Source organism: Pinus tabuliformis, chromosome 1_1 (genome assembly GCF_031772625.1).
Source record: "Pinus tabuliformis cultivar Carrire ecotype Pingquan chromosome 1_1, CPIR1, whole genome shotgun sequence".
In the NCBI taxonomy this organism is placed as follows: Eukaryota; Viridiplantae; Streptophyta; class Pinopsida; order Pinales; family Pinaceae; genus Pinus; species Pinus tabuliformis.
The window spans coordinates 233,385,932-233,530,110 of NC_142297.1; the positions used below are offsets into that span (position 1 = coordinate 233,385,932).

General features: G+C 40.6%; 1 protein-coding gene and 1 pseudogene across 1 annotated transcript; one reads left to right on the forward strand and one right to left on the reverse strand.

Moving 5' to 3' along the window:
* Positions 1-35,203: 35,203 nt before the first annotated feature.
* Positions 35,204-72,597, forward strand: LOC149212381 (uncharacterized; annotated as a pseudogene).
* Positions 72,598-113,115: 40,518 nt separating this feature from the next.
* On the reverse strand, positions 113,116-113,855 carry LOC149212382 (uncharacterized). Its single transcript, XM_089388672.1, has 2 exons — positions 113,214-113,855; positions 113,116-113,121 (listed from the first exon to the last, which is right to left on the reverse strand). Exons 1-2 carry the CDS (start codon positions 113,853-113,855, stop codon positions 113,116-113,118), a joined length of 648 nt encoding a protein of 215 aa, XP_089244798.1.
* Positions 113,856-144,179: the final 30,324 nt, after the last annotated feature.

The window sequence follows — 144,179 nt, forward strand, 5'->3', positions numbered from 1 at the left end:
GTGGGATATCAGCGACTACAACGTCCATTAGAATGGTTTTGTTTGGGTACTGAACCAGAGACACACATAAATCTTTTATTAGACCTAAACATTTGACTTGGATAGAATCAAAGGAAAACAGGTCTTTGTATGGTCTTGTTATATCCAAGTTCAATCTTTCCATGACTGCTTTTGGCATGAGGTTATGAGAGGCGCCTGAGTCGAACATTGCATTATGCAGTATTTTGTCATGAACATGCAAGCTGACATAAAAAGGTAATATCCCTGTGACTACTGTTTTTCCATCTACCTCTGGGCCAAACAGTAATTCCGGAGTGTCATCTAGCACATTTACATCATCTTTGCTATTAGTGAGTTGAAGGGATTTCTTGATCTGTTGCTTGTATATGTCATGCTTGGCTAGCTCTGAGAGGGGAATTGCTATCTTCAGCTTGCCGATCTCTGTGCCTAGGTCAAAAGGTTTGTCAGCTTGGGTTTTGGAGTCACGGATAGCAGTCCTTTCTTTGTTCATTAAATCTTCTTGTTGGATTTCATCTTGACTTCGAGACCTGCCCCTTTTACTCATGTCTTGAGGGGTAATATTTAAATCAGGGTGAGAGGACGAAGTTGCCATGGGCTGTTGTAGTGGTGACAATAGTTCAGTAACCTCTTCAACCACTACTTCTTCTGCAGGCAAGTTTATTTTGTCATTAGGTTCTGTGACTATGGTTTCTTTAGACCTCTGTTTATCCTTTATCTTGTCAGGCTGATTTACATTCACAGTCCTACTCCTTAGCTTGTACTGTTTATGGACTTCATATACAGCAGTATCATATCCTTGTTTAAAATCAAAGGATTCTCCTGATTTAGTTTGGAATGTTTTGATTTCATCATCCTCATGGTCCTCTTGTGTTAAGAAAACTTGGCTTTTACCATCAAGACCCATTAAGTTAATCTCAGGATCTTCATTGAGTTCATTAGATGTGGAAGTTTCGGCATAGTTTTCTTGAAAAGGGGGTCTAATGTCTTGGTCAGCACTTGTCTTTCCTATATTTGGGTTCTGAGTTCTCCTAAAATTCGGGTTTCTAGGAGGGTTGCTTTGTGGTGCTTCCCATGATGACTTTCTTTTAACTGATTCCACTCTTTCACCCAATCTCTTCATGCTATTTAGTATTGCATCCAGCTTTTGATCAAAGCCCGAGGGTTCTTCTTTGAAGGCAGTCCTTTTTTCCAACTTCGCCCTATTTATTTTGGCAATTAGGTTAGCCTCTACTGTGACAGCAACCCTTTGAGCTTCTGCAAGGGTTGGAGGATCTCTTTCCTTCAACTGATAGGCCATATGAGGGTCAAAACCGTCAGGGAATTTATATAGGGCTAAATCAGGAGGGGGCCTTAAGTTCTGTGGGATAGCATTATATACATTGTTAAACCTAGCACAATATTACAAAACTGTTTCTTGGGGACCTCTCTTAATAGTGTCATATTCACCAAGTATGTGGAGAGGATCTTTCTTTTTCTCCCATCTATTGGTAAAAGCTTGGTAAAGCTCCTCAGGAGTTGTAATGGAGTTTGCATTCAGGGATCTAAACCAAGTTCTAACATCCCCAGTTAAGCTTTGAACAAAAATTCTCATCCTGACACTGTCATCATCTATTTCATAGGTCTCAAAGTGGTCTTGCATCTTCTTAGCATGTTGAACAGCTGTCAGAGGGCCGTTGGAGTCGAAAAATGAGATTTTGGTTTGGTAGTCTTGGGGTAAAGCTGCAGCATTAGCTGGTATCTGCAGGGGTGCATACCTGTTAGCCATGTTTATGGGATTTAGGGGGTTGATAGGAACAAACGGGACAATAGGGATTACTGGTATAACAGGGTTAATGGGATGGGTAGCAAACGAGAGACTGGTTAAAGGAGTATATGCAGTGGATGAAGGCGAAAGAGGAGGACTTTGAGATGTTGATGGTGAACTAGGAGAACCTGGGACAGACCTAAAGAGGACTTTGAGTGGAGTAGAAATGTTGGGAAAATCTTCAACTGAGGCCAAAATAGCAGGCTGGTCCTGCTCTTGTTGCTTCCTGATGTTCTTTCGGATGGTATTTGGATTATCAACAATGATGGGTGGATTAGGGTCCGGATTTGCCCTAGTGTACCTTGGGTTTTTCTTGGGAGCCAGTTTCTAACTGTTTTTTAGAACTTGTATAGGAAGTTTTATATATGCAAGGACTGGATGAAAATTTTGGAATGGCTATATATGTTTCAAAGCTAGGATGAAGATTCCCTAACTAGCTCTTCCCTAAAGTTGTCCCTGTGTTACAGAAACAGTTCTAAGGCCTCTTGGCTGGTTTCAGGCTTGATGGTAGCTTTGGAAGATAGATAGTAATTGAAAATCCTAAGAATTCCCCAGTGGAGTCGCCAATTATGTTAACACCCAGGTTGTTCCCTATGACTCCCAAGGGAATACGGCCGGGGTAACCACTAACCAATCTTTGGGTTACAGTTCCTAGCCTAACTGCAACCAGAGAGGGCTCTCTCTTTATGATTTGTCTCTGTTATGATTGTGTTTAGGCTAGTTATGATGCTCAGGTTTTGTTTATGTATTTGGTTGAGGGATTTCTCTCAGGTCTTATGGTGTGGTTTTTAGATAGTGGTATAACATTGGGCAATGGAGTCTGGATGCTGTGAAATGATCTGATACGCTAGTGTGGCTCAAACTGCAAGGCCTATTGTGTATTTAGACAAACAAAGTTAAACTTGAATGGTGATGTATGTCAACCAACAGAAAGCAATTGAGAATTTTCCATTAAGTTGGTGAGGTGAAAGTGAACGCACTGCATAGGAGCAAGGCTCGAATTCCTGTGACAAAGGCCACTGTGAAAGTTGTATTCTGAAAGTGCAGCAATTAAGAATTACACTTTATATAGATTACAGCTGAAGAAAACATTCATAAACAACACATATTGAACTCAGGGTACTCTATGAGTAAATCCTGGGAGTTATTCTTTTTCTTTGTTGCTTAGTTTTGGAAATCAGATAACGTATATGGATTTTAACAAAAACAAGTAAATAACAGAGAGAGTTACAGAGACTTATTGTATGGTGAAATACACAGGAATCCAGCAGTCATCAACAGGCATCAGAACGCATTTCAACACTTCAGACATCCAAGAAATTCCATTGCTTTCTTTATTAACTTCAGAAAAGGATTACAGCATAAGAAACTCTTCAGGAGAAATCAACAACAACCCTTGCTATCTCATGCGAAGGGGACTTTATAGAAATGTGTAGACAAAATATCTCAGGCATTGAGTCATCTGAGAGAGAAAAATATCTTCATTAACGTTCAGAAAGTAGGCAAGAAGTTATTACAACTTTGAATGCAGCGTAAATGCTCTTTATGTCTGTCAGAGGATTGTTTTGACTTTTGAGAGTCACTGAGTCGGTTGCATGACTCTGTTTTAATTCTGGAAATACGCATTTACTTTTGGCTGCGCAGTGCATTCTCGGGTTTGCCAGCTGTGGTCTTCTATTTCTGCTTTGCTGGCTTGCTACATCCGCTGAGTTGGCTCAGCTTCGATCTATGATGCATGCTGACTTTGTTGACTGTGCTTTTCATAATAATTTGTAAAAAACAGAAGTTGGTGAATGCCTTATTGTTTATAAAATTCTCTGTATCGCATCTGTCCACCATTCCTGTGTAGGGAGCTAATGCCTGAGGATGGCCTCCATTGTCTCTTCTGCTTCTGTATATTTGAAAAAATTTGGGGCCACATCAAACAAGTGATTAATTTCATTCATTATAAAAAATAGATTTTCTATCTTACTATAGAAAATCTGCCCTGTGATAGGCCCTGTGTCTTCTGAAGTGCTGGCCTTCTCATTGATCTGTGCTGAGGCAAAAACATTTACTCTTTTAGCATATTGTTCATGGGTGAATAATTTCCCTCCGCTGTTCAGTAAGCTAGGGATCCCTCTACTCTGCAATACCTGGAATTTCTCCATGAACCTGTTCACCTCTGTTTGCATATCCTGGGTTCTTCTGTCCAATGTCTGCACCAGATTTCTAAGAGTAAGAACCCTCTTGATCAGTTGAATAGCCTCAGTTCTATTTGTGATTCCAATGGTGGCCACATTGATCATTCTTGTAGCAATTTCGGGCATATTTCCCAATAAGGCTCTTGATGCTCGGACTTCCTTCTGTGCCTTTGGGATGAGCTCTAGTTGCTCATGGATTGTCTCAATATATGGCCATTGGTTGGTGATGGATTGGCCAATATTGGACCATATCATTGCTCTGATCTCAGATATGATTTTGTCTAGCTTGAGCTCATTCTCAAGTTCCTTGATCCTATCTTTAAGGGCTTTAATTTCCTTGGCCTTTTCTCCCACCTCTCTTTTTGTCTTATCATGCCTTTCATTGACCTTGGCCAGCTTATCTCTGGTTTCATGCAGCTCTGTCATCTGAGCTTCCAAGACTTGTATTTCATTTTTTAATTTCTGCATGTCCAGAGTGTGTGCCTGTTCGGTACTTGTAGGTGCTGCTGAAGTGGATGTAGCTGTTTGTTCAGGTTGTTGAGGTGGAGGCACTGTGGTAGGAGCAGCATCCTCAAGATTGATGACTTGAGGAGGAGGCTGAGAAGTCTGACCCTCTTGTCTTTGCTTTAGTGCTGCTTGTAAGGCCGCTTGAGTAGCCTCAGATTCTCCTAATTTCTCTTGTGTCTGCTGGAGCTGCTTGTATATAGCTATTAGCAGATCTGTGGCATCCTTTTCCATCCTTTGTTGAGCGACCTCATCTGTTTGGGGGTGAATGGTAGCTGGGAGCTTGACTTTTTTCCTTAATGCAGCCATGTCAACATCCCTTAGTTTCAGAATTTCCTGTATCCCTTTGATGTCATTTGGGTTATGCCCAATTTCCACGATGATCTCCTCTAGGGATCTTATCCTGTTATCTTTCGCTTGAGATGAAGCCCTCTCCAATTCTAGTTGCGAGGCTGTGGCATTGAGGCTGCTTGTTAATTTGTAATTATCCAACGTTTTGTCTGCCAAGGCGGCATACACCATTTCACCAGTTTGCTTGTGCAGCTCTATTTTATCCATTGGATGGATATCCTTGGCCAGGACCTCTAGATTAGTCCTGAGATAATCTGCAGTAGTTTGTGGTTGGAGCGCTGTGGGTATGAAGTGACTCATTGTCAACTTGCCTTCGTCCACATCAAAAGCAGACATTAATCTTTGTTGGTTGGAGGGAGCCAATTTCAACAAATGGTTATATAACTTGACCTTCATGGGCTCACTCCTTCTTTTAATGTCTATGAATTGTTGTTTGATGCCTACCTCTCCTTCCCTCTGCTAGCTAGAAGAAGTGACCTCCCCTCCTATGATTCTGTCTTGTTCTTGGTGGAAGGAACTGACCGAGGCTTCCCTGCTGGGTGGGCCCATACCCATTGCCTGTCTGATTGCAGCATCATCTTCTGAGCAGTCATTTAATCTCTATCTCTTCTCCTGCTGGTTGATGGATGAAGTCATGGGTGTTTCTCTGTCTCTTTTCCTACTTAGGTCCTCCTTCTGTGGAGTTTGAAGGACCGAGGCATCAGTGATGTTTTCAGGCCTCGAGTTTTCTACATTTTGGGCCTTCTGCTCGGTGATAGGTGGGGTATCTACCACTTTTTCTTGCTGTAAGGGCTGTTGTTGCTGTTTTTCTTGTTGTTGCTGCTGCTGCTGCTCCTGCTCTGCCTCCATCTCCTTTTCTTTTCCCTTCTCTGATATCTTTCCAGCAACTTTTGTAGTTTGCTGTTGGGCGGTTGAAGAGGACGCTGCTGCTCCAATTTGTATGCTTGGTAGTGAACTGACCTGTGAATAAAACTCAAGGTCAGCCATCTTCTTTAGGTTTCTTAGAGCTCTTTGATTAAGCTCTTCTTGAGTAACAGCTTCTTCCAAAGTCCCTCTCCTCCATTTGCTTTGATTGGCATGTTTTTCTATGTGAGGAAGGCTGCAATGATCATAGGCAGACAATTTGTATTTAAGCCTCCTCATGGTTATGAAGTTGTTAGGGTCATAAGGTTTCCATAGGAAGTTGTATTTGAGACCAAAGCAATAAAGTATTCTATCTGCTTCCCTCCATCCTTCCTCCCTTTCATTATAGAGGAAATGGCCAAGTTGAATTTTGACCTTTAGCTGTGCCTTCTTCCCTTTGCCCGAAAAGTGGAACATATCCACAAAGCCAAACTGCCTGAAGTATTCTAAGGCAAATAGCCTCATAGGCACATACCTGGGTAGTCTAAATGGGGGCACCTCACACCCATATATTCTGATGATGGTGTGGTGTTGGTAGAAGTACCAATCCCCAATACTGTATGCTTTTGATAGCTGCAGGAGTCTTTTCATCTCATCTGTCAACCTGGGAGGAGGTGAGCCCAAGAGTAGAGTCATGGCTGGATGAATGAAGTGATCAATGAACTCACAGTAGGTGTATGGAGAATAGCAAGTGAGGTGGAAAACAGAGGTCCAGTACACCACAGATCTCAGATTTCCCTGTGCATCTTCTCTCTTCATTGGGAAGGAGAACTTCTCATGCTGGAAGTATAGAAGCAAATGATATATGTAGGAGGTGTATTTAAATACCCTATCTCTTGATAGGTTCATCAACTGATCATGCATCTTGTCTGAGATGTATGTAGCATAGTCATAGCAGACTGGTTTTCTACCTGGAGCAAACATGAGCATTATGTGCATGACTGTTTCATCCACATGCTCCACTGAATCATATCCCAGGATGGGACTGATCATGTCAACAAGGTCCAGGCCCAATTGGTTGAGGTAGACAGAGTTGATGGGAGGAGCTTGTACAGTGTCAGCTTTGATGAATAACTGGTTAAGCTTTGTAATCTGGGCCTCTGTCATTCTGGCTCCCTCCATTATCAAATCAGCTAATGATAGAGGGACCAACTTCTTATCTGTTTTGAACTGCAGCATTTCCCTGATGGCTTCAGGGGTAATGAGAAACAGAACTGCACCTGAAGAATCAAGCACCACCCTCTGGGATGCATCATAATACTCAGCACATAGGTGGATGAGTTCTGGGAATTGGTTGACCTGAGGTAGCTTGAAGATTGGGAGAGAGGAATCCCAAATTCCCAAGATGTCTGTCCCATTCTGATGTTTGATTTTAATCTCATTTAGTATTTGGAGATGAAACCTGCTCCTGCTTAGCATTTCTTCTGATATGTTATAGTCTAAGTCAGCTAATGCTTGCCAGCCCAATGCTTTGTGAGGGGCATTCAGAGGAGCTACATTGAGGGCTGTAGGAGCCACAGGGGGATCCATGGTTCTTCTTAGGATTCTGTCTTTTCAAGGACTGTGTTACTATGCAGAGTAACACAACCAGAGATTCTTGCGAAAAAATGAAAATCTCTGAGAAAAGGGTGAATGCAGAGGCTGCAGCAGTTGAAATGCTGCCTTTGAGTTGACAGGTGAGTTGCAGACCTGGGCAGAGTTTGTTTTTGAGGCAAATTGGCTTTTTGCAGGTGACTGTTTCACGATTGCGCGAACCAGTGATAAGTTTACGTTCAACTTGCCCAATGTGGCCCTATAAACGTGTATTGGCAGCTCTGGTTTGGTCTGAATGCTAGTACAGTGGTCCTTTAATGGTGAATTTCGAGTTTGGAGGTCTGCTAATCGCTGTACCCGAAATTCAGCGAAAAAAGGAGCTTTAAAGTGCAAATGAGAAGTACCTGTAGAATCTGGTCGGTTAGAACTTGCCACCACTTTGAGGGATGGACGTTCTATCGGTCCGGAAGTCGTTTCCACGGCTGGTGCGGGTTTGGACGTGAATTTGCATGCAGAACGAACGACAAAGCTTGCGCCCAAAAATAGCAAAAAACGCGATTTTTGGCATAAATATATCTTTTGGCAAATTTGGCGCATTTTCGTGCTGACGTCAGCATGACGTCACAGGTGGGGTCGGCGTCGGATGACGTCAGCAGGACGTCATTCAGCCAGGTGGCGGCCTCTGGTTGGTCCACGGGGACAGTGAGATGGCAGGACAGGTGGACCAGTGGTTGAGCGGAGAAATGACGTGACGGCGTACGTGGGGTGACGGAGCAGTTATGCGGCAGTGAGGTGGCGGTGAGGTAATAAAAGTGGGAACGGTAAAATCGGAAACCGGGGCGGTTTCATATCGCACCACCTACGGTACGGTGGTGGTATGCGTCAGTGGTACCTCCGATGGGCTGTGGAGGGGACGCGTGGCTGCCGCATGACGTAGTCAAAATACGGCCATCGGACGATATCCTTCGTACAGCAGATGTGCTCCGATGCCGCGATGGCCGTCGGATCTAAAGGGGCCAGATCTAACGGTTGTCGGGAGTTTGACATGACAGGAAGGTAGCACAGTTAATGATCGGGCGTCGGAAGGGGTCTGATGTGATAAGGGCCGTCGGATCCGGAGTTGCTCGATCGGACGGTCGTCGGGAAGGTGAAGCGATAGGCGGGTACGGGGAGCGGCAGAGTTTATTTAATAATAATTCTGGGGATCTGTGCAAGGGCGGGGAACCTCGGTAAGATGGGTTTTTTGCGAATTTTAGTGGAATGAACCCGCCCTTTAGACTTAGGATATAAAAAAGGTTGGTTTTTCATGATTTTTACCCATTTTGAAGCGGGTAAGGGTAGAAACTAGGCTTTTAGGGGGGTTTTTTATGTGCAAATGGGGTCAAAAATGAGGGAATGAATTTGCAGAGGACAAAGGAGACTTAGCTTAGGTTTATCAAGATGACCAGGTGTCATCTGATCCCTGACATGTGACTATATGGCTATAATGCCAAGGGGAAGGGATATTTATACAAAGTTTGGGATTTATACACCATGGTGTTAGTAATATTAGGGAGAAAAGGAAATGTAAGGGATTTATATAATAGGGTTAGTGTTAGCATGGACAGTGGAAGTGAATGAAGGGGACACCATTAAGTTCATTTGAAACAAACTTGGTTTTAAGAGTAGATCAAAATGAAAAGATTTTTAGACAAGAAATGTGGCTTCCAAAAGATTTGATTTCAATCATAAAACCACAAATAGTTCCTTGGAATGCCCACTGCAAGGGGATATTAGTAAATGAGAAGGAAGAGGGAAGGAGGGAGGTTAGTTATGGTCCTTGCTGCCACTTGATGAATATGCACACCTTGTCACTTGATAGACTTTGGTTTGGTAATCCTAGTCACCATGCCTGTAATGGAGAAGATAGCCTTTTCTGCAACCACCACTACTTACCCAGCTATTTGCCTAGCATTTTTTATTTCTTCTCGGAGGGTGCACTTGGACTTGCAGACCCTTACTTGCCTTTTCTTTTCTTTGGCTTTTTCTTTTCTTTTTCTATCTACTTCTAACCTTATTTCTTCCAAGGTCCCAGATTAAACAGTTGGAAACCTTACTTTCTCTACCTAGGCTAATTGTCTGCCAAGATTAAGCAGTTTGGACAGACTTCTTTCTCTAGTCTATAACAGGAAATTGAAAACATGGCATGACCCAGATTAGACTGTTGGATCATCCATCAAAATTGAAACAAGGCCATCAAATTTGAACCAAGGAGAAACACTTTACACACCTTGTTTCTTATAGGAAATATGGGATCTTTGTGAAGTGAAAGCAGAGCATATTTGGGCCTTTCCCTTGCCAATCATGAAATATGAAACCTATTGGTATAGGTATCCAACACTCGGAACAAAGACGCATTCAATACCAAGCAAAAGACTACATGATCGTCGGTGATACACTTTACTGTCGTGGTGTTGATACAGTTCTGAGGAGGTGCCTCACCCACGAGGAGGCCGAAAAAGTCCTGAATGATTGCCATTCAGGTGCATGTGGGGGGCATCAATCTGGTTACACTACGGCGAAAAAGATTTTACGAGCAGGATACTTCTGGCCAACAATGTTCAAAGATTGCATAACTGCAGTCAGAAGTTGCCATGCATGTCAAATCTTTGATCGAAAAACCAGAATACCACCCGCACCTCTGCAACTAGTAGTTGTTGTTGGGCCATTTTCCAAATGGGGCATAGATTTCATGACATGTAACCCCACCTCAGCCGGGGGGCATGGGTATATCATAGTCGCAGTAGACTATTTTACCAAATGGGTCGAGGCGATGCCTACATTAAACAACAACAGCAAAATGGATACCCTCTTCTTTTTCAATCATGTAGTCTCCAGATTCGGTGTTCCACAGGCCATAGTCACAGATCATGGATCACATTTTCGAAATCACATGATGGTTGAATTGGCTACCAAATTAGGGCTATCCCACGCCATCTCTACTCCATATTATCCACAGGCCAACGGACAAGTTGAGACAATCAACAAGGTCCTGAAGTAGATACTGCAAAGGATGATCGGAGTCCACAAAAGGAGTTGGCACCTGATCTTGTACTCAGCCTTGTGGGCATACCAGACATCGGTGAGGAATGCAACTAGGTTTACACCCTTTCAACTGGTGTATGGCCTAGAAGCAATCTTACTGGTTCAGTGTGAAATCTCGTCCCTCAAACTCGTGGTAAACCTTCTCCCCGAAACATCAGAAGAGGAGGCTCGTTTCTTGGAACTAATCCAATTGGATGAAACCCATCGTGATTCCACTTTGGCTAACGAAGCCCATAAGAAACGAGTCAAGGCACAATTCGACAAGAATGTCAAACCCCGTGTCTTCTCAAAAGGTGACCTGGTCTTACTTTACGACCAGGAATCCGACAAATTGGGAGCAGGTAAGTTCAAGTCCTTATGGATGGGCCCCTATATTGTTAAACGTGTATTAGCAAAAGGAGCCTACGAGTTAGTATATTATGATGGGATTCCACTGGCGCAACCTCGCAATGGGTTGTACCTTAAGCGTTACTATGCTTGACTCAAGATAGTAACCCCTATGCTTTTGTTACATTTTTGTTTTCGCTAAGGGTAATTGTTTTGGTTAAGTGATCCACTTTTTACATTGTTGTAGATGTCGGACCTATTGGAATCATTTGTTGGATATGTCGACAGAGCGAGTCATAGTTCGCAGAACCTATCTTCTGTGGCCTGGGCCATCTTCGATCCAAGCGACGAGTTAGTAAGTTTCAGAGGGGTATGTATTGGCCGGTCAACGAACAATATTGCTAAATACAGAGCATTGATAGAGCTCCTCTCTGATGCCATTACGCGTGTCATACGTCGACTCATCATCAGGCTAGACTCACAACTCGTCATCCTATAACTCACTGGTATCTACTCCGTACGAAATCCAGCTATCTATCGCATGTTCCTAAGGGTCAAGATTTTGGAAAGGCAGTTTTATTCTATTCAATATCAGCATATTTCTAGAAACTTAAACACATTAACAAACTCATTGGTAAATTATGTGTTAGATAGACATTTACAACATTTATAAAAGAAGCATTTCATCAAATATTTGCATCAAGATCACGTAACTCAACCAAAATAAAGCTCTAAAAATCAAAAATATATATATAACTGTTTATGGTTCATACATAATGTTCTGTAACCAGGAAAAAATCGGTCAAATGACCCAAAACTCAAAATGCTAGGGGGCACCCTAGTCTAATGATGCTGGTGATAACAAGTCACCACCTGTGCAATCATGCATAAAAGCCTAGTCCATCGACTCGGCACGCCAGTAGTATGTCGTTGCAACCTTAGAGGCAGCTTGTCGGTCCTCACATCTGGAATACCGAGAGTGAGGCCTTTAATCTGATCCTGCAATGCTGAAAGAGTCTCGACCACATCAAGGTTGCGAAGGATAGCCCTCCCCATAGCCTCTCCTGCTGGAGTGGCAGCTGGTACTCTCAGACATACTACTGGCCGAACTGGTCCAATATCTGCATGAGCACATGAGTTTTGATTAGTCCTGATAGAAGAAAGCACAAGAACATTATAAAAAAGAAACGATGAACAGAGATATGGTTAGAGAATTTACCGATAGCACCCCACTGCTCACCAGCCAGCAACACCAAATCTGGGTCACCCCGGAAATCCATACCAGCATATGGATACTCAGAAAAAACCATCTCCTGACGGTTGAACCACTCGAAGAAGGTATCAGAAAAGGAAACCTGGGACTGACCAGCATGTCGGGCCATAAGGTCGACCCATCTCTGCATCCGTGGCTTAGTCGGTGGAGGTAAGCCAAGTGAAATGTACTGCGGCTGCATCAGTGGGATCTTTTCCAAGGCAAAAGCGATCAAAATAGAACCATAGACGAAGTTCTTGGATTTTCCGCTTTTTACCTTGGTCATTTGTTCTTTCATCACGGGAAGTATTGTGTCACACCAGTTGAACACCTTTGGTTCAAGGCATTCCAAGGCATACTGCATGTAGGACCTGTTAGCCACGTGAAGAGCTGCACTACCAACCAGTCTAGCAAAAGTGAACAGAATGGTCCTCAAGGACCAGTCGTTGACATCTCGGATGTTGATCTTGCTGTCCCTACTTGGCTAGGATCCCTCTCTACAATACCAGTGAATATAATCTCTCACGGATTCGCCCCCGCGGGCGGAACCCTATAATGAAAGAGGGGCACCACGCCTCGATAAATCGGTCAAAAAATAGATGTCCATGACAGTCAAGGGAATAGATTTTCCTCTGATCTGAAACACCTGGTTGGTAGGATCCCATGCATCGAGAAGATATTGCAACAAGTTGATTTGTTGCCTCATGCTAGAGATGCGGAAGAACTTGAACAGGCCACAGTTCCGTAGTGTAGTTACCGTAACCGGATCATGTAAAGCAAGCATGTCCTCTTCTTCATGCTAACGTTCTTGCCATGTAACAACCATTTTGCTCCGATGAATCTATGAAAAACAAGCAAGAGAAGAGTTAGGGTCCTGATTTGGTAAAAAACAAGCAAAAAATCCATGAGAAAACAGTGCAAAAAATTCCCTTCTCGCGCCCATCGCACCCCTAGCAGTGTATTGGGTGAGATGCATACTGACTGGCCAATGGCCAAGCCAGTATGCATCGCACCTTTCGATATAGGAAGGGTGCAATGGAGCTAGGGCGAATTTTTCAAACCCCAGAGGCTCAGAAAAACAGGGAAACATGCACAGAATTCAAAAAGGAAGGAATGCAACTCAAGAGCTCAGGTTCAGCTCCTACCTGGTCTAGATGGCTCCGGGAATTGTCCACAAAATCTCTCGGAATCAGCTGGTGAAAATCAAGGGGGAAAAGCACCTCCAGAGCTCCAACAAACCAAAGTTCAAATGAAATGGTAAAATGAGGGGTAAAAACCACTTTAAATTACTTTTCGCATAATTCGAGTAAAATAGTAGTGTTTTAACTCATTTTTGAAACGTATATTGTTCATTTCTAATTGATTTGATGAAGCAATTGAATAGGTTGTACAACCTTTGAAGGAAAAAAGTGATTAGCGGTGAAATTAAATCAATGACCATTATCACGAGCAGTTTTTATGTGGAGTTCAAGCTCATTAAAAATTAAACATAAGCAATGAGCAAACAGTCCCCCAGAGTTTAAGCTCATTAAAAAATGAACCATTTTCCGGTAAATAACCATTGTGAATGCATTATCATCAGCTTTTGAGCCCTGGTCATGTTCTCATCATCACCTCCACTCTGTTTTAGCCAATCATTCACCTCCATTTGATTGTTTACCCCTTTTGAAGAACAGCTGTGAAGAGTGATTCTGTTAGCCATCCTTGTGACACTTCCATGATTGGAAAATTCCAAACCTTACCTAGAATCAGCTGCTACCTGAAATTATCACTCTTTCCTCAAAAAACGAGTCTCCTTTAAGCTCTTTTCACCTTACTCTTATAATATGAAAAGATTGCCAAGAAATTGGCCTCTCCAGCTCGTTAAAGCGACCGAAAGTGCTATCCCTCCTCTAGATTTTAATCTTGTTGGACCTGAGGGATTATTACCAAAAAAGATCGAGCGCTTGTTTTGTTCGGCTCATTAAAATTGCCGAAAATTCATCCCTTTCATATTATTTGATACTTTTTCGGACTTAAGGGATTGTATGACGAAAAAGGATTATTGGAGTTTCCTTTACATCCCTTTTAGACTCTCTAAAATTGAAAAGGACTGAGTTATCTTTTTCGTTAAACTCGTTAAAACCAAATAGCAACAAACTTGTCCATACAGAAAAGAACGAGTTTCACTGTCACTAGGTTCGTTAAAACATAGCGACGGGTTTGCCCGAAGGGAAAATTATAGAACAAGCATATGTTATCCTCCTCAATATTGATAGAAATAAATAGGTATTGGTTAGCAATGACTGGGGAAAAACTGGGAAGAAAACTTGAAGAAACTTTATTGGTAGCAGGTCGCTCTTGAACATGACACTTTCACTCCGCATCCGAGTCGGGTTGGGTTGTTCCATTCACTGGTCATATCACCATTGGTCCGTCACACCATCAATATTTGGGGTTAACGCTACCAATCCATGTCAATGTCGCCGGTATGTTCAATAGAAGTCGCTCAGAGAATTCACCTGTGTCTCATCCGCTGCAATACATTCACGCTCCATTCTTTCATGACCGCCACCCTGAACCCTGTATCATCAGATCGTTTTCGCCTCCAAAATCCTTTACTCCCTTCCGTTTCGTAGATGTGGGATTCCTTAAGGCCCTCCTACGACGAGTCGTATCTTGTCGACATCAGCTCATTATCCAAGAAGTCGACTTAGGAGCAACCCTTTCAGTACTTTGAAGCTTGCATGCCTCAATGGAAAGTTTCTCACTTCCGGTGACAGGTTTACATCAATGGCCTTCGACCGAAAAATTTTGTGTGGTGTTCGACGCCAAGTCCCTTATTCACACCACACGAATTGTACTGTAGTACCTTGAGGGTCATCATCGTTATCAGTGATTCCTCTCGCGCCTGTTAACAGCTTACATCATTGGCTGGTAACCAGGCGATGTATTTCCATGTTCGACTCCAGAACATCTTTCACATGGATCGACTTATACTCCAAGTGAAGATTGAACAAGTTTGAAGACCCCGGATCTAGTTTCATCCATCCGAGCTGCGATATATTCAGGAAAATAAAGACATCAAATGTACATTGTTGCTACACAAATGATCATCTGAATCAAAGGATGATGATTCTATCAAAATCATCAGTCTCCTGCAAAGACGGTTTTCTGTCTTATGTACATGAAAATGAATTTATAAATCTGAGCATGGGAATGCCCACCTCAGCTAGATCATGAAAAGTATTATGATCTTATTACAGGTCACCTTCCAGCTCGAAAAAAACTTCGGATCCTCATGATAAAGCATTTCACCCGACATCAAAAGATTAACAACCTCATGCTTTAGGGGGCAACTGTTATAGACATTTTTGGGCTCTGCAACCCCAATCATACATGTCCATAAACCAAGGGCTCCTAAGTCCCTAAAAATGTTGTTTCATACCCTAAAGGAACAAGGTCAGCTGATTACATCATCTCCCAGAAGTTCTCCACAGGAAACTGCTTAGAACTAGTCAAAACTAGACCATACAGGTTGCTCAGTGCTAAGGGTGCGATGCATCCCACCTGCCCAGTGAAAAGGGTGCGATGGGTGAGAGTGGACAAATGGCAGAGACAGTTTATGAGGTGGATGATCATGGAATCTTCCAAAAACTTCTCCTGTGACACTTGCCTCTCTGAATTCGCCCAGGGATGAGTAAGAGATCATCAATCTCCAAGTGGAATCAAGGACTATCAGAGAGAGGACACTAATCAAAATCCCAGAAACTGACTCACCCCCTGCAATCATCTATATATGGATCCCTCATCCTAGAGATCCAGAGGCTGGAATTTTGTATCTTGTAAGGAAGTGCTGTTGGTTTCTTGGTGGAACATCATAGTGTTGGGTGATCTAAGCTTTTCATGAGGTGAAAGAAGGGCTTTCATGCTGGAGGATGACGCTAGGTTAGAACAATTGGTTGTAATCCTCTTTGCTATTCTTGATATTAATAAAGCTATTCAATTTTTCCTCCACATTCTTCTATGTTTTGATGATATATGCATTTGTGTGGTCAATATATATGTGGTCCTATATTGTTTATGATTGTAGATCTTTGTTCTTCGATAGTATTATGTTGCTTTGATTCCACGGGTGCTCTTTGAAGCTGGGTAGACGAAGGAGAAGCGACAAGGATCTGTCAAAAGGGAGAGGAATCGAGCAAGGAACCAAGTGCAAGACTGAGGTTGGTGTCCTTCATTCCCCTCTTATCTATTTCTCATAAAGGAAAACGAAAGTGGTTTTAGTTTGTTTGTTTCTAAGATAGCTACCAGTCTTAGTGGGACTAGCAGCTCCGAGTGGACACTAGATTTCCCAATAACAGTTGTGGGGGCAGATAAGTGTCCTCATGGGTCTCCAAACAAATCGAAGATGCTCGTAGACCATCTACAAGGGCTCTGATGATAGTCTAAATGGTGCCACATCATCATATGCAAAAAAAGGTAGGTAGTAAAAAGGCAGAGGTAGCATAAAATGCGGATCAAGATGCACCAAGAGCAAAGGTAGGAGCATAGGTTAGAACAGAGGCGGTAGTAGATCAACCACTCCGTGCCTTTACTATTCCCTTCACCCTAGGACGATGGAGAAATCCCTAACCCGCTGGGTGAAGTGTGGTTATGGGTGCCACTCACTTGGTGTTGTCTTGTCTATCCACACGTCTAGCAAGCACCAGCCCTTTGTCGTTGGTTGTTCGAAGTAAGGCAAGCGAGTAAGCAAGCTCGCAAGTAAGCAAGTAAGCAAGCGAGTAAGCGAGGGAGCACCAGTTACAAGTCCTGGGTCATCTGCAAAGTACATAATGTAACCGTGGGGCTGCCTAGGCATGGTGAACCAGGTGCATCTTCTTCATCCAATAGGTGAACCATACGCGATTCTAAATGACTCTGGGGATCCATGGAATGGTATATGTTGTTGTGGAGGCCCATGGATCTCTAAACACACCCTATGTGTGCCAATGTAGCCCTCTGGAGGGTTAGGAACCCATATAGGGAGACCAATACATCCCCATACCTTCCAGCACATCAAGTCATTAAAGAAATCAAGTAAAAGAATTTAAAAACCATGGAAAACAAGTGGGCACTTCATAATGGCATGGCCTTCCATAATGGGCTTTGGTATGTGCTAATGTCTCCAAGCTCCAATGCGGGTTAACCAATCGTCATGTTAGGTGGGTTTCTGCTTCCAAAGGGGGTGATATGTCCATGGTACATCCTTCAAATGATGGTGGCATGTAATACAATAATGGAATGAAGTAGGGGATGAGGGGGAACAACTTGGGTCACATGCCATGGTAGAAGGGTAGCTAATAAAAAGGGAAGCCCACACTTGGGTAAATGATGTGTAGGAGGGAGCAATAATGGTACATGAGTTACCCAGCCTTGAATTTTCCACCATTCTTTGTATTCCTTTTGCCTTTTTTATCATTTTCTTTGGTTAACTGCTCGGGGCTCAAAGGAATCAGAGCATGATCTGTAAAGTATGACAGTGGATACCCCTTTACAAGGCGGGGTAGTTCATCGCCCACTAGGCATTGGGACAATCATGGGTTCCTAAATGACAAAGGAGACTCGTATAGGGCCTCTAGGAGCCAGGGTGATGGCCATCAAAGGGCTAGAGCTCATGTAATGACTTTTTCCCATGTGTTAAATGTGTTTTTCCCAGCCATCTTTTACATTTTGTGGTACAATTTCCTGCTGAATGTGGCCAATTATGGTTTTTCTTTTCTTTTTAGTTGCATCAACCTTCAGGACATTGTAGTAGGCCCAACCCAAGATGTGGGAAAGGGGAGGGGGTGGTTGACCCTTTTGTGGACCCAGGAGAGGAATGTGGATGCGGGTGGGAGAAGTGATGAAAAGGGTTATAATGAGCGGAAGGGGAGTGATATATGTGAATTGGGAAGCGGAACCACCCATCCAAAATCAAGTTTTCCCATGTAACACCATCCTAAAAACCCAAAGGCCAGTAAAACAGATCCCACGGGACTAGGGTTCAAGGTTAACATCCCAAAAGAGACCTAGGGGACAAGAGCACAAACCTACTCCATTATTTCCACTAGATCCCCCATTATTCCATGCCCAAGAGTTTCCATGACAAGTAAACTAAAATACTCAATTACTAAATGACAAGGCATACCTTTAGGCTTGGGAGGCCCACCTTCAAACATACGATCATGACCGATGGGTGAGAGACCACATGGATGGATCAAGTGGCAGAGAAATGTCATAGCGGGATAGTTGGTGGCTACAAGGGGTTGCTGGTTGCTAGCTTAGGACCATCATGGATAAATTGTTTCTCCTAGGGATATCACCCACAAAGTAGTGGGTAACAAAAGCCATGACTCAAGAACAATAATAATAAGCTTATTTTTCTCTTTTCATTGAACACATAAAATCAACATTACATATGCCATTATGAAGACCGAATCTAGTTACATATTTCAACACTCCCTCTTAACTAGGGAGGTATTCATAATCCATACAAAGTACTTGGACATTCTTAATCTAAAGAATTCTCATAATAAGAGTCGGATTGGTAAGCCATCTGTATAGCATCATATCATCAAAAATTGTCACATAGCAAGGCCTTGACTAACAACTCTATCTCTCCACAAGACCATGGAACATTGCTGGTGAGACCAATGATTTATAGGCACCCTCATCATTGTCTCTCTCGGAACATACCCCACCCAGGTTCTCTCAAGGTATGTTCCACCAAGACGATTCTTATCTTGGATTCCTATTCCTCAAAGAATATCGGTCCTCTATGACTACTCTTATCTTGGATACGCTACCACATCCTCAAAGAGGATTGGATGCTAGATGCTTACCCAATCCTCCATTCTTTATTCCCAAGTGAAGACAAGAATGATGTGTTTATCTCTCCCTCTCAACTAGGCAGGATATACCTATTCCAATGAAGGAATGTACACAAGCTCCCTCTTAACCAGGGACTTGACCAAGCTCCCTCTCGACCACAGACTTGCTTCCAAGAACTCTTTAGGTGGAGATCATGGGGCAAAAAACTGCTTGTAGGACTCCCTCTTTCGATGTCATGAATTTATTCCCTTTTATGGAACATACATCTTTTTCGGACTTCTTGTAGGGCACACACCATCCATCACTTTCATTCATGAATCATGTCAGTCATGTCATCATTTCATCATAAAGTGATCCATTAGTCCATATCTAAACTTCCTTCATACCTTGCTACCTTCTTCACGTCATGTTTCGTTCCATATCTTTCATCTTACTACATCAGTACCAATTGTAGATGACATGTACAACTCTTCCCTTGGTAACCCTGCATTAGCCCATCCAAATATTGTTGAAAAATAGAAAATGAACATTAAATCAAAATTACCTTTGTGATGTTCTTTTATTATGACATCTCCTTGTTTGCATCAACATCCTGCATATATATTGACACATCTCCATAAATATATACAATGTCAAGGGTCTCTTTCTTTTTCAGATTTCATTAGGATCTTCATATCTTTCCCATGGAGATATCATAGTCAAATCTTTTAGTCCTAGGATGTTGATAGCCTTCTCCATAGTTACATTTTTCATGATCTCTTCCTTTCTTTATTCACATAGTTCTTCCCAAGAACTTCTAATCATAGTTCCTTCAACTTTTTCAACCACCTCATATTTTATACGAGGACATATTATATTGATTTCATCTAGTCAATGTATGAACCATGCCTTCATGCATCCTTTCAAAGGGGAAGATCTTTTCTTTTGATTATGCTATCGAGGTAGAGAATTTATCCATGTTATTTGTAGCCATATGACATGACTCAATTAAATACATGCATACATACCTCATCTCTTCCTTTTAAGTCATCTAGACTTCCTTCAACAACTTCCGCGATTGAAAGAACTTCAATCACCTTGACTTGCTTCACTTCTTATGACATCATACCATTATTCCATGAATCCCATACAAGGTGGAATTATCGGTGAGACACTTTCTTCTTCCAATAGGTGAACCTTCCAATGAAGATTCCAATGGAGGATCTTGGTCATCCTTATCCCACAAATGCTCCTTTTGAATGATGTATGATGAGCTTTATACTAGATGACTTTCTTCTTCTCATAAGTAATACATATGCTTCTAATGAGGTTACCAAGAGTTACATAGATTTCTATTTCAACTATCTTTCATGCTTCTCTAAGATGATGTAATGAGCTCTTGCTTTCAATTGTATGCTTTTATGATGCCATGATGCATCCTATCATGCTTCTTAGTGATTCCTACCATGATATTTATACAACAGAAAACTTGAAAACATAAACTTGAAAAGAACTAGGTGAGGAAGACTATCTCAATCACAGTAGAGATCTTTTACTTCCTCTTTTTTGGATTTCTTCTTTTCAGCGTCCTCCACTTCTTCAGTGATATGGGCCTCTTCCCTTCCTCTTTTTTTTTTGTCCTTATTGAGCTTAGGAAAATATCTCTTGCAGTGCCCATACTCTTGACATCCATAACATTGAACCTTCGCCAAATTCTTCTTCCTTTTCTGAGGACCAAAATTTTCAAATTTACCTTTCCTCTTTGCAATGGAAACATATGTTTGAGTTTGCTTGTTTAATCCTACATCAGTCTTTGCCTTCAACCTGGTTTCTTCAATTTGGCATAATGACCATAGACCATTGAATGGAGTAGCTTCCTTCTTCCCATAGATGGTTGATGTAAAGTTTTCCCATTCTTCTAGTAGTGAATTGAGCACTATGGTAGTCATCTCTTTGTCATACATTATTTCTCTTAACTCTTGTAGTTGGTCCCTTATTTCATATACCCTCATAAAGTATGAGGTTATTCCTTCTTCTTTTTATAACTCCATCTTGTAGAGTTCTTGCCTTAACAGGATTACAATTCTACAAGCTTGTCATATATTCCTTTTGATGATTCTAGTTTTGATACATAGGGAATGAGGGGATCCTTGATGGATTCTGTTAGCGCTTGGAATTCACCTAGGCTGAGATAGACAAACTCTCAAGGCTACATCAAACCATTTCACCTCGTAGCTAGCCCTACGAGGTATGAGAAGGCTCTCTCGGGTCAGATTTGATAGATCTTATAATATAATAAGCTGACCAATTAGGATCAAAGACATTAGGCTAGTAAATTGATAAGGGGGGTTGATTTAAAGATTTTTTGGGTTTTTGGTGGCAATTGGAGGGAGTGCAATTTAGGGTGCGGGGATTGAGCTCAGTTTTTGCAGGTGGGTCTTTGGGGCAAGGTAGGAGTCTATGCTGATGCCTTTAACTGAAAGAGATGATCAGGGAAGAAAGAAGAGAGGCTAAAGAGGGCAAACAATGAATTCGAATCCTCTCTAGACAGTGGAAAACATAAATTTTAAACAAAATTGAAAGCTGAGCATGGCATGCATGAATTCAAACTTTATCACTTCTTTTGTTTAAATAGAAGCAAGAGATTAAGAAATGGAACACATAAACACACTTACAATAACAGTAGGAGACACACCATCAACATAATCATCCACAAGAATCCACAATGAAGTCTGCAAAACCCTGGCCTTCCTTTTCCTCAAATTGCAGAAAATACAAGTCAAAAATACAATAGCACTTCTCCCTCTAGAGTCCAACCATGAAAATGAGAAGGAGAGAGCATAATATAGACCTCCTAGACCATCTAAATTCTTTCCCCACCTCTAGGGGTCGAGCTCAGCTTCCTAGGAGCAGTTTGAACTAATTCTAAACTAAGAACTAGAAAATAGGCAGCCCAACAACTTGCCTCTATTACTTAGCTAACTCATCCATGCATTAATTTTTCACTATTTACATCAAAGAAGCTTCTAGAAGAGTAAAGAAAGATAAAACCTATCAAAGTGCCATGAAAATATTACATTCATCCATCATCTACAAGTAAAAATGGTCAACCATAGTCAAAACAGTGTTTTTTGACCGAAAATGGCAATTCTGGCAAATCTGGAAGTTCTGGTCGCGCCCCTGGAAGTTCTGGTCGCGCCCCTTCACAGCTGTTTTTGAGTGGGTTCCACTGGTCCAAATCAGGTGCAAAATGGCTCATTGGAAAGCTTGGCCTGTCTACTTTCCATCCCAAGTGGAATTTCTGAATTTGGTGTTGATTTGACCCCTCAAAAATTGATTCTCCCAAGGTCACTTTCTGCAACTCAAAAAGTGGGCAGAAAGTCATTTTTTTGATGTATTTTGAGCTTTTGGAGGCTCAAATCTCAAAATTAGGCTGCTCCCAAGTACTGGTAATTTTTCTTTTTGCATGCCCTTTCCAAAAATGCCAAGTTTGCAAAATTCCGAGCAGCCCTTCAAAATGGTCTCACCCGGGGTGAGACCAAACCGTGGGCAAAACCTGTAATTTTACCAAAAATTTGCAAAATGCTCCAAAATTCTCAAAATTTTCAGATTTTGATGCTAGATCAAGGCTGATCAGTACCATGATGAGTGAGGGATGCCTCAGCCAAGGTGCGGAGTGGATTTGTCCTTTTCTTCTTCTTCCGGGCCTCTGACAGCTCTCTTTGGAGAATTTTCATTCTCGCCTTGCAAACATGTAATCTTGCCCAGTAGTGTGTCTTCATGTTCCGGAGCAGCTCTTTGTCACGGTTTGCCTTGTCTAACAGTCCCTCCAAGCGCCAATTTGCTCGGATGAGCAATAACTCTCTATCCTTGGGCAGTGGGTCCCCAGGCCTCCTGCGGTTGATGACTCGGTCGAATCGAATCCTCCATAACTCATCCAACTCTTTCTCTGTCTCCAGCTGTTTGGTCCGCTGCTCTAAATAAGTGATAGTCCACTGAGCCATCTCAAGCTTCCACTGCAACACAAGGTTCTCTTCCTTGAGCTCATAGAAATCTGAAGAGGAAGGAGAATGAGCATCACGACTAGTGAAATCATCATGTGCCTCACCAACTGCCTCATCCTCAACCATGGGCTGCTTGCCCTCTCGTACTGCCTGTGCCGATGAAGAAAGCGAGGCCCCTTCCACCTGGTGTGGAGATAACACTCGCTGCTCTGATGATGAAGACGAGACCCCTTCCACTGGCTGTAGAGAAAGTACTCGTCGGGCTGCTGCAAATAAGGTCCTGTGACCTCTCTGATATGTGACCCGAGGAGAAGAAGCCATGTGTCTCGGGATGCTGGTCTCGGGCTGATGTGATGGCCCTCCCTCCTCATGAACTGCCTCCGGCCCTGAATGTGACTATGTGAAAACATCTCGGGAGATGAAATCCGCCCAAGGGATGCCCTGCTGGCTCAGCTGATGGGAAACTACTAGCTGAATAAGACCATGATGGCATAGGCTCCGGAGCTGCTGTACTGGGGTCTGTCTCCGAAAGGTAGTGGCTATCCTCTGAATGTCGTGAAATAAGTATGCCGAGATGTTCATCATCCTCACTCTGGTGAAGTGCATCATCATGTGGATATGACAAGAAAATACTCGTGAGAATCTCCCCTCGCATGTGAAGTAGTGCATAATGAGTCTCATGGTGTCTATATACTCTGCTCGGAGGAACTTGATAGGAAAGTTCCTTGTCAAGTGATGCACATAGGCAGGCCTAACATATGGCTCATAGTATACCAGGTCCACCCACTTGCGCTTTGGCCATACCTCACCCACATTGGGTATCCCGGTAGCATCTGTGATAGCCTCTGGAGAAAACACAAAATTCACCCCTGCAAGGGTGACCTGCCTGTCATGGAGATGGAGGACAAACAACCGGGCCAAGTCTCTGTGATGCTGGATGTGTGACAGCCTCTCACAAAACTGAAAACAAGCCATATGCTGAAAGCAAGATACTGCCAATGGGCAAGCCTGCAACTCTGTCAGTGATGTAGGCTCTTCCCTCTTGTGGTGACCACCCTTGCCTCCCCTACGAGGCCTCTGCTGTATCTCAATCTCAGTAGATGATGATCGGTCATCACCTTGCTCATTAGTCTCAGTGGTTGACATAGTGTTATTGAGCAAGGTGGAATAAATAAGTCAAAATGACCGCTGCCCTGCCTGCAAAATGCTGTGAAGTATGCTGTTTTTAAGGGGAAACATCATGAGGGATATGTTAGGGGAGGGAATTTACATATAGGAAAGGGAAAAAATATATATATAAGTAGGGAATTCTGAAGGAAAACATCACATAATGTTAAACATGCCATCTCATCTTTCATCATTTGCAAATCAATACTTTATTTAGGGAAACTGTGATTTTTAATCACCAAGGGAAAGGACAATATAGAATTTTCATCATGATGGAAGGAAGGATGTCATGGGCATAGGGGGATAAGGCAGCATCAACTATCAACATTTAACCGGCTGCTCATTTCATTTTGTCTTTGAATGTCTATTAAGAGCATACTCTGTTTTTTATAACTTTTAAAATGGTCATTGATGCTTTTGGGGAACAGGGACTTTGTATGCTTGATCACCAAGGGAGGGAAGGGTTACTGTAATAAATTTGCAAGAAAAATGGGATATGATGTGTCAATGGTATTTAGGAAGATGAGGGTGAAAGGGAATTAGGGTTTAAGGGAACAATGAAACCCCTCAACAAAGTCTGCCAACTAATTTTCATGACAGCAGTTCATTTAAAACAGAGGCAGCTTCATCGTGCTTTTGCCATGAGTGAATTAGGATTTCACTGTATGTTTTGACATTGGGGATGGAAATTCAATTGCATAGGGAGTTTTGCATGAAGGGAAATGCAATTTGAATTAGGTTTTCATATGGGGAATGGATAGGGAAAAACAGAGTTTTATGGATAGAGAGATGATACCATGCTAATGAGAAACCCTAACACAGCAAAACTGTTTCCTTTGACAATTATGCAGCTGTATTTTTGATGAATTTTGTGATGACTTTAACACAGCTTTGAATCTTTGACATATACACAGCAAGATGACACTTTTCTTTATTTTTTTTATAAGGCTATGCAAATGACATTTTCACTGTTTTTACAATTTCTTGTGTGCATGCCTTGTCATCACTTTTCTTTTTGTTTTTTACAATGTTTTCTTTTTTACTTTGCTGTGTATTAACGTATGCAAATTTGCTGTGTAGAGAGGGTAGGGTTTTAATCATATAACATGGGGAAAAGGTAGGGTTTGTATGGTTAGAAGGGACTAGGGTTTGAGAAGATTTGGGGGTAGGATTTGATAGGATTTAAGGTGCAGGTTTGGTATGACTAATTTGCAAATGAGATTAACAAATATAACATGTTAACATATGTAATTTAATTTTGGGAAAATGAATGGAGGGATATAAGGAAAAAAATTGCCTTGAAAAACAAACAAACTGTCATACATATGCATGCAAAACATCAAGTCATTTTAACCTATTTTCTATGGATTTCCTTGCATAAAATCATGACCATAATCTTCTTTTGCAACCCCAACCCATCATCAAACATGTGAATGAGGCATACCTGAACAGTTGGAGAAAATTCGAGGGTGAATTTGGCGTTTGAATAAATTTTACAGCAAACTGATTTTTTGGTCGCGCAAGCTCCCAGTTTGGTCTCACCCCTCCGTTTGGTCGCGCCTGTGTAATTTAACACAGCGCGTTGGCCTTTTTTTGGTCGCGCTCCTCCGTTTGGTCGCGCTCCTCCAAAAGACTGAAACTTCTGCAATTTGCCCAATTTCGCCCTCTAATCGCCTTTTGCTTGTAATTTCTTGCTCCAAATGCACAATGAAGACCTTGCAAGAGGGAATTTGCTTTTATAGGCTCATATTTAAAAAAATTTGACTTTAAAAACCCACTTTATAATGTTTAAACCTTTACATTCTCTTTAACACTATTTTAGAGTCTTTTTGTCCTGAAATAAGCTCTTTGGATGCGTTTGACTTCGTTCTTTTTGCAGGTTGACCGCCTGATGGACTGTAGCGAAGGAACCAGGGTTGTTGCCGGCACTTTTACAAATTTTTTAAAATTTCTTTGTTTTTTCAAATTCCACATGACCTTGGAATTAAAAACAGTGTTTTTAAATCCAAGGCATAAAATGAGCTGTAGCTGAAGAAGATGACAATGAAACATATGTACAAAACTCCTTCCGGCTTGCTGGGCACTTACTGACCATGACTCATGACCTTGAAATGATTTTGACTCATAACCCTAGACCTAAGACCATGGGACCTCAAGACAAAAACAAGAACAAGCCTGACTCAATTACATTGTTGTATGACCTGATCCAGCAAAGCCAAGAAGGGAACAAAGACCAGCTCCTCCATTCAGTGTTATGGCATGCCTAGCGGGATGCAAAACTGACACTGATGAGACACCTATAAATGCATATGCAAAGAGTTATTGATCACTGATGGAGGGCTCAAGACCGACACTAACAGATTCTATGAGAATCCTTTGAGCCCTTACTTCCCCTTTCATATACCTTGCAAGTGCTTGAGCATCTTCTTTTGGAGGCTTAGTGATTGAGCCCTTAACATGATCTACTACTTCATTTTCTATGGGGATCAAATCAGTCCTCTTCTTCCATGCATTTGTAGATCCAACCAACTTGTTGCTCTCCTTGCAAAAAGACATTTTGATAGAATCAGATGAGGTCATAAAAATACTTACTTGACAAGATATTCCTTGATGAAAATATTCTCAATTTGCTTCCTTCTTGATATTGATGATGATATGGAAGTAGAATATTTCTTCTTAAAGAAGGTGTCTTATCTCAAAAGTGATCCAAAGAGAGGGAGATCACCTTGAATACTTGATGATGATGACATACCTTGAATCCTTGATGATGATGATGATGATGATGATGATGATGATGATGAGAATGTCCTTGATCTTGCTTCCCATGGATGAGTAGATGTCAAGTTGCTTTGATTTGTACATCTCTTCAATTTGAGTAGAGGTAGGGTCTTTTGTGGTCTCCTTCCTTGTGATGATTATTTGAGAAAGATTCCCAAGAATGCTTTAAGTATAGACTCTTTCCTTGAACAAGCTAGGGTATTTTCTTCAAGATGATGATGTAGTCATTGTCTTTGAAAAGCCTTGGAGATGATAGGATCTTCATGATGCTTTGATGCCCTTGATACCTTTCTAGAACATCGATGTGATTGAGTGTCCCTTATTAAGCTGCCCTTCCTTGCTTTGTCACCTTAGCTCTGATACCATGTTGAAAAATCTAGGGCAGAAAGAGAGGGTGATTTCTCTAGCTTATGATAACTGCTTGTGAATTCTTTTTACTTTCTTGATTAGGATCTTCTTTTAGGTTGATTATTATAGTGTTCACTTCATCAAACAACTTTTAGAACATAAAGAACAATGAGACAAAGGACACAAGATATAGGTAATTAGATAGAGCCAAAACCTATCCAATCTTGAGAGGAAAACCCACAAAATTCTTCTTATAGAATCTTTAATTGATGAATTCCAAGACCTAGACCCTTGGCCAAAACCCCCTCCAAGACCAAGTCAAAATTTCTCCTTGATGAGGATTTTCTTCCTTAAAGTCAACACTAGTCAAACTTATCTACTGCTTCATATTTTGACCCCTTAACTTATAATCTTGGCTTGTAGTTGCAGATATGCAATTATGACTTGTTTTGCAGAAACCTTAGGTTACATAAGAGGCTTCAAAATACACGAATTTCCCTTTTCTCTTCTTCGCTCTACTTGGATTCCCTTCTTTTTCAACTCGGCTTGCTAGAGAGACTTTTCTTGGTCCAAAATATAGCTCTTGAAGGTGACTGCAACTTCGTGCTTAATGTTGCAGAAATTATGCCCTAACACTTCACATGTGTGGAGGAGAATGACCCAAAATAGACGTATAATAACTTCGTTCTTCTCCTTGATTAGTCTTCTTTATCTTCCTTGATCGAACTTTTGTATGCTTGAGTGAATGTGTCTTGAGTGAGGCTGAGTTCCTCTTTATATAACCCTTCTTGAGCCCTTAAATAGGCCAACTTTACCTACTAGAGAGGCCGACTGGACTTTTGTAGGCCGATTTTAACTTGTAGAGAGAGGCTGACTGCACTTTTGTATACCGACTTGATCCTTTGCATTTGACAAGTTCTTGGAGGGGTATTTCACTGTCTTTGACTCAAATAATTTTTATTGCAATATGTAACATGCCAAAGAATGGTTATTCATACATGACAATATCTCTTTTTGACTTTATAGACTCAATGACAATTCCTAGAAGCTCTCTATGGGAGCTTGAGCTAAAATAATTTTCCCTTGAGCATGAAACCCATGCCTCAAGAACAATAATAATAAATTTATTTTTCTCTTTTCATTGAATACATAAAATCAACATTACATATGCCATTATGAAGACCAAACCTAGTTGCATATTTCAACAAGTTGCAGTACTAGTTGAAGTTAGATGCTGAGGGGCACAATGAAGTTGCAACGCAAACAGTTACTGAGTGGATAGTGCAAAGGCTAGTAGTAGTTAAAGACTCAGGAGGTAGTTACAAAAACATCAAAGAAACATAGTGGATGCAATGTTCTTAGTTGCAATAGTTTTAACAACAATAACAACATGAGATCAACTGCAACGCAAAGAAAAGTTCGCAGCAGTGCAGTGTCAGCAACAATGTAGATGCAATGTGGTTCAACTATAACTGTGGTAGATGAATCAGAGTTGCACAGTAGTTGGTGGGAAATGGCAGATTGTCACAGTTGTCAGACATCAACAACATGTATGGGGGGAGATGTTATGAGATAGAGAGAAGCCCTTCCTCGCTAAGAGGGAGTGTTAATTTTTGTAGCATCAAACAAGTGTTCTAGTCTCCACTTTAGGTAGAGAGGCTAACAAACACAAGAAATCCAAAACTCTAGAACTTAGAAAAACGTTTTAGGAGAAAAAACCTAGAGATGGCTCAATTAAGTTAATTGATCAATAATTAATTGTTTCCTAAGTCTAACTTAGGAAAAGTAATTAATTAACAAAAAATAATTGAGAAAGGTGAGATTTTTCTAGAAAAATGATCTTAACTATTGATGAGGATTGAATGATGGACATTGGTGTGCTAATGAGAGATTATAAGAGGAGGTCGATGGGGTTGGAGAAAAACACACCGGAAGAGCGAGTTTCTTTGGAAGATCAATTTTCTAGAGAGTAGCATTCAATCGAAATAATTCGAGCCAGAAGGAAGCAGAAAGAGAGAGATCAATAGAAAATTTCTGGAGGAGGATTCTAGATTTGGAAGAGTTAGGAGAGGAGGCTGAATTATTTTCCTAAGAGGTTGCGCAGGTGCCTCAAGAGGGAAATTTGATTCAGTTGGGAAGGAGGTCGTTTCAGGCTTCAGAGGCCAATAATATTTTCCAGAGAGTAGGAGAAACACTTCCAGAGGCAACAACAGGCTAGACAACTGATTTCAGAGCATATCCTGGTAATGCGCAAAAGGGACTATGAAATCACTGCGCAAAGGTATTTTGGGGCCATAATTCAGAGAGAAAATTGTTCTCGGATTTCTTGTGGAGAAGGGAAATTTTCCCTTGGTAATTTTGCTAGTATTTCTTTCATATTGGATCTCTAGATTAAGCATCCAAATTGTACTCAGATTTCTTCTCCTTTATAATAATAATAATAATAAAACCCTCATCAACTGCACTGGTTTTCCCACATTGGGTTTTTCCCAGGACAATTGTCCACAAATAACTGTGTCAATTTTATTAGGTGCGCTAGCATTTTCTCAATTTCCAACATTTTATTTTCTGTAGTATTTTTATAGTGAAGAAATTGCAGTGTGAATTATTCATTTTTTGCCATAGAAAATAATTGCTTAATAATTAACCGACTAGAAGAATAATTTCCTATTGCTGCATTTCAAGGAATTTTCACATTGTACCTCAGATGGCCTTCTACAACCTATTTGTAGATGTGACAGTCCTGGGCACAATTGTGAATAGATCTAGGTGCTTTAATTACAACGTTTAAAATAGGAGAGTGAGGGTGCAATCCCTCTTTCCATAATTAGCCATATGGTGCATTAACAATGAGTGATTAGTCTTATACAGTGGATTGTTGTTCTACTTTTAGCCATCTATTTTGAACACCATATGCAATTTTCAAGTGTTAGTTTGGTCTTATTGTAGTAGTTTGTTATTTATGACTTTGTCTATCTGTTTAGATAGTACACATGCAGTTTAGCGATAGGATGCATATCCCAAGGAGGTCATCTCTTTGGAGCACACTAATTAGATACTATAGTAGGCCATCATGCAAAGGTAGGGTTCATATTCAAAGACTGTAGTGGATCGAGGAGTCATGTCTAATTATGTAACCCTAAAGTAATCTTCTTCTCTTATATTAGGAGGTGGTGGCATACATTTTATTCATTCAGTTCAAAAATGAGCAATGAATTAGTTTGTTGTTTTCTTTGTAGCTGATTTTTTTTAGGAATTAATGTGAAAGGAGATTCGGGTTTGGAAAATCCATGTTTTGATTTTTTGTTAGATATTTCCTACAGTAAGTATTTGTAGATTATAACATTATTGGAGTTGCAGTTTTGATTAGCTTTCAATTTTCAGCTATATAGTTCAACTTTTAGGAATTATTATAGTGTAAAGTCTGTTTACAATGGTCTAGAAAATCTAACATGGTATTAGAGCATAGTTTTTGAAATATTTCAAATTTCATGTATGGAGAGACAAGCTATCTGGAGTAGTGAGTTGGAAATTTTCAGTGGGTAGTATGTCCAAGATTTAGTGATCAATGAATAACTGTGCCAGTGATTGGTGTGTTGAACTAAGAAGGGTCATGGAGTGAGAAGACTTTGTTGATCCAATGCTTGTAAATTGTAGCCTCTTTGAAATAGTTCCAGCAATGGTAACTCACAACGTGTATGAGAGTCACTTGTTGGAGGGAGCCCCCAACTTTGTGCTATGTAAGTTGAGATTGCAGGATCTCTTGGAAATGACAAACTTTGTGTTACCTTGTGGATGTGGTTGTATTTCCTATAGTGTCTGAGATCTATTAGAGTACACTTTTGTTGGACTTGGTGAAGGACCACATGGTCCCTTATATTGCAGGAAAAAGATTGCCAGGGAGATGTGCAATTCCTTGGGAACCTTGTAGCATAGTGTGAATGTATCCAACAAGATGCTCTTAAGTAACAAACTCACCTCTATCTGTATGAGAAAAACATATATAGTAGCAAGATATGTCTTGAAGAGAACAGAACTGGGAGATCAGATTGCTACAGTTGGGGAGACAGTGGAGAATACTGAGTTAGTTCAGATTCCTTTGAATGGCTTTAGTCCATTGTGGCATAACTTTGCCCACATTATTTATGGTTGGGAGAAGTTATCTAACTTTAAGCAATTATGAGATGCTTTCATTGGAGAGGAGCTAAGACTATAGTAAGTCTCTACAAGTAATAAGGTTGTTCCATACCTACCCATTAGCGATTATTGGGAAGGTGAGAAAGGGAGGAAAGAAAGGATCTGTGAAGGTTCAGAAGAAGAAATAAGACTTTGGGGCTTCTAACTAGCGAATAATTTGAGCCATAACAAGTGCTTCAAATGCAATAAGTATGACCATTATTCTTCTTAGTATCATGATAATAAGGGGAAGGTAACCAACAACAATAGAAACAATGTGCATCAAGTGTTGAAGTTTCAAGAATTGACGAGTTGAATGGTAGACTTGATGCAACATTTGTTGTGGTGTGAGGCCTTTCCACCAACATATTTTTAGGTGTTGGGTGCTATTTTAACAATCGAGCCTTGAGACACATGAATTCAAATAAACAAACCTTCTCCAAGTTAGAGAAATGAGTTATCGACATGCTAGTGGAGCTTGGTGATCATGGGAAGTACCCATTGATTTCATTATGGTTTATCACATTCCGCAAGACGAGAGAAGTTTTGGATCTACATGAGGTATTATATGAGGTACATGAGATGAAGGATAATGGTAAACAATAGCAAAAAAAAACTCATAGGAAATTCCAAAGCTTCAAAAGTTGACAAGTTGGCTGCTAGGTTTGATCTAAACTTTGTCTGGGTGTCATGCCTTTCAATCAACATGGTCTAGGTGTTGGGTTGTATGTTAACAATGGAGCCTCAAGGAACATGATTCTGAATAGATAAACCTTCTTCAAGTTAGAGAGATGAGATATTGGCATGTCGATGAAACTTGGTGGTGATGGGAAGTACTCATTGTTGGGGTTAGGGTCTATCTTATTCCTCATGCCTGTTAGCTTTGCTGTGCAAAAGAATCAAAAATGAATTCAAACACTCTCAAAGGCTGAAAATACACTTATAATCATGCCAAAGGATCCATTGATGCTGTCGAAATCCTCAAATTTTGGCTAAAAGTCTTCCACTGATCGAAAAAATTGCAAGAGGAAAGCCCTTTGGAGGGCAGAAATACACTATTGGGAGGCGAAAATACCCCAAAAACCATGTAAAAATAAAAATTACAGGCTTAAGGATCCGCTTTAATCTCAGCCGTTGGATCTGGCCGATCAACGGTCCAGATCGCATCGGCATATCGCAAGTCGGGGGAGGCAGTGGCAGCGACATGAGACATCGCCGATGAGCGATCGCCGATATCGCTATCGGCGTATCACAATGGAGGACTTACAAAAGAGTCGGGGCTTTATTATTCGCGCGATGAGCGATCGCCGATATCGCTATCGGCGTATTGCTATCGACGATTACAAAGGGGCGGGGCCTTTACCATGAGTTATGTTGCGATGCGATGGGCCGGACCCGATGGCAATACAACACTCCATTGCATAATGTTTCAAATCCGCGCCCGTCGCATTTTCGTTGTTTTTTATGTATTTTCTTTGTATAAAGAAAATACAAAGGAGGCCTGGTGGGTGCCGATAGCGACGAGGGTCGGACCCGATGGGACTATAAATGGTTTTTATTAAAATTTCAAGTCCGCATTGAGCCATTTTAATTGGTTTTGGGCGCATTTTCTTTGTTAAAGGAAATATAAGGTAATACAAAGGGAAGCCTTGGGCAGGTGCGATTGCGATGGGTTTCAGATCCGAAAGGGTTCAGAAACAAAATATATATATATAATTCAAGTCCGCCAAAGCCATTTTTCATGGTTTTGCGGCAGTTTTGTGTGTATTTTGCAAATATTAAAAAACAAAGGATGGGCCTGTTTAAACATGAATTGCGACCCGAAAGGCAGACCCGATAGTGAATAAACCATGCCTGAACCTTTTCAAAGCCAAAATTGAAGTAGTGATGGGCGGGAATGAACAGTGTGGCAGCGTTTCACTGTTTTAAAGCCAAACAGTCATGATTGAGCCGTTTAATGATTCAGCAGCTGCATTTAATCAGCAGTATGGCCGAGGAGGAAACAGGACACCACTGGGGAGTTCAGAGCATTCAATGGTTATGGTTCCATTGGTATTTCATGCCACCTGCTCAAAGGAGGACTGCAGAGCACCAGAGGGGTCAAATCCATTTACAACACAGCCAGAGTTGTATCAGTAGCCCCATTTCTGAATGTAAATGTGGTTGGTGGCCATTTATGGGCTCCTCCACGCATAGCTAACAGAGAGATTGTGTAATGAGACACCATATATACTGAAAAAACAGATGTAGTGAGATTGATGAGTGTTTGATGAATGATAGTTTTGTTGTTGCCTTTAACTTCTGGAGACTGTAAATACTATGAGACCTGCAGCTTCTGGTCTAGATTTTCAACTAATACAAGCTTCTTTTGCTGTCATTTGCTCACTTTCCACTTCTCTTTCATATTCCAGGCTGTGCTTGCTTGCATTTATTGGTTGTGTTGTGGATTTTTAATATCAGAGGGGCTGTCATCCCACCTCTGTATTATAATTTAGTGGTTCATTGGAATTGCTTGCAGATTGTTGTTGTTTTAATATCAGGGAGCTGTCATCCTGCCTGTGTGTTAAACAATAGTTTCACAGATCTTCTAACTGGTTGCAGCCAGCCTTCACAGGGTCCTATGCATCTGTTGGTGCAATTAGTCTTCTCCATCATCACCCTTACCTTAAAACTGTGAGTAGTAGGTAGTTGAAAGCCTTGTAGTTTGGGGGTCTTCACCCATGTCTGGGGATAGTCATAGGAGGAGTGGTTATCTGGCTTAAATGTGCAGCATATCTCCATTTATCCATCATCTTAGCCAACCATAATTCTTGAAATTGTAATGTTCCTGAGCATCACTGATTTACAACCTAGGTGAGTTTCTTGGGGTGATAACATTAATTGGCGCCATTGCCAGGGAGAGGAGAATCGAAGTTCAGCTTCCCTAGGAGACGACACAGCTTCAAGCTTTGATGACAGACAAGGTTTGAACACAGATTTTGGTTGTAATCATTTGTCTGGCGACTCCACTGGAGCAAGGCCATCCTTTGGCGACTCCACATTGAAGTTCTGGTCTAGTTCGCGAAGCATGCTCGGAGAAATCTTCAGAAATCACTAGCTGGCTAGTGCCTGATCCTGAGAAGATTGTTAATCGAAGAAAAATTTGCAGACGGGAGCATCAGGATCAGGTAAGCCTTAAATAATTTTATGTGTCTTTGTCGTGAAGTTCACCTTCGGAGATTCATACAGCTCTCATTTATTCATTTCCCTTTCGGATATCTATCCATAAAAGCATTCTATGCTATCCATCATTCTCCTCGGTCTCTGCTATCCTTTTCATTGATTCATATCACTTAGTTTACCAGTATCCCTTTAGAATACCTTAGTCATGGCAGGCCAGTAAGCCCTTTCAAAGATAGAACGAATAATTGTTGCTAGGTATGGACCCTTAGTCTTGCCTACACCTTTAAATGCCATGCCTGCAGGAGATTATCAAGAATTTATGCCAAAGTTTACTGGTGCAGAAGGAGTATCAGCTGATGAGCACCTTGAGTCATTTTATTTTTATGCTAATAACTTGGATATCAATGAAGAGGATGTTTGGATGAGGGTTTTTGTTCAAAGCCTAGATGGGGAGGCTAGAAAATGGTTTAGATATTTACCCCCTAGGTCCATTGCAGACATTGATGCTTTAGATGATGTATTTTTAAAGCACTGGGGAAATAATAAAGATCTGCTCTTATATCATGATGAATTTGGGAACTTGCAGAGAGAAGATGGTGAGCTGCTGTCTGATTTCAATATCAGATTCAATCATTTGTACAGCAGAATGCCAGCAGAAATAAAACCCACCCCTACTTCTGCCATGGTTACTTATTCTAATGCCTTTGATTCTAGGTTCTGCCTACTATTAAGAGAACGAAGATGTACTTCTTTGGCTGATATGCAAGCTACAGCCTTTGAAGTAGAAGCAAATATTATGGCTGCAGAAAGACTTGAAGGTGATGATGAATGCAGAAGTCAGGGAGGTGAACCCTCATCATCCTATGAGCCTGAGATAGATAAATTGGCCAGGATGATAAAGCTATTGTCCTCTGAAGTTTCCAAGTTGAAGGTTGAGCAGTATTCTAAGGAAGCAGGAGCTCCTTGTTCCATTTCTCTTCCAGCTCCAAATCTATATAAAGGAGCATAGGAGCAATTGCAGATTTTGTATAGAAACAGGGATGCAAATGAGGATCAAAGGGTGAAGACCCTTTGTCAGAATATAGTCATGAAAGAAGATCTGTTTGAAGAAGAGGAGGAGGTCCATGGTTTGGGAGGTGCTCCTTTCCTAACCAGAGCTGCATATGAAGAAGCAATAGCTAGAGGAACTGCTCGTGAGCTTGTTGTAGCTGCAGAACAACAAGCTGATCAGCAGCAGCAGATGGCAGCAGATCCCTTCATCCTCAAAGAATCTGAGCCCGAAGCCAGCTTAACTTCCCATGACTATGCAGATCTGCCAATTTTACAGCCTGCTTTGGTCCCCAGCCCAGTAATCAAGAAGGGAGAAGAATGTCCCCCATCATCTTTTGTTTCCTTGTCTGCTCAAAAGGAAAGCCCTCATTGCTGCCCCTTGAACACTGAGGCAGAACATAATTCAGTGCTCAAGGCTGAGACTGATCACCTCAGTTTTGATGTTTTAATACCTGCTCAGTGGGTCCCCACACAAATTGAAAGGGCAGCTTGCCAGATGACAAAGGAAGAGGATGCACAGTTTTGGGATTCCTCCTTGGATGAGGATTGTTCTATGAAAGATGCTGGAGCAGATGATGTCTTTGTGTCCCCTGCACAAGAACACTGTGGTTCACCATTCATATTAGTTGTGCAGACCACAGATAACACAGACAAGTATACACCAAAAACGAGTATTCAGCTGGTATACAAAGGCTCCCTTGAAGAACATCCAAGGAGGAAAATACACAGAAAGGGAGTGAAATTTGATCCCTACCTACCTGTCAAGCTCAAATGTCCTAAACTCTTTGAGGTAGAGGATCAAATCAATCCAATCCTGCTGATCTATGATGAACCGAGCTGAGAGCAGGAGAAACAGTTTGGTTGCCCTGCAAATGGGTAAATTTTGAAGTTTAAGTTTTTAGGCTTTTATGTTTGTAATTAAGTTCTTTTACAATTTTATGTTGTATGCTTAGTTGACTCCATGCCCAATGGACACTAGGCAAGTGTTTTTTAAGCTTGTTTTGTAGGAAGGCATTGATCTGCAGGTTCTTGAGACCTCATAGGGAGGATCTCATCCCCAGAAGGAGCCAATGTTAGCTTTGTTGTGCAAAAGAATCAAAAATGGATTCAAACACTCTCAAAGGCTGCAAATACACTTATAATAATGCCAAATGATCCATTGATGCTATCGAAATCCTCAAATTTTGGCTAAAAGTCTTCCACCGATCAAAAAAATTGCAAGAGGAAAGCCCTTTGGAGGGCGGAAATACACTATCGGGAGGCGAAAATACCCCAAAAACCATGTAAAAATCAAAATTACAGGCTTAAGGATCCGCTTTAATCTCAGTCGTTGGATCTAGCCGATCAACGGTCCAGATCGCATCGGCATATCGCAAGTCAGGGGAGGTAGCGGCAACGACATGAGACATCGCCGATGAGCGATTGCCGATATCGCTATCGGAGTATCGCAATGGAGGACTTACAAAAGAGTCAAGGCTTTATTATTCGCGCGATGAGCGATCGCCGATATCACTATCGGTGTATCGCTATCGACGATTACAAAGGGGCGGGGCCTTTACCATGAGTTATGTTGCGATGCGATGGGCTGGACCCGATGGCAATACAGCACTCCATTGCATAATGTTTCAAATCCGCACCCGTCGCATTTTCGTTGTTTTTTATGTATTTTCTTTGTATAAAGAAAATACAAAGGAGGCCTGGTGGGTGCCGATAGCGATGAGGGTCGGACCCCATGGGACTATAAATGGTTTTTATTAAAATTTCAAGTCCGCGCTGAGCCATTTTCATTGGTTTTGGGCGCATTTTCTTTGTTAAAGGAAATATAAGGAAATACAAAGGGAAGCCTTGGGCAGGTGCGATTGCGATGGGTTTCGGATCCAAAAGGGTTCAGAAACAAAATATATATATATAATTCAAGTCCGCCAAAGCCATTTTTCATGGTTTTGCGGCAGTTTTGTGTGTATTTGGAAATATTAAAAGACAAAGGATGGGCTTGTTTAAACATGAATTATGACCCGAAAGGCGGACCGGATAGTGAATAAACCATGCCTGAACCTTTTCAAAGCCAAAATTGAAGTAGTGATGGGTGGGAATGAACAGTGTGGCAGCGTTTCACTATTTTAAAGCGAAACAGTAATGATTGAGTTGTTTAATGATTCAATAGCTGCATTTAATCAGCGGTATGGCCAAGGAGGAAACAGGACACCACTGGGGAGTTCAGAGCATTCAATGGTTATGGTTCCATTGGTATTTCACGCCACCTGCTCAAAGGAGGACTACAGAGCACCAGAGGGGTCAAATCCCTTTACAACACAGCCAGAGTTGTATCAGCAGGTCCATTTCTGAATGTAAATGTGGTTGGTGGCCATTTATGGGCTCCTCCATGCATAGTTAATAGAGAGATTGTGTAATGAGACACCATATATACTGAAAAAACAGATGTAGTGAGATTGATGAGTGTTTGATGAATGATAGTTTTGTTGTTGCCTTTAACTTCTGGAGACTGTAAATACTATGAGACCTGCAACTTCTAGTCTGGATTTTCAACTAATACAAGCTTCTTTTGCTATCATTTTCTCACTTTCCACTTCTCTTTCTTATTCCAGGCTGTGCCTACTTGCATTTATTTGATGTGCTGTGGATTTTTAATATCAGAGGGGTTGTCATCCCACCTCTGTATTATAATTTAGTGGTTCATTGGAATTGCTTGCAGATTGCTGTTGTTTTAATATCAGGGAGCTGTCATCCTGCCTGTGTGTTAAACAATAGTTTCACAGATCTTCTAACTGGTTGCAGCTGGCCATCACAGGGTCCTGTGCATCTGCTGGTGCAATTAGTCTTCTCCATCATCACCTTTACCTTAAAACTGTGAGTAGTTGGTAGTTGAAAGCCTTGTAGTTTGGGGGTCTTCACCCATGTCTGGGGATAGTCATAGTAGGAGTGGTTATCTGGCTTAAATGTGCAGCATATCTCCGTTTATCCATCATCTTATCCAACCATAATTGTTGAAATTGTAATGTTCCTAAGCATCACTGATTTACAACCTAGGTGAGTTTCTTGGGGTGATAACAATGCCAACAAGAGAAATTTTGGATCTACATGAGGTATTGTATGTTGCTAGTATGATTAAAAATATCCTTTTGGTTTCTTGTCTAGTATATTTTAAGTGTAGGGTCAATTTTGATGATTAGGAAGTGATCATGAGAAGTTAGAACCTTGATCCTTGTTGAGCTTTTGCCAGAGGGGTTAGGGAGGGTTTCCTTTATAGATATCTACCACTTCCAATGAAGTAAAGAGCCTTGTTGACTAGCAATGACAATCTATGCGAGCTTTGGCATAGAAGATTTTGTTACTTGAACTATGCTTCCTTACCTCTTTTGGAGGACATGGTTGTGTGATTCCCTAACTTTAAGATTTAGAAGAAATGAGTGTGCAAGAGATGTGCACTTGAAAAGCATGACAATTCTGCTTTCTCAAGCTAATTCATTTAGATGTTCGTGGACCAATGTCATCAACTTTATTATCTGTATTTTGTTACTTTCATTGATGACTCTTCCAGAAATACCTAAGTGTTTTCTATGAAGACCAAAGATGAGGTCCTTAGTAGGTTCTAAGAGTTTAAATCTCTCGTTGAGAACTATAAAAGTAGGAAGATTGAGGTATAGAGAAGAGTATACCTCCAATGACTTTGATTCCTTTCGTAGAAAAGTAGGGATCAAGAGAGAGTTGATAATAGCGTGTAGAAAAATGGGGTTGGTAAGAGAAAGAATAGGTCTGTAGTAGAGATTGCTATGTTTATGGTTCTTGAATTTGATTTGGCTAATTTCCTTTACATAAAACATGCTATATTGTTGTCTGCATATTGAATAGATGTCCTTTTATTATGTTTGATGGACATGAATGTAGAGGAGTCTTTCACAAGGGAGCAACTATATGTTTCTCATTTCATGATGTTTGGGAGTTTGATTTACCTTTATGTTATAGAGGAGAAGAGGATGAAGCTTTAACCCTCCATCTTCAAGTGTATTTTAGTTGGCTACAATGAGTCTTCAAAGGTTTATACAATTTATGTCAATAGGGAGTTGAGAGACACTCTAGAGGAGACCTGCACAAGGAAGAAACTAGATGTGTCTTAATTCAGGATGCTTGAGAGTCCAATTTACATTCATGTTCTTGAGGTGAAAAGGATTAAGTTTGAACCCTCCAACCTAAAGCGTATCCTAGTTGGCTACAATGAGTCCTCCAAGGCTTAGAAATATTTGTTCCATCTTAGAAGAAGATAATAGTAAGCTAGAATGTGAAAGATGGTGGGGATGCATTGTCTTCTCTATTTTAAGAGTTCCTAATTGTGATTAAGGAGAGAAAACTTGTTGCTTCAAGTGTTGATCCATAGGTTTCAAAGAGTTTAGGTTTAAGTCAAATAGGTTATAGTATAGGTGTAGAGACAACTATACCACCTAGTAAATTAGGATTCTAGGTATCTTACACAAACATTGGAGGAGGTAAAGGATTAAGTTGGTGTTCCAAAGACTTATTTTTGAGTAAGTCATATTACCAAGAAATTTCCTAATTATATTTCACTGATGTTTTACATCATTGATTCATGATCTTCTAGTGATAGGGAGGAAGTACGTGAGTAGGTATGGTGGGATGTCGTGGTGTGGGAGTACAACTCCATCATGAAGAATGATGTCTAGGATATTTTGTCGAGACTAGAGGGGAAACCAATTGTTGATTGTAGCTTATTGTTCATGGTGAATGTTGTTGATGGTAGCATAGAAAATTATAAGGCTTAATTCATAGCAATAGGGTTCTCCTAGATAGAGGCAGTTGACTATGAGGAGACCTTTGCTTTAATTGCTATGCATACTTCTATTAGGATCATCATGTCTAAAGTATCAATTTTTTATTGGTAGTTAGATGCATGCTAATACAACATTCTTTAATGGGTTGATTGAGGAAGAAGTGTACATTAATCAATGAAGAGGATTGGAGGTGCATGGGTGTGATACTTGTTACCCCTCATGTCAGTAGGGGTACATAAAAAGCATTGCATCATTTTTCACCACTATTGTCAACCTAAAGTCACAAGTTGAAAGCCAAGTAGCAACCATGTGATGCCCTATATGAGGCATCTTGGACCTTGTGTCTCATTGTTCGTGTCTTGTTGTTTTGGTCGGACCATGCCTTATCCCTTTCAATTAATCTTTGACTTCTTTTGTTCCATGTAGGATTGGAGGCCTTAGGTGGGATTGCTTAAGGATTCATGGTTTTGTGGGAGCCTGCTTTTGTAGGGTTGATCACTGGTGTATGGGCTAGTCAAACCCACGTCAAGGTGCACCTATGTCTTACCACATTGGTTATGAGTATATAGAGTATGTAGGTGGTTTTGGCTTTGGTATAATATCTTTTAGAAAGTTCTCATGCATGATAGTCTCATATTCATAACTTTCTTGGTTCTTGAGGCATTTCACATTTCCCTATGCTGTGCTCACAGAAGTAAAAAATTCAACTTAGCCTCAAATTGGTTAGCTTGATGAGAGGGTTACATGCCACATAAAATTTGTCCAAACAGTGAAGGCAGTGCAAGTTACAACTAGCCAAAGATGGTCAAACAAGTCATATAAATGTTGCACATATCACGATATTATAATTATCGTGATATTATCGCCAAAAATCACCTTACCGATATTATCACCAGAATTTATCGCAATAAATTGCCTGAATTGAAATTATTGTGATAAATTGAATTTATCGCGATAATTTTGAAATTATGTCAATTTCGACTTATTGACATTTTCTTTTCTTTTGACCCTATTTTTTTAAGAGTGAGTTAGGGGATTGAGCTGTGAGGATACTCTGACTATTTCCATCAAGCAAACAAGGGAAAATCTATTGTTTTCATTTCCCATGATTCATCTCATGAGATACATAACCTAGTAGTTAATGGTAATATTAAATTCTTAAAGTAAAAGTGACATTTTCCTTTATCTTTTATTTTCATCCTTTTACTTAAATTTTTAACATTACCATTAATTGACTCAAAATGTTTGAGAGTGGTTTTGACCTCATTGGATTTCATATGGAGAAAGTAAAATTTTAGATCCCACTCAAAATCCAACAGACTTAACAGTTTTTAGGATTTCAGGATTGGCAAGATTGCAATGTTTCTATTACATTTTGTGATGTACAAGGGTATGGAACTAACATTTAATCAAGATCACCAAGCCCTCTATGTACCTCATTGTTGGTGGCATTGATTGTTGAGCTTCTTCATGATTGTAGTATTAATGTACACTTAACTCAATTATTCATGACCCTAGTAAAAATGTACACTTCACTCAAGCAAAATCATTGATTAGGATGTTAAACTTTTTCTATCTTATTTTAATGCTCAAAGGGTGATCTTGATGAGGAGGATCCCAATATAGGCAATGGTTTTGATGTTATGTAGTTATTTGTTGTAACATGATTTTCTTTGGATTTCAGAGGCCATTTAGAGCCTCTCTATTGATCTTTTTTGATTCAAAGATGGCTTGCACTCGATGATATTTTGGTTATATACAGTCTTGCTATATAGATGACAAATTTTTCATATTGGTGTATGATAATTTGGATTCATATAGATGCACATGAATTATATATTGTTTTCAAATTTTGAATATTTTTATGTATTTTTTGGTCAACCAATTTTTGGGTCCAGTTGAGAGGATGTTGTGACCATTTACCATCAAGAAAACAAAGGAAAATTTGTGGTTTTCATTGCCATGATTCATCTCATGAAATACAATAATTTTTGTTTTGATATGATTTTGTATCATTCCATTAGATCTTCTGACTCAAGACGAATGTCATATTTCAATATTGAAGTCCGATGTATCACTTGACATCTTATACATCTTATATATCGATTTTATTTTCATATTTACATAGCAATGTGTTTGTTTGATGTTGATGTTGATGTTGTTTTAGATGTTAAAATATTGAGAAAAAAAAAAAATTGTATTTTTTCAAAGTTTCCTGATAATGTTCGACAATTTCTTATATTTTCCCTGATATTGTCGATAATTTAAATTTTGGTTCCCCGACAATAAATTGCCAATAACGATAAATGTAACATTGATATAGGTTTCCAAGTGGTAGAATAGGGTCAACAGTGGGAAGTTTTGTACATGCATAAGATTAGGAGTGATCTAGTGAATGAGAGGAACAAAACGCAAGTCTCAGCATCCTCAAGTTCCTTAGGGTGTGAGAGAACCAACATAATGGACTAATGACATAGTAGCAGCAGTGATGATGTGGCAATGCTAGGCAGGATTAGGAAAAAGGAGGTCATACCTGGTTGAGATTAGGGTTATGTGGAAAATTGTCTGAGCCATCAACCTTGTTACCCACTTTTATACAAGTGCAACCATGGGAGAAAATTTTTCCTCCCAGAATTCAGATTTGTAGCTAGTAGCCTCACGTGCTCCTTAGATAGTATCCTCAAATATTCCTCTCACTCATTAGTGGTTAGCTCATTCACTTGATCAATGTACTCATCATGATGAAGGTGGGTCAACGACCACGAGGTGCATTAGCCATTATTTCATACAAAGTTCTTAAATTTAATGTTTTGGGCATTTAAGTAAGATCATGGGTTGAAGTTAGATTATGGGTCATGATACTTGAAAGTTATACTTGTTTCCTTACTTCACCTTGGTGGTCATCTTTTTCTTCTAGTAAAGTGTAAGCACCTAATGGATTTTCTTTCATTGCCCAAGAGGGGCACAAAGAGGCGACCTAGATACGGTTAACATGTCCATATATTTCCATAACACTTTCCATTTATCTCTTTCTCTATTTCCATTAATTTTGGGTGGGTTGTTGCCAGTCGCTCATATTGCTTCCCTGCTTGTCCCATCCTATGAGAAGAAGGGGCTTGGAAATGCCCAAATATTGATGTTACTGCAAGAAAGAAAGAATAAAAGAGCAAGTGCCAAATGTCTAAATGCAAAATAAAGGCAAGGGATGAGTATAAAATTAAAAGCCAATATAACTTGAGCTCTATCGCCTCATATGAGGTTATCATCTCAGTCCCATGTATATCACACCTATCAAAGTAAAAGGGGTTCAAAATAAACATCCCAACCCCTATGAGCAATGAACTACCCATTTTAAAAGGGGTTTGAAATGAAATCAATGAAAGCATGGCATGCAAGCCAATTAAAGCAAAGTAAAAGGCTAAGGGGTGGAAAATGTAGTGCCAAGGAAAGAGTAACTCAAGTAATGAAGCACTCTCTACAAAGGTGTTCATGGATGATGGGTGTTACACAGTAATTTGTCACTGCCTTCCTGTCAGTCACCCTGCTGTGTCAATCACTAAGCTTCATGCCTTCTGAACTAGCCCAGAAACCCATTTTTCTAAAGTTTTATGCATCAGCGCGTCTGTTTGAAAAATATCCGCGATTACTGGCGCTCCATAGTGTATTCAATGCGCTGACAGCTCGAAAGGACATCACTTTTTCGCGCTGGTCGCCAGCGCGCCTTTCCCATGTTCTTCCGCGCTGACATGACTGTCCCAGTTATGTAGACGCGGCGACATCGCGTCAGTTTCCTCATTATCCGCGCTGATCCAGTTTGGGCGAATTTGTTCAAACAACCAGCCTTCCAGATAACTCCAGGCTTGGTTGTTAGCTTTGTGAATATCGACTCCCTTCTATGGCATGTCTGTTCGACCCTTTGCAACCATTTCCCTCAAAGATAAGCTCATCCTTCCACCCTTTTAGGAGGCTCCTTCTCCTATATAAACTCTCACCATTACCATGAGCAGCTAGAGTTTGGATAGTTAGACTTAGCTTGGAATAGCTTGGATTGTACAGAGCTTGTAGTGCTCAGATTGCTGCTATAGGTGTGGTGTGCTAGGTGTGGAAGTGATTGATTGCTTAGGGAAGGTTGTTTTTGTGTTATTTGTGTGAGAGAGAGAGTTGTTTGTCTTGGGAGAATCATCCTCAAAGGTGAATGCTTGAGATACATGCTGACTGGCCCCTCCTGAGAAGGTTACCGACGTCAGAACATTTGGTTGTACTCTTCTCTATTCTGATTAATAATAGATGACTGCTATTATTGTTCCATTCTCATTTGTCTACGCAATGGTTAAATGTGAATTACATCTTTTCTGACTGATGTATGGTTGCTTTTACTAGATTTTACGCTTGTGTTTGTTTCCCCTTCGTGTGTGCAGGTATCTATTCGCGGAGATCGCGGAGGATTGTGACCAGCCGAAGCGGAGGAGCGAAGGCAACATCTCTTCGTCAAACGACAGCGCAGGAATCCAAGTAGGTGCTCTTTACCTCTTGTTTAATTGTAACTAGGAACATGCGTAGCAGCATTGTGTGATTGTTGCTAGACCCTTGCTGGGCTAGTAGGGATTGCCTCTATCCGTAGAGGGGATTTACCTCTCCAACAATTTGGCGACTCCGCTGGGGATCAGCCTTTTTGTCTCTTGAGTCCACTTTTGTGTTTGGCTTTGATTGATCTCTTTTCGAGTTTTTGGGATTGTCTTGTTGCTTATGAACTTTCTGGGCGTTTCTGGGAAGCATCTTTATTGTTTAAAAGCTCTTGCATTTGGTTTGGGAAGTTTTTAGTTTGGCCTTGCTTGTTTTTTGCGCTCAGCGCGTTTTAATTTCAAACAGTCGCGCTGACATCGCGTTCCTGTTCTTTGGTTTTCTTTACATCGCGCCTGTACGTCTAACAGTGGCGCTGACCTCGTTCTCAGAGACAGCGCGCTTTATTCGTGTCCTTCCGCGCTGGCATCGCGCCCCCGCTTCTTTGTGTTTCTTGTCATCGCATCTGTGTGTTTTCTTTCCGCGCTGACCTCGTTTTAACGAGACAGCGCGCCTTTTTCATGTCTTTCCGCGCTGACGTCGCAAAGTTGCTACAGGCCTCCCCCTGTCAGCGCCGAGTTGCTGAAGGATACCCGCGCTGATCCTGTAAAATTCATTTTTGACCAAATTGGCCTCCTGAACCTCTTACTGTGACTTTCCCTTCTTCTCTCCTCCTGTCTGATGACTTGTTTTTCATTGTTTGAACTCTGAACTGCTTGATTGCGAAGCTTGTTTCCATAAGGTTTCGTTTTTGCTCAGTTTTAAGTTTGCAAATACCTTCCCTTTTTGCTTTCGCTGCTTGGTTCGTGTTCCCACCATCACTTTTGCAATTGCTGGATTGTGTTGTGTCTCTAGTTGACTGGTTGTGACTTTCGTCGTTCGGGTGTTTGCCTTTTTCTATTGATTTCGCGCTCTAACTCTAGGACATCTAGAGGTTGCGTGTGTGTCAAGCCTACCGTAGGGAGCTTGTTTGTTTGTTCGACCAGCCAAGTTCAGATCTGTTCATGCACTTGTTCAGTGATTGTTGGAGTGCTTTGGATTGTGTTTCCAAGTGGTTTCTTTTCGCTTCCTCCTTGCTTGCAATCCTTGCTTGTCTTACAGAGCTTAGATTACATAGCTCGTGCAGACCTTTGTTTTCCTTTGATTTGGAAGCTTTGGTTGAATGTTTAGGGAACTTTGTGTGCTTTCATTAAGTAGTTTACTTGGTGTTCCAGTTCCTCCAAATTATTTTAGATGCTTTGTGTCACTGAAAGAAAATCAAACTAGTAGCTTTGCCTTTGAAAATTGAAAAGGAAAAGAACATTTCATTGATTTGCATCTTCAAAAGAAAAGTTTCCTTTCCTCGCTTTAGTTGCATTAAGTTGCTTGTTTGCTTGTACTTGTTTTGTTTGATAGAAAATTTCTTGCCCTCTCGTAGCTAGAATTCATCGAATAAAATGGAATTCTTTGGCATATAGATTGCATCTAGGTAATTGTGAGCGAACATACGATAGAGCTTGAAATCGAAACTTAATCTCAAGATCAACTATAAAATGAACCAAATGAATCTAAAAACGCATTGGAACTAAACGCAAATATCTAGAGGTCTAGGTTAGAGACGTGTTCCGGCGTCTTTAAACATAGTCACTGTTGTTTCACATTAGGTTGGGTGATTCCTCCTTCTGTGACTCGATAGTGGTCTAATACGGACTGCGCTCCCACGTACCGTCGAGTATATAGGGAGACCCCACTAGCCTTTTATCCTTTATCCATAGGAAGCCGAGTCGGCCGCCCTACGATTCGCAATGCAATGAACACAGCATTCACGAAGATTGACCACCCATACCCTAAAAAGTATTCTGTGGTTTTGTGAAAAGTTTGGCACACCCTCTACCTAGAATTCCAGAGCAGTCACTTTTGATCCTTTTCGGACTCCCTAAACGAAAAGGTGCCTGTGAGCGTCTTGTCACTTCGTGCTCATAAAACATTCGAAGGAGACTGGAGCCATCTTTTCGTCCTTTTCTCGACTCCTGAAATATGAAAAGGTCAAGTTTGGTTCTTGCGTCTTAAAATTAATTTGGCCACGATAACATCACCCAGTTAAATCTTGTGCGCGTTAGCTTGAGTAGGTTTCGTTTTCGTTTGCTATGGCAACTTTTCCGGGATTCACTAACCCAGGTTCCCCCTCTGATGGGAATCCAGGACAATTCCCTCCTCTTGGGAATGTTGGTGCTCCGTACATGGCGACGTTGTCCCTACCACGGTTAACTGTCGGGTTGCCTGTGTGGTTGTTTTCAACCTCTTTGGTCTCTACCGTATCGGTTGTTAGTCCATCAGTCCCTCCACCTGAACAACATCATGTTGATCCAAAGGTGGACCTCTCCCCTTCGACGCCTACTTCTACGTCCTCATCTTCTACTTCGCCTGGTGAAAGTCTTGACTCGACTAACCAGGTGGCTAAGAAGAAGAAGAAGAAGACCAAGAAGAAGAAGTCCCCTCAGGGAGAGCCTACACACACAGTCCCCCTCTCAAGTCCAGCTATCCACTCCAGTATAACTGAAGTCGGGTCACCTTCTGCCCCTACACGGAAGGTCAAGTTTCCTTGTCGATTATGCAAGGAGGACCATCTGCTTCGTGACTGTCCTGGCATTCCCAGGGTATTAGAAGTTTGGTCCCACGACCCGGCCCGCCCTTCATCGTCCACTAATGATCATGGCGATGCTACCTCATCAGTTGGGAATGGTAAGGAGAAAGGGAAGCTTCGAATCCCCTGTCGACTTTGTGAAGGAAAACATCCCCTTCACCTTTGTCCACTCATGGATAAAGCCTCTGCTGTGTTGGAAAGTCTTGCTGCTCCCCCGAATCCATTTCCCGCCGGTTATCAACGTATTTCTACAATTGTAGATCGCACCCTTGTTGAAAAAGAGATCGCTTCAGATTCCCCTTTTGTCCAGGCCCCTCTTCCCGAACCTGGCTGTTCCCAGCCTGTTCCAGACCCACCGTTGGTCGGAAAGGGTGTTGATTCGAGTTCACCTCCTCTCAACCACTCTATTTCGGAAGAGCAAAATTCCCATGTTCTTCTCATCTCCTCAGATTCTCCTGAGCTTGATAAAGGTTCTCCTGAAACCTCTTCGGAGAATTTAGATTCGGTTCTTTCCGAGCAGGGGGGCAACCATATGGTTCCCCCACCAAGTAGTTCGGTCATTTCCTTTGATTGGAGTCGTTTGACTACCCCTCCCCTTCCATCCCACGTGCCTTTCTGGGTCACCGCCTATGCTTGCAATAAGGTGTTGCCCGGCACTGTGTTAGACGAAGGAGCATCGGTTAGTCTCATGCCCGTTACTACTTGGCGAGCTTTGGGTTCCCCATCGCTTGTACCTGTCACACCGCATCTCACCGCGTTTGATGGAGGAACGAGTCAGCCATTAGGGATCCTCCCGAAGTTTCCTATTACTTTGGGAGGCAAGACTGTCTATATAGACGTCTCGGTTACCCAAGGTTCTTTAGACTTCAGTCTTCTCCTTGGTCGTGATTATGTGTATGCCATGGGAGCCCTTGTCTCTTCACTTTTCCGTGTGGTTTGTTTTCCACACAATGGAAGAATCGTGACGTTCGATCAATTATCATTCGTTCGTCCACAAGCCCCTCCGGCGCACTCGTCCTTCCCTCCTGGCTTTCATCCACAAGTTGCATCTGCCTCGCCGCAAATCAACTATGTGGCCACCTACCCTGTGCCCGTACCCAATGATGACACCATCGTGCATAGTGTCCTGGGGGCATTAGGTCCTGATTTCCAAGATGTCGGCCTTCCCTCCGGAGCCACTTTCTTGGGGGCCTCCACTTCCCGTTCATTATGATGAAGTCTGGTTGGAGCATAGTTCCTTTCTGGTGTCAAGCTCCTTAAAAAATGAAACCAGGTCTGTCGGAGCATAGTTCCTTTCCGGTGTCAAGCTCCTTAAAAAATGAAACTAGGCTTAGTCCGAGGATAGTTCTGATCTTGTGTCGACCTCGTTAAAAAACGGAACAAGGAGACGAGCATAGTTCCTGATCTTGTGTCAAGCTCATTAAAAAATGAAACACGGGTTATGAGGATAGTTCTTTTACTGTGTCAACCTCATTAAAAAATGAAACACCTCCCTTTCCAGATCGAGTCTTTTGATTAAGATCTCGTAAAATACAAGTCGAGTCTTTCATAGATCTCGAGAGTGAACCTTCATTCCATCCACTTTGTTGAATGCAATGAAGCTTGGGGGGCATGTACCTCGATTTTCATTATTATGCTGGGGGCATGCAAACTTATAACAAGCATAGTTTTTCGTTTCAAGCTTGTGTAAACATGAAACATAATCCAAGCAGAGTTCTCCATGGTTCAAGCTTGTGTAAAAATGAACCCATACCCGATTTACATCTCGTGATTGCCATTTTTATCCACTGAATTCTGCTAGATGAGCCTTGGTTGTTTTCATTCCAACGCCACCATCTCTTTGGCCGATCATATGCTTTCACTTGGTTGTTTATCCTTTCTTGAGGAACCGCAGCGATGAGTGGTTTTATTAGCCAGCCTCTTGACCATTACATGTTTTGAGCAGTTCCACCATTACCGGAACCAGTTGCTACCCTTTATACCACTCGTTCCTCTAGGACGAGTCGCCTTTAAGCTCTTTTCTGACTCGTAAAATATGAAAATATTGTCGAGTATTTTTCCCTTTTTGACTCGTTAAAGAGAATAAAAATGGAGGTCTTCTTTTAGCTCTTTTCTGACCGTTTAAAGATGAAAAGATTGCCGAGTCCCCCTCTCGACTCGTTAAAGGAACGAGAGGCGGTCGCTTTAAAGCTCTTCTTTTGACCGTTTAAACTAAAAAGATTGTCGGGTGTTTGTCGTTTCGCGCTCGATATCGGCTCTAAAACGACGTGTTTTCAACCGCTTTTTTACTTTTTCGGGTCAAAGGCACTATTCACGAAAAGTACTCCTCGGTCGTAATGGTCGGGCGGTTCTTTCGAGCATAGTTTTATACTTTTTTGGGCTCAAGAGACACAATTGTACGAAAAAGGACCCCCCTGGAGTCTCCTTTTCTGCTGTCTTTTCAGACTCTCTAAACAAGAAAAGACGCCGAGTTTTTCCTTTGTCAGGCTCGTTAAACACTTGATGACATCGGACATTGTCAAAATGACACTCTTCAAGCATATGCTATCCCCGTCAAGCTTGTCATCCAAAAATAACCGGGGTACCTGCCAGAAATGGTGGGGAAAATGGAACAGTAATCATAGTCGTGTCGGCAGTATGTCGCTCTTGAACATGGCACTCTTCTGCTTCGTGTCTGGGTGGGATCATCTCATCTTGTTTTTCACTGGCCTCCATAGGTTTGGGTTATCCTATTCGACCTCTCATCTGCCCATTGCCATCATCACTATACCCTTTGCTCATTTGATGTCAAATACTGCCAAACCCGCTACAGTGCCGCCGATATATTCAAGAGAAGTTGACCTCTGCAATAATACAACCTCATCTGCCATCTCACACAAATCATTTTTCCTCTGTCTCGCGTCGATGATGTGGGAAACATTATGGCCCACCTTCGATCAAGGTCCCTTCCTGTCGACTTCAGCTCATTATCCGGGAAGACGACTTAGAGACTCCCTTCAGGTGCCTTAGAGCCTGCATGCCTCAATGGCAGGTTCTTCGTGTTCGACGAGAGGTTTTCATCATTGGCCTCCGATCGGATGATTCCGTGGATGTTCGACACCAGCTCATTGATTCACATACCGCGGATTGTACCTATAGTACCTTGAGGGCCATTGTCATTATTGGTGGTACCTCTCGCGTCTGTTAACAGTTTTCACCATTGACTGGTAATCAGACGATGTTCATGCATGTTCGACTTCGACTCATATATTCACATGTTTGAACTTGTACCTTGTTCGGATCAGGACGGAGCGCAAGACCCTGGATCCGTGTCTGTTGTGGGCCAGGTTGCGATTTTGTGGATGATCATTACATGACTCATTGATGGATGGCTGCGCCCATACCTGAGTCTTCATGGATGGCTGCGACCATACCTTATCATTATTATGGTCTCTTTAGCTGGGTGGCTGCGTCCATTCCACAGACCTTTTCGCATGTCTTCGTGGATGGCTGCGCCCATGCCTAGACTGCATGTACTTGATTATCAGAGATATTTCGGTCCTTCCTGGTGGTGTTCCAGTTCGGCGTGTGTTGTAAAGCATTTCACCCCTCCCACTCTCTCGGTCCTCATGCTTTAGGGGGCATCTGTTACACAGTAATTTGTCACTGCCTTCCTGTCAGTCACCCTGCTGTGTCAATCACTAAGCTTCATGCCTTCTGAACTAGCCCAGAAACCCATTTTTCTAAAGTTTTATGCATCAGCGCGTCTGTTTGAAAAATATCCGCGATTACTGGCGCTCCATAGTGTATTCAATGCGCTGACAGCTCGGAAGGACATCACTTTTCCGCGCTGGTCGCCAGCGCGCCTTTCCCATGTTCTTCCGCGCTGACATGACTGTCCCAGTTATGTAGACGCGGCGACATCGCGTCAGTTTCCTCATTATCCGCGCTGATCCAGTTTGGGCGAATTTGTTCAAACAACCAGCCTTCCAGATAACTCCAGGCTTGGTTGTTAGCTTTGTGAATATCGACTCCCTTCTATGGCATGTCTGTTCGACCCTTTGCAACCATTTCCCTCAAAGATAAGCTCATCCTTCCACCCTTTTAGGAGGCTCCTTCTCCTATATAAACTCTCACCATTACCATGAGCAGCTAGAGTTTGGATAGTTAGACTTAGCTTGGAATAGCTTGGATTGTACAGAGCTTGTAGTGCTCAGATTGCTGCTATAGGTGTGGTGTGCTAGGTGTGGAAGTGATTGATTGCTTAGGGAAGGTTGTTTTTGTGTTATTTGTGTGAGAGAGAGAGTTGTTTGTCTTGGGAGAATCATCCTCAAAGGTGAATGCTTGAGATACATGCTGACTGGCCCCTCCTGAGAAGGTTACCGACGTCAGAACATTTGGTTGTACTCTTCTCTATTCTGATTAATAATAGATGACTGTTATTATTGTTCCATTCTCATTTGTCTACGCAATGGTTAAATGTGAATTACATCTTTTCTGACTGATGTATGGTTGCTTTTACTAGATTTTACGCTTGTGTTTGTTTCCCCTTCGTGTGTGCAGGTATATATTCGCGGAGATCGCGGAGGATTGTGACCAGCCGAAGCGGAGGAGCGAAGGCAACATCTCTTCGTCAAACGACAACGCAGGAATCCAAGTAGGTGCTCTTTACCTCTTGTTTAATTGTAACTAGGAACATGCGTAGCAGCATTGTGTGATTGTTGCTAGACCCTTGCTGGGCTAGTAGGGATCGCCTCTATCCGTAGAGGGGATTTACCTCTCCAACAATGGGCTTGCATAATTAGTGTATAAGACTATGGCACCTCTCTTAAGTCCACCCTTGACCATATCACTTATCACTTACACGTATTGATTGAAGGGTCAACTTAGGAACTATTCCTTCCCCTAGGGTTGGGAACACTTAATAGGGGTAATTGATGATCCTCCCATACTTAAATCTATCAACTTGTAAAAGGTTTTAAGCCAGTGTGAATTTTGAAAAAGATACTAAATGTAAGACATTTACATGGCTTTGACATTTAGAATTTTTATGCTTGAATAATGGTTGTATTGCATATTAGTTGGTTTTTCTTGATTTCTAAGTTACACAATACAAGGAAACGAGTACGAGTTTCCAAAATGGGTACAAGTACGAAACGTGACCCCCCAAATTTTGGAAACAGGGAAACGCAATATATATATATATATATATATATATATATATATATATATATATATATATATATATATATATATATATGTATGTATGTATGTATGTATGTATGTATGTATGTATGTATGTATGTATGTATGTATGTATGTGTGTGTGTATATATATATATATATATATATATATATATACATATGTGTGTGTGTGTGTGTATACACACACACACACACACACACACACACATAGCCCCAAGGGTTAGCTCAACTGGTCAAATGAGTGCCTCGTCATTCGGGAGGTCACAGGGTCAATTCTACTCGAATCCCTTGGGGTTAGGGCTAGATATTGGCCCGGGGCTTGATACTTGATTAAGCTCAAATATTTTCGTGGATGTAGCGGACACCTAGTGATTGTGGGTGTCTATGAACCACCCAAAAAAAATACAATAATGATAGTAATATATATATATATATATATATATATATATATATATATATATATATATATATATATATATATATATATATATATATATATATATATATATATGGACATTTAAGAAATATGTGCAAGCATAAAACATACATGATACATTATAATTTATTATTATTATACTATCCAATTTTAAGGTCACGACCAAGCCAAACACCAAATTGGTGTGAGAGACCGCCTTGTTTGTGGGACAAGGGACCCACCTCCGCGCAGCTATTTGACTACTAAGTCTATGAAGGGATACATACTCTAACCCCCTTTGGTTTTGAACCTGTGACCTCTTAGGAGGAAACACATGCTCTTAACCATTAGGCCCACTCAAGCTCTTAAACACATGCTTATTAAATTATGATTAAATTTCCCAATGCTAATGAATAAACTATAAGTCTCTAAATTTACATCACATTTACTCATGAATGATCACATAATGAAAATAACAATATCCAAAATCAACCACGAGAAATTTCTACTTTCTTACCTCGTGCTTGATTGGGAGTCTTCTCCTACATAGTTGAACGACCTTAGTGCTCTTGATTAAATACAAGTTCCATACCCTAGTACCCTAGGTACTTTTGATTATTGGGAATCTCCCTTGCGTAGAGGGCTTGGTTCTCTTGATTAAATACAAGTTTCATACCCTAGTACATGACAAAATCCAATGGAAACATTGCAATACCCCCAATCCTGAAATCTTGAAAAAATTTAAAGTTTGTTGGATTTTGAGTGAGATCTAAAATTCTACTTTCTCCATATGAAATTCAATGAGGGCGAAACCACTCTGAAACATCCTGAGTCATTTCATGCTAATGTTAAAAATTCAAGTAAAAGTGACATTCTCCTTTATCTTTCATTTTCATCCTTTTACTTTAAGAATTTAACATTACCATGAACTACATATCAACACTAGCGCCATGTGCTTGAACAGTAGGTTACCCCACTCAAATTTTTTTATTTCCAATCTTCAATAGATCCCTCTATCACTCCTTAATTGGAAAGAAGCGAAAAAAAAAAAGCTAACAAAAGTCACTTTATTGTTGAAACATGGTTGTATGACCTATAAATGCGTTTTAGGTTGTATTGGGCCACGTTTCCCCCATGTGAAACGTGGCAATACGACTTGAAAAACATTTCTAGGCCATACCAATCATGTTTCCATATTGTTTCTACCTAGAAATGGGCTTAGGCCCAACGTTTCCTGCAACATAGCTTGATTTCCTTGAGCCTATGATTGATGATGACATGGCCCTTTGGAGGACATTGATGATGCTTCTCTTGCACTTGATTGATGATGTTGCACACCCTTCAGAGGGTATTCCACTTTAATGTTGGACGCTTAATGATGAATACTATGAAAATTTTAATACTGGAATCCTATTGCAACAACTGGAAATTATTTTTCTAATTGTTAATTAATTTAACAATTTATCTACTACGACAAATACCAAATAATTCACACTGCAACCTTCACAAATAAAACTGCAGAAAATAATAGAACTAGAAACTGAAAAATCCTACCACACACACATCAAAATTAGCATAGTTATTTTTGAACAAATGTCTCTGGAATAACCCAACTTGGGAAAACTAGTGCAAAAACTATGGGTTTTTATTATTATGTAGCAATGAGAAATTCTGAGTACAATCTAGATGCCGAAAACTGGAAATCCCACAGAGAAATTATTGGCAAAAATATTGTGAGGAATTTTCCTCGCTCCCACTAGCAATCCAGGCTCTGACTGTGATGAGCCTCATCATTGAGTAATTATATGGGCCTTAATTGGCCTTAATTCACCTCCTATCTTAGTCAAACCAACTATTCTCACAACTTATTGCACACTTTTGATTATATTTTTCTTATAAGATGAATTAGAGTTGGATATTTTGCTTTGTGGTATAACATGCATGTAATGTAGGAATAAATGATAAAAGCAAGGAAAATGCAGGGATAAAAGATAAAAGCAAGGAACTATGGTGAAAGACCTTGGTAAAAACTTGAAGAGGACAAGGGAGAGGAATTACAAGAGGCAAATCCTCCTCATTTACTACCCCTCCATTCAAATATCACTCCATCAGCTGAAAGTACAAACAACCCCTTCCTAGAAGGAAACCAAGTAAGTGAAAGTGAAAACAAGCCAAATCAGGAGTACTAGAAGGCAGCCAAGCTTGTGAAAGTACAAGCAGCCTCCCTACTAGAAGGCAGCCGAGCTAGTGAAAGTGAAAGAAGGAGTTTATCATTGAGTTGGGAGCTATGCCTCCCTGATTTTGAAGGAAGTCGTTGGAGACTTTAGATGTATAAATAGAAGGGCTTAGGACCTCAACTTTTTTAGTCAGTTAGCAAGCATTAGAAGAATTTGGACTTTTTACTCTACTTTGTGTCCAGGTACAGACTTGTAACACTTTTAATGTAATATAGTGTTCTTTTATAATGAAGATGAGTTTTGTTTTGAGCCAGCACTGAGTTAACTCAGAGGGCTAAAGATCTTGGGTTAAGGCCCAACCCTAGCAACGAAATCTCCTCTTTATTGTATTGTTAAGTAGCACAATTTCTTGTTTTCTATTCATCTGCTTAAGTAGTTCATTTCCATTCCAAAGGTTTATTATTTAACTGTTCATCTGCTTAAATAGTTGCGGTCTCATTACAGTAGTGCAGAGTAGATCATTTATGATTTCATTCAGTTAGTAGGTTAGCAAAGAAAATATCCATAAGGTTGTCCACAGGTGTCTCAGCCTCACCTCCTCCCTCTGGGACCATGACGTGAGGAAGAAACCCTGTAGCAAACCCAAAAACCTAGAGTTTCAGTTTTGCATGAAGTTTTTCGTTTAACGCAATCACTGGTTCATTACATTGTTCCTTGGTTCATTTCATGGTCATTCATTCATTTCATGGTCACCTGTTCCTTCACTCTCTTCCTATCATTTGATCTCCCTCACATTCCCATTTCATTCTCCTTCAGAACGAAACACATAGTAGAAGCTGATAATTCATGTTTAAACGGTTTTTACCAGTAGATCGCCTTTCACAAGAAAAATTGACCAATCACCACCCGAATTCGCTTTTAGCGTTTGACTTTATGCACTTTAAATCCCAATGGTTGATCTACCTTGTTCGATCCGACCGCTATCGCGCACCCGCTCGCCAACCAGCTCGGTCAAGTCTCCACCGTTGATTTGCCTAGACATATCCAACGGCTATCGCGCCATATCGTGTGGATTTCTGCCCAGCCATTATCCGCCTATAAGCATGCGATAAGAGTGGTTTCCCTGTGCTACATGTTTCCAAGGGAGGCTAATCGCGTAAAATTTTGGAAAATTGCTTACAGCTTTGAGGGCACACGATAAACAACTTACCACCCTCTAAACCCGCTCCGTCATTTCTACACATGCCTTTAGGTGCTCAAATCTCCACCATCGATCTGTCTCCTGATCTGACGATTGTCACTTCACCCGATCACCAACTAGCTCGGCCGATCTCCACCATTGATTAGCTGATTAGTCCTATCCATCCATATTTTGACTTAGCCCCTGCGATATAATCTCAATTGTTCATCTACTTCATTACCCTGTTCATTCACCTATTCACCTAAGCCTCCTGTGATCCGATCTCAACCGTTCATTTACCTTTCACCCGCCTGATCCAACGGTTCTCATGCGTTGTTGCTCCCTCACTTCCTTCTTTCGCCAAATTTGTCCTCCGACTGCTCTTCCACTTAAACACAGACCTACCATAGTTTCCTTTTCTTACCCCTTAGTCTAGTTTTGATGTTTTTACTTCTGTAACTTAGATAATTAGCATTAGATTGATGTTTTTTTGGCTTTGAGGTTTCTGCGAGTTTCATGATTATGTAGATTATCTTCCAGATACATCGCATTAGGTTTCTTTTTTATCAACGTTTCGAACCAACAACGGTGGGTTCTAGTAATTATGCTTAGCATAGTTATTTAATTGGTTAGCTAGGGTCTGGTGTGAGTTAGCATTACAAGTTGTTTCCTTCATTACTGAAGTAGAGTAGCTCCCCCTTAGAATAAATTTTCTTTTCTTCCATCAAAATCAAGCTTCTTCTGACCCTATAGAAGTCTGGCTTGGAACCCCTAGGGTCTCTTTCTAGATGAGTAGTAACAACAGGAAGTACCTTCACTTCTACTTGTGCATATAGCACTGTCACCTCCAATTTTGTACAAACCTCGAGTTGATAAGTAAAGCTGGTAGCCCTGGGAGTTGCATCATTCTTCCTGCAATACCTAGGCTCATCAGACTGCTACTCCAAGTGAGTTGGGCAAACTGCTTCTGCACAGGCCTACGTCACCCTAGCGTAGTCCCTTCTTCGCTCACCCTGAATAAGTTTCTCCTCAAGCCATCTAGTTTGCTGCTGATTGGGAAAACGTCTCTCCTAACCTCTGGAACATCTTTCCGACCTTTGGAATTGAAACTCGGCTTCTCCCCAACAAAATCGAATTGCCTCTTAGAGGCTTGTGCACATCGCTTGCGTCAGCCTCACTGTGGTTCTTCTCCCTCTCTGCAATGTACTTCACCGGTTCTGGAAAACTTTTTTTGGCCTCATTGTTCCTGCCCTTCTCAGTCTCTGCTTCCCTACTGAAGCTCGAACTCTTCCAACATTGCTAGCTCTCTGGAAAACCAAACTCTCCAAGGAAATCAAACTCTCTGTGGTTCTCACAAGTGTGTTCTCTATCTACCCATCAACTTCTTCTTATCATCCTCTATTAGAGCTCCAACGACCAAGATCAAAACTTAATCAAGGACCAAGATCATATTGGAGTCGATCCATGTGAGTTTCCAGATGATTCACACCTTATATCAATTAATACTGATTAATTAACTTCTTTTCCTAAGTTTAGACTTTGGAAATAATTTAAAATAGGATAATAATCTAATTTAGGTACTTCTAGGTGGAATTTCCAGAAACGATTCCTGGGTTATGGAGAGCTCATGTGTTTTAGCCTCTCCTCAAAGTTTCGAGATGATAACACCTCTGATGCTACAAAAACTTACACTTCCTCTTAGCGAGGAAGGTGTCCTCTCTAGTGTTGCACACTCTGTCACAACACCCTATCTCTATACCACCCTCTGTCACTGCAACTCCCTCTCATTTGTTGTTGCTACAATTGCAACTACTGCAACTAAGAAGCGTCCAAAATATTGAATCAACTTTGTTCAGTATGATGCATCTGTCTCCCAATACCTAATTTCTTTTGAGCTTCCTAGCTGATCAATCACGCTCTGATACCATATGAAAATTTTAATATTGAAATCCTATTGCAGCAACTAGAAACTATTTTTCTAATTGTTAATTAATTTAACAATTTATCTGCTATGGAAAATCCCAAATAATTCACACTACAACCTTCACAAATAAAACTGTGAAAAACAATAGTGCTAGAAACTTAGAAATCATAGCACACACATCAAAATTAACCCAGTTATTTTTGGACAATTGTCCTTGGAAAAACCCAACTTGGGAAAACCGGTACCGTAGATGAGGGTTTTTATTATTATGCAACAGTGAGAAATTATGAGTACAATCTGGATGGCGAAAACTGGTAATCTTGTAAAGAAATTATTGGCAAAAATATTGTGAGGAATTTTCCTCACCCCATTCGCAAATAAGGGCTCTGACTGCAGCTCCAAGTGAGTCGTCGAAACTACTTCTGTGCAAGCCTCCATTACCCTAGCGCAGTGTTGATTTGGGGTAGCATCGGATGTACTCTAGCCACAAAATTTGGTGAAGAGGCTAAGGCACATGAGATCTCCAATACCCAAAAAGGGTTTGGATAGATTCTAAACAGTTTGGGAGATATTAAAATAATTAATATTTTTAATGGAGTCCCTAAGTCTAAACTTAGGGAAAATAAAAATATTAATGTGAATTAATATAAAACTGTGTTAGAATGGTCCAAAAGTCATGGATCAAGCCAAATCAAATCATAGCCATTGATTAGGAACTTAATTTCGGTTGTTGTTTTGTCAACGAAAAAATATAAGAGGAGGCTTGAGGGTCACTTGGAGAACACACCGAGTTGATCAAGATTTTGACTTTCTGGGGCAGGGTTTGCTGAGGAAGTCGAGAGAGTGACCAGAGTTGTAGTTGAGGGGCATTGAATATAGAAGTAGAGGGCAAAAGTCAGAACTATCGGGAACTGTTGGAACAATCAGGAAAGCTGACGCAGAGGGCAAAAGTCTGAACTGCCTGGAAAAGTTGGAACTGCTAGAACTGTTGGGAAAGTTGATGCAGAGGGCAGAAGCTGGAACTCTTGGGAATAGTCGGAATTGCCTGGAACTGCCAGGACTTCCGGGAAAGCTGACGCAGAGGGCAGAAGCCAGAACTACCGAGAACTGCTCAGAAAGCTGACACAGATGGCAAAAGTCGAAATTTCTCGAAACTGCCTGGAAACCTGACGCGGAGCGCAGAAGAGGTTGACGGTGGGGTTTTTCGTGGGGCAAATTGGAGCCGAGGAGATGCCAAAGTGTTTATCCGGGGTTTCAGCCAAAGCATATGACTCTGAAGGAGAGGTACTACTGCTAAGATTATTCTCTGTTGGGTGAGCCGGTTTTGGCACCCAAATTGTATTAAGAAACTACATAATAATAAAACCCTCAGATAGTTGCACCGATTTTCCCGCATTGGGTTTTTCTGGGAACATTGGTCCAAAAACAACGGTGTCACTTGTGTGCTTGTTTTGTTTCCTTCAGTTGATGATCTGTAATGTGTTAAGCATGTACTTGTATTTATTTCCAGTATTTACATGGTAAATAACTTGTTAATTAACAGAACAAGTAGGTAGGAATAAATCAAAAAGTACATGGAGGGTTTCTAATGGTTTAGACTTAGAAATTCCAACATGGTATCAAAGTGTGGTTGCAGATCACCAGAGAACTGAGGACATCAACCGAGTAGAGAAGCAATAACAGAAATCAGCTGTCCCGAGTGACAGAGTTGATCCTTGTAGAAGGCGACAAAGGAAGGAGTGATGCAGAGGGACTGTGTCATCATTCTGGGCCAGAGAAAGACAACACATAGGTTAAGGGAGGAAAAATCAGTCTCACACAGAGGCCAGGAGGGATGACGCAGTTGGATGTGGGAGCTAATTTTCCAGTGTCGAGATTGCGCAGAGCTAAGTGGCTCAATCCTTCAGTTGTTTGGGTATAGGAGGTTGTGGGTAAGTTGTAGAGTGAAGCTGGTGCGGTACTGTAGTCAGAAAAGTACCTAACAAGATAAGACCAAGGGGAGGGAGTTGTTGCCAAGGAAGATTTCTAAGCAAGGAATCCATATCAGTGGTGTAGTTGCACAAACGATCGGAGAGGGGCAACTTGACAGTTGGCAGAAGGATTTCCGGGAGGGAAATCAGGACTGAAAGGGAGTCTAGAAGAGAACTTCCAGATGGGAAGTAGAGAGACTCGAAGGAGTCAAACAGAGAACTTCCAGATGGGAAGTAGAGAGACTTAGTAGGAGCTGAACCAAGAAATTCTAGGCAGGAAGTAGAGAGACTCAGAGGAGTCGATAGAGAAGAGTATAAAGATGGCCATGACTGGGATGAGGGATCAGGATAGGCTAGACAGTGTGTCCAACTTTGTGGTCTGGAAGGCCAGGATCTTGTCCATTCTAGATAAACATCATTCAAGGCCTTTGCCTTGAGGGATGAAGATTGTGCCATGAGTACTCATGTGCCACTTGAGAAGAAGTGGGGAGACATCAAGCTGTAGTCAGGACGACTACAGGCGATGAGAGGCAAGATCCTCAAGGTACCCAACCTATTGGATTATACCTTGCTACGAGAGCCCCGATGAGGAGTAGCAGTACTTGCAGATGTCGGTAGAGACGAATGACGATGGAGCAGTAGAGGGAGCGACAATGCAGGATTCCCAGGACAACACGACGCTAGTAGGCTGTAACAGTGCGAGAGGCATGGGAGTGTTGCACCAGTGCAGGATGGCACAGAGAGGTGTGCAATGGTGTGAGATGCAGGGAGTTGTTACAGCAACGCAGAGGTCAAAGAGGGAGCACTTGTCAGTGACAGAGGGAGCTTCAGCATCGGGAGTGTCTCTAGCCTGACAAAGATGTCAGATTTGGGAGATCAGTTACTTACTTCTTAGTAACTGAGTTGTAGTCAGTTAGCAGTGGCAGTGTTATGGGCAACATGATGAGAGGGGATGCAGTGTAGACGAGGCGGTGGCGGTTGCAGGGCCATGGGTAGCAGCACGTACAGATGCAGCAATGGAAGTGGCAAAGCCATGGGTGGCAATACAAGATACAATAGTGCAGATGATGGGCAGTAGGCCTAGCATCAGGGACTGATCCCGGATGATCAGAGTAATACTCAATGAGGAGTATTTCTAGAGCACAGTCCTTGCTAAGAGGGAGTGTTTATTTGGGGTAGCATCGGATGTGCTCTAGCCACGAAATTTGGTGGAGAGGCTAAGGCACATGAGATCTCCGATACCTAGAAAGGGTTTGGGCGGATTCTAAATAGTTTGGTAGATATTAAAATAATTAATATTTTTAATGGAGCCCCTAAGTCTAAACTTAGGGAAAATAAAAATATTAATTTGTATTAATATAAAACTGTGTTAGAATGGTCCAAAAGTCATGGATCAAGCCATATTTGATCTTAGCTGTTGATTAGGGACTTAATCTCAGCCGTTGATTTGTCAACGAGAAAATTATAAGAGGAGGCTTGAGGGTCACTTAGAGAACAAGAAGCAGAGGGCAAAAGCCGGAATTGGTCGGAACATCTGGAATTTCGAGCACAGCCAGGAAAGCTGATGTAGAGGGCAGAAGCCAGAAATTCCATGAACAACCAGAACAACCGGGAAAGCTGATGTAGAGGGCAAAAGCCAGAACTGTCGGGAACAGTCGGAATTGTCGGGAACTACCGGAACTGTTGGGAAAGCTGACATAAAGGGCAGGAAATATGACGCAGAGGGAAGAAGAGGCTAACGTAATCCCAAAGGGTTGATGCTGGGGTTTTTCGTGGGGCAATTTGGAGCTAAGGAGCTACCATAGTGTTTATCTGGGGTTTTAGCTAGAGAATCTATCTCTGATGGAGAGATACTACTGCTGAGATTATTCTCTATTGGGTGAGTCGGTTTTGCAACCAGATTGTATTCAGAAACTGCATAATAATAAAACCCTCAGATAGCTGCACTGGTTTTCCCGTATTGGGTTTTTCGGGGACATTGGTCCAAAAACAACTGTGTCACTTGTGTGCTTCTTTTGTTTCCTTCAATTGATGATATGTAATGTGTTGAGCATGTACTTGTATTTATTTCCAGTATTTACATGGTAAATAACTTGTTAATTAACACAATAAGTAGGTAGGAATAAATCAGAAAGTACATGAAGGGTTTCTAACGGGTTAGACTTAGAAATTCCAACATGCAGTCCCTTCTACTCTCAGCCTAAATGAGTTGCTCCTTAAGCCGTCTAGTCTGCTACTGATTGGGAAAAGGTCTCTCTTGGCCTCTGGAACATCTTTCCGGCCTTTGGAACTGAAACTCGGCTTCTCCCCAACAAAATCGAATTGCCTCTTAGAGGATTCTGCACAGCCCCTGTGTCAGCATCACTATCGTTCTTCTACCTCTCTACAATGTACTTCACCTGATCTGGAAAGCTTCCTCCAGCCTCACTGTCCCTGCCCTTCTAAGTCTCTGCTTTCCTACTAAAGCTCAAACTCTTCCAACATTGTTGGTGCTCTGGAAAATCAAACTCTCCAAGGAAATCAAAATCTCTATGGTTCTCACAAGTGTGTTCTCCATCTACCCATCGACTTCTTCATATAATCCTTTGTTAGAGCTCTAATGACTAAGATTAAAACCTAATCAAGGGCCAAGATCATATCAGAGTTGATCTGTGTGAATTTCTAGATGACTCACACCTTATCTCAATTAATACTGATTAATTAACCCATTTTCCTAAGTTTAGACTTAGGAAATAATTAAAAATAGGCTAATAATCTAATTGAGGTGCTTCTAGGTGGAATTTCCATAAACGATTTCTGGGTTATGGAGAGCTCATGTGTTTTAGCCTTTCAACAAAGTTTCAAGAATATAACACCTCCGATGCTACATAATCTAACAAATGTTGGGCTTGATGGTGACCCGACACACCTCTAGAGATTCTCCTCCATACCTTGGACCTTGGATGTTGCCACTTGGGGTTATGGTGTTACACATGAGCTTGATGTAGCACCTTATGCATGATGTGGTGGCTTGGATGGATGAAATTAGCCTTGAGGATGCACCTTTTGATGATGAAGCATGAACTTATGGTGGGGAAACATGCCTCTATGATGATTCATTGCACCTTTTGGGGAGAGACATGCCTTTTGGAGATGATGTCACCCTCTTGAAGTGTCTACGCTCTCACATGTGACTCTCTTGAGGGAATTTTTTATGTTTTATAATTGTTTTATTATCTTAGAGGCTATTATACGGGTTGACTTAATGACATATCCACCTTGTATCATGGATTTTCATTATTTCAGGGGCTTTAATGAATTTTTAGCCTTAAAAGGGTAAAGCACTTGGTTTCACTAGTATAAATAGGGAAGTGCTACCCTTCATTTGGATCATTGCACACATGGAGATACCTCTTCTCTCATGCTTCTCTTTTCTCTCTGAATTTGCGATGGAGCACTAGTTGAGTGACTTTTCTCTTGGGAGGTCTTGTGATGTGGATGGTTTTTCTTTTCATGGATGATTATTGATGAACTTTGATGACATGTGCTATTCAATGTGAGTTATCTCTTCTAATCTTGTTTACTGTTGATGGATAAAGGTTATTAGATATTCATCATAGTTTTGTTGGTATTTTTTTATCTCTAAGTTCTCCTTGAACAAGGTTTTTCATGAAGTTTTCTTGAGGTGACCTAAGTTAAGTTCCCTCCCTTATCCAAGAAAATAGAATGATGCTAGGGTTAGAGGATTAAGAGACACAAGTTAGTCTCCCTTGGTTTCTTTGAACCCACATCCCTTTTTTTGTTCTAGGGGTTGTTACCCCTATAGTCCTAAATTCCATTAGCACTAGATTGGGAAAGGCGCTATTCATCTTTCGTGTTAATCATTTAACTCTCTATAATTCATTTTTCTTTTGTTCTAGGGTAAATTAGGGTTTATTTATGGCAAAATTGTATTTATTGACTTAGATATTAATGTCATATGGTTAGAAATTGTTTAGAATATGTTGGAAAGGTAAAAGTATAATTTTAAATGTATTTTCTAGCCATAAATTAAGGCTGATGTCTAGGGGTTTAAGTACTATTATATGTTATTTAAACCACATAAAATTTTTGAAATTATTTCTTTTGTTTACTCTTATTGTTTGCCCTCAATTTTTACTTTAATATAGTATTTTCTAATTTTTCATGTCAGTTTTATTAAGCAAAGTGTGATTTCTTGATTATGTGTCTTGTGGGACCACCTTTAAACTTTCATTAGTTGACTTAAACCTTTAGGAGAATAGGACTCTTTGAAATCAAAGGAAATTCAAATCCACCTCAAACCCTAATTTCCAAATCTTATTCTTTGGTGGAAAATAGTTGTAGAACCCTTATGGGACACTGAGCTTAGTTTGATGAGGTTATTTGATTCCCAAGATCTACTAGGGAAGCCTCCCTTCTGTTGGAGTGTGCCCATCACTAAAATAAGGGGAATTAAGGTGACTGTGATGACAGTTCCATAGTTGCACATATTCTCTTGGTCACCTATCGATGCTTTGCACCAAGGTGCTAGATTTTGTTGTAACAAGTTTATTACTAATCTTAGCAGGGCTGCTAAGGTCTTGGCAGCCTTGTTAAATGGGCACACATAGGGCAAGGACCCACTGTCACCTCAGCTCAAACCCCTGCTATTTAGGTTCAACACCCCCTAAACAACCAAGGGAGAGGTCCCTAAATATACCCTAGCAACTCTGGTTTATGCCTAGTACTTTATATGGAGTCAATTGGTTGTAGGTGTTCTTGATTTGTTTGTTGTCTTGCATAAAAACAATACTAAAAACAATGCGTATTTCTAACAACAGATGTTAGTAGCCAAAACAACTCAAAGATATGGAATGTTACCTATGGATTTTGGTCTATTAAATTTATTCTAACCAAATATACAATTATTTATCAGTTCTAATGCTTGGTTAAGGATCTACGGGTGAAATAACTTCCTGTCAAAATGTGATACCTGCCTAAAAACATAGGGACAACAACCTATATTATTTAATTATCCAATCCACTATGTGAAAAACACCTCTAGGGAGTTCCCGAAAGTATGGAATGGATTGAGGGTGATTTCAGAGGCTTTGGGGCCTCCCAGAAAATGCAATTTCCAACTAGTTGGGAATTGATTTTCAGATTTTTGGGTTATGTTTATTAACCTAAAAAATTCCATAAAATTAATTTTTTGATTTAAATAGTTTGGAAATGAAGGAAATTCAACTCTAACATGAAAAATGTGACTATAAATTAATTTAGATCCGAAAACATCAAGTTGCAATGTAGTAAACTCACCTATATGTTTGTAGAACTTATTTTTGGTGGCTGAAAATGCAGGTTCAATAGGCAAAAAGACCTCTGAACCTGTAGATTTGAAACCATAAGGCTAGATACAAGTGTAAAATGAAAGAAATAGGAACTCGTATCAAAATGGGGGTTAGGTCTAACAATTAAACTAATGTTTCCCAATAAATAATTTGTTGTAAATTGATTAAAGTAAAAGCTGGCAAGTAAATCCTACCCTAATTGTAGAAAGTAAAAAGGAAAATTTGAGAATTTTGGTTGTTGAAGTTATACTTGTGCCTTGGAGACTCACCCTTTGGTAAAGTGTGAAGTAGATGCCCCTCTTAAGTCACCATGTCCACTTTTGGTCCTTTCAGAAATAGCCCCCACTATATCTCAATTGACCCTGCAACTTTCAATCTTCCTTAGGAGTGACCCCCTCTTTGTGGCATCTCCAACATTTGTGTTCTGTGTGTGGAAAAATCTAAAATCTTTGATTTAGTAAAGCCCCTTTTTGAAGTAGTTTAAAACCTGTAGATTTATTCACCTACAAAACCAAAACGAACAAGTGGGGAACCTTAGTTGCTTGCTTCCATGTAGCATATTAGCTCTTCAATGGCAAAGGACATTAATCTTGCGATATATTTAATTATTAGCAAGATGGAATTAGATAAAAATAATGTCCAATAGTAATAGCAAGAAAATTAACATTAAAGGAAACCACTCCACAATTATACAAGTGTACAAGAGTTTGCAAAATAGATGAGTTCTTTTTTTTGTATAGCATTTGTATCAAGTGAACAACAACAATTTACAAATGAAGAGGCTAGATTTTTATAGAAAAAATTATAATGGCTATGTTCACTTTTCCTCGATAATAAATGTACTAGTCATTTACATGTTGGAGACTTAATAAATTAATTCATAAATTACTATAATTTATTTTTTACTTCACCCACTAAGGGGTCAACTTGGACAATTTTTCACAATTTAGCTCAAAATTCCCTTTGCTCATGGTCCATTACTCAACTGATTGGTCAATTGGGTCTCCAATGGCTAGTTGCTTCACCAACCACTATTTTTTACTTGACTTTTCCTTCTAATATTTTGACTTAGCCACATGGAAGTTGTATCTCCAACGTCCTTGACTTTTTGGCTATTCCAGAACTTGGGTATGTTGAAACTGGTTGGGATCAAAACTGGGTATCTCTCGAAATCTTCATATCTTGCCCAACATTGCCATGTCATCACATGCCTACCATGTCATCATGCCCTGCTGAAGCTCTAACAACCTTGGGAATTTGGAGAAATTGAGACATGGGTTTTGTTCCTCTTATTCTATAGACCAATTTTGACATAATATACGTCAAATTCTATCAAGTTTTGCTCCTGTTAAGCGTCCTCGAAATTCTGCCACGTCATCATTCCAAAGTGGATGATCTCTATTGCCTTTGAGGATTTGCAAAATCTGAAAGATGGGGTTTTGTTCCTCTCATTGAGTAGACCACTTTTGATGTCATGCATGTCACAAACAATCAAATGGTCTACTTGAAAACCCCCATTGGAAACTTTTCCTGTATTGTTGACCAAGCTTGATTGAGCTATAACTAGTCACCATTTGCTTAGATTGATAAAACTTCGTGACATGGAATCCTCTCATCACGCTCTATAATATGAGACTAGGTTGACTTTTTGACCACTTGGACCATTTTGCATTGGGAATCTTGAACTGCCTCGGGAAATGTTAATGTTGTCACAAGAGACTGCTATATTGCACCAAAAATCATATATTTCACGAGTAATATCGCACCAAAGCAAAGGTCACATATAGAATCTATAGACACTACCATATGGAATGACATAGGTGCACCTTGATGTCGACTGGACTAATCCATACCTGTACAAATGCAGGGTCACATAAAACCATAAGTCCTCATGAGAAGCCTACCCAGGTCCTCCATTGTAATCAGGGATGAGATCTCCTAGTTGAAGCTTTCAAGGTATAGGGCATGGTCTAACCAAACAAGATGGGTACAGACTCAAACTGACAAGACACAGGTCTAGGAGAACTAATATAGGGCCTCACATGGTTTTTACATTGCTTTGACTTATGACCTTGCACTTACAATGTTGGTGAATGATGCATTGGAAAAAATCTATGTACCCCCATTGGCAGAGGGGAACAAGGCCCGTCAACAAAACATTGTGATCTTGTATAATAGACGAGTAGAAGATGCAGAGGCTAGTCATTGGGTACAAGTTTTACTCTGCTTGTGTTCTCTATTTGGAGTTATGCTGTTCGGTAAATGCCATATTCAATATGAACAGGCATTGATTTATTTTTTCTGCTAGAAGTGATCATTTCCTTTTATGTTCTCTTTATATAATAAGAATTATGGAACTCAGGAAATTACACAGTTTGGGAAATTTGCCAAATTTTTATTGTAATTTGGACCAAGCCACCTAAGTGATTATTGATATGGTCAGTTTCTCTTGGCCTGCAACAATTTGCAGGACTACAAACCATGGGTGGCGTACACAACCTGGGTTTGTGAATGATTTGACAGGCCATTTAAACTCGCAATTCTTTAAGTTAATGTTAGCTGAAGTGTCTTGTTTAAAGCTTCATTTGAAAATTAGGAATACAAGTGCATGTGTACATTCTGAGTGTAATTGATTTAGAGAACTCTAGTATTTTGGCAAATTGTAGAGAAAGCTCTCGATGGCTTCTTGTGATTGAAAGAAGGTTAGGAAATTGGGGAGTGAGGAACAAATGCTGTAGAAAGAACTCCTTTTAAGTTAAAGCCCAATGTTTAAATGCCAAAGAAATCAGCTAACTTGGTGCTCTATGGACGATAACATATAAATGAAGACGGTCGAGGATAAATTTCCCTTTGATTAAAGCATAGGAGAGCATTGGACACAACTCAGATGGCAATATATCAACATTCTAGTTCTCATGTGATATCATGATATGCCAAAGGTAATAGAGAGGGTTCTGAATGAGGTTGAAAAAAATATTTCTCGTACTAACTATTATATTTAAGGAAAAAAAAATTCTGTAGTTGTTTGAGGTGTTTGTGATGGCAGAATTGGTGAACCTTCTTCGGCATTTGCCAGATGGGCTTCTCTATTGTGTTGTAATTTCACTTGTGATCAATGATTACTTAACCTCCCTATTGGGGTGGTGCTCTATCTCTAACTACTTATGGAAGAGGGTACAATTTATAATTGGAGTCTGTCTTTGGCGTAGTGTTTCTTAATGAAGTGGCTGTTCAATGAAATTCAATGAAATAGAGTCTTTTATCTTTATCATCTTTCATGGGTTTGCCATGATATACATTTGATTCTGAAGACTAGTTGAAGAAGGTTTAGGGATCATTTGAATGATTATTTGTTGTATAAGACATGACTGAAATTTGACAAGTTATCCACACATTCCTCTATGAAATTCAAAGAATGGAATGAAAGAGCTATTGCAGGTTACTTTTAATCATTTTAGAGTAAATGATTAAAAACATGGGGCTAGATGGGCTCCTGCAAGCCTGATATCTCACTTTTCTTTTTCAAGTTTAGTACTATCAATGATAAGTGATCTGTTACCCGCCATGTCAGTAAGGGTACACATATTTTTGCAGCACATTTTGCCGCATTGTAAGCCCAAATTCACAAGTCAAAAGCCTTTTAACAACCATGTGAGACGGTATCCTAGAGCTTATGTTTGGTCGGACCATGGCCGGTCCCTTTGGGTTCATATCTGACTCCATTCGTCTTAGAAAGGATCAGAGGTCCTTGGATGGGCTTACATGAGGACTCATGGTTTTAGAGGAGTCTACTTATATAGGAATGATCACTAGTGTATAGGCTAGTCCAGCCTGCGGCAGGGCGCATGTATGTCTTATTGCATGGTTATGTGTCTATTGAGTCTGTATGTGGCCTTGGCCTTGGTGCAATATCCCTCGGATGTTGAGACGCATGTATGTCTTATTGCATGGTTATGTGTCTATTGAGTCTGTATGTGGCCTTGGCCTTGGTGCAATATCCCTCGGATGTTTCTCAACATTGCAGTGTCACAGAGTTATTTTTCATGTTTTTGAGACAACTCATGTTAAATTTTCGGCTTGATGAGAAGATGACATGCCATGCAGAAAATTTTAGAAATAGTGAAGGCATTGTCAAGTTACCACTGGTCAAAGTTGGTCAATAGGTACTACAAAAATAGGGTCAACGTTGAATAGTTTTAGACATGCATTAAGTGAAAAGTGGTCTATACGAAAAGAGGAACAAAACCCATGTATCATATTTTCCAGGTTCCTCAGGGTGTTAGAGATCTAGCACAGGGGCATGATCATTGATGATGTGGCAGATGTATTGATGATGTGGCAACATAGGACATGATATGGAAAACTGATGCAAGATCCAGGTGAAATCAAGGCAGGTTACAACAAACCTAGGTGGCAGAATCATCAAATTCACGAAGGCATTGGAGATCAAGCCAAAAGGTGGTGAAGTCAAGTTTATTATTTATTAATGGTCAAGACAACTAGCCGTTAGAGAAGGAAAACCCGAATGGCAGAAGACCCCTATGAATTTGGAACCTCTAGGTGACCTCTCTCATATTTTATAATTGGAGAGCACTAACAGTCTTTATTGGCTCCTCAATTGTATTGTTTAGGACATCTCTGATTTACACTTTTATGTTGATTTTGGATTTGTTTTGAATGAGATTATAGTAGATTGGAGATGCGTCATATACTCCCTTGTTATAATAGAAAGTTTGGATTTCTAAGCTGAATGATCAGTGTTGGTCCTCATTTTTCATTTTTTTCTTCCTTTGTTTTGAGTATATCTGTTGAGAGCCAGAGAAGCTTCCTATCATTTAATCTCTGAGATGTTTACAAATTGAAGCTGAACGCTATATTATATATCTATCACTGTATGAAAACAAATCATTACAGTGAAAAGAAATGGTTTTGGTTAATTGTATAGGGGGTTATTGTAGAATGCTTATTTTCTGTAACGACATCTCCTGAAGAACATTTTAAGTAGGTAGGGCTGAAATAGGAAAATTTGTATCCTATATTTAAGATCTTATAAGTTTTTTATGCAATGCCAGCCATGCTTAAGCCTCTCACCATTTGATTACATATAATGCATAAGCATTTAAAAATTCATGGAAAATAAATGAGTGGTTTTTTAAGTATTCTCCTTTTTAGTCCTATTAGGATTTTGTTCTGAATAGTCTATTTTTCAATATTCAGATCCTGATCGGCCTAAAAATGACAAGGCAACGATTCTTGGAGATGCCATTCAGATGTTGAAGGAGTTGACTGCTGAACTAAAACGCTTGGAGAAAGATCAAACGTCTCTGGCAGAAGAATCTCGTGATGTAACTTTCATGTCTTTATACCTAACTTAATCATGTGGCTGAGAGCATTTACATGGTCAAGTCAGTTTTTCCAGATAAGTGTGATTCTTTGTGTCTGGTGTTAATCTTTTTGGCGTGTGTTTTGCATTGACTCAACAAGCAGCTTGCACAGGCGAAGAATGAACTTAGAGAAGAGAAAGCTACATTGAAGGCAAAATTGATCAGTTGCAAAGTCAATATGAACAACGTGTACAAGCAATGTTCTCATGGACAGCTATGGATCCGACAATGATGATGGGGGCACCCCCTTTCCCATCTCTGCCAGTTCCCCATCCAGGATCAACTACAGTACCTGATTCACACCCTACCCCACTGCAAGGTCATGCACAGACTCCTCTCATGGCAGCTCCTTTTGTTCATGTTCCCGTTCCTCCAGGAACTATTCCCATGCACCCCTCTTTTCAGACATATCAATTCTTTGGAAATAGGAGCACTGATGGAAGTAATCCATATCTAGCATTTCCACCATATTCTTCTCCAATAAATTCACACACTCACGTTGAAAGACCATCACCACAGTATCCTTCATCTGTACAACCTCTACCAGTCTACCATGTACAATTACACCAACATCCAGGGAATCGACCTCAGAGCACAACAGGTACATCTCAGTCTATTGGTGCAACAATATCAGCTCAAGCTTCTGGTGAAAATCTTGAATCTCAGCAAGAAGGCAAGTCAGCGGCAAGTGATATATCAAATGGTCATCCAATAAACAATGGGCAGAACTGACCACATGGATGCTAACCATATTGTTTTGCAATGGGCAGGTCATCTTCAAATCATTCTGGTAGCAGAACTGACCACATGGATGCTAACCATATTGTTTTGCAACTAAGACTCCGGGTTCAATGCCAGAAGCCCCTCATCGTCAATCTAACCACTCCTCTTATGCTTCCGAGGAGCAGGAGCAGATGCAGGTGAAATAATAGGACTATATGGATGTATTATTGAAGTCATTTAACTAATCAAAGATTTCAGCTTGAACCTGATTTTCTTATGAATTCACTTTTTCTAGAACTTACAGGAGGTGTCATCTGAAGTCAGAAAAGGAAAGAGCTCACCAAGTGATGATAGCTCTGTTCGTGTGGGTCACAAACTTGCGGAGAAGGTTTGTGCTAAGGGGCTGTCGCTTTGTCATTGTGTTCACGATGCCTCTTCTAGCAGCCATGGAAATGAGGATTCGGTGAAAACCAAAAGCAGTCAGTCATCAACAGGAAAAGAGAAACATATTGCATACAATTGGATTATGTATGAAGATGAGGTGCATGGATGCCCTCTCCTTTGTCTCCTTTTTCTTTATTATTTTCTTTTCTTGTTCAACTTAAGTGCAACTAGAAAGTAGAATATATGAACATTGATTGGTCTATTTAATGCCAAACGATTCTTCACAATGTACATGCCCATGTAACATATCAAGCAATCAAAGAAGAGTCCATTCTAACGAGAGAACAGGTGATGTCAAATTTCATTCATCTTGTCTGCGTTTCAACTTCTGACCGTTCGGTTTTAGGCTTGCCGAATGTTTGGCCCCGTGAGCAATGTATGTGATTTTTCACTTTTTGGTTACTCACAGTTTGTACCATGAGATACGTATATATGGTGCATCTTTTCGAAGTCGAAGCAAATGTGTTTAAAACTTTATACATGTTAGTTTTCACGTGGCACACTATTCCAACATTGAAGTAGTTTGTACCTTAAGCACGCAGAAAGTCGTTTGTACCTTAAGCACGCAGAAAGGTAAAAAAATTTGTGATAAATTTTTGTTGGCTGTTTGGTTTCAGTTATAGTAGTACCGAAAATGTAAGCATTGATAAATCACGCTGAATGTAGAAATTATTTTGTAAGCTTCTTTTGTGTACCGACAATTTTATGTGGTTTTCTTAATAAACTTAGGGACATTCTATGACTCGTTCAATTTTGTTATGAAATATGGGTGGTAGATGGGAACCCTATGTAACAAGATAGGGCACAATTCCTGAGTCCTAGTAAGGGGGTGACTACAGGTTTACAGTTCGCTTGCAGTTGAATTACTATTATTTATAATAATATAAAGATGGACATTACTTTTAAAACATGGCGCATTTTACTACATTTTTATATGATAAGATTGTTAAAATTGTCTGCAACAATAATAATGGTGTCTGCTACATCCATGGAGCTCTGCTTAAAGTTCAAATATTGATGGCATTTGCATCAATTAATGCTACTGGAATTTTAACTCACTTGAAAGTTGAAATATTAATATTCATTACGTTTCTCATCAAACAATAAGCCTAGAGGGAGGGTGCAAACAAAGCTGGAGAACACATTCACCTTGTTCAGTCTTCAGCTTTTTGGTAAGACTTTGTTAGGATATCGTTTTCCTTCTCCAAAATATTGTGCTCTATCCTTTAATTCTGTTTAGTCAATGGAAGCCAACCAAGAATTGGTTTGAGAGGGAACGTGACCTATCCGTGACTTTAGTATCTCCTACCAACGTGATCGCTGTTGATGTAGACGTGAAAGTATCGCATGCAGTTAAGAAGTGTTGCATCTTGGCCAAGAGGAGTTGCAAGAGGCTTGGAAAGTGTTCAATGAAGCTGAGAAGTCGCATATTGATAAAGAAGTGTGATAAATGCAGAGATGGTTATAATGTGGCCACGAGTTGTTGCAGGAACTGAGACTGCAAATTTTGATGTCAGATTTTGTTATCATTACAGTTGATTCATGTATATTTCTTTCTAGCTTTGCATCAAAGAGTTGGACAACAAGAGGGTGGCTGAACTCTGTTGAAGTTTTCAGAGGAAGGTTGTGGATCGAGAACAATAACTACGGTAAATGGTGGGAGCAACAGGGCCAGGCTAGGGCGGAGGAGTTCGGTGTCGGTTTATGAGAAAGGTTGCTCACCAAGAACAATAGATGAGAAAGGTTGCTCACCAAGAACAATAGAAGAAAATAACGAGTAGGAGAAAAAAAATGAAGAGTTCTATGACGAGAGGGTGGTGGAAGAATGGCTGTAGACAAAGAACAATCTCCGAGGAAAATGGCCAGACAAATAAAAAACACGCGCTTCCATGATTCACACAGATTGGATAGTTAGATGATCTGATTATGGAAATTTAAAAAAAAAAATGCACTTCTACTAAAGAAAATGGGAGAGTATACGCGTAGTCGAAAAAAGATTAAGTCAGATCGATACATAAGGTGCTTCATGGAAGGGATAGAATGGCCTTAGCCATTATTATCATGTCTGTAACGAATGCAGGTCCAATTTTTAATATTCTGGACACACACTCACTCCTAGTGAAGCTTGGAACCCACTAATGGCTATATATGAAACTTTAGAGGACAGAGCATAGTTGTGGGTGTGGAAGTTGGTATTTCATGTTTGCTTCTTCACCAGCTTGAATAGCTTGAATATAAAGGCATTAGTAGACATTAGTAGGTGAGCGCAAGATTAAGTAAACTTTGGCACTAAAGAATTAGTTACATCAATTATTAAAATCCCATTTTAATGAGAAAAAGCACATGGTTCATCTGATTATGAAAATAATGTATCAGGGAAGCATGTTTGACAAGTAAAAATGAACGTGCCACTAAGTTTTGGGGACAAGGAAAAGCGAGAGTGAGGAATTGTCTTTGAGTGATGCGTTGTGACACTTGCCCTAATTTTAAGAAACATCACAAGGACCAGGGAAAGCGAGAGACTGTTGGCACACTCCCTTGATTTTGAGAACTTTCATGAGAGATGTTGTGGACTTCGATAAAGTGGATTTTGTTCGAAATCCATAGAAAATTATTTGAAAGTCACAAACATAAACAATGAAAGCTTGGAATGTACGTTTATATTGATAATTTAGCTTTATTTAACCTTTTAAAAATTTAGGCTTATTTAACCTTTTAAATTTGGATTTATTAAGTATTGAATTTTTTAATAGGTAATTGTTTTAATGATGTATTAAGAAATTTTATTTTGCTTGACCTTTGATAAATCAAGGTTTAAGATGGATTTTACGATAGATTTAGGGGAGTGTATTTTTTTTAAGATGTTATCACATAATATATTTAGATTTTTTTCCTTCCTTTAGTTATTATACAATAAATTTAAATACAATTTTAATATAATTTTAATATAAAGTTAAAATGTAGGTTGATGCAAAGTTCTTAAGTATTTTATAATAAATTTATTTTATTTAATAGTATTAATATAAAGTTAAAATGACTTCCCCCTCTTTAACCAAAGTTACATGAAAATTGTGTCAAATGATAAATTAAAATACAAATGAGACTAAATGTTAATAATATTATTAACAAATTTAATAGTTAAGTTAAAATGACTCCCCAGGCTTGATGCAAAGATTAAAAGAAATTAATCAAAGATACAAATGATAAATTAAAATACAAATAATACTATTGATAAATATGATAAATAATTAAAATACAAATGATATTAAATGTTAATAATACTATTTATAAATAGTGAACAGTGGCTCGAAGATTTAGTGATAAGTGACCAATTCTTAATAGTAAAAATATGTCACAATTCATGATAAGAAATTTAAACAATAACAAAAAAGAGGTGATAGCGTAAAATTTAAAAAATAGCAAAAATAGATAAATTGAATATTATTGCCCAAGCCGTTAGTCCTATGCATCCATATGTTGTTTGAAGACATTTCTCTCTCTCTCACTCACACATTCTTTAAAAACATTGACACTATCATTGTGAATGTTGGTTCATTATGTAGGTTAGAGTCACTTATTTCATCCATATATTCTTTGAAGACATTGAAACCATCATTTCGAATGTTGGTTTCATTAATCACTCTTGAGAGTACTCAATGGCACATTAATTTCGATGCACTTGATTGGGTGTTTCTAACGGCTCATTCTAGACTTTGATGCATCCTTGCTATTTATTCATTAGGATCTATGGATATTTTCACCCTTGTCTCGAGGATGAAACACATTAGTTGGTTTGAAACATCGACCAAATAATATTGATGTGATTAATATAAAAGTTCTACCGTCAGATCATCCACCTAATGAATGACTCAGATTGACTATGAAATTACAATATTTTACAAGGAAAATTTACATTTATTTTTAGCTTTGGGGGCATTGCCTCCGAATCCTTGCCGGGGGATCATAAAATTTCCTTCGCCCCCCGTAGACCCCCTTGACAATGATTAAACGAGCGACATTGTTGCCCCATTAGGAATTGGGGTCTAACATGGCGATACTTTTGAATAAAGAAGATAATTAGGCTCCACATCCAACAATTCTACCATTGAGGTCTCATAAGGCCTCGTGATAAGGAGGTAGTGTTTGTGGCATAATTTTTATTAGAAGGCTCTTGTCACTCTATTCAATAATCAATTTGTTTTTTCTTCTCAGTAAAGACAAATTCTATTAAAAGGAAGAATGGTACAATAAGAAGTTACAGCCAAGAGAGGCAAGAACACAGGCTGCCGGAAAGGATAGGCTATCCACCTCGGCCCCTAGAAAGGAAAGGAGAAGAGAGCTGCGCTGAGCAAGAAGAAACAAGAAGAACAGAGGAGCAAGAGCAGAATAGAGCATTCTACCCAACATGTGTAGAATCAATTATTCAGCACTTTTTTCCTTTCTTTTTATTCAATAATCAATTTAGTTTCAACAACGTTTTTAGATTCCCAAAGCATTCAATAACCATCCAAACAAGAAAATTTTGTGTGTCAATTTTGTAATAACAAGGTTCAAGTGTTAAACTTGGTTTCTTTGCATGTTTATTGAAGATTAAAGTCTTCACTATGCATTGAAGTTTTTATGTCGAAACTCGTGAAACACACTCCAATGATCTATGGTTCATTCTCAGGACATGTTATGTTTGAGTGTGTTGATTCATCATGTGTATTGGTTTATATGTGCACACATTAGTGTAATGTTTGTTAGTTCAACCATTGGTATCAAGAGCCCGAGGGAAGGAGGTCATGCTTAGAAAAACCGCAAACCAAAAGAGTAACACCAAAAGTCTGAAACGGCAAAGGGGCATTATTCCATCGTGTCGCTAACTACCACCTTTGTTTGTTTCTATCTTAAGGTGAGCGTGTTGACATCTATGTTGTTGCTTTATTGTAAAGCATTTGCATGACATTGTTTCAATTGTAACTATGTGACCATAGACTTAGATAATAATGTTGCTGCTATAAATTGCTACACGATATTGAGAGATGGATACTGCACAAAATTTTTGTTTTTTCCTGGAGATTATTTGATTCTCCATTGTTGAATTTAGCGAGGAGTTACTGGTTCTAGTATGTGTAGCATTTATCCCTACATGTGGTCTTTTTTTTTTTAACAAGGTCGTTTACTGATATATTATAAAACTTCAAGGAGCGAGTCCTGTTACATAAGATGAGAAGAACAATGAGGGGAGGATCCAAAATGGGTACGCAGACCCTTGATCCCTGTCAGAGGACTTGTAGATTGAGATTTGGAAAAGATAACGGCTATATTGCCGTACAAACAGGCCTACTAGAAAGCAAAATTTACAAGACATAGAACAAGTTACAGTTGCTGGTTTACAGAATCATCGGGCTGAGGCTCCTTTTTCTCACTGATCTTTGTCGAGGCCTCTGCGTGCATGCTTTGAGTCATTGCTTTTATGTGAGCAATTGCTTCTTCCAGGTGGTTGCATTTTTCTTTAAGACCTTCAATCTCCGCTCTCTGTTTCTCCAGCTTTTTCCTTTTTGATTTACTATCAGCTTGAAATTCTTCCTTGAGGTCGTTAAAGTGTTTTACGAATCGGGCGATCATGAAACAGTGGGCTTTGCACAGTGTGCAGCTGCTGTTGGTGATTACTCGCTCCAAGGGGTTCTCTGCCGTTTCACGCTCCACTGGATTCTCTGCCATTTCGATTCCGCTCTTGGAGAAAGCTTGAAGAAGTTGGAGCAGAGGGATATACTGGGGGAAGCAGAAGGGAGTGGAGAGATGGAGGGAAGAAGGGGAGATCTGGCAGATAGCGCGGGCCTGAAAAAGAAACACTGAGGGGAGGCCGCCTTTGACAGAGAGAAAAATGATATGGAGGGGGTAGAACAGGGGGGAGGAAGAGACCTGGGAGGAAGAGAGCGTAGAGGAAGGAGGGAGCTGTTTCAAACAACCAGAGAGACTGTTAGCGAGAAAGCAAAAAGAAGCACAAAAGACACAGCGATTACCACTGAGGTCGGAGGGAGACAGCTTTCTTCCGAAGCTGGTCGCAGAGCCCAATCGAGAACTGAGGAACACCTGGGGCTTTCTGAAGAGAATCGAGCCTTTACTCTTTTGATCTTGAAGAACTGATGCTCTGAGCTGAAGGGAGAGTGAGGTTCCCTGATGAATATAAAGAAGGTCGAGAGACTGGGCATCCAAATCTGATGCATGTGGCGCAGGGATTTTGCTGATCATGTGATCATGTCTTGGATTTTTTATGCAGTCGGTATAGATTTTGATGAGACTGGCGCCTAACCTCTGCTTGGAATTGTCACGAGAACTCTGACTGAGCATGATCCCGTACCTGTTTGTTTTGTCAGTGGAGATTTCCTTTGCAGCGTTCAGGATGAGGAGGATGCCAATGTCAGAAAGGGTGGAGTCTGCGGACTGCTTATCGATTTTGGGAGGAAGGGCGGACGGGATAATGAGATGACTGAAATGACCGAAGTTCAGAGAAGTTGCTGAAGGATGGGTCGAGTTACGGGATTGGCTTGTCATAAATATGATCATTCTCTCGGACCTGTCCAGTGATTCTATTGACTGCCCTGTTGGCAAGTGAGTCCGCTTCTGTGTTATTATTCCTCAGTACATGTTTGAAACTGGTATCTCCCAGATGACTTATATTATTCATGATCCTTAGTTTGATGTTGCTGAGAGCCTTTTTTTTGAATTCTCCCCCTGTAGCCAGTGCAACGATCACAATTGCCGAGTCACCCAAAATGATTGGGTTCTGAACTTGCATCTGCTTCATAATGCTTGTGCCTAAAAGAAGGCTGTAAGCCTCTACCATATTATTCGACATTTGACCCAGGCCCCATTCATAGGTTATGAGAATTTTTCCATACTGATCTTTTATAATTCCCCCTGCCCCTGCTTTCCCCAGATTGTTTTTTGAAGCTCCATCAAACTGGAGAGTGGTTCTCTTTTGCTCATGTATCCATTGGTTTATGTCTTCCTTGGTGCCCCTAAGTTTCCAATTGTTCCCCCTCTTGCCAGCTGTGGAAGGGGGTTGCTTATTTTTGTCATAACTTAGGCAGAATTTATTGAACCAGTCTTCCTCATCTTTCTGCCAGCTGGATCGATCCGGTTGAGAGACAGAGTTGGCGCTTATTATCTCGGAGACAAGGCCCATAGTTTTTGCCAAGGTGCGAGCTGGGTTTGGCTTCTGGTTGTTGAAGATGCAGTTATTCCTGGTGAGCCAAATTTTCCAACTGAGTGTTGAGGGTATACATTTCCACAAGCGGGTGATAATGGCCTTGCTTTTCCTAGAATGAGGGTAACATTTCTGTTAGGGTCCCACCCTAACCCCCTTATTTATGTCATGGGATCACGTCATAGTCAAGAGTCAATAAAGCCCATATTAATATTTGTAAGTGGTTAACCCGCAATTAATGACGGGACCACAGTTAGTTGCAAATGGGCGGTAGTATTAGTTAGATGGTAAATGGGCGGTAGTATTAGATAGATGGTATTAATAAAATCCACGATATTGGCTCGTGGTATTGCATGTATGAGTCATATATAAAGGATAGAGACTCCCTGCGAGGAGCATTGTGTCTTGTTTTGTAATCGAGCTCTGCTCTATTGGAGGTTGCCCCCTCGAAGAGGCCTGTGAACATTTCTCTCTGGATAATAAAATCATTGCTATTCTGTGCTCTGGGTATATTTTCTTCGCATATTTTATGTTCTCGGTATCTTTTCTTCGCAAATTCTATGTTTGGGTATCGCTTTGCAGGTTAAGAGCATAACAAGTGGTATCAGAGCACTTTCCAGGGCTCGGTGGGATCTCCAAATTTTAGCAAAAATTTTTTAGGCTAGAGACGTGTTCCGGCGTCTTTAAACCACGGGATCTATCGTTAAGCGTATAAACCTGCGGATTTGGGGAGGCATGCACGCAGGAAATACAAGAGGTGGTCACGTCTGTTGGACTCCCTTGTAACCCCTGTGGGTACCCCTTCGAGTAGTAGCGCATTAGACAGAACCACGCACGGACTGTCTTCCACGTACCCTCTGGGTATATAGGAAGCCCCCTAGCTCCCTTGAAACCTCGCCATAGATAAAACTTCGGCCGTCTTGTGGCTACAGTACACCGAGAACAGCACTCGGAGAGATTACTCGCCCGTACGATAGGGTAGTCGGGTTGTACGGCTAAGGGTACGGTCGATCCTCCTTAGTTAGAGCCCTGAAACATTGGGCCGAGTACTACTGTCAGACCCTTATGTATATTGCGATCTGTAGCACCTGACACTCCCCAAGACCATAGTTCCCTTTCTATCGAGGGATCACACATCATCTATTCCAGATCAGCAGCAGCAGTTGTTCCACCATTCAGATCTCTCAGATCCACCAGATCGGAGCAGCAGCAGTTGTCCACCATTCAGATCTCTCAGATCCACCAGATCGGATATTCCAAATCAGCAGCAGTAGTTGTTCCACCATTCAGATCTCTCAAATTCGCCAGATCGGAGTAGTTGGGAAGGGTTCCTGTACCTGGATATAATTTTCGCAGGACTTTTGGCGGCATTGACATTTTGAGGATTTGGCGACTGCAGTGTTGATCAGGAAGGAGTAAAACTCTGTTAGGAGTTTTCTAAAAAAAAAAAAAAAAAAAACGAGTTTGAGATCTTCCGGGGCGCTTATTGGTGACCTAGCCCATTAGAATCAGGACGACGAGCTGAGCAAGGTGGTACCATTCAATTCTTAGTAACAATTTTTAGGCGGTCCCAAATTTTCGTCAGGCGGGTGTATGGTAGAAACTCGCACTCAAGCAATGGCCAATGAAAGGATAGACCAAATTGAAGACCATGTGCACTCCCTCCACACTGCGGTGGAAAGGCTCGAAAATCAGCTTAAAGGAATAGGTCTCCAACTACAGGACAAGGGCAAGGAGCTAGCCCACGAGGAGGCGTATAAGGGTCATGAATACCATGAGGGGGAGTCTAGCCACTCTCCTCACGTCTGGCACACCCATCCACCACCCAATCAGAGACCTCCCAAGTTGGATATGCATAAATTTGATGGTTCTCACACGTCCGCATGGCTAGCACAAATGGAGCAGTATTTTCAATTGAATCATATCATAGATGAGGGGACTAAGCTTATGGTGGGCACCATGTACTTGGACAGTGAACGATGGCAATGGAAGGAATGGTATCAGCGTTGCAATGGACAATTTCAGAATTGGGGCCAATTTGCCAAAGCTCTTCGAAATCGCTTTGAACAGGAAGACTCTTTTTTGGGGCGTCTCACTAAGCTCCGACAGACGGGTACAGTGGATGAATATATTACCACTTTTGAAGCCTTAGCCTTCTGCACTAAGGGTCTCACAGATGAATTCTACATGGAATGCTTTATCAGCGGTCTTAAAGAAGCCATCAAAGCTCAGGTTCTACTCCACCACCCCCCCACATGGACCGAGGCTTGCCAGGTAGCCCGTAAGGTGGAACGGGCATTAACAGCCCAATCCAGCCGCCCCAACTTCACCGCTAAAGGTCGTCCCTCACAGGCTCCCAATATGACCCAAACACTTAAGATTCAAAAGGTGTCACCTGCAGAAATGGCCGAAAGAAGGAAGCAAGGACTATGTTACTACTGTGATGAAAAATATTCCCCGGGTCATAAATGCAAAGAGCACAAGTTTTTTCAAATAGATGCCACTGACTACAGCTCCACCGAGGAAGATCCACCACTTGAGGAACCAGAGGCGACCGAAGAAGATAACCAACAGGAGATGGTATCTGATGAACCAATGATTTCGCTACATGCATTGGCAGGAATTTCTTCCCCTCAAACTCTCAAAATCAGGGGTTTTCTTAAACATCGCCCAGTAGTAGTCTTGATTGATAGTGGAAGTACCCATAATTTCATCCACCAAAAGATCGCTGAAGCAGCACATTGTTTTGTCCGAGCAGTTTCTAACTTCCAAGTCTAGTTTGCAGATGGGGGCACAATGAAATGTGAAGGTCGCTGTGAAAATGTCAAAATTCAAATGGGGGATTATCACTTGAAAACCCACATGTTTGCAATACACATGGGGGGTTGCGACATTGTCCTAGGTGCGGAATGGCTCCGCACTCTTGGGCCAATCACAATGGATTTCCAGGAGTTATATATGAGTTTTAAGCAGAACGACTACACACATACCCTCCGTGGACTACAAGCGGGAGCCCCCTCTATCATAAGCTCGCATCGTATGGAAAAATTGTTAAAAAAGGGCCATCATGGAGTAATAGCTCAATTTAATGCCATCCAGGTAGTAGACACCATGTCTTCGCCAATTCATCCTGAGATGCAACACATTTTGAATAAACATCGGACGGTCTTTGACAAACCTCATGAACTTCCACCCTCGCGAGGGGAACATGATCATAGCATCACATTGGTTCCAGGGGCCCAACCCCCAAATGTGCAACCATACAGACATCCATTCACCCAAAAGAATGAAATAGAAAAAATCATCAAGGAATTGTTGGAAGTAGGTGTCATTCGTCCTAGCATTAGTCCTTACTCATCTCCAGTCGTCATGGTCCTCAAGAAAGATGGGGAGTGGCGGATGTGTCCAGACTTCAGGGCCCTCAATAAGTTAACAGTCAAAGATAAATTTCCCATCCCAGTGGTTGACGATTTGCTGGACGAACTCAATGGGGCTCAATTCTTCACTAAATTGGATCTTCGCTCAGGCTACCACCAAATTCGCATGAAGGAAGTCGACATTCCCAAGACAGCTTTCAGAACTCATGAAGGCCATTATGAGTTCCTGGTCATGCCATTTGGTCTCTGTAATGCCCCCTCTACTTTTCAGAGCCTTATGAATCACCTCCTCAAACCATATCTCAGAAAATTTGTCCTGGTCTTCTTCGATGACATCCTCATCTATAGTGGCACTTGGGCGGCACATCTTCAGCATGTAGATATCCTCTTGCAACTGCTCCGCAAGCATAAACTATTTGTCAAAATGTCTAAGTGTGCGTTTGGCATGGAAGAAGTTGAGTATTTAGGCCACATTGTGGGCCGTGAAGGTGTCAAGGTGGATCCCAAAAAGATCCAGGCAATGCAAGAATGGCCTCAACCTAAGACCTTGAAAAGCTTGAGAGGATTTTTGGGTCTCACAGGCTATTATCGTAAATTTGTCCGCAACTATGGCCGCATAGCGAAGCCCCTGACGCAACTTCTAAAGAAAAATTCCTTCTTCTGGAACAAAGAAGCACAACAGGCATTTACCGCTCTCAAAACCGCCATGTGTTCCACTCCGGTCTTAGCACTACCAGACTTCACCAAAACATTTGTCATTGAATCTGATGCTTCGGGAACAGGTATTGGAGCCGTCTTAATGCAGGAAGGGCGACCATTGGCCTTCACCAGCCAACAACTAAGTGGGAAGAACTTGGGCCAATCCACCTATGAGAAGGAAATGATGGCCATATTACATGCAGTTGAGACCTGGCGACCTTACTTGTTGGGGCGACATTTCCAGATCCGCACAGATCATCACAGTCTTAAATATTTTTTAGAGCAACGCCTATCTTCCCCCCAACAAAATAAATGGTTAGCCAAAATGCTGGGTTATGATTATGAGATCATTTACAAGAAAGGGAAAGACAACAGGGTAGCAGATGCATTGTCACGCCAATTTGAGGAGGAAAGTACTCTGCTTGCAATATCCCTCCCCATTCCAGACTGGATTGAAGAGGCTCGCGGGGAATGGTTTTCACATCCTGGGCTCTCCCAACTCATTTCTCAATTACAGGCAGATCCTAATTCCAGCAAGGGCTACTCGTGGCAGAATGATATTCTTCGCTACAAGGACAGAGTCGTCATATCACCAACATCCACCCTCAAAAGTCGCATTTTGGCAGAATTGCATTCCTCTCCCATTGCAAGACATTCGGGCTTTCAGAAGACATACGCTCGCACCAGAAGATCATTTTTTTGGACCGGCATGAAACAGGACATCCTTACTTTTGTAGCAGAATGTGACGTCTGTCAACGCCACAAGGGGGAAACCGTCAACACACCAGGCACATTACAACCATTGCCCATTCCGGCGTCAATTTGGATGGAGGTCTCCATGGATTTCATTACAGGTCTTCCAAAGTCTGGGAACAAATCAGTCATCATGGTGGTTGTGGACCGACTATCGAAGTATGCTCATTTCTGCGCTCTACCCCAACCATTCACACCTACTTTGGTTGCTCAAACTTTCATGGATCAAATCTTCAAATTGCATGGCATGCCCACTTCTATTGTGTCCGACCGCGACCCAATCTTCACCAGTAATTTTTGGCAAGAGCTCTTCAGAATACAAGGCACTCAACTCAAACTCAATACTTCATATCATCCGCAAACAGATGGTCAAACCGAAGCCGTCAACAAATGTCTAGAAACCTACCTTAGGTGTTTTACTTCAGAAAAACAACACCTTTGGGTACAGTGGTTACCTCTGGCGGAATGGTGGTATAACACCAACTATCATGCCACCACCAAAATGACTCCCTATGAAGCAGTCTATGGACAACTTCCACCGTCCCCTACTTCTTATCTCACGGGGTGCTCCAAAGTACAAGCAGTGGATCAACTCTTACAACACCGTGCAACCATGCTTGCCCACCTGCGCGAGAATCTTCATCAAGCTCAGAACCGTATGAAGCAACAGGCTGACCAACATCGCTCAGAGCGCTAATTTCAAGAAGGGGATCAGGTCTTTTTGAAGCTACAACCATATAAGCAAACATCACTCAAAGACAAGGGATGTCAAAAGCTCTCTCCAAAATTCTACGGACCATATCAAGTACTTCAGCGCATTGGAGAAGTGGCTTACAAGTTGGATTTGCCACCTACAGCAAAAATCCACCCAGTTTTCCATGTATCGTGCCTCAAGAAAGTGATTGGGAACAATTGTCGAGTTCAAACCAGTCTACCTGAATTGGATGAAGAAGGATCAATCTGGCTTCAACCCGAACAGGTTCTAGACACACTAGACAAGCACCTGCGCGGCCGCATGATTAAGGAGGTCCTCGTCAAATGGAAAGACACCTCGCCGGAAGATGCAACTTGGGAACCAGCCACTATTCTTCATCAGTTTCCGCAGCTTCAGCCTTGAGGACAAGGCTAGTCTTAAGGGGGAGGGCATGTTAGGGTCCCACCCTAACCCCCTTATTTATGTCATGGGATCACGTCATAGTCAAGAGTCAATAAAGCCCATATTAATATTTGTAAGTGGTTAACCCGCAATTAATGACGGGACCACAGTTAGTTGCAAATGGGCGGTAGTATTAGTTAGATGGTAAATGGGCGGTAGTATTAGATAGATGGTATTAATAAAATCCACGATATTGGCTCGTGGTATTGCATGTATGAGTCATATATAAAGGATAGAGACTCCCTGCGAGGAGCATTGTGTCTTGTTTTGTAATCGAGCTCTGCTCTATTGGAGGTTGCCCCCTCGAAGAGGCCTGTGAACATTTCTCTCTGGATAATAAAATCATTGCTATTCTGTGCTCTGGGTATATTTTCTTCGCATATTTTATGTTCTCGGTATCTTTTCTTCGCAAATTCTATGTTTGGGTATCGCTTTGCAGGTTAAGAGCATAACAATTTCTCCCAGTTTTTGTGTAGGGTAGAGAGCTGGTCGAAGGTCTCTCTTATTCTCAATGGACTGATAATTTGATTCCAACAGCTTTGGGCATAAGGACAATCTAAAAAGAGGTGTTGGCTACTTTCCTCCTCAGCACGACAGAGACAGCAGATTGAGGGACCATGAATACCTCTTTTTTTGAGATTCTCGGCCGTAAGGATCTTACCTTTGAGAAGAGTCCAGTTGAAGAATTTGACCTTTGGAAGGCATTCTGTTTTCCACACCGCTGTACAAAGATTCCAGTTACCTAGAGTAGAGCTTGCCTGAAGAAGTTTGTACCCATCTTTTACAGTGAAGTTTCCTCCGCTAGGATCCCATATGAACCTGTCGCGAGCCTCTTTATTTATGAGAGCTGATCCCGAAAGGGAGATCTTGAGGTTCGCCCATTGATCCCTAAGGTTATTTGGGAGAGGTAGATCCTTCCATGCAAGCCAACTATTTTGATCCCATAGGGAGATGTCATAAAGAGAGTTCAAGTTTTTTGCTTCCATCCAAGTTTTCAAGGTGCTGAACTGCTGAAGAAGATTTCTTGGCTTCGCTCCCATAATTCTGTCCGTCCATATATTTATTTCTTTTCCATTGCCCAGCGATTTTGAGATGTGATTTTTGAATTGGGGGAGGACTTTTTTGATGAGTTTCCAGACTAGAGTGCAAGGTCTTTCTATGATTACTTCAGAGAGGACATTAGAGTTCAGCCCATTGAGGTATTTCCTCTTCATAGCCTCCACCCACCAGGAGCCTTTTCCTATGAGCATTCTCCAGATCAGTTTAAATCCCATTGCTTTGTTAGAGAAACTATAAATTTTGATGGCTAGGCCCCCTTTTTCGAAGGGGAGGGTAACTTGGTCCCATCTGACTAGACTGAATTTTTTCGAGTCTTGCTTCCCTCCCTGCCAGAGGAAACTTCTCATAATTAACTCCATGTGCTTATGGGCACTAGCAGGGGCCAAAGTTACTGCATATTGATATATGGGGAGAGCGGAGAGGAGTGCCTTAATGAGAGTAGTTCTACCTGCCAAATTTAGCTAGGACAGCCCCCAGCTTTGGAGTAGTCCTCTCATTTTTTCTATATGCTTAACCCAAATTTCAGACTTAACTATTTCTTTTGCTAAGGGCAGACCCAAATAAGAGAAGTGACTCCAATTCCTTTGAACTGGGATGTCCATGATCAAGGAGATTCTTTGCATGATTTGAAGAGGGACATTCCAAGTGTATATTTTACATTTTTTGTTGTTTAGCATTCCCCCTGATGCTGCCAGGAAGGAGTCCAGAGTTTTCTTGAATATTTTTTCCATTAAGCTTGAGGCTCCTCCTATTAAAAGGGTGCCATCCACAAAGAGCGAATGATTAATTTCTTTTATCCCTCTCTCTATGCTGATCCCTGTGTGTCATGCGGAAAGAGTCGATTTTGCGGACAAAACCAACCTCCCTAGAAGCTAAGGCTTTCTAGTGACAAACAAGACAATTAAGAACTATCCTTCTCTAAATATGCATTTACAATATAAGTAATCAAGTGTTTAGATCCTACCTGTATTCCAACGCTGTTGTAGTAGTCCAGCCTCGTCGATTCGGATGAGCTCCTCCTTCTCTTCGAAACCTGCATTCACTAACAATCAAACAATTAAATAGCACCTGAATATCTCATAAAATAAAACATATTTAACATACAGACCAAGGAGTATATGAAACAACTCATAAATAACAAATTGTTGAGAAGAATGGACTTATTTGTATTAATAGGAAACAAAAGAAACCATTACAACCTGAGCCTTGGTGTTGAGCAGGTCCCTCCCAGGGTCCAGCAAGAGTTCTCCTTTACTTTGATCAGCTCACCCACTTCCAAATGAAACAAGAAAGGATGGGAATCTCTCCTCACAAGCTTCTACAAGGAAGTCCTAATTCCAGCAGCATCTACCCTTAGGAATGTTCAGCTTTCAACCTCTCCTCCCTCTGGCCCAATGCCTATATTTATAGTGCTTTGGAGGAAGTTAATTAGGTCCACCATGAATGGGATAAGCCCCTCTTTCAATGGGATAGCTCCCCTCTTCATGGGATAAGTTCCTCTTTCTTTGAGGTGCATGAACCATCTGGAGGCGCTCCATACACGTCAAACCATATTCTAGAATGCTCTAGATTTGACCACAAGTAACTTTTTTGAAGTGAAACTCGCGCATTTTGACCTTTATAGGGGTACGCACCCACCCCTTTACATACAGAGCGTACAAGTACGCAGGTATTGTGAACTTGGGTTGCGTACACGCAGGTAAGGCTAAGAGAAACTGCATACCCAGAGTTAATTGACTTTAAAGGACTTTTCTCTCTTTCTTGGAGTTTGACATGAAGAGCAGAGGTATGAGACTTGCCAAGGAGGATAGTATGACAGTTGATGGAGCCATACTAACTGCAAATAGTCATGGTGACAAATTTTAGTGTAACAGATTGCCCCCTTAAGTGAGAAGCCTGTAGTAGATTAGGGTTTTATATCATCTAGGAAGGGTGAAGTATTTTATCATTTCAAGGATTATCTTGTGGAGAGCCCGGTCAGAACCTGCAAATATTCAACACAAAATACATATATAAGATCATATCATCGCTGAGGTAGGCATTCCCATACTCAGATTGAAAACTTTAACTAACAATCTAACTACTGCTCTGATACAGGAATGATTTTGCAGTACATCACAATCATAGACTCATGTAGACACAGTATGGACACAGCCATCTGTTTATGATTAGTCTACTATATAATGAATACAAAACTCCTCGCAGCCTGGATGGTGGAAACTAGATCCAGGGTATTCATTCCTACTTCCCGAAATGGTACGATTCTATCCATGCAAATAAATGAGTTGATGTCGAACATGGTAGAAACCACTTGATTACCAGTCGATGATGTAAACTGTTAACAAGTGTGAGAGAAACCACCAGTGATGTCAATGGTTCTCAAAGTACCCAGTACAATCCATGAGATGCGAATGAATGGGTTGATGTCGAACACGTCACGGAATCCTTCGATCGAAAGTCAATGATGTAAACTGTCGTCAAAGGCGAGAAACCTGCCATTGATGCATGCAGACTTCAAGGTACTGACGATTTCTAAGTCATCTTTCTAGATAATGTGCTGATGTCGATAGAAAGCGACCCGTTGCAGGCAAGCCCACAACACGAAATCATAGTTCAAGCTGAAGAAATGTTGTTGTAAGGACTGACTCAGGGATGGTCAAAATGGATGACAAGTATTTTGCATTTGAATGGTTTATCTGCAGAGACCTCTTGAACACATAACGACACAACAGATGGCTTGGTGACAATTGACCCAAAGTTAATACCCAGAATGGCTGAAGACTTTCAAAGTGTTTTGATCAACTTTTAGGCAAAGGATTTCCCAACCCAGGTGAATGAAAAGTGTCGTGTTCAAGAGTGGTGATAAGGTTTTTCTGTGACAAAGGATAACAAATAGGCTCATTCTTCTCTCTTTTCCCCCACCATTTCTGGCAAGTACCTCTTTATTTTTTACAAGCTTGAGGAGGATAACATATGCTTGATTATAAGCTCATCCTTCGAATGAGTGCAACTTAGTTTAGATTCGGACCCTAAGAAGGAGTGGTCCGTTCCTGTTTGTAATCGAATAGGTCCTTTACTGTGAAATTTTAACGAGTCCAGTATAGGAGAAACTCGGCGTTTTTCAATTTTAGAGAGTTTCAAAAAAACTAAAGAAGACTCCAGGGTTGAACTTTTTCGTAAATTTGTGTCTCCCAAGTCCGAAAAAGTATAAAATAATACTTGAGAGAACCGCTTGATCTTGCGACCAAGGAGTACTTTCATGATTAGTGCCTCTGACCTGAAAAGTAAAAAGCGATCAAGGGCACGTCGTTTTATTTCCAGTATCGAATTTGAAACGAAAAAAATCCGGCAATCTTTTCATGTTTTTACGGTCAGAAAAGGGCTATAAGAGGACCGTATTTTAATTCCATTTTAACGAGTGTAAAAGAAACGCTCGACAATCTTTTCATGTTTTAGGAGTCAGAAAAGGGCTTAAAAGATGACTCTGATGTTTTTGGTTCGTGAAAAATGACAATTTTCCCTGAAAGTCTTTTTGTCCTGCACAAAAACAACACATTACTCATACCTGTTTAAGATAGGCAAAAATACGTTGAAAAATATCCTTTCATGGTGAAAAATAAACAAACTTAGCATTCATTTATCCAAAAAACCTATAAAAATAACTTTTACCATGTCATTTTTACCATTTTACTGTTGAGGGAGAGAAAAGGGCTTTTGGCAAGAAACTTCCCGTGGAATTTGCGATGAATCCGACCGTTGGAATCGAGCGCCGTCTCTTTCAGGTATTTCACAACATCCTCCTCTTTGTTTTCATTCATTTAGAATTTCATTTTAGGCCTTATTTTGATTTTTTGGGGGCTTTGGGGTTTCAAGATCTGCTTTTCGGGGTACGCAGGTGCCCCATGGGTGACCTGCGTACCCCAACATTTTCTCTATTGGGAAAATGGCAGGTGTATGCAACCTACCTTCAGAGCAGCTGCGTACCCACGCTCTGTTTCTGAAGGCGGGGTGCGTACTCCGCGCAAAGCAAATTCAAACCCCCAAATCTCAAAATTGAACCATTAATTTTTTGATTTAGTGAATTCTAATAGATGTTTTCTGGTGTGTAGATTGCCCACCATGCTTGATTGGCGCGAAAGAGAACATGAAGATGTCGATTTGGCCGCGATTAATCATCAACCTTCCATTGATGCTTTGAAGGCATGTGGTCTCTACAAATACTAGGCCATACCTGGCATGAGGGCCCAGGTGCGATTCTTAGAGTGGCTGGTCGAAAGGTGGAACGTTCAAGATCAATGTTTTTACATCGGAGGGCACCAGCTTGAGATAGAACCCTCAGACATATATTTTCTCACTGGTTTTCCCAAGAGGGGCGAACAATTGTTTCTGTTCGGGACTAGGCCGGGTGGCCAATCCCTTGCTAGTCTCCGTCTAGAGTGGTGCAATAATCAGAACCAGGAGAAGGGGATAGAAATCAAATACATATCCCGACCTGAACTTATGGTAATTGCCTTTACAGTTACCAGACTTTGTGGGGCTGCCGCTTTGCACATTTCCATTGGATCCTAGATGCGGATGGCTATTGATTGCTTCCGAGGCACCATTTTCAACTGGTGCGATGCTGTGTTGGCCAATTTAAAGGGCCAACTGACTAGGGCAAAAAACGGGAAATTAAAGACTTTTGGATATGGGCCTTTAGTTGTGAGCTTTGCCCTAGAGAGAGTTCCGATGCTGATCCCGCAGCATCTCACTGTTGAGGTTGGGCCTCCTCGGGAGCCTAAGTTGATGCGATGGGTTGCGGTGATGGCCCATCATCCTGATGAGGGAGCGGGAGTTGTCTGATTTCCTGCGGGTTACTTTCACTGGTTGGAGGACCAGGTCTTTGCGATCCAGGATTTTCCTTATGCCAGAGTGGATTTTCGTGGAGATCCGGACATGTTTCTTCCACAGGGAGAACAATGGGACGACATAGGTACTTCATTTTTCACAAGTTTTTAAATTATCTATTTTTTTGTTTTTTATATATCGTCTCAAAACTGATGGTAAATTTTTTTTAAAATGCAGATGTAGGCCCACGGCGTCCAGCCAATCTCTGGCCTTTCGAGAGGAGACAACCAGCTGCACCGGCACCTGTCCCACAGGACGAGGCTGCAGAGACCTTAGCTGAGTTGGAGCAAGACCTAGAGCGTCTGACGGCGGATATACCAGAGACTACTATAGATGATATTCCTATCAGACTTCAGCGCTATGTAGTCGCAGTCCCAGGACTTTTTAGGAGGTTTTTGTGTAGGGTAGCCCGTGCAGTGGTGTCATATAGGGAGCACCACCAGTGATTGGATGGTCACTTTGTAGACACATGTGACATTTTGGTTTTTTGTACTTATCATTTTTGCCGATCATAAGGTGTTTTTCGACCTATGATCGAAGACGATGTATTTTTTGACACACTCCTATCTATATATATCATTATTACCGGCTTATTTTGTTAAACATGCATGATGAAATGTTTGTAAATTTACATTTATGATTATTGCAAATGTCTTTTTAACATTCGAGAAGCAATTTCATCTGCTAATGTATTTAAAGACCTTGGAATATGCTGATATTCAATGTAATCAAATTCACATTCCAAGAGACGCACTCTCAAAAACAACCTTAATAACACTGGATTTCTATTGGCATAGACTCTATTAAGCTGTAATACAACGAGTTCAGAATCTAACCTCACTATCAAACTCTGAATCCCAAATGAAATAGATTCAGATAATAACTCAATCACTGCACTGTATTGTGCAATGTTGTTTGTTGTTTGACCGAGGCTCACCCCATGCATAGAAACTAACTCGTCAAAGGGCGAATAGGTAACTCAGGCTGCGGAAGAGATATTCCGTGTACTACGACAAGCACCATCAGTGAATCCAATGTACGTTTGGAGAGGCGTCGACATCTGCAATATCAAGAGTAAAACCAAGATAAGCCAGAATAAAGACGAAAAACACACTCTCTAAGCTAAGCACACTGTTTAAACTAACAAACACACCAGCTAGAAAGAAAAACTTAACCTAACTAAAATCTCCATACCCATCATTTAAGCATAATACCTCTTTAAGTAAAGTCCATTTCTGGGTTTACCCAAAGAGTCCCCGTCAAAGTCTATCAGCTCATAGGCCCCTTTTTCTAGCTTTCTCTTGACAATATAGGGCCCATGCCACATAGGAACGAATTTTCCAGCACCTAACTTATCATTAGCTTGATCATATAACAACACTAGGTCTCCTTCTGAAAAATTTCGAGGGGTCACATTCCGATCATATTGAGCTTTCATACGTTTTGCGTGAGTCTCGATTGCCAAAGCAGCATCACGTCGAGTCTCATCTAATTTAGCTAAGTATAACAAACGCTTCTCCTCTTCGGAAGTAGCTGGGAGTAATTCGATGGCCATTTGCAGTGACGGGATTTCGCATTCAATGGGCAACACAGCTTCCAAACCATAAACTAGTTGGAAAGGAGTGAACCCTGTTGATGTTTTCACTGAGGTTCGGTACACCCAAAGTGCTGAAAATAACATGTTGTGCCAATTCGATCGATGAATACCAATGATTCGTCGGATCATGATAACTAAAACTTTGTTGACGGACTCAACCAGACCATTTGCTTGGGGATAATAAGGAGTAGAACTATCATGACGTAAACCAAGTTGGCTTGTAAGTTCTGTCATCATAATGTTTCGAAAATGGTGCCCATGGTCAGTGATTATCGCTTGTGGGACACCAAACCTAGCAATAATGTGATTGAATACGAAAATTTCAGCTGTCTTGCCGTCTACCTCGAATGTAGGCATCGCCTCGGCCCACTTAGTAAAATAATCAACCGCAAGGATGATATACGCATGCCCCCCGGCCGAGTGAGGGTTACAAGTAATAAAATCGATACCCCATTTGGCGAAAGGACCAACGACAATTATAGGGTGGATAGGAGCAGGTGGCGCGCGCATCTTTCGATCAAACACTTGACAGTTGTGGCATTTTCGGACTGCAATAATACAGTCTTTAAACAAGGACGGCCAGAAATAGCCAGCGCGCAATATCTTTTGGGCTGTGGCATACCCAGACATATGACCGCCACACGCTCCAGAGTGACAGTCATTCAAAACCCTTTCAGCTTCCTCGTGAGTTAAGCAACGTCGAAAAACCAAATCCGCCCCACGACGATAAAGAGTATCTCCAATAATTTTGTATTGTTGGGACTGGAATCGAATTTTCCGACGCTCCGACTTTGAAATTTTGGGCCGAAAGGATTGGGTCTGGAGATAGACGATTATATCCCCATACCACGGATCTAAGGTGCTGATAAGAAACAAAGATTCGTCCGCAATGGGCTCCTCTGCCACTATTTCCGTGTCAGCACGCGGGAAATCACACATTAACTCGGCAAAGACTAAGGATTTCTTAGACTTGGATTTCTCGAACTCCAAGTCAAACTCCTGTAGGATAACGATCCATTTGGAGTACTTGCCCCCTAGCAGTTGTTTAGTCAAAATATATATCATAGGGTTGCAATCCGAAATCACTGTAGTTTTACGGAGTAGAATGTAGTGACGGAAACGCTGGACAGCTTGAACGGCTGCCAGTGCCAACTTTTCCACATGTGAGTACTTTAGCTCTGTTGGATTTAACGTCCGACTAAGGTAATATATCACATGTTCCATTCCGAATTCATCTTCCTGAACTAAGACCATTCCAATGGTGGAGTGGGAGGTAGCGAGATACAAAAAGTAATCCTGGTTGTAGTTGGGAGGATGCAACAACGGTGCATGGGTCAACGCGTGCTTAAGTGCATCAAAAGATTTCTGAGCTATCTCATCCCAAGAGAATTGAGCATTTTGTTTCAACAACCGGGTGAAACCCTTTGTAACCTCGGCGTAGTTAGGAATGAATCGACGTAAAAAGTTTTCTTTCCCCTGCAAACTTTGGAGTTGGCGAAGACTCGAAGGAGGAGGCAATTTGATGATAGCTTCTACCTTCGAGGGATTGACGCGGATACCGGCTTTTGAAACTACAAATCCTAGCAATCATCCCACTTCTATGCAGAAGACACACTTGTGTGGGTTCAACCGAATTCGATAATGCCTACACCTCATAAAAATAGCTCGTAAATGGACAAGGTGATCCGCTCGATGTAAAGAATGAGCAGGCAAATCATCGAGATACGGTTGCACAATGTGCTTGATGTCATGAAACGCATAAGACATTGCCCTTTGAAAAGTGGCTCCAGCATTCTTAAGTCCAAAAGGTAATTTGCAGTAAGAAAATGTCCCCCAAGGACAAATGAAAGCCACTTTTGGTTGATCGGCAGGTAGAATATTGATTTGATTGTAACCGGAAAAACCATCCATAAAGGAAAATATTTCACTGCCGGCACAATCATCAATTATTTGATCGATATAGGGCGTGGGATAGTTGTCTTTTGGACAAGCACGATTAATATCCCTATAGTCGATGCATATTCTTATTGTTCCCTGTTTCTTGTTAACTGGAACAATATTCGATACCCAATCCGTTAACGGGTTCGGATAAATGAAACCTGCTTTCAACAGCTTCTCTACTTCTTCTTTAATTGCAGCCGCTTTCCGAGGGTGAATCTGACGCAGACGTTGCCGGACGGGTTTAGCATCCGGGTAAGTCTTGATCTCATGAACAACAATGGAGGGATCAATTCCTGGCATTTCCTCATAGGACCAGGCAAACACGTCGCGAAATTCTTGAAATAGGGCCTTGTATGTTTGAATTTCGTCATCTGTACACGAGGCACCTATATGAATGTTCTCAACAATTCCAGGTTTGACTGAAATGTCAATAGGAATAGTTTGGGAAATGCTTCCCAAATTCAGCTCTGAATCAGGATGTTTCATTGGATTCTGAGCTTCCTTGACATATTCAGCTGTAAAGATTGATGAAAAATCATTTTCAAAAGTATCACCCTCAGGTAAAAACGAAGATCTATGATGGATATCTTCCCATGGTAGATCGTCTACACTTAGGATTTCGCGAAGTTTCTCGTCAGATGACACAACTTCAAGAAACGCTATCCGTTCTGAGGTTGATGTGAAAAGTGATTCCTCATGGACCACATTCATTTGGTTGAACGCGGTGTTGTGGGGAAAAATTCCTATGCAGGATGATCCTATCCACCTAAGGTGTGACAGTGCCTTAGCAACAAACAGAAACAGCTATTCTAGTATTCTTCCTTTATGAACTAAGAATGAAGAGAGATAGATGGACTAACCGGTGTCTTCCGTTTGTCCCTCGATCAGATTTCTCTTCTCTTTGAGAGCTCCCAGCTACTCGCCTTCTCGCTTGCCCAGCTTCAACAGGTTCCTGCAAGATCACAAGAAGGGAACACTACACAAAGACATAGATTCATATTCATAACTAGTTCAGGATTAGAAGTAAACTAAATATACTAATGCAATCATACATCAAAGACACATCAACATATAGGAGAAACCAAGATAGCTTTATTGATGAAATAACAAGGTTCAGGAGGAGATACAACCAAGAGAGTTCCAATCCAGCATCTCCCTCCCAGCAAATGAAATTTCTATCTTCACGTCCCTTCAAAGCATTAAGCACCCAATGATCTCAATCTCAAACCAGTAGCAATTCTTTGCAATAACCAAATTCCAGCCTCTAGATCTCATGGAGAAGAGATCCATATATAGATGTTTGGAGTGAGGATGAGTCAGCTTGTGATCTGACTAGTGTCCTCTCTCTCTGTCAGTTCTTACTTCCACTTGGAGACTAAGAGCCTCTTACTCATCACTTAGTCGAACTCAGCAAGGCAAGTGTCATGGAGGAAGATTCTGGAACCTTCCACAGTCTTGACACCTCACACAAGAGACCCTGCCATTTGTCATTTCCCGCTCAGCACACCCTGGTAGTGCTTCCACCTGCGTTGCAATGCAACTAGCCAGTGTAGCCTCTGCATTTCAACACAGGCAGCTAGTGGAGCCTTTGAATTGATCCTGAATTGACTTGTTTTTGAGCACTTTCTGGTGGAGAACTTCTGTGAATTGCTGTGGTTTGTTGGCCTTGTTCATCTAGGGGTAGGAACAACATGTTTAGGGACTTTGGATCCCTTGGATTATGGACATTTCGTGCTTATAGCTGTAAGGCACAAAAATGTCTATAACAGTTGCCCCCTAAAGTATGAGGTCGTTTATCGGGTGAAATGCTTTATTAGGAGGATCCGAAGTTCTTTCAATGCTGGGAGGAGACCTGTAATACAATACAATACAATACATTATTTTCATACTTTTTTCATGATCTAGCTTAGGCGGGCATTCCCATGCTCAGCTTTATAAATTCATTTCCATGTACATATAACAGACAATCGTCTGATGATAGACTGATGATTCTGATAGAGCCATCATCCTTTTGGTAGGATGATTATCTGTGCTGCAAAGCTGTACATTTCCATGTCTTTATTTTCTTGAATATATATCGCAGCCTGGATAGATGAAACTAGATCCGAGGTCTTCAATCTCGTCCGATCTTCACTCTAAGTACAAGTCGATCCATGTGAGAATTGCTCTGAAGTCGAACATGGAAGGACATCGCTTGATTACCAGTCGATGATGTAAACTGTTAACAAGCGCGAGAGGAATCACTGATAATGATGATGACCCTCAAGGTACTGCAGTACAATTCACGTGGTGTGAATAGAGGACTTGGCGTCGAACACCACGCAAAATCTTTCGGTCGAAGGTCATTGATGTATACCTGTCGCCGGAAGTGAGAAACTTGCCATTGAGGCATGCAAGCTTCAAAGTACTGAAGGGGTTGTTCCTAGATCAACTTCTTGGATAATGAGCTGATGTCGACAAGAAGCGATCCGTCAAAGGAGGGCCTTAATGAATCCCACATCAATGACACGGAATGGAGCTAATGATTTTGATGGAGGTGAAAACGATCTGATGACATATGATTCAGGGTGGCGGTCATGAAAGAGTATAATGTATGGTAGTGGATGGGACACAGGTGACTTCTCTGAACGACTTCTCTTGAACATATGGCGACACTTATGTGATGGATCGGTAGCATTACCCCAAATATGGATGGTATGGAGAGACCATGGTGATGTGACCGGTGAATGAAACAACCCAACCCGATTATGGTACGGAGGAAAAGTGTCATGTTCAAGAGCAACTTGCTACCATCAAAGTTTCTTGAGTTTCTCCCAATTTTTCCCCAGTCATTGCTAACCAGTACCTCTTTATTTTTGTCAAGCTTGAGGAGGATAACATATGCTTGTTCTATAACTTGCCCTTCGGGCAAGCCCATCACTATGTTTTAACGAGCTTAGCGATAATGAAACTCGTTCTCGTCTAAAGACAATTTTGTCGCTATTTAATGTATTTAACGAGTCTAGCAACAAAGATAACTCGGTCCTTTTCATTTTTAGAGAGTCTGAAAAGGTACATAAAGTTAACTCCAAAAGTCCTTTTTCGTCATCTAATCCCTTAAGTCCGAAAAAGTATAAAACAATACAGAAGGGATGAATTTTCGATATCTTTAACGAGCCGAACAAAACAAGCGCTCGATCTTTTTGTGCAATAATCCCTCGGGTCCAAAAAGATTAAAATCTAGAGGAGGGATAGCTCTTCCGGTCACTTTATCGAGCTGGAAGGCCAAAACTCGGCAATCTTTTCATATTTTACGAGTCAGATGAAAAGAGCTTAAAGAAGACTCATCTTTTGAGGAAAGAGTGATAAAAAGGGTAGCAGCTGATTCCAGGGAAGGATTGGAATTTCCAAATCACGGCAGTGTCACAAGGATGGCTAGTGAAATCACTCTGCGCAGATGTTCCTCAAAATGGGTAAACAATCATATGGAGGTGAATGATCGGCCAATAGAAAAGTGGAGGTGATGGGCAAAGAAGACCAAGGCTTTAATGGCTGATGATATTACGTTCACGGTGGTTATTTACCGGAATAGTTCATTTTTTAACGAGCTTAAACGCGGGTGGAAACATTTGCTCGATCTTATGTTTATTTTTTAACGAGCATGAACTATGCGCTAAAACTGCTCGAATCTTGCGTTTATTTTTTAATGAGCATGAACTGTGTGCTAAAACTGCTCGATTATCCAGTCATATGATAAGAAAGTCTCATTAAAGATGCTATTTTTTATGGAGCTTAGATCTTACAAAGCTTTGCTCCGGATCCTTTCGTTATGCAAGTTTGGAAACGACTAATCCTACGAGTTTAAAGGGTTAGACCGACGGGTTTAAAGGGAGGACCTAAAAATTTAAAAAATAAATAGCCGCCCCTTGCTTGCACTCCAAAAGGTTTGCATGCCCCCAGGTATAAAACAGAGTTTCAAGGTTACCTCTACTTCACTTCCGCCAAAACAAATGTTTTACCGAGAGAGGCCTACCTCTTTCAGGTCACCCAAAGATTGCTCTATTCGCGGCACGAATAAAACACTTCCTCAGCGATGTCTACCGAGATAGACAAAGGTGAGTGGCAATGAGCGCCAAACACATAACTTTGACAAGAGAATCTTTTTCTAGAATAACCCCTCTTCCACTCACGGACGGGGTACAGACTAGTCATATTCTCCCGCGGAAACCTATCCTATACCCAAAGTTTTCCTGCCGAAGCAGACCAGGATGCATGCCCCCTGGGTTCCAGTCATATCCTTCCGAATCACTCGCGCTCATCGGGAGGACGGACCGTGGGTTGAGACATTTCTTGCCTGAAGAGACCATTTAGGGATGGTATGTGACTATTTGCGATGCGTGATCCGGGAAATGAAAGGTGGTCCACGAGCTTGACCACTCTACCTTCATGCGGAAAACACATTACTCTAAAGAGTGAGGAGATGATGGCTCCCATGCAATATATATAGTCTCGTCCAAGGAGTAGGTTATAATCCAAGGGTCCTTGAACGACCATCACGTTCATTTGAACGGTCTTCCCTTTCAATGTTATTGGCACATTGGGGAGGATTCCTAAAGGTCGACTGGTTCCTTTATCGAAGCCTGTCAGATTTCTCATTTCAGGCAAAAGCGCTGGCGAACCAAGCGCTTTCCAAGCAATAGAGGAAAGGATACTCACAGATGCCCCCTCATCAATGATAGTGCCAGCCATTACCATTCTGTATATTTGAACGATAATTCTGAATGGTATGCTTGCTGGCAACCGGGGTCTGCCTAGTTGGTTCCAGTCGAAGGATACAACTAGGTTGCTTGGTGGTGGGACCGAATAGACGGCCGGATATCGCTCCGACGAACTTCCTTCCTGCGATAAAGGAATGGGTGCATTGCCCCCTTGTTCGTCGGAGTCTGTGTTGATGAAGAGAACTTGGACGGTGTCGTCTTTATTCTCTTTTGTGATGATATCATTCGAAGATGGAACCTCTGAAGGCAAGACCGGGTCAACTGCTGCCTCGACCTTTTGACTTTCGTCAGGTATGGATTCAGACGGTTCATCTTCAATGATAGGTGCTTCGGCTGACCACCTGGGCGGGCCAACCGGGTTCTCAACTGGTGAAGGACTTGGCAGGAGTTTTTGATATCCAGGAGGAAGTCGCGCTGGTAAAACCGGGCGATCTTCCAAAACTCTTTTAGCCTCGTCTAAGAAGGGACAACGGTGGATGGCATGGTCGCCTTCACACAGTCTGCAGGGAAATTTAGCTTTCCCTCTCTGTCCTGTGGCTTCACTTTCACTAGTTGACGGTGTGCTGTCAACATGGCTATCAGAGGTTGACGCCACCGAATTGTGCAAGCGGGGAGACCAGTCCCTTAGTATCCGTGGGATGCAAGGACAATCTCTGTGAAAGTGGTCTCCCTTGCATATGACACATGGCGATTTAGGCCTAGTCAGTGCAGTGTGTGGATTTTCGTTAGATGCCATTCGTTTGCCCCCAGTCGCTTTTGGCTCCTTCTTCTTCTTCTCTTTCTTCTTCTTCTCCTTCTTCTCCTTAGGAGCTTGGCTTTTGGCTTTGCCAGCTCCATCAAGCGAAGAGGAAGGAGGAGAGGAAGAATTAGAGGAAGTGGAAGGCTGGTGGGCAGCTCTGGACTGGTCTAACTGCTGATTCGATTGTTCAGGAGTAGTGGTGTTTTGAACAACATTAGTTGAGAAGAGCCAGACAGGCAAGCCGATTGTCAGTCCTGGAAGTGACAATGTGGCCATATGGGGCGCTCCAACATCTCCCCAAGAGGAGAAGGGACTAGGATTTCCACCAAGGGGAATTCCTTGGTTGGAGGGCTCCATTTTCTCAACTGAAAGATCAACGCAGGAATAAGGGTGATTTATTATTCCTTTTAAAATAAGTTTTAATGACGCTTTAGACACAACTTGCTTTTTCAATTTTAAAGAGTCGAGAAAAAACAAAAGATGACTCTAGTCGCCTTCGATGTTTTAACGAGCCCGAAGTGACAAATGCTCAGATGGACTTTTTACGTTATAGAGTCTGAAAAAGGCCAAAAGGAACTGCTCTAGAGATCTAGGTAGAGGGTGTGCCAAACCAATCACAAAACTGCAGAATACGTTTTACGGTACGGTAGTCAATCTTCCCGAATGCTGTGTTCGGTGCATTGCGATCAGTAGGGCGGTTGACACAGCTTCCTAAGGATAAAGGTTTTAAGCCTATAGGGGTCTCCCAATATATACGCGACGGTACGTGGGAGCACAATCCGTACTGGCACTTTTGGTCCCTCAGGAGGAATCACCCAACCATCAGTGAGGCCAACAGATACCAGGTTTTACGACGCCGAAACACGTCTCTAGCCTAGACCTCTATGTTGTGCGTTATGTTACAAAGCGTTATTAAGTTCATTCAGTTTATTTTATGTTGATCTTTCTTAGAAGTTTGCCTTTTGAGGTTCACCACGTGATGTAGATACAATTCCTAAATGCAATCTAAAAGATGATAAGCAAATTTTATCTCTTTTTCAACAATGAAAATCCTAGCTACAAAGGGAAAAGAAAGACACCATCTTTTCTCAAAGAGCAATCAGCACACTCTAAATGCACTTTTCCTAAATCAAACATGAAAACTATCAAGATGCAAATGCACAATGCAAGTGTTTGTTTTCCGCTTTCTTAATATTGATGCCTAAAAAGAAAGCTTTTTGCACAACTTTGAATTTGCTTTTAAATGACAGATACAAACAAGTTTACTTTTTCGAAATCAGAAAGGGTAGAAGAGATTACAACACGTAACGATTTTCGAAATGGACACTTGTTTCGACACTTAAAAGAGACAAACTCAAATCAAAACCAAAGTGAACGTATAATCAGCTGTAAACAGCCAATGAACTCTCTCCTAAGATCACAATCAACAGATCTGAATCAAGGGCTACAGGATGACTATTTCACTCTTGCAGTGGAAAACTGTAAATGACGCCACAAACACATAAAAAACACTCACAGTCTTTTGTACAAAAGGAGGCGGAATCAAGGCAGAGAAAAGGGGCTATCAGACAGGTACCTATGCTGGTTAAAGGCTGTAGAAATCAGAGATCAAAACAAGGCAAAACAGAGCAGAGAACCCCAGCTGCACAAGGCCTAAACTGGATCAGCGCACCTGTATAACAAGGAAACTGAATTTCAGCGCAGGTAGCCTTCACGGGAACTGCGTTGAAATGCAGAGTCTCTTCACAGAGCCTGCGCTGAAGCAGAAACGAGAGTTGTTTCTGGGTTCAGGGTCACGGTTTGCTGATTAATCTACGGTTTCAGGCCAAATCAAAGCAACAAACAAGGTACAATCAAAGGGATGATTTGAAGGAGAGCTAAGATCTATCACAAAGGATCATCAAATCATTTGTGAGTCCATTTCTCAGATCATAGACAAATCCAGTGATTGGATCAAAGCAGCAGCTGTCTACTTTGCATCTGAAAATAGCAGATGCAGTTCGATTGCTGCTCTTGAGTCTATGAAACAAACAATGATATAGACACAAATAAAATGATTAAGCAGATCTCCCCAGCAGAGTCGCCAATTTGTTGTGGGGAAAAATGCCTATGCAGGACGATCCTATCCACCTAAGGTGTGACAGTGCCTTAGCAACAAACAGAAACAGCTATTCTAGTATTCTTCCTTTATGAACTAAGAATGAAGAGAGATAGATGGACTAACCGATGTCTTCCATTTGTCCCTCGATCAGATTTCTCTTCTCTTTGAGAGCTCCCAGCTACTCGCCTTCTCGCTCGCCTAGCTTCAACAGGTTCCTGCAAGATCACAAGAAGGGAACACTACACAAAGACATAGATTCATATTCATAACTAGTTCAGGATTAGAAGTAAACTAAATATACTAATGCAATCATACATCAAAGACACATCAACATATAGGAGAAACCAAGATAGCTTTATTGATGAAATAACAAGGTTCAGGAGGAGATACAACCAAGAGAGTTCCAATCCAGCATCTCCCTCCCAACAAATGAAATTCCTATCTTCACCTCCCTTCAAAGCATTAAGCACCCAATGATCTCAATCTCAAACCAGCAGCAATTCTTTGCAATAACCAAATTCCAGCGTCTAGATCTCATGGAGAAGAGATCCATATATAGATGTTTGGAGTGAGGATGAGTCAGCTTGTGATCTGACTAGTGTCCTCTCTCTCTGTCAGTTCTTACTTCCACTTGGAGACTAAGAGCCTCTTACTCATCACTTAGTCGAACTCAGCAAGGCAAGTGTCATGGAGGAATATTCTGGAAGCTTCCACAGTCTTGACACCTCTCACAAGAGACCCTGCCATTTGTCATTTCCCGCTCAGCGCACCCTGGTAGTGCTTCCACCTGCGTTGCAATGCAACTAGCTAGTGTAGCCTCTGCATTTCAACGCAGGCAGCTAGTGGAGCCTCTGAATTGATCCTGAATTGACTTGTTTTTGAGCAGTTTCTGGTGGAGAACTTCTATGAATTGCTGTGGTTTGCTGGCCTTGTTCCTCTAGGGCTAGGAACAACATGTTTAGGGACTTTGGATCCCTTGGATTATGGACATTTCATGCTTATAGCTGTAAGGCACAAAAATGTCTATAACACGTGGGTCGGTAAAATACTGCACGGCTTCATAAGCAATTTCATATGGACTCAAAGGCATAGCATCACCAAATGAGTCTATCTCAGATTCAGATGGGACAATCCAAGGATCATCCTAAATAATGGTGTCTGATGTAATCATATGAATGAATGCAAATGAAGGGTCTGCGTTCATTGGAGGAAAAGGAAAAGTTCCCAGTAAACCGGAATGTTTAACTAATCCTACGCCAACATCCTTATAAGGGATAGTCGTTTTACCGACATGCTGGATACTCTCTGAAGAGGCTGGGTCGGATGAAACGTAAGCCAGCTGGTCTATTGTCACGATCTTTCCATTATGTGGAAACTTTATTACTCGGAAGACCGATGAAACAACTGCTGTCATAGCGTAAGACCAACTGCGACCCAAAAGAAGGTTGTAGTCTAGAGGGGCATCAACCACCTCCACATCCAGACTAACGGTTTTTCCTTCAACCCCTATAGGCAAATCCTGTAGAATGCCAAACGGATGGAACCCACGGCCATCAAAGGCCTTAAGAATTGTCGGGGATTGATTCAGTGAAGGAGAACCAAGCGATCTCCAACACTGTATCGACATAATACACGTGGAAGCTCCCTCATCAATTACAGTCCGATGAATAGGCCTGTTTTTTACTATCACTGGGATCTGGAAAGCCATCTGATGAGGCAAACGCGGTGTACTATTTTCTAGATCAAAGATTATTAGGTTCGGGTCCTGAACATCAACAGCTCCTATAGCCGACAAAAGTAATTCGCGTTGTGCTGTACATGATTGCAGCACTTCCAAAGCCGACATTGCTGAGGGTGAAACAGCTAAGTCCTCAACAATGTTATAATTTTGGGCTGCTCTCGCATGTGGATTGAAAGCAGACTTTCGAAGTATACCCTTGGCGGGCAATTTGATTACTAAGTCCGAGTTAGGTTTCTCGATCTGTAGTGGATCGGAACCAGGAGCTGAGGTTGATGGATTAGAATGAGAAGATTCTGCTTCTTTGCCATCAACAGGACTTTTACTACCATAATCCTACGATCGAGTCGCAATCCGTACATGAGACATCATCAATATGGGTTCTTCACTGGCATTCGAGGAAGAACCTATCATTTTACTCTCTTGGTTTGGAAATGGATCTTTCAAAACAGCAGGAGTTGGGGAACCTTTGACGATTTTCACAACCTCTGCCCGATGAGGGCAATCTCTTGTAAAATGATCCTCTTCACAAATTAGACAAGGATAGCGAGGTTTGCGCTTTTCGTCATTGGTTTCCGACTTTTCTTTTTTCTCCTTTGGAGCTTTGTCTGCTTTATCCTTCTTCTTGCCTTTCTTCTTCCCACCGTTTTTTGATTTAGCCGTAGATGACTCTACAGCGTGAATGTTGGCGGAAACTTCAGCAGAAGATTTTCCTGTTGGGGAGTCTGGTAAGGTTATAATCGGAGAAGAATTCTTTGAGGATTTCTTCTTACTTTTAGTGTTTACCGTACGATTCATGCCATTAGCAGCATGAGATCCCGAAGGAGCAGCAGCGATTTGATTTGACTTACGAAGATCTGGGATCTTTTCATGTAACGTACCCGACTGAGTATAAACTAAGTCAAGGTACTGCGCTTGAGCAATGACTTGCTCCTCAATAACTACTCCGGCCTTAGCTACGTCTTCAGTAATCTTCGGTAACAATGATTTAACAAACCATTCAGCTAAGATTTGGTCCGGGATAAAAACTTTCACTAAACGTCTTCGACGTCTCCATTCATGAATATTATCAGAAATATAAGTGGACGTCGATTGTTTTAATGAAGTTAGTAACTCAGTACCATTATCGTATCTGACTGGCAACTGAAAATGAGTTAGGAACGAGGTAGCTAACTGGCTAAAATGATAAAAAGAGGCTCGTGGTAACTCAATGTACCACTTGGCTGCGAGACCAATGAGTGTACGCTGGAAAAGACGTAAGCGGATCGAATCATCCGAGATGGAATTGGAGGCACACCATAGGTGGTAAGTCATCACATGATTCGACGGATCCTCTCCAGACTTACCTTCGAACTTGGGTATGTCACTGGGCAACTTATTTGGCATTGGCGGCCAAAACAGAAGATAATTTATTGGATCGTTCGTTAAGCGCGACAAGTCGGGTAAATCCAAAGTTGTGATAAACGGTAATTGCCGATTAGGATCCTTAAAACTCTGGGTCACAAGACCAGTTCCAGGAGGAGGATATCCAGGATAACTAGGAATAGGAATCGCGTTCGGGATATTGTATCCTCCCGGAAAACCAGGATTAACCGGACCGTACTGGGGTTGTTGAGGTTGTTGATAAGTGTACCCAGGATACGGTTGATACTGGTAAACTGGCTGCTGGACAGCAGGACCGAATTGGTACTGTCCCTGGTACGGTTGATAAGTGAATTGTGGTTGATTTGTGACAACCGTACTTAAACCAGGTTGGCCTACAGGTATCTGAATCGTAGTTTGAATCGTAGATCCAGACAACGGTAAAGATGTCTGAGGAGTGGTTGCAGAGACAGTAGAAACCGGAGCTATCGATACTCCAAAAGTAAGTGCGGTAGACTGAACAGATGTTGCGGTAGTTGCGGAAGTCGTTTGAGATGGAGTACTAGGTGCAATGGGCGACTAAGTAACTACCGAAGTTACAGAAGTTTGAATATTTGACTGGGCTGGTTGCTGGGGTGAACCAGAAACTAAGGGTTGTCCAGTTTGAGATGACAACTGTATACTTGGCTGCAACACCTGTTGAACTTGTGATGGATCCCACACTATGTTCATTCCGGGGTATTGACCCGTAACAGGTTGAGGATATTGAGATCCGTAACCAGGTTGAGGGTAGGATTGATAATTGAAAGGTACATTTCCTATACCTTGAACATAAGATTGACCTTGGGGTGGTAGATAACCTTGAGTCAAGTACTGACCTTGGGGTTGATACCCTTGAGGCACGTACTGATATTGAGGTTGACCTTGACTCGAGTATTGACCTTGGGGTTGATACCCTTGAGGCACGTACTGATACTGAGGTTGACCTTGGGGTACATATTGAGGCTGGGGTTGACCTTGAGGAATGTATTGTACCACGGGTATTTACTATCCTTGAGGTTGCCCCCCAGACACAATTTGTGTACCTTGAGGTTGCCCACCAGGCGTTACTTGAGGCTGCCCCCCAGGCGGTAACTGCGCAACTTGAGGTTGAGAACTAGGATTTGAACCTGACATCATGTAAATGTCTCCCACGCTCAACGGTTTATTACCATTGTTTCCAGTTAATAACCCATGTTCAATGGGTTGAGGAGATGCTCCCGCAAAAGTACCAGAAAGTGACTGATACCCAGTGGGAACAGAAGGACCGTCGTACAAAAATGATTCAGGCGATTGAGTAAACATGGACGACTGACTAGACATATTTACAGGAGTATAAATACCTCCAGGTGGATAAGGAGTACGAGGTGGAGAAAAACTTGACCCTGAGTTGTCTAAATAATTAGTTAACGAAAGATACCAAGTAGCACTTCTAGGAGGACTGTAAAAAATGGATTCACGCTCCCTTAGATCAATAGTAGGTTGATGTTCAGGGATAGGGACGCCTATATCTTCTTCTGGAGCAAGTTCTTCAATAGCTATCAAACCAGAAGGGAAATTTTCGGTGATGACTCTTTCTACCCTAGGTGAATCTGGAGCACTAGAAGTCGGAGTAACATGTTTAGATATTTCAGGTTCTTCGCCTATATCACTAGTAGATGAAAAACTACCAGCAAGCTCGGAAACTGTAATAGCTTCAGGATTATAGCCTGTTTCTAGACTTTGGTAATCCGGATGAACTACCAACGAAGACTCTCCTTCTTTAGGTGACCCTACTTTACTGCCACTAGGAGTTACAAGGACTTTCAAACCTTCGTAATGACCCGGAACCTCTTCAGGAGGTTGGCCTCGAAGTCTACGAGACCTCCTCAACAAATCGGCCACAGTTACAACTTCAGGAGACTTGCCCCGAGTTCTAGGGGACTGTCTCGGTAACTCAGCCACAGTTAAAAACTTTTAACTACTGCACACGCAAAAAAAGTAAAATCTCAAAGCAAACCGCCTAAAGTCTCTAAAGAACCAAACAAATTTGAATCACACACCTAAATAATCTAGGGCGTCAAACCATGCACAAATAGTAGACTTCCGGACCGAAAACGCTAGTTGGTGATGAAGCCAAACATCGCCGGATTCAGTACAGAAGTGGCGGGCGGAACAGTTACCCCGGCAACCTGCTTAATGAATAGACCGGCACAAGTTCCTCCACTTTAACCGTCTCGAGTGAAGTGAACCCCCCGGAAAATCCAAGTGAGTCTAGCCAACGTCTGCTCAGGTACAGTGGGATCTTCCCTCCACCATCACTCAGGTAGAATCCTAAATATAATGGTCACTAAGGTTACCAACAGCAACAAATATACCTGGGGGAACAGTCTGCGACCCGATAGCACGCAAGGGCAGAGTAACAAGCTCAATCCCCTTGCCGACTCCTTGACAATAATCCAAGGTTTACCGACAAGTGACCCCAGGCTCCTCGATAATAATCCGAGGTTTACCGTTTGTAGTACGTGCGTATCTGGCGTCTTTCCCAATGAAGGAGGATTGATCCCCTCACTGGTTCGGACACGGTCTCGTGCTTCTCCTTTAAGAGGAGCTTTCCCAGAGCATAAATGAAACAGCTGGATTTATCCTACCACAAGATGAGCTACTTGTTTGGTTTTGCTGTCTTGGAGAGTTTATTACTCTCCTACTCCAAGACACTAGCCTGATCTATATTGGTGTTTCAGAGCCCTAGTAAATAAAAAGTTACTAAGTTAATTTTACTTTAAACGTTAATTTTATGGCTTTTCTTTAGGACAAAAGGTAGTGGTGATGAAACTGGTGGTGTGTAGACTCGACTCGCAACCACTAAAAAGATGCACCTAAGATGATTTACACTACTTTTTCCTTTTTTCAATGAATTTCCTAGCTAAGAGAGTTGGAGAATGCAAAATTTATAAAAGACAACTTTCTTGGCAAAGACAATCAAAGAAACAATCTCTTTATCTTTTCCAAAGCATACAACACATGAACACTAATTATTTCACGAAAATTCCTTTCTCTTTTCAAAGACTTCAAACGCTACTAAAGCAAACTTTTTCCCAAAAGAATTTTTTGTATTTTTTCTATATTAACAAAGCATATAAAACTACTTAACAAAAATCAACTTTAACAAATCTATGAAAATCAAATCAAGTTTACCTAAAAGCAAATCTAATGAGGAAAAAGCCTACAAAATATAATTCCAGGATGTTTTACTCAGTCAAAATGCAACCAAGGATCAGTTTATGCAGAATCATAAACTAATCAAAAACAAAATCGAAATCTTTTTGTTCTTTTTCTCAAGAATGAAATTCAAGTCTTTAATCAACAAACTTTCTCGAAATTCGCAAAGAGACAACACAAAGGTAGGTTTCTCACAAAGGTGGATTTTATGAAAGGTCTGACTCCTAAGAAGACTGAAAAGACCAAGGATATCCAAGGTTTTTACAACTTCTAAAGCCAAAGTCACTGCAAGACCAATGCAAAAATCAACCCTAAGGCAAAACTTCTATGAATTTCACTAAAACTCTCGATGCTAACGAAACAAGTTCAGGTGAAGATCTCTGACAGGTAACCAGTGGATCTGGGCAGTAAAAACAAATTAAAAACAAAATCTAATAGGCAAAAAGGAAAAATTGAAATTTTCTCAAATTTGACAGGGGTACGCAGGCGACCTGTTTGCACAGGTGCGGGTACGCTCTGTGCACAAAGCTGCAGTGCGTACAGGTACGCACTGTACCTAACTCAGAGGCTGCGTACTGCTAGCAAAACTAAGAAAAATAAAAATCTAACTTAACCCTAAGCTATTCCACCCAAATACACAGTCAGACAGCCAAAAATCATAAAGCAATCGACTTTTCTCAGATCAAAATACCAAATCAAAAAGAACTCAAACACATTCATGGATTCCCCAGTGGAGTCGCCATTTTGTCATGTGGAAAGAGTCGATTTTGCGGACAAAACCAACCTCCCTAGAAGCTAAGGCTTTCTAGTGACAAACAAGACAATTAAGAACTATCCTTCTCTAAATATGCATTTACAATATAAGTAATCAAGTGTTTAGATCCTACCTATATTCCAATGTTGTTGTAGTAGTCCAACCTCGTCGATCCGGATGAGCTCCTCCTTCTCTTCGAAACCTGCATTCACTAACAATCAAATGATTAAATAGCACCTGAATATCTCATAAAATAAAACATATTTAACATACAGACCAAGGAGTATATGAAACAACTCATAAATAACAAATTGTTGAGAAGAATGGACTTATTTGTATTAATAGGAAACAAAAGAAACCATTACAACCTGAGCCTTGGTGTTGTGCAGGTCCCTCCCAGGGTCCAGCAAAAGTTCTCCTTTACTTTGATCAGCTCACCCACTTCTAAATGAAACAAGAAAGGATGGGAATCTCTCCTCACAAGCTTCTACAAGGAAGTCCTAATTCCAGCAGCATCTACCCTTAGGAATGTTCAGCTTTCAAACTCTCCTCCCTCTGGCCCAATGCCTGTATTTATAGTGCTTTGGAGGAAGTTAATTAGGTCCACCATGAATGGGATAAGCCCCTCTTTCAATGGGATAGCTCCCCTCTTCATGGGATAAGTTCCTCTTTCTTTGGGGTGCATGAACCATCTGGAGGCACTCCATACACGTCAAACCATCTTCTAGAATGCTCTAGATTTGACCACAAGTAACTTTTTTGAAGTGAAAATCGCGCCTTTTGACCTTTATAGGGGTACGCACCCACCCCTTTACATACAGAGCGTACAAGTATGCAGGTATTGTGAACTTGGGTTGCGTACACGTAGGTAAGGCTAAGAGAAATTGCGTACCCAGAGTTAATTGACTTTAAAGGACTTTTCTCTCTTTCTTGGAGTTTGACATGAAGAGCAGAGGTATGAGACTTGCCAAGGAGGATAGTATGACAGTTGATGGAGCCATACTAACTGCAAATAGTCATGGTGACAAATTTTAGTGTAACACTGTGATCTCCTTTTGCTTGCGGAGTTTTTGCAGATGAATGCTCAAGGTTTCAGCCATAATGATATATAAGAAGGGAGAGAGGGGGCAGCCTTGCCTCAGTCCCCTAGTGCTTCTAAAATAGCTACTGGGTCTACCATTTATGAGGGGGTCAGTCCAAGGGTTTGAAATGCACTCCATGGTGATGCTTATGAATTTATTGGAGATCCCGAATTTCCTGAGGACATCTACCAGGAAGTGATGGTCGACCCTGTCAAAGGCGTTTTCCATGTCCAATTTTATAATCATGCCTCTTTCTTTTCTGTTGATGCTACTGTGAATTTCTTCTTGAATCAATATGACGTTGTCCGTTATTTGTCTATGGGGGACAAATCCACCTTGATTCTCTGATATAAGGTAGGGAAGAAGTTTTTTTAGCTTGTTAGCCAGAATTTTAGTAACAATCTTGTATGAAACGTTGCAAAGAGAAATAGGTCTAAAATGGTCAAAGGAGAGGGGATTGAGGTCCTTGGGGATGAGAGCAAGGTGGGAGGATTTAGTGTTTTCCCCCATCTTGAATTTTTTAAAGACATTTTTTACCATCCTGACATAATCTTTTTTTATTGTGTCCCAGTGATTCCTGTAGAAGGCAACAGTGAAACCGTCGGGTCCCGGGGCCTTATCCAGTTGCATGCTGAAGGTCGCCAACCTTATCTCCTCCTCTGAAACATCCTGATCCAATTCTCTATTTTGCAGTTCAGAAATTTTGCTCTCGACTGGTCTGAGAAAATCTGTGCTATTCGAAGTCTGAGGGACTGCTGATAATAGGGATTTGAAGTGGCTGTGCGTTGCCGCTTTTATTTCCTCTTGTTCGCTGATTTCTTTCCCCTCTGCAATGATTTTATCGATTTGATTTCCGGCTCGTCTGATCTTTATGTTGTTGTAAAAGAAGGAGGTGTTTTTATCTCCAGCTCTGAGCCAAAGACACCTCGATTTCTGTGTCTATTCTTCTTCCTCCACTCTATTTTGCCTGTAGAGTTCCCTGAACATTTCGTTTTCCTGGGATTGGTCTTCCTTTGTGAGTTGGTTATCCTCTTTCTCCTGATTCCACTGTTCCATTTTCCTGTGTAGTTCTGCTCTTTTTTTATTTTCCATTGCTGTGTTCGCTTTGGCCCACTGTTTTATTACTGCTCTTAAAGATTTTAATTTTGTTTCCCAAATGTAGTGGGGCGAACCAATGACTTCCTTTGCCCAATGGTCTTTGATGAGTTTTCGAAAGTCCTCCTTAGAGTCCCAAGATTTATTATATTTGAAGGGAAGGGGCCCAAGATTTCTTCCCTTGTTGAGGATCAGGACCACAGGCTTATGGTCTGAAGCTGAGGCGTGGACAATTTTGCTTTTGACTGAGGAGAAGCCTGAAACAATTCTTTCATGAATTAAAATTCTATCCAGTCTCTCTTTGATATTGTGAATACCAACTCTCTTGTTGCTCCACGTGAATTTTCCGTTATAAGGGGGAATATCAATGAGGTTATGGGTTTGGATTATCGCTTCCAGTGAGTCTCTTGAGGGATCAGCGAGGAAATTCCCACCTATTTTTTCCTCAATGTTCCTTATTAGGTTCAGATCTCCACCCATAAAAATGTTCCTGTCTTGAGAGGCCTGCAATTCTGAGTTTATGGATTCCCAGCAGAGAGCTTTATCCCTGTAGTGATTCGGGGCGTAGATGTTATAGATGGTGTATTCTTCTTTTGAGACTCTATTTTTAAGATCTGTTCTTACCCACCAGTTGCAAAATTTTTGGTTGGTGAGGTCCCATTTGCTCTTGTTCCAAAGAGTTCCTATTCCTCCTGAGGCACCTACTGCATCTATAGTTGTACCTGTGAAATTTTTGTATCTTTTTGTGAGGTTCTAAAAGTCTTGCTCAGATATTTTGGTCTCCTGGATGAGGAAGAGATCTGGCTGCTCTTGATTGATTAAATCCCGGACTGCATTTGATTTTAGGGAGGAGCCCAACCCCCTGCAATTCCAAGAGACCAATATCATTATTTACTTATTTTTGGATGAGCCCCGCTCCTCTCCTTTGTCTTTTCCCCACTTCCTTTTTGTTTGTCCAGGAATGAGTCCATCGGCTGCTGAGTTCCAGTGGCCATTTCTTTTGCTGTTGTTTCATCTCTAATTTATTTTTTTGACTTCCTGCCTGCTTTTCTCGGAGGATCAGAAGTGAGACTTGCTTCTTTCATTTTGTTTCTAGTGAGGATGCGTTCTATAGTTGGAGGGGGAGAGGACGGGGGCAGCGAGGGAGAGGGGATGACTGCGAGGGCAGTGGCCCGGGGAGAGGGAGGGGGTGAAAGGGGTTCTTCGACTGACAGGGATTCAAAAGGGTTGGAGGATGAGGGGAAGGGCTGGGTTGAGATAGAAGGGGGAGGAGGAGGGGCAGCTTGGGGTTCCGGAGGAGGCTTGGAACTTGGGCCTTGAAGGGGGTTTGATTTCTTCTTTTTTACTTGCTCCCATGAGCCTTCAGAGGTTTCAGCATTTTCATTAGACTCATTTATTTTTAACTTACTACATCTATTTGCAAAATGTCCATATTCGTGACATACCTTGCATTTGAAAGGTAGTTGCTCGTAGTCTAGCTGTTGGATGTGTGTCCATTGATCTACTTTGATCTTGATGGCTTCCGGCAGGCCTTTCCCTAGGTCGACTTCAACGCAGATCCTCGCACAGGCGTGCATATTCTCCTTTGGTTCGCATCTGTCAATGTATTTTCCAACCGCGTTCCCAATGGCCTTTACCGATTCATCTCCCCAGCAGTGGAGAGGGAGGTGAGGCAGACGGACCCAAATCGGGACTACATTTGGGATGTCCATTTCCGGATCAAAATCAGGAGACCATCTGTTCAGGTAGAGACCTCTTGAATCCATGAAGTAGGGGCCATTTCTAAAGATGAGGTTCCGGTCCTCTTTTGATTCGAAAAGAAAAGTATAGAAGCCCCTTCCACAGAATCTGATAGCTATTTTCCCTTGTATTATCGCGTTCCAGTTACGTTCCACCCATTTTTGGACTGCTCTGGGCGAAGGCCAGAGGCCAGTAAACTGGCCAACGAGACCCCTCTCAGCTAAAGCGATTGCAGCCTTCCTCGGGAGACTGGGAGGAAGAGATACTTCAGGGATTTCATCTAGTTTCTTGACAAACTTGGATGCAGATGGGCGGATTCTTGAGGAGGCGTTCTCAGGGATAAGAGATGCAAAGAGTTTTTCGTTGTCTTCAAAGTCTGGGGACGAGGAGGGATCAGTCCCAGTCATGGCGGCGGAGGAGGGCCAACACGAAGCCGGCAGAGGAAAAAAAGCGGAGGCGAAGAAGGAGGGGGGCCCCAGAGCTGGGGCCGGGCAGGAGGCCCGAGAGAAACCGCGAAGCAGTGGAAAGGAGCCCAGGAGGGCCTGCAGGGGCAGAGACAGACCCAGCAGCAGAGCTGCCAGGCGGGGCCTGGAGGAGGCGGGGAACCAGTCAGGGGGCGGCCGTGCGGGAGCTCCAGTTTGAAATCGTCGCTTCCAGCTTCAACATCTTAGTTCCCCTACATGTGGTCTTTTATTCATCGACGAAGTGACTCATTTTTGTGACTTCCTCCATGAACACGATCATTGTTTGACAACCCTCTCCTTAAAATCACGATTTTAACTTGAATCTCACTAAATATTAGAGGTTGTCAGTAAACAACTTGTCCTCATCACTCAATTCTAACTTTATCTCAATTGTTTCCTAAATGTCTACCCTAGCTCTGTGCACATGTTTCCTCTTTTTCTAGCAATAAGAAAGCCCATTTCTTCCTTGGGCAAAACTAGGAAAAACATTTTATTAGAAGCATACTATTCTAGACCAGTGTACTTAAAAGGGAGTGGAATCTGAGTTATTATTTCCTTTGATCTTGTATTAAATGTGCACTTGGAGGTTGTTTTTTGTCACGTTGGATTATCTATTTTTCTATAGTTGCATTGAAAGTAGTTGAGATGTTAGGTCGTTCAAGCATTATAGATCTCATCACAACAACCCTTTGCTTATGGACACCTTTCATTTATTGAAGTTAAGCTGTTAGAAAAATGACCAGAATTACTGAGTTATTAAAGTTGCTAAATAATTTAATACACTCCATTGTTCATGATATAGTCGAAATTGGAAATGACAATCCCTCAAACATTCAAACTTGTCTACAAAATGCACAAGAGAAGATTGAGTTTTTGTAGCTTGAGTCACAGTTACAACACAATCAACATTTTGAACTTGTTTTTTTTTAGAATAATCCTCTATTTAAGTTTGAAATAGACTCCCATCAACATTCAGAAAGTAATCAAATCAATGAGATTGACGTTGATTTAGACCCAGTGCCCAATTCAAGAGCAGATTTGCAGGCATATGTAGAAGTTCAAGTTGCACTTCCTAAGCCCATGATTAGACCTTACAGAAGAGATTTTTAGTGATAAGCACATAATAATTCTTGGATATGACAAGGATGTGTCCTTTCATATTCTAGACTATTCCAAGCTAATCCAATTTCAGAGTGTTGTATTTCTTCAGGAAGATTCATCTTCACCTATTCTTACTCCTGCATAACAACAGATTGCTAAATGACAACGTTGTAATTGAGTTGGCCATGTGAAATATTATTGTTTTGATATTCACTCATGTGAGCATTTTCATAAGCAAACTCATCATTAAAAAATATGCTTCAAAAACAAGCCTCATGCAAGAGCGAAGATTCACCCTGGGCAGATCGCTTCTTGGTAATGGGCTTCAACAACTAAGAAGATATTTCACTTATACCACAGGATTCATTCTCAACTATTGAAACGTCTTGTAGTTGAGATCTCTTCATCTTTTCACCTTGCATATAACAAAGAGGAATTTTCGGTTATCTACAAGCTTCAAAGATAAACTAAGTGAGCCTGAGCCACAACTTGAACCCGCTGCTTGAGCCTACATCCAAAGACAACCATACCTAGATTTAGAGTTGTAGCCAGAGACAGAGCAATTCTCCATGAGCATGCCCTTGTTTGGTGGCCATCCTTAAACCACCGCAGGTTGAGATCTCCCTTTTCAGGTTGAGGTTCTCCCTTTTTTCCGTAAGTCGATACCTACCTTTTCCAAGTTGATGGTCTCCCTTTTCAAAACATTAGAGACACTTCCTCTAGTAGAAGTCTAACAAATTCTTGCAAGATTTGGAACTGCTCTGAGAACTACATTGAGCATTCTAGGTTTAGACCTCAATGGTCTCCCTTTTCAAAGCATTAGTGAGCACTTTCTCTAGTGAAATACTTCAGTCTCTAGCTCGATTTGAAAGAGCTCCATGAACTTTACTAAGCGTTTTAGTGTTGGTGGCCATCCTTAAACCATCATCATTTGAGACCTTGATTTCTCCCACCTTATCCCATTATTTTAGAGAGCATATTCAACTAATTTCTACAATGCATCTTTTGCATTTTTATTACAACTCTCTTCTTGGACTCATATATACCCCTTTGGATTAAGGTGGGGAATGTTGGACACCTAATCTGCTAAGAGTTTTGGGTGTGGAATATGAAGAGTCATTACGGTACAAGAGACCTTGGAAGACAAATCTAGTGGTCATAAAAAATGTATTAATATGTATATCCTTGTAAATATAAAGCATTCAACAATTATCTTACTTTTGGTGTTAATTATTTTATTGTTTAACAACTTCCTCATACAAATTCCAATTAAGTTGATCTTTGCACCATTTGAAAGCTCTTAATATTTAGAATAGTATTAAGACATTGCAAATTTTGTTTGCAATTTTTTTACCCCAAAAATGTCATTTAATGCTTCAAATATTATCTAATAGTTTTTGGACCCCAAAGCACCAAAATATGAACTACCCCTAAAACGGGTCTTACAAGCCAATATCTCTATTTTTTTCATAAAAAAATATGATCATAAATTATATAGTAATCCATTTGGGTTCATACCTCCTCATTTTGGAGATCTTTTGGTCCCCAAATATTTTACTAAAACACTAGGGGACATTTTCCTCTACATCTCCCTAGAATACCATTTGTGCTTCCCTATAACTTGTTCTTTCAATCGAACCTACCAGAGTTCATGTTACACCCATATGGTTACCTATGATGTCTTTTGCAAAGTTGTATCCATTGGTAACTATACCTCAGTTTTTAGTTCTACATCCTCTTTTGTAGGTAAGACTTATTTGTTAGTTTACTATTTAAATAAGGAAGACTCATAGAGTTTTAGAATTTTCCCACATTATTGAGAGGGAGAACCTTACCCTTATATTTGAGGTCTTGACCTTATTGGGTTATATGTAAGAACAAGATACACTTTTATTCCCTCAATCTAGCTAGCTCAAAAGAAAATCAAAGGATAATTACAGTATATGGAGGTACATAGAGCATGTAAGTATTCTCATCTACCTTCCCCAACACTTAAACATGAACATACCATAGAACCTTAATATTTCACAAGGACCCTGTAGCTTTTTTTATTCATATGTAACCAATCCCAATGTCCTACTTCAAATGTCTTCTCAATTTTGTATTGGCTTTGTTAGGCCTTATTTTTTTCTTGTGACTTTCTTGATATCTCATGGACTTCAAATGAATTTGCTTGATCTTATCAATGAAATTTTCATCATTTAGTGCTTCACCTATGGTGCCTTCCCTTAATCCTACATGTTTTTTTCAGAAAGAAAAAAACCAACACTCTTTATACTAATATAAGGTTGTTTACATATATCCTAATTTTCATCCAAACACCATTCTAGCAATTAACATGTAAACACATTAAAAGTATCACATCTCCAGTACATATAAATCTGTCCCCAAAAGAGTCTAATGTTAACAAAAACATATTGTGTTCCCTACATCCCACAAAGTTATAACATATATAATGAAATATGACAATGGGAAGATCCTATTCTTGAAATAAAACTTATGTATATTTGATTTTCCTGGTCCTTTATAGATTGTCATTGAAGTAGGAAGAATATAAATCTCCCCAAGTAGTTATTTATGTCCTAACTTTGAAAGAGCATCCGCAACACCGTTATGTTCTTTATGTATATGGGAAAATGTCACCCCACAAAATATACCAATCAACAACCTTATCCTCTTCATCCAATTTATGAGGATAGGAGAATCAAATGAAGATTGCTACTTTGCCTAATCAATAACCACCTTTGATTTACCGAAAACATCTAATGACTCTATGGATAATTAATGAGTACAATATAAGACTTGCCATAGCACAATAGTCTCCACCCCAGGATTGGAACCCCTGCCACCGTTCTAATAGAAATGATAGAAATGACCACACTTTATCACAATAAAAGCCCTACTACCACACATATTCATACTAGTCGCCCCATCAAAGAAACCTACTAGAAAACTACACCATTGTTTGTTAAGTGTATGCATCTTGAAGGTCCCTTATATACCATAGGTCTAAGTTCATTGAAATATGCAAATACATTTTATGTGAACGGGGTATTTTCAAATATATCTGCATTCCTGCATCTCCAAATTCCCAAAAATATGTAAAGGGGTAAAGCACGATATTCCTTGTATTCCATCATCTAGTCCTGCAAACAAGCTTCCAAAGATGTGGTATTCCAATCAACAAATATAATTAGGATGTTCAACACACCATACCAAATGGAGACCACAAAGGGACACTTAAGAAAAAGGTGCACCACATCCTCAAGCTCCTCCTTACATAGTGCACAACTGTTTGGACCGATGAAACCCTGCTGCCACAAATTATCCCATATTCATATTTTATTTTTCTAGGCCAACAACTAAATCATTTGCGCTTTAGGGGACGATTCAAGTCCCAAATTTTTCTAAACCACTGTCTATCCCAATATTCTGATGACCATGAGTGATATACATGTAAGCCTCTATAACAATGATCTGACCCATCACAAATTTACCATTCCACTTAAAGATATCCTCCTTCTCCATCAAGGTGATACCAACCAAATATAAGTTACTTACTTACCTTTCCCATGTCTCATCCAAATCACCATAAAAACCTAAGTCCCAAGAGCATATCCAAGATGGATATAGGAAGGTGGAATCATGTGATACCTGAATTTGATTTAAGAAATAAATAACCAAATTATGATTGTACATGATAAGTGTGATAGGAATATGATGATTACCATCAAAACCATTAATGGGATCCATCCAAATCTCCATCAAAGCACCCGTTCCAATCTCATCTTAGATTCACGATCAACCTTTGTTTAACTTTCATCAAGTTGTTCCAAATATATGGAATAGAGTATGGAGCCCGGGCCCCATCCTTTATCCACTCCAGTCCATACCGATTTTTGAAGTATTTACCTTTATAATCCCCTTCCATATGCCAGTTCCATTTATGACATGACATAAGCACTTTACCAACAAATCCCATTCAAACTTATCAATATTTTTAAAACCCCATCCTCCATTCTTAATCGTCATGAAAATGTCCTCCAAGTGAACAAGATGAATTCTTTTTAACATCATTATAACCCACCTAGATAAAATTGGAAATAAAAGAGTTTATCCACTTGATGATTTTTTTGGGAATCATATAAAGATGCATCCAATAAACAACAATATTCTACAAGACAGACTACACTAGGACCAACCTACTTCCAATAGTCAACCATTTATGTGCCCATGTTGACAGTTTACATTCAAATTTATCAATCAACCAATACCGATATCTCAACCCATAGTTATTTGGTTTGAGGATGAACTTGAGGTATTTGAAACCTCTATTCATCAGGACCGTTTCCACACCAAATATATTAGCAATTTTCAAAACAATGTCCTTCTCTGGTACCATAACAATCAGTTGAGGTTTAGTTTTGTTCATATATAGCCCCAAAGCATCACCAAAAGATCAGATAATCTGATGCAACTATATCCATTTTCCAATGGAGATCTTCCCAGTAAAAATAACATCATCCACAAAAATAAGGTGAGTAATGAAAATATTTTTGGAGATCCAAAACCCTAAAAAGGACCCCCTGGATTGAACCTTAGTAATTATCATCCTTCTCATTTCGTCAATTACCATTAACAATAAGGGAGGGGATAGTGAATATCCCTACCTTAACCCCCTTGATGGCTTCAAAAAATAAGAAAGTGCCCTATAAATAAAAAAAAATAAAATCTACAGAGGTGATAAAAGTGATAATCCAATCAACAATCCTCACTAAAAGACTAGTCTTATGTAAAATCATCCTTAAATAATACTTATCCACACAATCATATGCTTTGATCAAATCCAATTTTAACATAAGTGCATCCCTCTTTTTAACCTTAATAGAATTCATACATTCTTGTGCAATAACCACTACATCCTATATCTACATATTGTTTAAGAACCCTATTTTGTTTGGAGTAACAAATTTTGACAGTGTATCTTTTAACCGAGATGCAATAATCCTGGAAATCATTTTATACACGATATTGCATAGTGAAATAGACTTGTAATCCATAAATGTTGTAGGCATGGATGCTTTAGAAATCAAAGTGATAAAGGTGGAATTCAACACACTAGAGATTGAACATGAGGTCCTCGAATCCTCCGCTAAAAGTAGTAGATTCAACCCCATGATATCAAAGAAATGAAGAAATAGTTCCACGAGCCACCCATCCGAACCAGGGATCTTGTCCCTGGCAAATGAATTAAGAACAATAACCATTTCATCTAATGCAATCCACTGACCAATAATAGCATTGTCTTCCTCATTGAAAATAACAAGACATGATTTGTTGAGAAATCAAGTGTAGTAGAGATCAATGCTTGATTCCTCTTCTTGATAATTACTTGTGAATGTTAGTTGCCTTCTTATTACTTATTGTGTCTTCTTCATCAAGCAATTATACCAATGTAAAATATACAAATATCACAAAGAGACGAGACACCAAAATTTAGGCTACTAGCCAGGGAAAAACCCCAAAAGGGGGGAAACCTAACAATCCATCTCTTATAGAAATAAATCCAAATGAGATATCCAAGACCAAGACCAAGTTTTCCATAAGAATTCCAAGTTAAACTCTCCTCCAAGTCCCATCCAATAGTCAAATTAAACGTTGGAAACCTAGCTCCAAATCTTGTCAAAACATAGATTTTTGTCCTTGCAATAGAGGTTGACTTTTAGCCCTACAATACCTCAGAAAGTTCCTTAGAAATTTCGCACGTGAGAGTTGAATTAGGGCAGGAAAAATTTGATTTCTCTCTATCCTTTAACTTCCTTCTTTCTCCTTTGACTTTGACCATGTTCTTCTTGTCTAAGTGCAAAAATAGATAAATGATTTGATGATGAATGAATGTCTCCAAGAGGTCGAACTTGACTCTTATATATAGCTATCCAGGAGGGTCAAATAGGTTCCACTTGGACGAATTGTCCAAGGAGGGCCAACTTGAAGATATTGTGGGCTTACGACACAAAAATAAAATTTGACTTATTTTTTTTGTAAATGTCCAAATGGGACATGACTCAAATCAATATTCTTTTGACTCAAAATAAATTCTTTTTGACTCTTTTGACTCTAAGAATGAAGAACATGCTTTAAGAATATAAATAAATGGATCTCATAAATATATCAATGATATCTTTATACTTATGAAGGTTGACTCTAGTTACAATTTTCAACATGATTATCAATATCCACCATCTCCCTAGCACAATATAGCCTTCCAAAATAACAAATAGCCTCTTTATGTAGAGCCCTCAACATCCTTGAGCTCCCAAATGGTATTTTCTCTTTTCCTTTGTTTAGCAAAATTGTGAAAAAATTTAGTGTTTTACCCCACGCCCCCCCAAGCGATCCAAATGGCATGGATTTTAAGCCGCCATTCATCCTCTTGTTGTTTCAATATCAACCACTTACGCCCTTCTAGATCTATAGCCAATTTTTTTTGCACATTGGAGAAGGAAACTGAATCCAAAATTGTCGAAAGTTTATTGTTAATGTCAATTAATTGTTGTATATTGTTCCTATTTTTCTCTTTTTCCCAAGTCTGAACCACCTTCTTTAGATCAATTAATTTACAACTCACCACATCCATCCAGAAGCCTTCCTATGCTAATATCGTTTTAACCAAGTAGTATGAACCAGTGTTTCAAAATCCCTATCCTTTAACCATGTGTGATTAAATTTAGAAGGAAACCCTTTCCGGTTGCATTCCCCCTGCTGATTATTGTACATATATAGTGCTTCTAGACATGAAAGTGGCAAATACCCCAAATCAAGTCTCAAAATAGGCTTCATTGGTGAAAGTATTGACTACTCCATTGAAAATAAATTAGATTTTCATCATAGTTCTTTAGATGATTTTGATTGTAATCTCTAAAAGTTCAACCAATATCTTGTTCAACACTTCATTTTGCCCATTTATTTAAAAATGGAAAAATTTATGTAAATAAAAAATTATAAATCCATTCAGCTAAAAAAATTTAATATCTTTATTTAAAATAATATTTTAAGTATCTTTAAATACATTTTGTTTGAACTTTTTGGAAATAAATTATGATAGGTGTTTACCGTGTTGACATTTCTCTAGACACTCCACACATTATCATTGACTACAAAGCAAACAAATAATTAACATGTGTGCTGATATAACTTAAAATAATAAGAGCCACTAGATTGTATTAGTTGTCAATAAAATATAAATTATTAAAATAAACTGTCAATGGTATAATAATTATTAAATTATAAAATGATCATTAAATATATTAAACAATTATTAAATATATTAAATTATTGAAATAATGGTGACTAATAAAGAGTGAAAAAAAGGAGAAATGTATTAAATTATTAAAATGGGGAATAATAAACTGTGAAAAAAGAGAAAAGAAAATTATTAAAATGGTGACTACTAAAGAGTGAAAAATGAGAAATGTATTAAATTATTAAAATGGTGAATAATAAACATTGAAAAAGGAGAAAAGAAAAAAGAAATACAAATATAATAAAAAAAAAATTGAAGAAAGAGAGAATAAGGGTTGAAAACTAGAATTTTTTTTTTGAAAATAAAGAAAATAAAAGATGAAAACTAGAAAGAAAACGGAAAAGAAAAAAAAAAAAAAAAAGTAAAAATTGGTTTTACATAAATATGTATATGTATAGTAATATATATTAAATATATTATTACATGTGAAATTCTAGAGGTTTGTGTACGGGTTCGTGTATTGATCACAAAGAAGAGACTCAACGAGAGCAAGCTTCACGCCTGAAGCCCTTGCAACAAATTGGTATCAGAGGCAGTAACATCTGGTTCATTACGGTTAGTACTCAAAATCTATAAGTCTCTAAAATGGATAATTCTAGAAGATCAATCTTTTTCAGAGAGCTTGAAGCTGAAGAACAAGCTGAAGAAAACCCATTAAGAGATATGTTTGCTTCATCATCTAAAAGGGTTATAAATTTTGCAGAACTTGAATATTTTGAAAGTCAGCCTGCACTTAAGTGGTGTCCGCCCAATATCTCCTTGTTAGAAGTATATGCTGACTTATCTATGTTCTGTCTTAAAGCTGTAACTAGAATATCTATCAAAGAAAGTATTAATCAAATACAAAAGAACTCAGATTTTGTACAAACACTTTCTCTTCTTGACACTAAGAAACTTCAGGCTGAAGCTAAAATATTTGGAACCAAATATTTGCATCTGGGGTGCATAAGGGTAGGGATCAATCCCTTAGTCCATAGAGGACCAAATACTTTTGTTCTTTCCACAATGAAAGATCTGACACATAACAAGTATTCAGATTCATTGATAGTAGGAATGGTTGCTCCATTATCAAATGGACCAGTATACTTTGATTGCTATCCCAACCTTTCTATATATACATTTGATGAGCACATTAAGGATATTTTACAACTACATATTCAAACAAAAGGGTTTGATATGAAGAAAAAGATAAATAAAACTTCCATTCAAACTCGTGGTTGTTTTAGACATAGAAATACCCTCTATCCTGTAGTTCTCCATGCTCCCAGCAAAGAATCCAAATCTAGTGTGGTTGTTCTAACAAATACCCATAATCCAAAGTTAGAACATCAGATTATTAAATGGGAAGACCTAAGTATCCCAGAACATTGGGTTGTTGATAACCCAAAACCTCCAACAATGCAAAATATTACTTCTGTTGATATACAATAAGGACCATCATCTACTTGTTAATCAAGGTTGTCATTGATGTCAATATGGCATTTGTGGAGATGGAAAATATTCTTGTGATAACCCTTTTGTGATGGCATGTATATCCCTATGTTGAATAATTCTCATGATGCCCTAAGGAATGCCCAAACCTAATCTTATGTGTATGAATGAAATTCTTGCATTAATAAGCATACCCATGATGCATGATCTAATGAAGCCCTAGATGCCCATGATCTATCTTGGATGATCTGATGATTCATGATGATGAATCCCTTACCATGAAACCCTTATATGATGCATGATTAAATATTGATTGGCAAATAGGATGCCCTAAGACCTAAATATCTTGTGAAATAATGATTCCCCAAAGATTCCCTTATCCTAAAAAGCTATAAAGGCCTAAGACCCTGAAGAAGGAGCCCTAGACATAAAATCCTAATGGCTGCCATAAATAACATAATGACAGTTTTACAAATATGAATTTCTTGGTGGTAAAATGACCTCATTTAAGGAAGGACTTGGCATAAGCTCATCGAGGACATTTTCCCCTTTCCAACGAGATATTACACGCCCTCTAACTCTTATTAGATTGGGAGAAAATGATTTTTTAAGTCATATATATATATATATATATATATATATATATATATATATATATATATATATATATATATATATATATAGATAGATATATATAATTTAAGGACATTCACAAAGAAAAATATTTTTTTTTCAACCTTAGAGGCACCTTTTATCAATGGGACCTAGACCATCTTAAAGATGATTTTTTCCTCTTTCCAATGAGCCCTTACTTGCCCTGAAACTCCAAATAGTTTGTGAGATATTGAATTTTTAAGTCAAGAAAATTATATTTAGCAGTGAGCCGACCCACACTCAGTTGTACAAGTTGGCCTCACTTCAAATAGACATGTCCCTTCATTTCAAAGTCGAATTGATATAAATAGAAGCTCGGAGTGTCATTTTTACTCACTAATTTTCAGTGAAGATTTCATAGATAAGGTATAGAGAGGCACAAAAGTAAACAAAAAGCTGAGGAGGATAAAAAGATATAGCAGGTTGGGAAATTTCTTAAGGTATTTATTATAGAATCTCAGATCCCTAGTTGGAAGGGTCAGATTGCAGACTAGAGGACCTGTGACAAACCTTAGACCTGTGGGAGACCAGAACCGTTGATAGTTACCACTGTTGAAGCTTAGACAACCACTTGCGGGAGCTCATTTAAGGCCCGGATCTGTGGTATAAAAAGTTCAGAACTGTGCTTTGAAATTCGAATCTATGGCTTAAGCATTTCAGACTTGTGATTTACCTCTGGGCATATACCTCTTGCAAAACTTGTGACTGATCATATTTTTTTTTGTTGAGACATTGGTCATCTCTTCAGCTTCACTTGAACCACTTCAAAAGATCTTTTGGTACAACCTTTGAGGACACTTTGGAGCAGATCTAAAGAAGTTGTTGACCCTTTTGCATACTTTTTGAAGAAGACCTTTTGAAAGCAGCCCAGTGACATATTTTGAAGTAGTCCTATAATCATCTTGAAGAGCAGCTTATTAAGGAATATCGCTAAGAATTAGTGCTTGAACCTATGAAGAGCAGTGAAGTTTTGGGAAAAGGAGTCTTGACGCAGTGAAGTATTTGGAACCCTTGAAGAATTCTTGGAGCAGCAAATTGAAGACCTGTAGGTTATCCTTAGATCAATTAAGTGCATTGTGCATTTATGGTTTGGGCTTTGGGTTTGAATTACTCTTGAATGAGCATTGTTTTGAAGATCCTTTTGGAGCACATTGACGACACCTTGGAGCATCTTGTGAAGATACTTTGAAACTGAACTTGGAGATATTATTGGAACACCATGAAGCATCGTTGGTGTCATCATGAGGTAACTTGGAGAAATTGCATGGGTATGATGAAGAGAAGTGGTGACACCTTCTATGAGATCAAGGTTGTCATTGATGTTGTAGAGTGGAAGACTACATTGAAGCTGGAGATTGACATGGCAGGTTGAAGAAGATATTGGTAGCGATGAAATACTATCAAACACATCTAGACAAAGTACGAGAGTGGGTTGGAGCCTAGAGGGTTGGTGCCTGGAGGTTGGAGCCTCGAACAACAAGGTTGGTACCTTGGAGAATAGGGTTGGAGACCTAGAGGATCGAATTCCTCAAGAATCTAGGTTGGTGCTTGAAGAAGATATAGGGTTGGATTCCTTGGGATTGATGCCCCAAAACTGATAGGGTTGGAGCCCTAGAGGATCGGAGTCCTCAAGAAACCAGGTTGGTGCTTGAAGCAAATATAGGATTGGAGTCCTTGGGGTCGGTGCCTCAGAATTGACAAGGTTGGTGCCTTGGAAAGTCCAAGTTGGTGCTTGGCAATAGGTTGGAGCCTGGGAGATTGAAGATTGGTGTCTTCATCTAGGGTTGGAGCCATACATATATTGTACTTGATTTATTAAAGAAATTAATAAAATCATTTATTCTTATTGTTTTTCATTTTGTGTTCTAAATATAAGTGATCTAACTGGTAAAAGTAACTATTGAGAAGGAATACTGAATCACCCCCCTCTCAGTGTTTCCAACAATTGGTATCGGAGCCAGTACCTTCACTAAAACTTAACAACTTGAAGGTTGATCATTAGAACACAAATGGCGAAGCCAAGGAAGAAAGTCTCCAATCCTCCTAAAGATGTGTCTCCCTCAACCACCGAAATTGATGTCAATCAATTTGTGAAGGCTCCATTGTTAAATGGAAACTTTGATATATGGGAAGCAAGAATGAGGAATTTCTTAAAAACTCAAGGCATTGAAGTCTGGAAATCGGTGATTGTTGATAGCATGATGGATGGAGAATCTAAGGAGTACAATGCAAAAGCAATGTAGGCAATCTTGAATGGGCTCCCAGATTCTATAAAGGCTAATTTGGAAAAATGTTCATTAGCAAAGGGTATATGGGACAAACTTCATGACCTGCACTGAAAGGGAGCATTGACAATGATCTCCAGTCAAAAAAATGATGGAAAACAAGAAGGAAATCTAGAGCCCATCAAGGAGGCTGAAGATAAGAGTGATGACATCAAGGCTAAAGAAGACCTAGAAGATGAAGAGAATGAAAAAGATTTTGAAGAAGATCTCCTCACTAAACTTATGGCTACCATGGAAGAGATTAACAATTTGAAAAGGAAAATAAGGAACTTAAGAAGAAAGTGCAAGTTTGTGACCAGGACAAGACAAGGAAGGAAGTTGACCTTGTCAAGATTCAAGTACAAGAAAGAGATGAGGAGCTCACCAAGATTAAGGAAGAACTTCATCAAAACAAGAGAAAGCATCATGAAGAAGTCATATCCATGACAAATCAATTGGATAAGGAAAAGAAACAAGAAGATATCTTGTCAATCCACCTTGAACAAAGGCACAAGAGCTTGAACAAACTTGAAGCAAAGATTGGTCAATACAAGGAAGAGGTCTCCTCCCTTAGATCTCAACTAGAAGAAGCAAGGAAACAAGCACAAGGAGCTGAGAAGGTGATGGAAGCTTTGACATTCATAGAAGGACAAGTTGATGAAGCAAAAAACGAGAGAAACGCCATGATATGCCAACTAGAATAAAAGGATGATGACATCACCGAATTAAAATCATAAATCACTTCTCTTAAGGCCCAATCATGTGAAGCTGTTGAAAATGGCAACAAGAAATGCTAAAAATAGAAATGCTATAAATAGAATTGCTATAAATAGTATCTCAGGTACCAGTGTTGGATATAGCAACAAGGAATGAAAAAATGGAAATGCTAAAAATAACATTGCTATAAATAGTATTTCGGGGTAGATTCCAATTTTAGTTAGTCCCTGAACTAAAATTGAGAATTAAAATTCGAATTTGATCTTAGCAGCTGCTTGTAAAATAATTAATTAATTCATCTTGAGTTAATTAGTTGTAGAAAATCAAACATGAAGTCTATGTGAAGACATGCAACAGTTTCTCCATTGATTGAGGAAGTTATCCCTTGATTAAAGGAGATCAAGATGAGTTGTACTTTGAGTTGTAATTAGTTAGCTCAGTTATCTGAGTTAAGTCCAGTTAAATTAGTTCCAAACAACTGGAGGAACTAATTGTGAGTTCAGTCAGTTAATGCATGCATGCATGCAACTAATGTTCTCGAGATAACTGAATATTCTCTCATAAATAACTCATGCATGTCAGTTCAGACAGAGACCCAGTTGAGATTAAAGGAAGGGACAATGTACTATCAGTTGGAGGAATTTTCCTATATAGGAAAATCATCCATGTAGAAGGAATCATCTCCTTCAGGATTGTGTAGTTACTTCTGAGTTTAGTGAGCAGTGTGAGAGGTGAATTCACACAGGTGGCAGCATTGGATCCCAGGAGAAACTGCACAAGGAAATAGGAGGCTTGGAGGGCAGAGGAGAAGGTTTGTGAGAAGTGTTTGGTTGTCTATGAGCAGCAGAGGGATTGTACTGAGAGCAGGATAGCTTGTGAGTTAATTCTTTGTGTAATCCAGACATATTTCCACTTGTATGATAATACAGAGATCAAGGTTTTTAGCTGAGGCTTTCCCCAGAGTATTCTTCTATGTTTCATGTGTATGATTTCTTCTTCTCTGTTATATGTGTTCTAATTGATCTAGCTCAAATTGATTAAGCTTTCGCAAAGTTTGATTGTAGAAGTAGATCTAGTATTTTGCTTTAGTATATTGCATTATCAAGTGATCTACAATGAGAATTTCTACATGGTATCGGAGCTAGTTGATCTATAAAGAAATTTCTACATGGTATCGGAGCTAGCTGATCTATAAAGAAATTTCTACATGGTATCAGAGCCAAGTTGATCAAAGCGCTGAACAGTATACAAAGAAGGGAGAAGTTCTAAGTTTCAAGTTCCTGATTATAGAATTCGAATTCTTATCACATCTCAAATTTCCCCAATGGCGCTCAACGGTTTAAGACTCGAGTATGCCCTTGATGGCAACTCGAATTATATAGCCTGGAAGGATCGCATGGAAGTAGTATTAGAGGACAACGGTCTAAAGGACTTCATTGATCAAGAAGTCCCAAAGCCAGTAGCGGCTAATGCTACATAATTAGCGGAATGGAATAAATGTGTGGCTAGAGTGAGCATAACCCTCCTGGAGGGAGTTCGAGACCACATTGTCTCGAGCCTCCATGGGAAGGAGACACCATTTTCAATGTGGAAAGCATTGAAATATCTATATCAGAACAACAACTATCAGAGGAAGCTGGTGCTGATAGACAAGCTTCGGAAAATCAAGTGTGAAAAGGGCAACACGATCTCTAAATATCTGAAAAAGCTCACCACCTGCAGGGATGAGCTTGGAAGTGTATGGATCACGACAGCCGATGATGACATGGTGAATGTTGCTCTCCTCAGTCTTCCTAAGAGCTGGCATAGCTACCAAGACTCGGTTAATGGAAGAGAGAAATTACCAGATTGGGAACGACTTTGGTTGGATCTGATGCAGGAGGAGATAAGAAGAAGCACCAGAGATGGTTCTTCATCCAAGGAGGATGAAGAAAACTGCGCCTTAGCGAGTAAGGCAAAGAAAGGGAAGGAGAAGGATTCTCATCCCAAATCGAGTTCTTCCCATGGTGGGAAGAAGTTTGACAAATCGAAAGTGTGATGCTTTCATTGTCATGAGGTGGGCCATTTTGCTACAAATTGTCCACTGAAGAAATCCAAGATGGGATCCAAGGAAGGATCTGAAGGTGAGGCATTGGCCTCACAGTTCAAGTTGGATTTCACCCTCATCGCATGCATGGTTTCATCGATGATGGGATGTGGTTGGTTTCTTGACAGTGGAGCTTCATTCCACATGACTGACGATAAGAGTTTGTTCAGTACCTTGGAGGAGAAAGATCTCCAGATACTCATAGTGATGGGTAATGATGAAAAGTATAGTGTCTCAGGAGTAGGCACAGTTATTTTTCAGAGGGAGCATGGAGCTCGCATTACCTTGACAGATGTGAAGTATGTGCCAGGACTGAGGAAAAACTTGGTATCGATCGCAATGTTGGAAGAAAAAGGCATTGATGTAGTCTTCAGTAAGGGAAAGGTTTTCCTTAGACATGTCACCACAAGACAGGTGAAGCAGATCGGTTCACGAGTCAAGAACCTGTATGTTCTTGAGGTTCAAGATGCATGCAAAGCCTTGAGGAGCAAGGCAATTGATGGAGACTTGGTGGTTGAGAGGGAGAGTACATTACCTCTCACCATGCAGCGCCAGAAGAAGTCTTAGACAATTGTGGAGGAGCCACAATTGGTGAAGCAGCTTCAGGAGGTTGTGGAGTAGCCACAACTAGAGAAGCCAAGAGGCGACCGAGTGGAGGCATCCACTCATGCAGAGACCTACAGTAGGGGGAATTTCGAGCCAAGTGGGTAGAGGGATCACATGCATCCATACCTCCAGGTCGGAGGTGGGGCGATGTGGAGTGATAGTCCCAAGAAGGCTGGAATAGGGGCAGGATCATTACGATACCCAACCTCTTTGATTAGAACTTGCTATGGAAGCCCCGACGAGGAGTAGCCGGACTGGCTGATTGGGTAGATACAGATGCGGATGGAGTGACAGAGAGAGCTACAATGCAGGAATCCCAAGACAACGCAGAGCTAGCAGGCTACAACAATGCGAGAGGCACAGGAGTGTTGCACCAGTGCAGGATGGCACAGAGAGGTGTGCAATAGTGCAAGATGCATGGAGTGTTGCAGTAGCTCAGAGGTCACAGAGGGAGTACTTGTCAGCGGCAGAGGGAGCTTCAGCATCAGAGGGTGTTTCTAGCCCAATAGGGAAGTCAGTTGGGAGATTTTTTTCTTTCTAGAGTTGCTGGAGCAACAACACTTGGGAGAAGTGTTGCATGGAGAACATTCCAAAGGTTCAGGATCAGGTTCGAGTTGAATGCCTTTCTTTTTGAGAGGGAGTGTTGAAATGGCAACAAGAAATGCTAAAAATAGAAACGCTATAAATAGCATTGCTATGAATAGCATCTCAGGTACCAGTGTTGGATATAGCAACAAGGAATGAAAAAATGGAAATGCTAAAAATAGCATTGCTATAAATAATATTTCACAATAGATTCCAATTTTAGTTAGTCCCTGAACTAAAATTGAGAATTAAAATTCGAATTTGATCTTAGTAGCTGTTTGTAAAATAATTAATTAATTCATCTTGAGTTAATTAGTTGTAGAAAATCAAACATGAAGTCTATGTGAAGACATGCAACAATTTCTCCTTTGGTTGAGGAAGTTATTCCTTGATTAAAGGAGATCATGATGAGTTGTACTTTGAGTTGTAATTAGTTAGCTCAGTTATCTTAGTTAAGTCCAGTTAAATTAGTTCCAAATAGTTGGAGGAACTAATTGTGAGTTCAGTCAGTTAATGCATGCAACTAGTGTTCTTGAGATAACTGAATATTCTCTCATAAATAACTCATGCATGTCAGTTCATACAGAGACCCAGTTAAGATTAAAGGAAGGGACAATGTATTATCAGTTGGAGGAATTTTCCTATATAGGAAATTCATCCATGTAGAAGGAATCATCTCCTTCAGGATTGCGTAGTTACTTCTGAGTTTAGTGAGCAGCGTGAGAGGTGAATTCACACAAGTGGTAGCATTGGACCCCAGGAGAAACTGCGGAAGGAAATATGAGGCTTGGAGGGCAGAGGAGAAGGTTTGTGAGAAGCCTTTGGCTGTTTATGAGCAGCAGAGGGATTGTACTGAGAGCGGGATAGCTTGTGAGCTAATGCTTTGTGTAATCCAGACATATTTCCACTTGTATGATAATACAGAGATCGGGGCTTTTAGCTGAGGCTTTCCCCAGAGTATTCTTCTGTGTTTCATGTGTATGATTTCTTCTTCTCTGTTATATGCGTTCTAATTGATCTAGCTCAAATTGATTTAGCTTCTGCAAAGTTTGATTGTAGAAGTAGATCTAGTATTTTTCTTTAGTATATTGCATTATCAAGTGATCTACAGTGAGAATTTCTACATGGTATCGGAGCTAGCTGATCTATAGAGAAATTTCTACAGAAGCAACCAAGATGAAGGAAGAAATGGAGATCATTATATCAAAGAAGGATGAAGAATGCAAGAAAATGAAGGAAGAAATTGTCTTTCTTAAAAAGGAAGTTGACTTGCTGAATAAGAACTTGAAAAGTTCTCAAACACTAGATGACATCCTAAGTCATCAAAGGTTTCCCCTCGATAAATCAGGTCTTGGCTATGTAGGTGAATACTCAAGCAAGGATGATAATGCTTCAAACCACAAGGATGTGAGGAAGCCTAGAATAAATGTTGATGCTCACAACAAAGGCAAGAGTCAAGTTGACATTGGAAGAAATCCTATTCAAAGAAGAAATGCAGATGGTGTCAAGGATGCAAGAAGCAATGGTTATCGTCAAAGGATCCCAACGAAAAATGACTTCAGAAGTACATCAAGGAAACCTTCATCTCCCAGGTACCAAAGTTTATTTCTTGGTTATTGTTATGCTTGTACAAACTTTGGACACATGGAAAAATATTGTAGGGCATATCACAAAGATAAATATTATGGTCCCTGTCAATCTCCGAGAAGCAATTTTGCAAGAAATCATGAATTCTTATTCATGAACAACATAGAATTCTTCAAGTGTCATAACATTGGTCATATGGCATGTGATTGTAACTTGACTTGGGCTCCTACACAAGCTAGAAGCATGCTAGAGAAGAAAGTTACACAAGTATGGAGAAGGAAGTAAATACAATCCGAAAATCTCCTGAACTCTCCAGCCAGCAACACATGTTGATGACCTGATATTCGACAATCTAAGCATTTGATCGTGAGACTCTGCCAAAGGAAGATCATCCATATAGTTAGGGGGAGCTTATGATGATTAGGCATTCTTGTAGAAGATATTCATGGATGGATCTTATGAAAACCTTGATGACTCATATCAGGACATTCGTAGATGATCTCTCAGGAACACTCCATTGAAGAACATGATCTCTTACCTATCCAATGAACTATTGTTGAATACTTCTTCCACTTGTTTACAAGACTACAAGTTTTCATGAGCTATAAGAGTTTATGTAGGTAAGGGGAGTCGGTTCATCACATGAAGAAATGTAAAGACATCTATCATGGACCACATTGTCAAAAGGAAGAGCACCATGACAGGGGGAGTAACATACCTATGAAGAACTATTATTGATGAAGAAAAGAAGTAGTTGGGCACCCCATTTGCCATTGATGTCAAAGGGGGAGAGAATGTTGGAAGGGAAAGAATATTTCCATCAATGACAAAGGGGGAGATTGTTAATCAAGGTTGTCATTGATGTCAATATGGCATTTGTGGAGATGGAAAATATTCTTGTGATAACCCTTTTGTGATGGCATGTATTTCCCTATGTTGAATAATTCTCATGATGTCCTAAGGAATGCCCAAACCTAATCTTATGTGTATTAATGAAATGCTTGCATTAATAAGCATACCCATGATGCATGATCTAATGAAGCCCTAGATGCCCATGATCTATCTTGGATGATCTGATGATGCATGATTATGAATCCCTTGCCATGAAACCATTCTATGATGCATGATTAAATGTTGATTGGCAAATAGGATGCCCTAAGCCCTAAATATCTTGTGAAATAATGATTCCCCAAATATGTCCTTATCCTAAAAAGCTATAAAGGCCTAAGACCACGAAGAAGGAGCCCTAGACATAAAATCCTAATGGCTGCCATAAATAACATAATGAAATTTTCACAAATATGACTTTCTTGGTGGTAAAATGACCTTATTTAAGGAAGGACTTGGCATAATCTCATAGAGGACATTTTCCCTTTTCCAACAAGCTATTACACGCCCTCTAACTCTTATTAGATTGGGAGAAAATGATTTTTTAAGTTAATATATAGATATAGATATATATATATATATATATATATATATATATATATAATTTAAGGATAGTCACAAAGAAAAATATTTTTTCGACCTTAGAGGCACCTTTTCTCAATGGGACGTAGACCATCTTAAAGAGGATTTTTTCCTCTTTCCAATGAGCCCTTACTTGCCCCGAAACTCCAAATAGTTTATGAGATATTGAATTTTTAAGTCAAGAAAATTATATTTAGCAGTGAGCCAACCTACACTTAGTTATACAAGTCGGCCTCACTTCAAATAGACATGTCCCTTCATTTCAAAGTAGAATTCATATAAATAGAAGCTCAGAGTGTCATTTTTACTCACTAATTTTCAGTGAAGATTGCATAGATAAGGTACAGAGAGGCACAAAAGTAAACAAAAAGCTGAGGAGGATAAAAAGACATAATAGGGTGGGAAATTTCTTAAGGTATTTATTACAGAATCTCAGATCCCTAGTTGGAAGGGTTTGATTGCAGACCAGAGGACTTGTGACAAACCTCAGACTTGTGGGAGACCAGAACCGTTGATAGTTACCACTGTTGAAGCTTGAACAACCACCTGTGGGAGCTCATTTAAGGCTCGGATCTGTGGTATAAAAAGTTTAGAACTGTGCTTTGAAATTCGGATCTGTGGCTTAACCATTTCAAACCTATGATTTACCTATAGGCGTATACCTCTTGCGGAACTTGTGACTGATCATATTTTTTTGCTGTTGAGACATTGGTCATCTCCTCAACTTCACTTGAAGCACTTCAAAAGATCTTTTGGTACATCCTTTGAAGACACTTTGGAGCAGATCTAAAGGATATGTTGACCCTTTTGTAGACTTGTTGAAGAAGACCTTTTGAAAGCAACCCAGTGACATATTTTGAAGTAGTCCTATAATCATCTTGGAGAGAAACTTATTTAGGAATAGCGCTAAGCATTAGTGCTTGAACTTGTGAAGAGCAGTGAAGTTTTGGGAAAAAGGAGTCTTGAAGAAGTGAAGTATTTGGAACCCTTGAAGAATTCTTGGAGCAGCAGATTGAAGACCTGTAGGTTATCCTTGGATCAATTAAGTGCAATGTGCATTTATGGTTTGGGCTTTGGGTTTGAGGTACACTTGAAGGAGCATTGTTTTGAAGATCCTTTTGGAGCACATTGACGACACCTTGGAGCATTATTGGAAGACCATGATGCATCGTTGATGTCATCATGAGGTAACTTGGAGAAATTGCTTGGGTATGATGAAGAGCAGTGGTGACACCTTCTAAGAGATCAAGGTTGTCATTGATGCTGTAGAGTGGAAGACTACAATGAAGCTCGAGATTGACATGGAAGGTTGAAGAAGGTATTGGGAGCAGTGAAATACTATCAAACACATCTAGACAAAGTACGAGAGTGGGTTGGAGCCTAGAGGGTTGGTGCCTGGAGGTTGGAGCCTCGAACAAAAAGGTTGGTACCTTGGAGAATAGGGTTGGAGACCTAGAGGATCGAATTCCTCAAGAATCTAGGTTGGTGCTTGAAGAAGATAAAGGATTGGATTCCATGGGATTGGTGCCCCAAAACTGATAGGGTTGGAGCCCTAGAGGATCAGAGTCCTTAAGAAACCAAGTCGGTGCCTGAAGCAGATATAGGATTGGAGTCCTTGGGGTCAGTGCCTCAGAATTGACAAGGTCGATGCCTTGGAAAGTTAAAGTTGGTGCTTGGAAACATGTTGGAGCCTGGGAGATTGAAGATTGGTGTATTCATCTAGGGTTGGAGCCCTACATATATTGTACTTAATTTATTAAAGAAATTAATAAAACATTTATTCTTATTGTTGTTCATTTTGTGTTCTAAATATAAGTGATCTAACTGATAAAAGTAACAATTGAAAAGTAATACTGATTCACCCCCCCTCTCAGTATTTCCAACACTACTGTAGTGACCTTTCCTAGAAGATCTACAATAGATCGCACAAGAATTGATTTAGCTTGCAAAGCATCATCCATGTATATTTATCCACAAGTAGTAGATACTGCCAGTTCTTTTACACCATCTGTAAATTGCCCGCATATAGATCTATTTGAATATGCTCAGATTGTAAATTTTTCATCCCTGCAAGTTATTTGCCCAAGTTGCAATCAAAAGATAAATCTCAGTAGCCTTGCTGATTCTGTCATACATTAGAACCACCATCCAAGGACAGGAGTATCTCCTCCTACAACTTCTGTCACTCCGTGTCCAAATCCTAAGTGTTCTGAAATATCGTTCCCTCATGATACTGATCATGTATTAATGATTCACGAGCTTCCATCTTTGGAAAATGAAGACCCCCGCCTCAAAGACATGTTTAGCAAAATGCTTCCTGATGGTATGCCTCGCTATGGTCTAGGATATCTGGAACAACTTGATGAGATAATCCCCCAATCCAGATTTGACAACTTTGTGCCTTCTGATTGTAAGAAGCCATCAAAACCAGAAATGCACAAGTTCTTTTCAGTTATGGAAGGATGTAGGAAGCATACACTTGATCATCAACGAATGAAAAATATGCTTAATTGGGATTTATACGCTCATCCTGAGGCTGAAATTTTTGGCCTTACCACTCCATACCCAGAAAAAATCAGATTATCCCATGAATGGAAAACATACATGCAAAAGAACAACGTTTGGTTGTCTTTTTATGAATGGAAGAGGAAGCAAGAAAATATAGATGTACAAATGGCAGATGCTGAATCATCCTATGTTATTATAAATTAAATAATTAATAATATTATATTAATAATATTCTTTTATTTATTTTTTACAAAAACGCATACAAACTCTTTTAATATAATTATTAATTAATCAAATACAAATAAATGATTTTGCAAGCTTTCCCTTTCCACAACTCTACAAAGTATTTATATGGTGGCCAATAAAATAAAATATGAGCACAACTATTAGCTGATGTTGAGTTACGCTTAGACATATTTTAGAATAGTCTAATTATATCAATAGTAACTTTCATCCTTAACGCCCAAAATTAATGTTGTAAAGTTGTAAACCATATGCCTATGCGCACTTGGTCAAATCAAAGAAAATGATTCCATGGCCCCTCTCAGTCACGTCTAAACACATATCTCACTTGGTGCGTAGAAACATACCATCAACCACATGCTGACATATATACCATTAAACCCCATGCTAAAATTTAATAATGTTTGAGATTTTTTGAACAATCATGTTTGAGATTTTTTTTTTTAATATATATTTTTGAATAATTTTGTCTAAATTTTAATAAGGATTGGTTGGAATTGCAAGTTTGAGCTATATAGTCTATATTATTTCACTAGTCCCAAAGCTTTTCAGAAGATTGAATCTATTTATACATTCCAACATTAAATCTATTTATACATTCAAAAATGTAATTTAAACAATAAAAAATTGCAGGGGCATTGGATCCATGTATACATTCAAAAACACAATTTAAACAAAAAAAATCACAATGGCATAAAAAACTTATTGTATTCAAGTTAGAAAGACAAAAACTTAGAACAATTAGTCTAAGCTATTACAAAATGTTTCCATATTATGGTTTATGCCCTTAATAATAACTAAAATGAAGATGACTACATACATACATCATAGATAAGGCTCATAACTAAAATGAAAATGACTACATACATACATGACACACATAGTTTGACAAAATCCACAGCTAAAATGAAGATGACCATATTGTACCTCTTTAAAAGTGAGGATAAAAGCATCCCCTCTAATTATAAGACCATATGATTAACCCCATTTTAGCCAATGGATTATTTTGGAAAAGAAGTTTAGCTATAACTAAAATGAAGATGACCATATTGTACTTCTTTAGAAGTGGGGATAAAAGCATCCCCTCTAATTATAAGGCCATATGATTAACCCCATAGGGATTATTTTGGAAAAGAAGATTAGCCTATGGATAGAAAGTCATGCTTAAAGAGGTAAATACCAAGACGGATTTAGAAGATATCATTTGATTGTCGACAACCTTGTTACTCTCAAAATCATTGTGGAGTTCCGAGTGTTGCAATAAGAAAATTGATCATATATGTTGTTTTGTTGACTTTAGAAAAGATTTTGAGACTATTCCCATGACAAACATATGAAAGAGGCTTGAAGAGATAACGGTTATTCTTGAGTTGGGGGTTGTATGAGAACATTATTGCTAATCTCAGGACCGTTGAGGGTTGGCCAAAATAAATTAATTGTAATATTGGAGTCAAGCAAGGGTGTTTCTTGTCCCCTGCCCTTTTTGGCATACACATTAGTAAAGCTAGAAGAGTGTTTGGCAGATACAAATTGTGTTCGCCCCACACTCATTGGTATATAACTCTTCTCCTTTATGATAATGATATTGTTCTTTTGTCAAGGAAAAATTACAATCATGAAAAACAGCTAAGAATCCTCCAAGATTTTTGTTCCAATATGGGTGCAACTATTAATATTGACAAAAAAAAAGTCATGATAATCAAATCAATAAATATCACATATGATATGACAAAAAAAACTTGGTAGAATTTCATATGAATATCTTGGAATTGATATCCATCACAAACTCAACTAGAATTGAGAAAAGGATAAATGGAGAATGGAAAGCTTATTATGGACTTGAAAATAATTGTGAGGCAACAAATTTTTGGGTATGTGATAAAGAGAAACTCCTCTTTGAGACTCTTGTCACTGTTGTTATACTATATGGATGTGAAGTTTTGGGATGTAGTATCTCCAGGGAGTCGTGGAGGAAGATAGAACAAATAGTTTATAACCGACAATATCGAGTTTAAAAGAAATACACCCTATCCTATCCTCTCGATCAAAGCAAGATTTTCCCATATTGAAAGCATGGCTATAATATAGGTATCTTATGTATAAGAAGAGGTTAAAGAATAAAAAATTGTAAGGGCATTGAATCCATTTATACATTCAAAAACACAATTTAATAAATAAAAAGTTTCAGTATCATAAAAAAAACATATTGTATTCAAGTTAGAAATACAAAAACATAGAACAATTAGACTAAGCTATTACAAAATGTTTCCATACTATGGATTATGCCCTTCATAATAACTAAAATAAAGATGACTACATACATACAAACATAATAGAGAAGGCTCATAACTAAACTGAAAATGACTACATACATACATGGCACATATAACCTGACAAGGGGCATATCTAAAATGAATATGAACACATTGTACCTATTTAAAAGTAGGGATAAAAGAATCCCCTCTAATTATAAGGCCATATGATTAAGCACATTTTAGTTAAGAGATTATTTTGGAAAAAAAAAAGATTAGCCACTGGGAAGAAAGTCATGATAAAAGAGGTAAAGGCCAAGATGGATTTAAGAGATATCATTCAACTGTGGACCACCTTGTTACTCTTAGTATCATTATGGAGGAGTATTGCAATAAATAAAATTGTTTGCTTATGTTGTTTCATTGAATTTAGAAAAGTTTTTTCCATTATTCCCATGACAAGCCTATGAAAGAAATTCGAAGAGATAATGGTTCTTCTTGAGTTGAGGGTTGTATGAGAACATTATTGATAATATCAGGGCCAATATTGAGGGCTGGTAGGAAGAAACGAATTGTAATATCAGAGTCAAGAAAGGGTCTCCCTTGTCCCCTACCCTTTTTGGCATACACATTAGTAAAGCTATAAGATTGTTTGAAAGATACAAGTTGTGGTTACCCCACACTCATTGGTATAGTCATAACTCTTCTCCTTTATGCTAATGATATTGTTCTTTTAGAAATGAAACATTATGATCTTGACAAACAACTAAGAATCCTCTAAGGTTTATGTTCCAAGATGGGTGTGACTATTAATATTGACAAAAAAAATTTCATGGTAATCAAATACATAAAGATCACATATGATACGATAAAAAAAATGGTAGAAGTTCATATAAATATCTTGGAATCAATATCCATCATAAGATCAATTAGAGTTATAGAATTGAGAAAAGGATAAATGGAGGATGAAAAGCTTATTATGGGCTTGGAAACAATTGTGAGTCAACAAATTTTGGGATATGCGATAAAGAGAAAATCATATTTAAGACTCTTGTCAGCCCTGTTATATTATATGGATGTGACATTTGGGGATGTAGTATCTTTATACAGTCATGGAGGAAGATAGAAAAATTCAAAAGTAGTTATTAATTGACAATATCAAGATTAAAATAAATATGCCCTATCCCATCCTCCTTATCAAAGCAAGACACTCCCCCATTGAAAGAATGACTATGATATTGGTATCTTATGTATAATAAGAGGTAAAATAACATGGAATACAAGAGATTTCCTAACATATGCTTACAAACAGAAATGGCAATAAACTAGCTAGGGCGATGGTAGCTTATCTCTGAGAAGAGATGTGCTGGCTACATGCCTCTGAACTGTTCTGAACTGTATTACAATGAGGCTCGAAGGCCTATTTATTGTTGAGAAACAATGGAAAACCCTTCACATACCGAAACCTAACCCTAGAAGATGAAACGCCAAATTGTGGGCCCCGTTTGGGTAAATTGGTACATCAATTTCCCGGGGTCGTAACTTTGGCATACGATCTCCGTTTGACGCGTACGATAGCTCGTTTGAAAGATCTATCCGAGTACTACCACTTTGGGAGGCAACATAGGGCTCAGTCGCCCCAGAATTCCAAAAAAACGTCGTTTAGGGCCTCAAAACGGCTCCGGAAGTTTAGGACCCGAAAAACTGCTAAAAATAGTAAACTGTGCTACAATTAAGGAAACTGAAAATGCTGAGAAAGACAATGGTGGGGGTCCAGGTGGACCTGGCAGGTGGCCACCAATATCCACCTGGATCATTCCTCCCCCCTTAGGAAGCAATGGTCCCCATTGCGTTGAGCTCCTCCATGAGATGAGGAAACCTCTGCTGAACTTGTTCCCTGGTGAGCCACTTGCCCTGCTGAAGGAGTTGGCCTGCTTTGACAACTCGATACAGTTGGATATGCTGTTGGCGAGTGTTCTTGATCTGTGTGTCCATGATCCGATCAGTTGCAGCTTGTTCCATGCAATCTGGATTTAATTCTGTGGGTTTGAGCTGTTCTGCAATGTCGGATGTGTCTAGCAATGGTGGAAAGTATGGCCGAAGGCGGTCCACATTGAACACTGGGTGCAGGCCAAGGAATGGGGGAATGCTGAGCTCAAATGCATTGTCTCCCATAGCCTTAGTAATGGTGTAAGGACCATATCGAAGTGGTCTCAATTTCCGATAGGCTCCAGTAAGGCGTTCCTTTTGCAAATGCAACCAGACTTTGTCGCCCACCTGAAACTTGTGTGGCACCCGGTGTTGATCATGTCGCTGCTTGTACTTGGCATTTGATTTCTCAAGAATGTCATGGACCTGCTGGCGAATATGTTGGATGCGCTCAATGAAGCTGGTGGCCTTATCTGTTTCGGACTGGACATGAGCTGAATTCATGTGAGTAGCTGCAAGTGGCATGGCCACATCAATGGGGCATAGTGGCTGGAATCCTAAACCCACCTGAAAAGGGCTATGGCCAGTGGAGCTGTGAAGAGCTCGGTTGTAGCTGTGCTGAACATAGGGGAGGCTCTCGTCCCATGTGCGTGGATGCTTTGAGTTATACATGCGCAGAATGTGCACAATCATCCTGTTGACAACCTCTGTCTGGCCATCAGTTTGAGGATGGAAGGCTGTGGACTTCGTGAGTTTGGTGTCCAGCATTGACCAGAGACTGGACCAAAATGTGCTGAGAAACCGACTGTCCCGATCTGAGATGATAGACTGTGGGATCCCAAAGTGCACCCACACTCGTTCAAAGAAGAGTTTAGCAGTGGCTTCTGCTGTGATATTCTTCTTGCAGGCCATCATAATGGCCATCTTTGAGAACCTGTCGACGACCACAAAAACACAGTCATTTCCATGCTTAGTGGAAGGAAGGCCTGACATGTAATCCATGGAGATGGATTCCCAAGGTCGACTAGGGGTAGGCAACGGGGTATAGAGGCCTTGCTTCTTAATGGTCGGTTTGGCAATGGCACAGGCAGTACATGATCGGATGTACTTCCCAACATCCTGTCGAAGATTCGGCCAATAGAAATAGTTTTGCAGTACTGCCACTGTTTTCTCGACCCCGAAATGCCCAGCAGCCCGACTGTAGTGTGCTTCCCAAATCATCTTGGCACGCTCGCTTGAAGGAACACAAAGGTGACCGAGGTGGCATAATAGGGCATCCTGGAGGTGAAAATCTGCAACCTGCCGACCCTCCAAGAGTGTCTGGTATGTGTGGCCGAATTCTGGGTCGCTTTTGTAGAGAAGTGGCCAATCAGAAGTCTCGTGCCCGCAAGAGTTGAGCACGGTGGTTAGCGCCATGATCGGTGGTCGACTGAGGCAATCTGCAACATTATTGGTGCTGCCCTTTTTATACTTGATATTCAAGTGAAACTGTTGCAGGTATGTAGACCACTTCTGATGGCGATCATTCTGCAATTTCCCTTGGGTCTGTATGAATTGCAGAGGTCGGTGGTCTGTGTGGATGACCGTTTCCTTCCCCAAAATGTAATGCTTCCATTGTCGGCAGGCCTGTACAATGGAATACATCTCTTTATCATAAGTGGGGTACTTCCGGACTGTGTCTGAAAGTGTTTCACTGTGATATGCCACTGGATGTCCATGTTGAGTAAGGACTGCCCCAATAGCATAGTCAGAGGCATCTGTCTCGACCTCAAATGGTTGTTGTAAATCTGGTAACGCGAGCACTGGTGCCGTGCAGAGGCGATCCTTCAACTCCCTGAATGCCTTCTGTTGAGATTCAGACCAAAAGAATTTTGCTTTCGCCCCGCCCTTGGTGACTTGACTCAAGGGCCAAGAAATATGAGAAAATCCCAACACAAACCTGCGGTAGAAGTTGGCAAGACCTAGAAAGCTGCGGAGCTCTGTTAGAGTGGTTGGAGAGGGCCAATCCCGAATGACTTGGACCTTGGCTGGATCGACATGCACCCCCTGTTCATCAATGATGTATCCCAGATACTGGACCTCGGTCATGCCAAAAGTGCATTTCTCCAAATTGGCACATAGCTTGTGTTGCCGCAGTGTTTGGAGAACCTGTCGGATGTGGTGGAGGTGCTCTTCCCAACTCTGGCTGAAGATCAGAATGTCATCCAAGTATACTACTACAAAGGAGTTGGTGAATGGCCGCAAGATGTCATCCATTAGCCTCATAAAGGTTGCAGGAGCATTCGTCAATCCGAAAGGCATGACCAACCATTCGAAGAGGCCCTCCTTGGATTTGAAGGCAGTCTTCCACACATCTGAGGGTTCAATTGGTACCTGGTGATATCCTGACTTCAGATCGATCTTGCTGAAATATTTCGCCCCCTTTAGTTGGTCTAGGAGGTCATCAATCCGCGGGATCGGGTACCTATTACGGACAGTGATCTTGTTCAGCGCCCGATAGTCAATACAGAGTCTCCACGTCCCATCCTTCTTCTGTACCAACACTATCGGGCTCCCACAGGGCGAAGAACTCGGACGGATGTGACCTTTCTGTAGGAGCTCCTGAATCTGCCTCTTGATTTCATTGTTCTCCAGAACGGAGCGCCGATAAATTGGTCCATTGGGTAGCGGCGCACCTGGGGTCAGATCAATGGAGTGCTTGACTTGACAGTGCAGAGGAACCCCTGCCGGGGAGGTGAAGATGTCTTTGTACTCCTCCACAATCTTGTCCATTTGTAGCTGCCGTGCAGAGGGACCTCGTTTGGAGGCCGCGGCCACTGTCTTCTTCTTCCCTTGAGGGCGTATCATCAGGAAAACAAATTTCCTGGTTTTGGAAATGATCTTACTGCATTGTTTTGCAGTAATCAAAGAGATGGCGGCAGGTGGTGGTACCTCTGGTATCCTGAACAACTTATTTCCCAATGTAATAATAACAGCACGGGGCCTTGATTCATACACAGCATGTCGCTTCCACAAGTATGGTTGTCCTAGTAATACATCACAAACTTCAAGGGGAGCAATGTCACACAATACCTCATCCGTGAAGGGCTTGATGTTGTATGGAAGGCGACACTGCTGGCTCACGCGAAGATCTCGCCCTTGGTAAAGCCACCCAATGGTGTATGGTTGTGGATGTGCTGTGGTCGGTAAGCCCAACCGCTTCACGACCTCTGCCGAAATGAGGTTCTTTTGACTCCCGCTATCAACAATGAACTGTATCGGGGAGCCCTTGACCCACATCTGGGAGTGGAAGAGACGCTCCTCCTCCTCTGGATCTTCGGGTTCATTTTTCTGGATCTTTGCGGTAGCAACAGTGGCGCTGGGATCCGCATCAATGATCTGCTTCCCTTTTTCATACCCCTTATCGGGTTCTGACTCAGAGTCGGAACATGCATCTGATTCTGAAACCTTTAGCTCAGCCACCAGTGACTGTTTGGCCCGACACTCACTTGTGTTGTGAGTGGAGCTCTTATGGAACTCGCACCATTTTCC

What these genes read in the sequence shown, in the direction of transcription:
- LOC149212382 (XM_089388672.1), bottom strand. Translation starts at nt 113,855, where the DNA reads ATGACTGGGACTGATCCCTCCTCGTCCCCAGACTTTGAAGACAACGAA.